This window comes from Solanum lycopersicum, chromosome 12, assembly GCF_036512215.1.
Source record: "Solanum lycopersicum chromosome 12, SLM_r2.1".
NCBI classification, from domain to species: Eukaryota; Viridiplantae; Streptophyta; class Magnoliopsida; order Solanales; family Solanaceae; genus Solanum; species Solanum lycopersicum.
The window spans coordinates 7,103,744-7,247,922 of NC_090811.1; the positions used below are offsets into that span (position 1 = coordinate 7,103,744).

A 144,179-nucleotide genomic window follows, 5' to 3' on the forward strand; every position below is an offset into this window, starting at 1 on the left:
ATGAATATGATTATATAATTGTGATGAAATACGCATGATGAAGCTATTGAATCCCAAATCTTGAAAACCCCTTGTTAATGATGATGCCTTGGTATAAAAGAAGGTTTGATGAATTAATGGAATGAGATTAGTGGAGTGGGTGTCACGAACCCACACGTAGAATTAGGGGATCGGGTGTCACGAACCGACACATGGAATTAGGGAATCGGGTGTCACGAACCGACACGTAGAATTAGGGAATCGGGTGTCACGAACCGACACGTATAATTAGGGGATCGGGTGTCACGAACCGACACGTAGAATTAGGGGATCGGGTGTCACGAACCGACACGTAAAACTAGGGGATCAGAGTGTCACGTTCCGACACGTAGTATTAAGGGGGCGGAGTGTCACGTACCGACACAAGAATAAAGGTGATGAATCTTGAAAGATGTTAATATACTCAATCTAATGAACCTAATTCCCAAATGAGTATGGAATTGAGGCTTGAGTTCTCATGTGTGAACTTGGCGGTACTTATTAACGATCATAGTACTTGTTGTTTCTACATGTTGAGTAATGTAGTTGATTTTATATTATTATCTGATATATACTGTTTTCTATTTTGAGTTGGCCGATGATACCTACTCAGTACTTGTGTTTGTACTGACCCCTACTTGTATTTGTTTTCTTTGTAAATTGTGGAGTGCAGCAAACGTACCGTCGTCTTCAACTCAACCGCAACTCTAGCCAGTCTTCATTACTCCGGATATCAGGGTGAGCTAATGCTTCTAGCTTGGACTGGATCCTCCTCTTCATGTCTTGATGCCTTGAAGTTCCGGCATGGACTAGCTGTTTATGTATTTTAGCTTCTTAGATACTCTTAGATTTAGTAATTTGAAGTAGATGTTCTTGTGATGATGACTTCCAGATTTTGGGGATAATAATAGTTGTTGAGTTTTTATATGTTATTGAATTGGTTTTTATTAATGAGTTTAAGTCTTCCGCATTACTTTCTATTGATATTATATTGGAATGTTAAGGTTTAGATTGGTTGGTTCGCTCAAATAGGAGGGTAAGTGTGAATTTGCCACTCACGGCTCGATTTGGGTCGTGACAATATTATGGAATGTCAGGAATTTAATTTTTTTTTTAAAATGCCTCAAGAATTTGAAAAGTCATTCTTCCATTAAACACACACATATATATATGAGATTAACTTGTGTGCACTGTGTAGAGTTTTTATACATGATCAGTTAACTTTAACGTTGATAGCTAGCCAATTAAAACTTACTTTTAATTTCTTTCTTTCTTTATATTTTAAAACACTCATTTATTTTATTTTTTTTCTCTATACGCTCCATAATCTTTGGATTTGGAAAATTAAATTATTTAAGAGAAAAAGTTCTTTATAAGAAATTTATCTTAAGTTGTTATTAAGTTTGAGTATTTTTCCAGAGTAAAGTATATTAAATATAATGAATTATAATTAAATAAAAAGAAAAACTATATCTTTATAAGCAAAATTATGTCCCTGTTCACCTTTTTAAAATCTGAAATAGAAAATATAATGAATAAATAGTTACAATGAATTTCATAGATGATAATTTTTAAATTGCTTCGATGGTGGATGATAGTGATTTGAAGACACAATGAAATAAGCATGATGATGAAATATTTTAAGTAAGTCAATAATAGAATCCTAAACTAATTTAGTAAAATAAATTTAGAATCCTAAGAGTCTTATACTACTATATTTAATATTAATGGTCTATAAACTAAAAAGTTAAAACAAATTGAAAAGCTTACCCTTGGGTGTTTACACTATAAAGTGATTTGTTTTTTGACAACTCTACCATTTTTTGTCAAATTTATATTTTTTTATTAATTCATTCATTAATTATGTTTTAATAAATGAAAAAGTTTTTCAATACATAGTAAATTGACTAATTTTTAAATTTCTCTAACTTCCATACATACATGGCTTTTAATTTTGTATAGAAATAATGTAACGACCCGTTTAGTCGTTTTGAGCAACAGACTTCAATTCTGAAAAAACTGGCAGAAGCGACGAACCCCACGACGGACCATCAAGGGCACGACGGACCGTCGCAGGGTCTCGTTTCAAAACACTTAGAAAATCTGAAATTGGGTACTAAAAATCGACTCTCTGAACTTTGTGACGGAATGGCAGGACGGACCGTCACAGGTGTGACGGACCGTCACAGACCCTTGGTGGAAATTTGGGTCTCTGAACTCTGCGACGACCTGCAGGACGGACCGTCGTAGGCACGACGGCCCATCACAGGTTGCGCAAATCCCAGGCAGAGTCGGATTTCTGGTTAAGTTTTAAGGGACGTTTTTGACTATTCTTGCCTTAATTATAAAGTTCGTGGGTTTATATTAATAACTCAAATTCTTGAGGGGTTAAAAGAGGTAACACTAAGTTAATTAGTGGGGTATTATTGCCATCTTTTATTCTTAATTATATACTAATTAGGGTAAAAGAAAGAGGGTTTGAATAAAGAAAATAGAAAGAACAAGAGAGAGAGAGAGAATCGAACGAGAAGGGAGAAACAAAGCTTGGAGAAAAATTTACTTGATTGATCACTAATCTTCGGTGGAGGTAGGTTATGGTTTTCATGCTTTCATAGTAAACTCTTAATAGAGAATGATATGTATTGGTAGTATTGTAAACCCTACTATATGCTTAATTGTATGTTTGCGTGAATATGATTATGTGATTGTGATAAGATAAGCATGATGAAAATATTGAATCCCAAATCTTGAAAGGAAACTTTAATATACATTATTAATGATGATGCCTTGGTATAGAAGAAGGCTTGATGAATTAAAGTAATGGGATTGATGATGCCTTGGTATAGAGAAGGCCTGATGATTTACAGAATGATGTAGGGGATCGGGTGTCACGAACCGACACGTAGAATTAGGGGATCGGGTGTCACGAACCGACACGTAGAATTAGGGGATCGGGTGTCACGAACCGACATGTAAATTAGGGGATCGGGTGTCACGAACCGACACGTAGAATTAGGGGATCGGGTGTCACGAACCGACACGTAGAATTAGGGGATCGGGTGTCACGAATCGACACGTAGAATTAGGGGATCGGGTGTCACGAACCGACACGTAGAATTAGGGGATCGGGTGTCACGAATCGACACGTAGATATAGGGGATCGGAGTGTCACGTACCGACACAAGAGAATTAAAGATAATGAATCTTGAAAGATGTTAATATACTCAATCTAACGAACATAATTCCCAAATGAGTATGGTGTTGAGGCTTGAGCCCTCATGGATGAACTTGATGGTACTTATTGATGATTATAATACTTGTTGTGGCTACATGTTGAGTTTTATAGTTGATTTACGATAATATTGATATATACTGTTCCCTATTTTGAGTTGACCGATGATATCTACTCAGTACCCGTGTTTTGTACTGACCCCTACTTTTATGTTTTCTTCTTGTTTATTTGTGGAGTACAGCAAACGTGCCATCGTCTTCAACTCAACAGTAATTCAAGCCAGTCTTACTACATCGGAAATTCAGGGTGAGCTAATGCTTCTAGCTTGGACTTGATCTTCTTCTTCAAGTCTTGATGCCTTGAACTTCCGGCATGGACAAGCTTCTTATGTATTTTTAGCTTTTAGAATACTCTTAGTTTAGTCATTTGATAGTAGATGTTCTTGTGATGATGACTTCCAGATTTTGGGGATGATAATAATAGTTTTGAATTGTTTTTATTTATGAGTTTAAGTCTTCCGCATTACTTTCTGTTGATATTATATTGAAATGTTAAGGTTTAGATTGGTTGGTTCGCTCACATAGGAGGGTAAGTGTGGGTGCTAGTCGCGACCCAGATTTGGGTCGTGACAAACTTGGTATCAAAGAATTAGGTTCGTTGGTCTCATCACACAAGAACAGGTCTAGTAGAGTCTTAAGGAACGGTAGGGGGACGCCTTTACTTTTCCTTGAGAGGCTATAAGACTTTAGGAAAAATTTCACTCTTTCATTCTTTCTTTCGTGCTACTACTTGAGTCCAATTGGTATCTAGGCGATACGAATTGGTATCTGACCATCTTCACTCCCTTTCGCAGATGGTTAGAACTAGAGCAACGACTACGCCAACACCAACACCAGCACCGGCGGGACAGGGTGCGTCTGAGCCAGCCACTGGGGCTGTAGCTCGAGGAAGAGCAGCGGCAAGAGGCCGTGGTAGAGGTCGTGGGAGGACGTCCTCTAGGGGAAGAGGACGAGCACCTAGCCCATCTGATACTAGGCGGTGACTCCTCCACCGACTGAGGAAGTAATAAGAGAAGGGGAGGATGGGGAAACTGAACAAGTGCAAAATAAGGAAATGCCACCCCAACCTACCCCAGAGATGATCAATCAGGATCTGGCTTATCTTAGCGGGTTTTCTGATCAGGGCCGGACACCCCCAGTGTTCTCTGCACCAGCACCTCAGGCTCCGGAGGTACAACATGCGGCTACTATGGCTCCCCGCATGGATGTTCCATTGGAAATAGGCACGTTTCCACGCCTAACTACTGGGCCTATAATGACAAGTGATCAGCATGAACTTTTCAGTAAGTTCTTGAAATTGAAACCTCCAGTCTTCAAGGTTGCTGAATCGGAGGATGCTTATGATTTTCTGGTTGACTGTCACGAGCTACTACACAAGATGGGTATAGTAGAACGGTTTGGTGTGGAGTTTGTGACTTATCAGTTTCAAGGGAACGCCAAAATGTGGTGGCGGTCACATGTCGAGTGTCAACCAATAGAGGCACCACCTATGACTTGGGCCTCATTCTCTAGTTTGTTTATGGAGAAGTATATCCCCCGGACTTTGAGGGATCGGAAAAGGGATGAGTTCTTGAGCCTAGAGCAAGGTAGGATGTCGGTTAATGCTTATGAGGCTAAGTTTCGTGCACTATCCAGATATGCCACTCAACTCTGTTTCAGTCCTCAAGAGCGGATTCGCCGGTTTGTGAAGGGGTTGAGGTCAGAATTGCGGATCTCGGCCTTACAGATAGCGGCAACGGCAAAATCCTTCCTAGAGGTGGTAAACTTTGTGATAGAAGTGGAAGGAGTGAAGCCAGACGACATCAAAAAGGCTTCACTCCTTCCACTTTGGGTCGTCTGGCTTCACTCCTTCCACTTCTATCACAAAGTCTACCACCTCTTGGAAGGATTTTGCCGTTGCCGCTATCTGTAAGGCCGAGATCCGCAATTCTGACCTCAACCCCTTCACAAACCGGCAAATTCGCTCTTGAGGACTGAAACAGAGTTGAGTGGCATATCTGGATAGTGCACGAAACTTAGCCTCATAAGCATTAACCGACATCCTACCTTGCTCTAGGCTCAAGAACTCATCCCTTTTCCTATCCCTCAAAGTCCGGGGGATATACTTCTCCATAAACAAACTAGAGAATGAGGCCCAAGTCATAGGTGGTGCCTCTATTGGTTGACACTCGATATGTGACCGCCACCACATTTTGGCGTTCCCTTGAAACTGATAAGTCACAAACTCCACACCAAACCGTTTTACTATACCCATCTTGTGTAGTAACTCGTGACAGTCAACAAGAAAATCATAGGCATCCTCCGATTCAGCACCCTTGAAGACCGGAGGTTTCAATTTCAAGAACTTACTAAAAAGTTCATGCTGATCATTTGTCATTGTAGGCCCAGTAGTCAGACGTGGAAATGTGCCTATTTCCAATGGAACATCCATGCGGGGAGCCATAGTAGCCGCATGTTGTACTTCTGAAACCGGAGGTGTTGGCGCAGAAAACACTGGAGGTGTCTGACCTTGATCAGATAACCCGCTAAGATAAGCCAGAACCTGATTGATCATCTCTGGGGTAGGTTGGGGTGGCATTTCCTCATTTTGCACTTGTTCATTCACCCCATCCTCCCCCTCTCTTATCACTTCCTCAGTCGGTGGAGGAGTCACCGCCCTAGTATCAGATGGGCTAGGTGCTCGTCCTCTTCCCCTAGAAGACGTCCTCCCACGACCTCTACCACGGCCTCTTGCCGCTGCTCTTCCTCGAGCTACAGCCCCAGTGGCTGGCTCAGACGCACCCTGTCCCGCCGGTGCTGATGTTGGTGTCGGCGTAGTCGTTGCTCTAGTTCTAACCATCTGCGAAAGGGAGTGAAGATGGTCAGATACCAATTCGTATCGCCTAGATACCAATTGGACTCAAGTAGTAGCACGAAAGAAAGAATGAAAGAGTGAAATTTTTCCTAAAGTCTTATAGCCTCTCAAGGAAAAGTAAAGGCGTCCCCCTACCGTTCCTTAAGACTCTACAAGACCTGTTCTTGTGTGATGAGACCAACGAACCTAATGCTCTGATACCAAGTTTGTCACGACCCAAATTCGGGCCGCGTCTGGCACCCACACTTACCCTCCTATGTGAGCGAACCAACCAATCTAAACCTTAACATTTCAATATAATATCAACAGAAAGTAATGCGGAAGACTTAAACTCATAAGTAAAAATAAATAATCAACTTCTATAACTCAAAAACTTATCATTATCCCAGAATCTGGAAGTCATCATCACAAGAACATCTACAATCAAATGACTAAACTAAGAGTATTCTAAAAGCTAAAAATACATAAGAAGCTAGTCCATGCCGGAAGTTCAAGGCATCAAGACATGAAGGAGAAGATCCAGTCCAAGCTAGAAGCGTTAGCTCACCCTGAAGATCCGATTTGACGAAGACTGGCTTGAGTTACTATTGAGTCGAAGATGACGACACGTTTGCTGTACTCCACAAATAACAAGAAGAAAACAATAAAAGTAGGAGTCAGTACAAAGCACGGGTACTGAGTAGATATCATCGGCCAACTCAAAATAGAAAACAGTATATATCAAGTAATATCATAAAATCAACTATGATACTCAACATGTATCAACAACAAGCACTATATCATTAACAATTACCGTCAAGTTCACACATGAGGACTCAAGCCCCAATACCATACTCATTTGGGAATCATGTTCGTTAGATTGAGTATATTAACATCTTTCAAGATTCATTATCTTTAATTCTCTTGTGTCGGTACGTGACACTCCGATCCCTTATATTCATTATTCCTCTTGTGTCGGTACGTGACACTCCGATCCCCTAAATCTACGTGTCGGTTCGTGACACCCGATCCCCTAATTCTACGTGTCGGTTCGTGACACCCGATCCCCTAATTCTACGTGTCGGTTCGTGACACCCGATCCCCTAATTCTACGTGTCGGTTCGTGACACCCGATCCCCTAATTCTACGTGTCGGTTCGTGACACCCGATCCCCTACATGTGTCGGTACGTGACACTCCGATCCACTAATATCATTCTGTAAATCATCAAGCCTTCTCTATACCAAGGCATCATCAATCCCATTACTTTAATTCATCAAGCTTCTTCTATACCAAGGCATCATCAATCCCATTACTTTAATTCATCAAGCCTTCTTCTATACCAAGGCATCATCAATCCCATTGCTTTAATTCATCAAGCCTTCTTCTATACCAAGGCATCATCCTTAATAATGTATATTAAAGTTTCTTTTCAAGATTTGAGATTCAATATTTTCATCATGCTTATCTTATCACAATCACATAATCATATTCATGCAAGCATACAAATAAGCATATAGCAGGGTTTACAATATTATCAATACATATCATTCTCTATTAAGAGTTTACTACGAATATCGTAAGAGAAACCATAACCTACCTCCACCGAAGAATTGGAATCAACAAGCAATCTCCAAAGCTTTGATATTCTTCTTCCTCGTTCGACTCTCTCTCTCTCTCTCAATCGATCAATCTATCTCTCGCTTTTCTTTTCTCTTTTCTTATTCAAAACCCTCTTTCTTTTACCCCAAATTAACATATAATTAAGAATAAAAGATGGCAATAATACCCCACTAATTAACTTAGGGTTACCTCTTTTAACCCCTCAAGAATTTGAGTTATTAATATAAACCCACGAACTTTATAATTAAGGCAAGAATAGTCAAAAACGTCCCTTAAAACTTAACCAGAAATCCGACTCTGCCTGGGATTTGCGCAACCTGTGACGGGCCGTTGTACCTGCGACGGTCCGTCCTGCAGGTCGTCGCAGAGTTCAGAGACCCAAATTTCCACCAAGGGTCTGTGACGGTCCGTCACACCTGTGACGGTCCGTCACACCTGTGACGGTCCGTCCTGCATTCCGTCACAAAGTTCAGAGAGTCGATTTTTAGTACCCAATTTCAGATTTTCTAAGTGTTTTGAAACGAGACCCTACGACGGTCCGTCGTGCCCTTGACGGTCCGTCGTGGGGTCCGTCGCTTCTACCAGTTTTTCCAGAATTGAAGTCTGTTGCTCAAAACGACTAAACGGGTCGTTACAATTTGTGTAGAAATAGACATACGTGAACCACTTTATTTAACAGAAATATATCAAATTTAAATCGTAAAGTAATAATAATAATAATAAAATTAAATAATAATAATAATAATAATAATAATAATAATAATAACAATAATAATTCAGCATAATTTGCACAACATTTTTATAATGATAGAAAATATGTTAGAATTCAACACATCATAAAAAAACTATTTTAAATTAATTTATATTTAAACATTATCTAAAATTATTTCAATAATGACATTTAAAAATTCAATACACTTTAGATATTGTGGATATCAATATATTATAAAAATTATAAGAATCATATATTTCATATGTATTGATCCTAGTTATATATAATAATTAACAGAAATCTTAGAGAATTATGTACCAGTGTTATAGTTTTACGCTCATATTTTATGCCTATTTTATAACTTGAACATGATTACTTATATTTATTAAGTATTTATATAACCTCTAATTAAGTAATTTTACAATTGATATATTTTAAGAAATTCAAATCATATGTTCAATTTTTTCAAAAATAATTGTTTAAGTTATATCAAATCAACAGTTATACATTAAATATGTATTTGTAATCATTTGATTGTTTAACCATATACTTTTTAACCTTGATAACTAAAGTTAATATAATTTTTTGATTTTAGGGTTAATAGAATTTTGTGATCGTGTATTCGTGGTTAGAAATGATGACATAATTTTAATAATTGTTATAAGTCATTATAAATTTGTTTAGATCGATTAGAATATGAGAATTTGATATGTTTATAGTTATAAATATCAGATTATATCTTTTTTCATATTTAAAACATATAATTCTTAAAATTATATTCTTATTTTCTTCGTAAAGAAAAAACATACACGTTATATAATCGGTCTATTAATCATGATATATATAAGTTTATTCATTGATTTTATTTTTAAAAAAGTCAATTGTTAATTTGAAAGTTATACTTAATTCAACTAAATTATGTTTGATCGAGTAGTTTGTATATTTTTTTAATTGGAAAATAATCTAATTGTGTATATTATTAACATGAATTTTAATTGTCTCCCTCGATATAAAACTCTATATTAAATACACTAATTATGCTATACTTTATTTACATACATTAAACATATTGTAATTTAAGAATCCTACATAAAATATATCTATTTTAAAGAATTATAATTGATCCCTAGCTTTTGAGTGATCTTTTGTTATTCTTTTTGATACATCCTCTTAATTAGTATTATATGATTACTTTAATTTTTTCTTCATGATTAAAATTAGTGGAATAATTCTATCAAATTCTACATAGGTCAATTCTTATGTTGGAATGATTATAATATAAAAAATTAACGTGTTATTAACAATTACAAAAGTCTTTCTTCAGTTATTTTTTTATAAATATCTAACTTCCAATATTACATTATTTTTTCTCTTGAAAAACATTCATTATATAGAAGAATCTATTTATTTAATTATATTTAAAGAAAAAATTAATTATAAATTGACAATAAACATTACGCTCAATTTGTTTAACCATTTTTTGTATTGCAATTTAATAATTTTCTTTTATTAACCCAAATTAAAAGGGATCAAGAGTGATAATCATAGATGATTGTGTTAATATATTAACCTCTTTTATTTGAGCTTTAAATTTGTTGGGGCCTTTATTTTTCTTTATTATTATTCTTGATTGTCTACTATATTGAATGAGAGATTCCGAGGTGTAGATATATATATATATATATATATATATATTCATCTATTTACGTTACCAAATACTTTATTTAAATACCTATGAATCATGATTACACATCTAAGTGTTAAAATTTATCATTTAATTTATTTGAAATTAAAGATTAAAAAGAAATTGTGTATAGCGCCGCTAAATTTACTAATTAAGTATAATTTTAAGTAGATAAGATAGTCATTTATAGTTATTATTAATGAGAAACTTAATTGTCTTCTTCAATAAAGAGATTTATTTTAAGCGAATATTTTTTCTAAAGTTATGCATTAGTATATTGTGTACATAATTGAGTTTGGGGAAGGGGTAGAGGAAGGAATGTATGTTATATTTATATGTATGTAGAACATAATTTGTATGGTATAGTAATGAAAACATTATTAATGTATAAAAATGAAAATTCAAAAATTAATGCATAAAAATGGAAGTATAAAAATATTTTTTTTTAACTTTACATACAAATTTTTAATTAACGGAACAATATTTGTTTTTAAAAATAAATCAAATAAACTATACATACATAAAATTACACAAAAACCACTTTTATTTTCCTTGGTAGTCAAAAAGTTTGTATTTTAGTAGTTCAAGGAGTTTGGAAAATAGAAAAAAGTTACTTTTGTTTTAGAGGGGAAAATATAATGGAATAAATGCAAAAATTGAAATAAGGATATTATAGTCTTTTTGTCTTTAAAATTGAAATAAGGATATTATTATTATTAGGCAAAAGTATTCATTATCCCCCTGAACTTGAAGCTTTTTATTCAATGTACACCTAAACTTTATTTTGTTTCAATTACCCCCCTAAACTTGCTTATTCATCCTACACGTACACCTTTTCTGTCCACTCATTATGATCGTGTCTACACGCGCACGATACCTAAATAAATATTTTGCCACCTAGATAAATATTTTGTTACCTAGATAATACCGACCATCACAATTCACAAATCTTAAAACTTTTGAAAGAAGCTTCTCCCTTTTGCTCTAAACCTCTTTGCTTTTCTCAAAACCTCTCACGAGTAGATTTGGCAAGTGTAATCGACAAAGTAACAAGTAGATTTGTGCCAGTTGCAGTTCTGGAGTAAAGACTTGCTAGATTTCGTGAAGTGTTTGGTCGATTGGTCGATTTTCTTTGGATCTTGTCTGAAATTGTGTCTACAAGTAAGTGATTATCCACTCGATTTCATGAAGGCTTGATGTATTGTTGTCTGTTTACTTTACTTTTTCATTGATATTTTGCCCTATTTTTTGTTTAACGTTTCGCCATACTTTTCGATTGAGTTTCCGATTAGGGGTCTAATACTTTTCAACTAGAATTTTCACTTAATGAATGTATTATTATGAAGTTTTTTACCCTATTCATGCACGAGCATTAAGGTTTCTGATAATCAGTTTAAAAATTTAGGCTTTTTGGTAAAATTAAGGTTTTAAGTATTAGGATTTCTGGTATTGTTAAATGGTGGGATATTTTATTATATGTTTAAGTATATTGTGTGGGATGCCTATTGTATGTTGATGAGTAATACATCTACTATACTAAGTACCAATTGTTGCTTCTATTTTGGTGTTATTGTATATGCTTTGATTTTGTTGCTTGCATTGTACAATATACTGGTTGACACTATGACTAATAAGTACCTCAATTTAATGTTCAAATTTGGGGGTATCTTGGTGAGTGAGGTAGGTCCAGTATATGTTGGGGGTAGGACCTAATATGTAGAGAATGTGGATGAAGATCATTTATCAATTCTTGAACTTGCAGATTATTCAAAGTCTTTTGGGATTAGTAAGTTAGGAAAAACATATGCAGCTCAATCTCTAGGGGGTGATTTGGTGGAATTGAAAAATGACATGGACATTTGTAGCATGACATTATTTATGCATGATGGGGACACAATAGATATTTATGTGTGTGATAACACTATTCTGAATGATGGGTCCCAGTGAAGATCAAATTAGTCAATCTTTAAGTCAAGTGGTTGAGTCTTTTAATTCACATAGGAAATCTCTAACTGCACAACCAAAAAAATCAGATCTAGGGTTAGGTTCCTCTTCTTCCTTTCCAGCTACTGAAAGACTTGAAAATGATGGGGTTGCAAGGGTCGAACAAAAAAGTGATGATGATTATTCTTCAATAGATTGGACTGATACTAAAGAAGAAGTTGAACCAACTGTCCAACAAGGAACTTAACCTTGTATTCAACAATAAGTTGAGCCAATTACCTAAGAAAATGCAAAGAAAGACATAAACAATGATTCTGTTTGTTCTGACCAGTCTATTGACTATGGAAGTGATGTGCATGAGGAGTTGAGAATTGTTAAGTAAGATGTGAGAAAACTTAGAGAAAGTGGAAGGAAAAAAGAAAAAGGAAAAACCAAAAGGTTTTTTAGGTGAAGTTGGATTTGGTAAAGGGTATGAGGATATTGAAAAAGGGAAAAAGATTTTCAAGGGTAAGCTAACAGAGGATGAGTCATACTATGACAATTGTGACTGTGATAGTTTTCAAAGATATGAAGAAGAACCTATTTCTGATGATGAACTTGAAGAAGGGAGTTTAAAGGGGAGAAAGAAGAGTAATAGAGTGGTATATGATTCTTCTTGTGATATTGTAATATGGCAGTGTGGTTTGATATTTGAAAGTGTAAAGCAATTTAGAGAGGCTGTTACAAAATATTCTATAAAAAAAAGGAGTTGAGTTAGATAAGTATGTGAATGAGAGTACTAGAGTGAGAGTGAAGTGTAAAAGTGGTTGTCCATGGCTGTTGTATGCAAGCAAGGAAGAAAGGAGTGAGAACTTTACTATCAAGACATACAATCCAAGGCACAAATGTACCAGGACCACCAATAATATTTGTGTAATTCAAAGTTCTTATGCTAGTATCTGAAAGATAGGATTATTTCTCAACCCAGTATAAAAGAGTGGGAGATACAAGAATTGGTGAAGAAAGAGTTGAATGTTCATGTAGGCAAGGAAGATTGTTTAAAAATAAGAAAAAAATATTTTAAAGGAAATTATGGGAGATCATATGGCAGAATTTAACAGAATCCTAGACTACAAGGATATGTTACTCCAAACAAATCCTTGTAGCACTTGTGTTGTGAAGCTTAAAGATTCAGAATCAAGAAATGGGATGAAACAATTTCACTCTTTTTATATTTGTTTTGATGCTATAAAAAAGGATTTTCAACAAGGAAGCAGAAGATGTATAGGGCTGGATGGGTGTTTTCTAAAGGGAATTTGTAGGGGTCAACTTTTGGTAGCTGTTGCTAAAAATGCAAACAACCAAATGTATCCAATACCATGGGCAGTAATTGATACTGAAAGCAAGTTGACATGGAAATGGTTCATGACCATTCTGAAAGATGATCTTAATCTAAGAAATGGTTCCCAGCTAACTATCATTAGTGATATGCAAAAGGTAATTGAATATCTTTCTTTTGTTTATGTTTACTGTAATTGCTAATTTAATTTGACCAAAATTTAACTTGCTTTTTTTGTTTTGCAACTACAGGGACCAATAGCTGTTGTAGATGAACTATTTCCAGAATGTGAGCACAGAATGTGTGTTAGACACATATTAGCAAATTGGTCACAAAACTTTAGAGGCTTATAGAGAAGGAAGAAATTTTGGGCTTGTGCTAGATCAACATTTGAGACACAATTTAAGTACAATATAAATGACCTGTCAAAGATGGAAATAAATATTGTTGAATCCCTTATCAAATACAACAAGGACACATGGTGCAAAACTTTTATTCAAACATTTTCAAAGTGTGATAGTACAGATAACAACATGGCAGAGAGTTTAAATTCTTGGATCTTTGGACCTAGGAACAAAACTATCGTAGCTATGTTGGAAGAAATTAGAGTTAAGGTGATGAGTAGAGTGAGTAAGTCAAGAGCATTTGTTGAAACATGGACAGATGGAACAATGCAGCGCAACATTGAATGGAATGGTGATGTTGGATTTGAAGTGTTAGAAGGGTATACAAGCATACTGTGAACTTGGTTCAACAAAAATGTAGTTGCAGATCATGAGAATTAAAAGGTATCCCATGTGCACATGGTATAGCAACAATGAACCACTTGAACATGGATGCATCATAAGCAATATCTAGTTGGTATAGAAAAGACACATAAATGAAGACATATTCTCATTTCATTCAATCAGTCCCAAACATGGAAATGTGGCCTGAAAGTAGAAACCTAATGGTTGAACCACCTGAGGCAAGACAAATGCCTGGTAGGCCACCAAAGAAGAGAAGAAGAGAAATTGGTGAAGTGAGAAAAGCTGGAAATTTGTCAAGAATGGGGACAGTAATGACATGTTCAATTTGCAAAGGACCAAATCATAACAAGAGAAATTGTCCAAAAAATCACAACCTAAGTCTACACCAACACTCACTCAAGAGGTACATTCATATTGATTTGCTTTTATAAATTATGCTAGATTACTTATTAATTTAATGTATTGTTGTGTTCTTTTTCCACTCATATTAGTCCACCACTGGAAAAAAGAGGGGTAGAGGTCATTATGAAAGAGCAAGCACCAGTAAGACTGGTACAAGAAGAGGTGCAGGAAGTGGTTACAAGAAGAGGCCTAAAGTTGTTGGACAAGGTGTATTTGTTGCTGATACTGGATATACGTGTATTAATGTAAGTGTCTTATAAACATTCAAAATTATATTTGTCTTCTAAGTGTGAGTCCCAAAATAAATATGTAGTTGATATTGCAGCAAGGATTGTCTAGCAGGAAGAGGGTTGGTGTGGTGAGTTCAGCGCATGTGACAGGTGATATTGGTTTTAAACCTACCAAGGGACTGAAGTGGAAAGGCAAATAGGACATGACTCAAAGAGAACTTCAAGTCGAAAGTGTTATGCATCGTATTCAAACCAGATCAAAAGTTGATGGCATTCAAACAAGGTCACAAGCCAAAGGAAAATCACTCTCAAAGAAAACATCTTAGTTGTGTGGTTGTGTGGGTGTAACAACCAAACTTAAGTTATTGAATATTTTTTTTGGTGTTTGTGTGGTTGTCCAACAAAACTTGAATAGTGTTTTATGTTTTGATTGTTCTATGGTTGTTCAACCAAACTTGAAATAGTGTTTTACGTTTTGATGAATCTGTGGTTGTTCAACCAAACTTAAAGTAGTTACTGTTTAGTGTTTTGGTGCTTGTGTAGTTGTTCAACTAACCTTAAAGTAGTGATTGTTTTATGTTTTGCTGGTTAACTTAAGTTATTGTGGTTGTTGGTTGAAACAATGAAACACTATGATGTTTTTTTTTATGATCAAGAAAGCACTAGTTATGTTATGTTTGTTGCCTTCATGTTATTATTTCATGGTATCATATTACCTATTACATGTTATTGTAGATTGATTAGCAAAAACATACATTACTAGAACACCAAACCAAACTGATCCACAAAATGAGTACCCTAGAACCAAATTATTTTGCCTTAATGACAATTGCATTAAAAAAAATTCAACGACACACTAAATAAAAGAACAATATCACATTGCATATCAAACTAATACCCAAAATCAGTTTCAATATCCATTTGCACTTGAGTTGTTCTTCTTGTTTGTTGGTATTCTTCAACAAACCCAAAATTACAATATTTGCTTGGATTGAAATTCAGGATCATACCAATCGAAAAACTTACAAGAATTTCGAAATGAGGACTGCATTTCATATAATCAAAGTTAAAAAAATGAAATTGCATAGTACGAACTTGTCAAATAAAAAGCAAAAAAGGAGTAACAATACATACCCCATAGTGTCTACAACCGAAAAATCTACGTCCGAGATCGTCATTTGTCCATAAATTTTTCAGAATTGGAGGAGCCCCACATAAACAAACAAGTCTCCTGATATAGTTCATGAATTTAGCAATAACAATTAAAACAAAAAAAGTGAGAAAAAATTGAAATTTGAAAAGGGAGAAAGAATAATAAAAATAAATAGCTAGAGAATAGAGAGAGAAAAATTCTTAAAATAAGCCAAATATTAAAGAAAAAATAGATTTTTACATATATTATCGTTGTAACTTTATGATGTGGCAAAAAATTGTTGTCTCACGCGCCTTGTAGAGTTTGATTTCAGTTTCTATGTCAGGTGGACAGAAAAGGTGTACATGTAGAATGAATAAGCAAGTTCAGGGGGGTAATTGAAACAAAATAAAGTTTAGTTGTACATTGAATAAAAAGCTTCAAGTTCATGGGGGTAATGAACACTTTTGTCTTCTTCTTCTTCTTCTTCTTCTTCTTATTATTATTATTATTATTATTATTATAAGTGAAAAACTCCAAAGTATAAAGTTGAAATACCATTTTACCCCTATAGTCGAAACTTATTTTATAAATCATAAAACTTTTTTTACAATTATATATTAAATATAAATATTATGGGATGCTAAAAGTCTACTTTATTTTTAATTGAAATAGTAAAATGTCTAAAGATTTTCAAAATCAGTTTGTATATTAAATATAATTATTATGGAATGCTAGGAAATTACATTTTTTTTTTAAAAATGTCTGAAGAATTCGAAAAGTCATTTTTTCATTATAATTAAATAAATTTTATAGGATGCTAAAAGTCAACTTTCTTTTTTTAATAAAATAGTAAAATATCTGAAAATTTTGAAAAGTCATATTATATATTAAATATAAATATTATGGGATGTTAAAAATTCTCTACTTCTTTTTAATGAAATAGTAAAATTCCTAACTAGGAATTTGAAAAGTCAATTTTCCATTAAAAACATAATAATAATAATAATAATAATAATAATAATAATAATAATAATAATAATAATAATAATTTTGAAATAATAGTAATAATAATATATTATTATTATTATTAAAAGTGGAAAAGAAATTTAAAAAACAATAAGTTGTTGTTTTTCTCCTATATTAAATTAAAATGTTATAAAATATCTAATTTATTAAAAATCCTATCATTCATTAAGAATATCATATTAAGTTTTACGATATAATTAATTAATATATATCTGAGTATACATACAAATGTATTAATTTCATTGTACTGCCACTTATTTCAATACTCTAGAATAGAATGACTTATCATTTTTCTTTACCCATTTGGATGGACTTAATAAAAGCAGCTTTAAAAAAGTACTTTTAAAAGTGCGGAAACTTATTTTTAAAATAAGCAGTTATGCGTTTGGGTAAAAGTGCTGAAGTTAAAAAGAAAAGTTGTTGATGTGTTTGGTAAATAAATGCTGATAAACAACTTTTTAAATCAAAATGTCTGAAATACCCTTAAAAGTTATTAACATAATAAAAGTTAATTAATTTATATTTTACAGCCATAAATAATTATATTTTGCTATCATTCTCATATTTCTTTCTCATAAACAAATTATTTATAAGAGGAATATAAACTTATTATAGATTTTAAATATATATAATTTGAATAGATCAAAGAACGATTTAAGATTTTATTTTAGTTTCATCCATAGGTAATAATAGTTGTCTATCATTCACATATTTCTTTACTATCACAAATTATTTATAAGAAGAATATAAATTTTTATTTAAGTTATATGTGCAACTTATTTTATATTTTAATAATATATAATTTGAATAGATCACTTGAAAGATTTAAGATTTATTTTATTTTCATTCATTAATAATAGTAATTTTCTATCATCCACACGTGAAAAAGGAAAAGTGGAAGAAAGAGATGTTAGGGTTATGTGGGTAATTTCGAGATTGTATAAAAATATTAAGGACAAAAACGTAAAAATGTGGTCAAACTTAAAAACAACTTATAAGCTAAAAAAAAAGCATCTCTACCCCGACTTTTAACTTTTGGCTTAAAATAAGTTTTTTTTTAACTTAAAATAAGTTATTTTGAGTATTGTCAAACAGCTAAATAAGTCAAAAATCAGTTTTTAAATCAGTTTGACCAGCTCTTAAGCTGAGCCAAACAAGCTCTCAATCTTTTAAAGTTCTTTTCAACTTCTAATAGTAAGCTTTCAAAATTTTATAAATAGTCAAATCAGTGAATCATACTAGACTAGACTGATTGATATTCTCCCCTCCTCTTCTTCTAAATTCATTTTCAATGTGACTGGTAAGGATTCCTTTGGTATTTCTCATATTTCGACTCTCTTAATCATCTATTAAATTATTATTATGCTTGAAAATAAATTTTTCTTGGGCTGCTAGTCATTCTATCACGACATACATAGTTTCTTCCTTTATAAATTGGACATAAAATCTTAGTCCATTCGACTTTCTTATGAAAATTTTAATTTATTAATTATTCTGTCTTATTCAGATTTATATATTGCTTTATTTAACATTTTTCGTTTTGCAAGCATATGATGACATGTATATTTTATTATTCGTTAAGTCAATTGTGTTGATATTACACGTGTTTCTATACGTAAGTCTATATAAGTAATAATAAAGGTCAAACATACAAGACACGTTCTCAGAACTAGTACTGTATTAAAAGCGCGTGAAGACCGTCAAAATATTTTATTTCACGTGTAACTATAATTTTGATAATTATACTCCATAGCTATAACTTCGAGGGCTGCGGTTTGTATATTTCTGCTCGTACTATTTTACTTGTAATTATACAAATAGGTTAAGTATATATATAGAAATTTTGTAGTTATAGATTTAAGAATTTTTCAGAATCCATTTGTATATTTCACTCGTTAATATACAAAAAAAATAATAATAATATGTTATTATCAAAGTTATCATTTACTATTTTCTTCAAATTATTGTTTTGTTGTCAATCAATTAAATTCTAATTATCAAATTTATTCTTATTTGAACTACGTAGAAAGTCTTAAAATAAAATAATATTTTACCTTATAAAAATCCTTACTATCCTAAGTTTGTTTTACTTATTCCTATAGTAAGGTAAAAAAGAGAAGAAACAAAATATTTGTTGTGTGTGAGGACTTAAATAATGTAATTCACTTAGGACCCGCTTGGTAGGAGATATTAGTTAAAATAATTCACAGATTAAATTTTAATCTTAAAAAAAAAACTTTGTTTGGTCATTTGGGAAAAGAATATAATAGAACAACAATTTTTAATATTTAATACTTTAAATTGACTAAAATTGTACTTCTTAAGTCCATTATTTAATTAAATTGAAATTTTTGATATTTTAGACTTTAAAATCAATTATAATTTTAAAAAAAGGGTAAGCTCAGGTATGGTATATTCCCTTCCATGTTATACAAGTTTTATTTCTTTTTGCGTGTATTCTTAATTTTAATGTTTATTGATTATCTACACCGATAATATATAACACTATTGTCTCTTGATAAAAAGTTGTTTATTTAGTAATTAATCTATTTTCTCTTAATTTTTTTTGTTAATTAATGATTAATGTAATTGATTTATTTTCGTATGTACAGTATCAATACTTAATTATTATTTTTTGAGAAAGGGTAAAAAATGTCCTTAAATTATAAGAAAAGAACAAGAATGTCTTTCATTTATAATTTGGCTAAAAAATGCTTTTATCGTCAATAATTTGGTTCAAAAATGCTCCTAAGCTATATAAAAAGAACAAAATGTCATCCGTTTGTAGTTTGTTCCAAAAATGTCCTTATTGTTATTTAATGGGTCAAAAATGCTTATCTTCCAAAATAAATATATTATTATTTTCTTTTTAACACATTCTTTTTCTAATTATTTTTTAAAAAAAATTAGCAAATGTGTATCCTGCTTCAATTTAGAATAAAATAAAAATAAGAATATTTCTTATTTTATCATCATTATTTTTTATCGTTATATAAATATAAATTAATGAAGAATATACTGTTAGTATTCTGAAAATTTTAATATTTTTTAACTATTAATTTGTCTCTTAATACCCCTAATTAAGTGTATTATCTACTGCCCGTTGAGGACTTTTCATATATGATCGTTGGAGTGACTAAATGTTAGCATTATTCCATTAGAAGTTAGTGCCACATGCACTTTAGTTTTGCAACAGATACAAATGTCATTGCTGGAATTAGTGCCTACTTGATTGTTACTCATTATTCTTCGCCCATTACTTTTTGTAATTTATGTAACTCTCAGGCCATTTACCTTCACTATTTACTACACCATTTATCTTTCTATTCATTGCTAGGAAGACTTCTGCTAGTATAAATAGTGGTGGTCTTAATTTGTTTTGTGCACACAATACACAAGAGAAAATATAGAGTGGAAGAGTTAGTAAAAAAAAAGAGTTTTTATTAGTTGAAGGGGGGTGTTTTTTTTTGTGGAGCTTTGGACTCAACTCTTATCCAGAGTTGTTGAGTTATACTTTGTGAAGGCAGTTGTATCTTGGAGGAGACAAGTCAAAGAGGACTACTACTGGATTGGTGAAAACATTTGCTGCAGTGGGCTTGAATCTCCTTAAAGAGAGCGAGATAGTCACGCCTCAACTTGAAGAGATTTATTCTTCATTTAATTTTTCAGTTGTAATCTTGTATTTTTGTTATCTTGTAAAATTTTCACTAACAAATTTAAGGAGATTCATCATAGCTACAATTGAAAAAACTGTGGATGTCAAGATGGGAGACCTTAACAAGCCATTTGGGTTCATGGTAACCATTTTAAGAGATGGAAGGGTAAAGTACTTTTCTACTTGAGTATTCTCAATGTTTCTTATGTGTTAACTGAGAAGAATCCTGATAAAGAAGACATCACCTCTATGAATGATGATGAAATTATTTCTCATCTAGAGAAAGTAAAAAAGTATGATGGTGATTCCTATAAGTGTAGGTATTATATTCTTAATTGTATGTCTGATAATTTTTATGATTATTATGATAGAACTTACTCTAGTGCAAAGAAAATTTGGAAAGCATCGCAAAGTAAGTATGGTACCAAAGAGGCTGCAGCGAAAAAATATGCGGCTAGTAGATATTTTCGTTTCCAAATGGTGGACAATAAATCGTTGATGGACCAAGCTCAAAACTTTATCATAATTATTAAAGAGCTTAGGTCTAAAGAGGTTAAAATTAGAGATAATCTTATTGTTTCTGGCATAATAGATAAATTTTCACATTTTTGGAAGGAATTTCAAAAAAACTATGCGCCAGAAACAAAAAGAAACCTCTCTTGAAACCTTGATAATGAAAATCTACATGGAAGAAGAAGCAAGGGGCCAAGATGCGCTTTTACAAAAATAAGAGAAAAACATCACATCGAAGGTAAATTTAATTACTTCGAATAATTCTACTCTTGAAACTCACAAAAATACTTCTTTAAAGCCTAAGAAGAAAAAACTCAAGAAAAATAATGGTAAACCTCCCAAGAAAAATAATAGTAAAAATCACCAAGCACAAAATCAACAAGTTCAAGAAAAGGGATCATGCTTTGTTTGTGGAAAGAGTGGGCATATTGATCGATTCTGCAAATTTCATAAATATAAATCCTAACCCTCGGGCAAATGTTACAGAATAACCTTTTGTGCCGGTGATTACTCACATAAACATAGTTAAGAATGTTGATGGATGGTGGACTGATTATGGTGCTAATCGTCATCTCTGTTATGACAAAGATTGATTTAAAAAATATACTCATTATGAGGAGCCCAAAACCATCATGCTTGGTGATGCTCATACTACTCAAGTGCTTGGAAAGGGAGATGTCGAATTGTGTTTTACTTCTGGAATGGTATTAAATTTAAAAGATGTACTTTATACTCCTTCCATGAGAAAAAAATTTGATGTCAAGTTTTCTTCTTAATAAAGCAGACTTTAAACAGATTATTAGATCAGATCAATATGGTATTTTTGTGGGGAAGGGGTATGCATGTGATGGGATGTTTAAGTTGAATGTTGAGATGAATAAAACTTCTACTTCTGTTTATATGCTTTCTTCTACCAATTTTTGGTATGCTCGTTTGTGTCATATTAATGATCGTTATCTTGAAATTATGAGTAGTTTAGGATTAATCTCAATATTTATAAAGAATTTTACCAAGTGTGAGGCTTGTAGTAAAGCTAAAATCACTAAAAGGCCACATTTTCAAGTTGAAAGAAAAACTGATTTGTTAGAATTAGTTCATACTTATATTTGTGAACTTAGTGAAATTATAACTCGTGGAGGTAATAGATATTTTATCACTTCCATTGATGATTTTTCTAAGTTTACATATGTTTACTTGATGAAAAATAAAAGCGATGCTTCTGAAAATTTCAAAACTTATCTCCATTAAGTTGAAAATTGGTTTGGAAGAAAAATAAAAAAAGTTAGAAGCGATAGAGGCCGTGAATATGTATCAAATGAGTTTAATTCTTTTTTTAGATAATTGAGAATAATTCATGAAACTACTCTTCCTTGCTCTTCTTCATCTAATGGAGTAGTAGAAAGAAAAAATAGAACTTTGGTTGAATTGACTAATGCCGTTAAGTAAAATGCACCTTTGAATTTTTGGGGTGAACCTATTTAACTGCTTGTTATGTATTGAATCGTGTGTCTCATAAAAGTCAAAACTGCACCTTTTGAATTGTGGAAAGGTTACAAGCCAAGTTTGAGATATCTAAGAGTTTGGGGTTGTCTAGCCTTTGTGAGGCTAATGGATCCAGATTACAAAGTTGGGTAACAAAGTTACTACTTGTGTTTTTCTTGGTTATGTTTCAAAAAGTACAGCCTATAGATTTTTAATCTTGAAGATAATATTGCAATAGAATCTGGTGATGTTATTTTTTATGAAAATAAATTTCCTTTTGATTTTAAAAATAGTGGGTGTCTAAGGATTGAACAAAATATTTTGCCACTACCTAGTTCTTCTACTTCTACTTTGAAAGACAAAGAAGTTGATGATTTTGAGTTAAGAAGAAGTAAAAGAGATAGAGTAGAAAAATATTTTGGTCTTGATTTTTATGTGTTTAATGTTGAAGATGACCCTCCAACTTTGAAAGAAGCATTATCTTCACATGATTCTATCTTTTGGAAAGAGACTATAAATGATGAAATGAAATCACTAATTTCTAAAACTTGGAAACTAGTTGATTTACCATCGGGTTGTAAAACAACTGGTTGCAAAAGGGTCTTAAGAAAAAAGTTGAAACCGGATGGTTCTATTAATAAATACAAGGCTAGGCTAGTTGCAAAATGTTTTAAACAACTAGAAGACCTAAAAAAAATTTGACATTTTTTCTCCGGTAACAAGAATTACATCCATAAGACTTTTAATTGCTATGACTACAATTTTTGATTTGCAAATTCATCAAATGGATGTAAAAACTGTTTTCTAAATGGAGACCTAAATGAAGAAACATATATGGAGCAATCCGAGTGTTTTGTTGAAGCATGAAAAGAAAGCAAAGTATGTAAGCTTACTAAATCCTTATATGGCTTGAAACAAGCACCTAAGCAATGACATGAAAAGTTTGATTCCTGCATGATTGAAAATGGTTTTAAAACAAATGAGTGTGATAAGTGCATATATCATAAGTTCGGGAATAATTCTCATGAGATTATTTGTCTATATGTTGATGATTTGTTGATCTTTGGCTTTAACATGAGTGTTATTGATGAAGCTAAGAGTATTCTTAGAAGTTATTTTGATATGAAAGATCTTCATGAGACAAATTTTATTCTTGGAATAAAAATAACAAGAACATGTGAGGGAATTTTCCTTGACCAATCACTTTATGTTGATAAAATTTTGAAAAAATATAACTTTAATGATTGCAAGCATGTTGTTACTCCTTTTGATTCAAGTATTCACTTATTTCCTATTGATAGTGAAAATAATGTAATAAATCAAAAGGAATATGCTAGAATAATCGAAAGTTTGAGATATGTGACTGATTGCACTAGGCCTGATATTGTATATACAGTAGGAGTACTTGGCAGGTTTACAAGCAAGCCATGTAATGAACATTGACATGTCGTAACAAGAGTTATGATATACTTCATTGGAACGAAAAATTGTGGTTTGTTCTATAAAAATATTTAGTTGTACTTGAAGGCTTTTGTGATGCAAATTGGAACACTTTATCAGTTGATTCCTGTTCTACCACTTGTTATGTTTTTACTTTAGGTGGTGTTGCTGTTTGTTGGAGATCAAAAAAGAAAACTATAATTGTTAACTCTACCATAGAGGCTGAACTAATTGTTTTAGCTTCAGCTAGTGAGGAGCGAATTGGTTAAGAGATTTATTGTTTCAAATTCCTTATTTTGAAAAACCAATTCCTCCTATTTTAATTCATTGTGGTAGCACCACTGCAATTGGTAGAGTTCAAAATTGTTATTACAACGATAAATCCAGACCTATAAGGAGGAAACATAGTAATGTAAGATCAGATTTAACAAATGATACCATTAATGTTGATTATGTCAAATCTTGTGATAATCTTTCAGATCCTCTTAGGCCTTAACAAGAGAAAAGATTTGGAGCACTTCGAGGGGGATGTAATTGAAACCTACAAATCCTTGAGTCACGTATGAGGAAATCCAACCTAGGGACTAGAGATCCTATAATCAAGTTCAAAGAGAAAAACTAATCATAGGTAGACCTGTTGTGAAAATGCATTATTTTTTTATTCCCTCCCTATGATGTGAGTGCATGTTTCCTGTAGTTTGTGAAGGTTGAGTTGATAAAACTCTTAATAAATATTTGTAGTTGTATGGGTGGAATTTCAAGCTTACAGGATCACTCTCGACATATTTCACCTATGGAGGTAGGTGGCTTCCTATGAGAATTGGGCTTATTATCAAAGACACTCATAAAACTGGGATAACACATGGCCATAATGTGTTGGCTGTTAAAGCTTATTTCAACACCTTGTTTATTATGTGTGAGCAGTGATATTTTATTTCCCTTAAGCAGTCATACTTCTGTTAGGTTTTATTTGCCCTAAATTTCTTACCATAAATAGGTTTTTCTTTTAGGAAAAGGTTTTGGATTGACTAATAATTTTTTTGTAGGAAAAAAGTTTAGGACTCTATAAATAGAGGAATGTTCCTTCTAACTTAATCAACATTCACAATGTAGTCTTAAAGGCTTTGAGAGTTTTGGTTAGGGGGGAATTTATGGGTCACAAGCTTGATACGTTATCACTTGTGTGAACCTCCCATGTATTCTGAGTGAATTGGTGAGGTTATTTCTCATCGTATTTTGTACTCTCATATTTATAGTGGATTGCTCATCTCCTTTGTGGACATAAGTTGATTGACCGAACCACGTTAAATCTTTGCGTCTTTTGGTATATATCTCGTTGTCTTCTTGCTCGTGGTCTTTCGAGATTTGCATTGCTAGATTCCGCGTTACACCTGCTTATTTTTGGTCCTAACAAGTGGTATCAGAGCCAGATTCAATGATGAAGTCAGGTTTAGTGGTTTGATAATCGATGATTGAAACAGGTTAAAAGGAGGTGTTCATCTTGAAGGGTGTAGTTCTAGCCGCAACCTTTTTTACAGTAATGATGATTTTGTTGGAGAAATTGTTCCACAGAGGTTCTCTGTGTTGAGACATAAATTTTCAAAAGAAGATTATGGAGAAGAGAAGCAAGTTGTTGAAGATTAAGAGCCTGTTTGGCTAAGCTTAAAAGCTGATCAAACTGACTTAAAAGCTGGTTTTTGACTTATTTAACTGTTTGGCAATACTCAAAATAGCTTATTTTAAGTTAAAAAAAAACTTATTTTAAGCCAAAAGTTAAAAGCTGGGGTAGGGGTGCTTTTTTTTTTAGCTTATAAGTTGTTTTAAATTGACCATATTTTTATGTTTTTTCCTTTAATACTTTTATACAATCTCCAAATGAACCATATAACCCTAACATCTCTTTCTTCTATTTTTCCCTTTTCACATTTGGCATAACAACTTCAGCACTTTTATCCAAACGCATAACTGCTTATTTTAAAAATAAGTTTCAGCACTTTCAAAAGTACTTTTTTAAAGCTGCTTTTATTAAGCCCATCCAAACGGGCCCTAAGTAAAGAACGTGGACAAATTTATTTTGTCAAAAATTCAGGCCAAGGGGGAGATTTGTTAGGTTTTATTTGCCCTAAATTTCTTACCATAAATAGATTTTCCTTTTAGAAAAAGGTATTAGATTGACTAATTATTTTCTTGTAGGAAAAAAGTTTAGAACTCTATAAATAGAGGAATGTTCCTTCTGATACCAGTTTTTGTGACGAAAAAATGAAACCAAAAATCTAACAATAAAGAACACCAAGTTTAACGTGGAAAAACTCTTCAAACCAAAGGTAACCACCACGGGATCGACAAGATATGAATTGCTTCACTATACCAATAAGAGGGTTACAAATATTCTTCTAATGACTATACAACAATTGCCAAAATAGAACAAACAATAGCTACACCAACAAAAGATAAATAGAAAGAAACACCACACAAACTTAACTTCTGTTCGGGACCTAAAGCAGGATCTTGATGACCTCCGAATCCGATCTCTACCGTTCAAATCAACCACCAAAATGTCAGAAACACTCAGTTCAAATTTTACCCCATTCCAACGGTTATTTAATCAGAAAAAACGATCTGAATGTTGCTGGTCGAAGAAAAAGACTATAGCAAAAAAACCCTTTTCTTTCTCTCGTTTCTCTTGTTGAAAGCTCTCTCAAAAACCTCTTTTATGTTCTAATGTCTTTCAAAGACAATACCAATGAGCAATTAATTATTCTCTCAAGACCATCCTCTATTTATAGAGTTGTACTTTTCCTTACAAAGTCAAAACCAACTACAAATAGGATTACAATTCCAATCCTTTTCCTAATAGAATTGGAAACCAAATAAAGAGAATAATTCCAATCATTTTCCAAGTAGGATTAGGCCATGGGCCTTTGGATGGAACATGGGCAATAGCCTAACAAACTCCCCCTCCAGCCAAGGGACCAAATGGACTTCAAGTGGAGGAACTTTTAACAAGCTTCTTGCCTGCCACACTTCTAAAAACTTATGATTGTCTACGATGAGTTCTTTCCACTTATCTCTATGAGTATCTAACATGACTTTATCATAACCTTCAGGTTCTTTCATATTAGTCAATAGAATATACTCATCATGAGAATAACATGTTGAGCTTCGCTTCTCTCTAGTAGATCTTCTACAAGAGGTTTCTGGAGCATTCGAAGCGGTCGTCCCGACATGAGTTGGTTGATTATCAACCACAACATCATCAGTAGGAACAATTATATGTTCTACACTCTAATCATATCTTGATCATTACCTTGGGTTCCCTCATGTGCAGAAGATGTATCAATAATAGGAATTGGATCAACATCAACTAAGCTCTCATCAGTATGAGAATCTAGTTTCTCAGTTGTCAATATCTTCAATAGTTTGATCTTAAAAAACACAACATCATGACTTCTATTGAGTTTCTTATCAATTGGATCATAAAAGTGATATCCAAACTCATCTTGACCATAACCAATGAAGATACATTGCTTAGTTTTAACATCCAATTTCGGCCTCTCATCTTTTGGAACATGCACACAAGCTTTACACCCAAACACTTTCAAGTGATCATAAGAAACATCCTTATCAAACCAAACTCTGTCAGGAACATCACCATCCAAATCAACAACACAGACAAATTGATAACATAAGCAACAGTGTTAAGTGCTTTAGCCCAAAAAGAATTTGGAAGTTTAGCCTATTAAAACACACATCTAACTCTCTCAACTAAAGTTCTGTTCATCCCCTTTGCCAAACCATTGAATAGAGAAGTCTTCTGATGACGTATTCCTTGCGATTTGCAAAAGTTATCAAAGGGAACAATATACTCACCACCATTATCACTGCGAATACATTTTAATTTCTTTCCTATTTGTCTCTTAGATAAGGCTTGAAACTGTTTAAACACATCAAGCACTTGATCTTTGGATTTTAAAGGATATACCCAAATCTTGCAAGAATGATCATCAATAAAAGTAGCAAAGTAAAGTGCACCACCTTTTGACTTCACTTTTAAAGAACCACATAAATCTGTGTGTACTAGCTCCAATAGCTCAGATTTTGTTGAAGGAGGATGACTGTGAAAAGAAAGTCTTTTTTGTTTCCCTGCTAAGCAATGAACACATCTTTTCACCTTTGTTTGTTTCATACCATCAAGCAAATTCTTCTTAGCCAAACAGGTGATCCCCCTCTACATATGACAAAGCCTCTTGTGCCACAATTCTGATAAAGTCTCGCTCTCCACCAAATTTATAGAGTCACCAAGAATCGATCCTTGTGTCACGTATAAATTTGAATGTTTTCTTCCTCGAGCTAAAATCAGTGAGCCTTTGGTGAGCTTCCATTTGCTATTACACAAGTCATTATGATAGCCATCATCATCTAGTTGTCCTAAAGAGGTCAAATTTATTGAAATGTGTGGAGCATGCTTGACATTCTGAAGGACCAACGTTGAACCAGTATTGGTTTTCAAACAAATAGTGTCAACACCAAACACCTTAACATCACCAGCATTACCCATCTTTAAAACCTCAAAGTTAACAGAAGTATAAGATGAAAAGAAGTCTTTTCTTGGTGTGACATGTGATGTGGCTCCAGAATCTACTATCCAACTTGTATCTTGAGATACAAAATTGATGATGTTTTTATCACAAGCGAAGAGAAGGTCATCTTGGACAACAACAACAACATTATTTTCATTGTTTTCTTCCTTCTTTCCTTCTTTAAGATCTTACTTCAATTGTTTACAAAATCTTTTAGTATGTCCTGTCTTTCCAAAATGATAACATATAATATTTGTGTTCTTGAATTTTGACTTGCTTCTGCTTTTACCTCTACTCCTCGGATCTCTTGTCTTATGTCTCCTTCAATCTTCTGTATATAGAACATCTAAATGTGAAGATGTGTCTTGAGATTTTCTTCTAACCTCTTCATTAAACACACCACTCTTTGCATATTCCATAGTCACCTTTCCACCAGTGGCAGAATTTGTTAAAGAAACACAAAGAGTTTCCCAAGAATCCGATAGAGTATTCAGAAGCCAAAGTCCTTGTATTTCATCATTAAAATTCACACACATTCCTGATAGCTGAGCAAGAATACCCTGAAAATCTTTTATATGATAAAGAATAGGACTTCCTTCATTGTATTTAAAGGTCATCAATTGCTTTAACAAGAACAACTTGTTATTGCCAGTTTTTGAAGAGTAAAGCGTCTCCAACTTTTCCCATAATGTTCTATCATGTGCCTCATTCACAATATGGTTACGAACATTATCTTCAACCCATTGTCTCATAAATCCACATACTTGTTGGTACTCAAATTCCCAATTTTTATCGGTCACATTCTCAGGTATATGAGCAGAAAAAAATGGAATATGTATCTTCTTCACGAACAATAGATCTTTCATCTTGCTTTTCCATATGTTGTATTTTCTTCCGTTTAGACATACCATCTTGCTCATATTACCCTCCATATAGATAACCTTTGCTCTGATACCAGTTGTTAGGACCGAACCACGTTAAATCTTTGTGTCTTTTGGTATATTTTCCGTTGTCTTCTTATTGAGTTTGATTAGCTTATGTATCTAGCTATTTTTTAACGTAGTTCGGTCCTAACAACTGGTATCAGAGCTAAGGTTATTTATATGGAGGGGAATATGAGCAAGATGGTATGTCTAAATGGAAGAAACTACAACATATAAAAAAGCAAGATGAAAGATCTATTGTTCGTGAAGAAGATGCATCTTCCGATTTTTTCTCCTCATAAACCCGAGAATGTGACCAATAAAAATTGGGAATTTGAGCACCAACAAGTATATGGATATATAAGACAATGAGTTGAATATAATGTTCGCAACCATATTGTGAATGAGACACATGCTAGAATATTGTGGGAAAAGTTGGAGACGATTTACGTTTCAAAAAACTGGCAATAACAAGTTGTTCTTGTTAAAGCAATTGATGACCTTTAAATACAAGGAGGGCAGTCTTATTCTTGATCATATAAATGATTTTCAGGGTATTCTTGATCAGCTATCAGGAATGGGTGTGAATTTTGATGATGAAATACAAGGACTTTGGCTTCTTAATACTCTACCGGATTCTTGGGAAAATCTTCGTGTTTCTTTAACAAATTCTGCCACTGGTGAAAAGGTGACTATGAAATATGCAAATAGTGATGTGTTTAATGAAGAGGTTAGAAGAAAATCTCAAGACACATCTTCACATTTAGATGTTCTATATACAGAAGATCGAGGGAGACATAAGACAAGAGATCCAAGGAGTACAGGTAAAAGCAGAAGCAAGTCAAAATTCAAGAATACAAATATTATATGTTATCATTGTGGAAAGCAAGGACATAGTAAAAGATTTTGTAAACAATTGTAGCAAGATCTTAAAGAAGGGAAGAAGGAAGAAAACAACGAAATAATGTTGTTGTTCTTGTCCAAGATGACCTTCTCTTTGCTTGTGATAAAGACGTCATCAATTTTGTATCTCAAGATACAAGTTGGATAGTAGATTCTGGAGCCACATCACATGTCACACCAAGAAAAGACTTCTTTTCATCTTATACTTCTGTTAACTCTGAGGTGTTAAAGATGGGTAATGCTGGTGAAGTTAAGGTGTTTGGTGTTGACACTGTTTGTTTGAAAACCAATATTGGTTCAACGTTAGTCCTTCAGAATGTCAAGCATGCTCCAGATATTCCAATAAATTTGATCTCTGTAGGACAACTAGATGATGATGGCTATCATAATGATTTGTGCAATGGCCAATGGAAGCTCACCAAAGGCTCACTGATTTTAGCTCGAGAAAGAAAACATTCAAATTTATACGTGACACAAGGATCGGTTCTTGGTGACTCTATAAATTTGGTGGAGAGCGAAACTTTAACAGAATTTTGGCACAAGAGGATTAGTCATATGAGCGAGAGGGGGATCACCTATTTGGCTAAGAAGAATTTTCTTGCTAGTATGAAACAAGCAAAGGTGAAAATATGTGTTCATTGCTTAGCAAGGAAACAAAAAAAAGTTTCTTTTCATAGTAATCCTCCTTCAAGAAAGTCTCAGTTATTGGAGCTAGTACACTCATATTTGTGTGGTCCTTTCAAACTGAAGTCAAAAGGTGGTGCACTTTACTTTTCTACTTTCATTAATGATCATTCTCGAAATATTTGGGTATATCCTTTAAAATCCAATGATCAAGTGCTTGATGTGTTTAAACAGTTTCAAGCCTTATCTGAGAGACAATCGGGAAAGAAATTAAAATGTACTCGCACTGATAATGGTGGTGAGTATATTGGTCCCTTTGATGACTATTGCAAATCGCAAGGAATTCGTCATCAAAAGACTCCTCCAAAGACTCCTCAAATAAATGGTTTGACAGAGAGGATGAACATAAGGATGTTTCTTATGATCACTTGAAAGTGTTTGGGTGTAAAGCTTGTGTGCATGTTCCAAAAGATGAGAGGTCAAAATTGAATGTTAAAACTAAGCAATGTATCCTCATTGGTTATGGTCAAGATGAGTTTGGTATCGCTTTTAAGATCCAATTGATAAGAAACTCATTAGAAGTCGTGATGGTGTGTTCTTTGAAGATCAAACGATTGAAGATATTGACAAGATTGAGAAACTAGATTCTCATACTGATGAGAGCTTAGTTGATGTTGATCTTATTTCTATTATTGATACATCTTCTGCACATGAGGGAACATAAGGTAATGATCAAGATATGATTAGAGTGTAGAACATATAGGTGTTCCTACTGATGATGTTGTGGTTTACAATCAACCAACTCATGTTGGGATGACCGCTTTGGATGCTCCAGAAGCCTCTTGTAGAAGATCTACTAGAGAGAAGCGAAGTTCAACACGTTATTCTCATGATGAGTATATTCTATTGACTAATATGAGAGAACCTGAAGGTTATGATGAAGTCATGTTAGATACTCATAGAGATAAGTGGAAAGAACTCATTGTAGACAATCATGAGTTTTGTAGAAGTGTGGCAGGCAGGAAGCCTGTCAAAAGTTCCTCTACTTGAAGTCCATTTGGCCACTTGGCTGGAGGGGGAGTTTGTTGGGATATTGCTCATGTTCCAGCCAAAGACCCATGGCCTAATCCTACTTGGAAAAGGATTGGAATTATTGTTTTTATTTGGTTTCCAATTCTATTAGGAAAAGGATTGGAATTGTAATCCTATTTGTAGTTGGTTTTGGCTTTGTAAGGAAAAGCACAATTCAATAAATAGAGGATGATCTTGAGAGAATAATCAATTGCTCATTGGTATTGTCTTTGAAAGACATTAGAACATAAGAGAGATTTTTGAGATAGCTTTCAACAAGCAAAAAGAGAGAAAGAAAAGAGTTTTGTTGCTGCAGTCTTTTTCTTCGACCAGCAACGTGTAGATCGTATTTTCTGATTTACTAACCGTTAGATCGGGCTGAAATTTGGACTGAGTGTTTGTGACATCTTGGTGGTTGATTTGAACGCTAGAGATTGGATTCGGAGGTCAAAAAGATCCTGTCTTAGGTCCTGAACAGAAGCTGGGTATGGGTGGTGTTTCTTTCTATTTATCTTTTGTTGGTATAACTATTGTTTGTTCTCTTTTGGCACTTGTTGTGTAATCATTAGAAGAATATTTGTAACTCTTTTATTGGTATAGTGAATCAATTCGTATCTTGTCGATCCCGTGGTGGTTACCTTTGAATTTAAGGATTCTTCCACTTTAAACTTGGTGTTCTTTATTGTTAGATTTTTGTTTTCATCTTTTCATCACAACAATTTCAAGTCTAAGACCGCTACGACTCTGGAGTAAAAATTATTGTTTCAATAGGTGGAGGTTCAATGCAGAGCACACCTTCATTATGCATAGTAGTCTTGCTTTAGCTGATGGACTCTTTTATCTAATATTAAAATGAGCGGAGGATTGTTAGAATTCTGAATATTTCAATATTCTTTTAATTATTAATTTGTATCTTAATACCCGTAGAATTAAGTGCATTATCTACTGCCCGTCGAGGACTTCTCATATATGGCCGTTGGAGTGACTAACTGTTGCATTATTCCATTAGAAGTTAGTGCCACATGCACTTCAATTTTGCAACAGATGCAAATGCCATTGATGGAATTAGTGCCTACTTTGATTATCCTTCATTATTCTTTCTCCATTACTTTTTGTAACCTATGTAATTTATGTAACTCCTATGGCATTTACCTTCACTATTTACTACACCATTTATCTTCTTATTCATTGCTAGGAAGACTTCTACTAGTATAAATAGTGTTGGTCTTAATTTGATTTATACACAATACACAAGAGAAAACATAGAATGAAAGAGTTACTTAAAAAAGAGAGTTCTTATTAGTTGAAGGGAGGTGTTCTTTTTGTGGAGCTTTGGACTCAACTCTTGTCCAAAGTTGTTGAGTTATACTTTTTGAAGGTTGTTGTATCCTGGAGGGGGACAAGTCAAACAGGATTTCTGCTGGACTGGTGAAAATATTTAGTGCAGTGGGCTTGAATCTCCTTAAAAAGAGCGAGATATCCGCGCCTCAGCCTGAAGAGATTTATTCTTCATTTCATTTTTCAGTTGTAATCTTGTATTTTTGTTATCTTGTAAGTTTTCACTAACATATACTATAATCTTATACATATGACATACATTATATGTCGAAAGGGTACATGAAGTTATTCTATTTTAATTGATAAAATGAAATTAAGAAGAAAAAAATATTTTCTACATTTTTATTTGTTTAAGTGATTTTTCTTGAATGAAGTCTATCCAAACCGAATTAGCACTTCTTAGATCAGACTAGGCCTCTCCAGCTGAGCTGGGGCCGGGGCCCTGGATGCAAAAAAATAAAAAAAATAAAAATAAAAATACATAAAAAATAAATAAATAAAAGAGAGAAAACATAATAGTATTCTTTAATAATATTTTAATTAGGAAGAAGATTTATTTTAAAAGAATATATATATATATATATATATATATATATATATATATATATATATATATATATATATATATATATATATATATATATATATATATATATATATAGAACATTGTTCAACAAAAACTAAATTTACTTATAGGATTAACAAAATATATATATAGAAGATTCAACATGGTTCAAATTGTGATTTTTTTTACATTACATATGTGAACGTTGTTCGTTCTTCTATTTTTACTTATACTCAAAAAATGTATATTTCATTTAATAAAAAACAAGGTAAATTATTGTTAATTTATCTTGTGCTTGAGTTTTTCCTTAAAATGAATAAAATATTCTTCTTAATGTCCTGCAATATTAAAAACAATGTTCTAATTAGTATTTTGTCGAATAATTTATATTTGTATGTCTCAAAATCAATTTAGAAAAAAAAAATTCAATGTGTGTCAAGTTGCTTGTTGGTGAATATCCATCATTAATAAAATAAAAAATATACTTATTCAAAAAATAAATTCTATACTAAACATGATTTCTTCCAAAATTAGATAAATAAAAATACTAGTAATAATATGCTTCTAGAAGGGCTGCAACCTATAATTATACACTTTGTATTTTTTAAATGGTAATCATGAAATTGTTTATTAATTTTACACATACAAATATTGTTGAAATTGATATTACAAAATTCGTAACCAAGAAATAAAAGGGTCGTTTATTTCAAACTTTAATTTTGTACTTTCATAAATCAAATTGTATAATTTCTTTTTTGCCTTAATGAGTAATAAATTCTATTTGTTATACTTTATGTAATCTTTTTGCGGAAAGAACTTACTTGAATTTAGACAACACAAAATAATTTTCCTAATAAGAAATATTTGACTAATTAAAATGGTCATCAGATCGGAGCCATAAACTACATACGTTTAAATGTGATAGCATGTAACTTGATATATTGTTCAATTCCATTTAGTTTCTTGCTAAAGATATAGCTATTAATAACGGCTATGAATCTTAAAATTCAAACTTTTTATAAATTTCAAAAATCCAATTTTCTGTAAATAGGAACCAATGTGAAGGCAAAAAATTAACAAGCAAAAACAAAGTCATTTGATCCCCCATATCTGAACAAACACATTTATCCTCCTCTTTAATTAACTCTATCATGATCCGAGCCTATATTCTAGACATGGCCAACACTCAAGAACCATTAATGTTCGGTCCCCAAGGAGGTCTCATCTATCTCTTTATGGTAAAAGATATAGTTGATTCTATCTCGCGCTACATCGTTTTACGACATATATATTTTAGCACCTTGATTCATGAAAACGTTCCACTAAGTTTCTCTACTTTCAACATTATGGTGATTCTTCCTCACATTGAGAGGACTTAAGTTAATTATGAGCCAATAGATTTTATTCACTTCAATTGCGTAAATTTCAAGAAATCTGAGGTCTTTCCTAGGAGAAATATCTCATTCAGTTTAGAGGCTTTCAGATATTAGTATTCAGTTGAAATAGACTTATTCTTGAACTTTATTTAGTTATATAGTTTATAGCTTTCGCTTGAGTTTCATGTGATGTACTCATATATGCTATGCCTGTTTGGAAAACGCGGACGAGCACAAAAATATATATGGTAAAAGTAATGAAAATAAAATGGAAAATAAACGACACCAAGAATTTTATGTGGAAACCCTTCTGAATAAGGGAAAAAAACACGGACCAAGAGGAGCAATTGATATTACTATAGTAAAGAATTTTACACTGTGTAGTCACGAATACAATACTCAAAGTGACTACTACATACTCAAAAGGAACAACACTCTTTTGGTTTCCGTACTAAAATATCGCTCACACTCTATTTTTCTTCACAGGCTATTTTCTTGTATAGTCTATAGAATACCTCACTTTGCTCTCAATAATAGTTTTTCTCTCTAACTTGGTTTATTCTACAAATGAACAAGAATGCTCTATTTATAGAAGGATCAAACCATGCCTATTTCACTAATGACATATGTAAATACAGCAAAGTCAAGAATTGTTGCAAATCTTACCAATTGGTCAACCACCAAATCTTTTATTTTCAACTCCAATTACTATTCCTTTTTAACAATTGTTTGTACCAATTGAATAGCTAAAGTTGACTAAAAAATGGGATGGATAACAATGTCAAGGGTTAGTTTGGTATCACTTATGGTTTATTGGACCATTTCTCCTTTGAGGTGTAGACTCGGATCGTCACACAAGTTGAAATTTTGTCATTTTCATAATTAAGATCGAATCATTTTCAATCTTGTGCTACATATATTTGTTCTTCCTCATCTTTAATTGTGAACAATTATATATAACTTATAAGAACCAACAATTTTAATCTTTACACAAAATCGTCTACTAGATAAGTAAAGGACACATATATAAACATAAAGATATATTCAAATAAAGACTTTATTATAACAAATAAAACAAAATAAATAATCTTTACAATGAATTAAATAAAATACTATACCTTAACCACATGGTTAATAGTATATCCCAACATGGTTAATAGTATATCCCAACAGTGTATGCCACATAGGATGTCAAGTAAAAAAAATGGTGTTTTAGACTTACGTAGAAGAGGGGGGGGGGGGGGGGGGAGTGCATGTTGTAGGCCTGTTTTGTGGTTTTTTAATTATAAGTGGTACGGAATCCTTTGTATTCCCATTACGCCCATATTCATGCCGTGTGTGTTCTCCTAATAAACAACTTTAAGTGTTCTACATGTAATAAATATAAAAAGTCTTCAATTAAGATCATAACTATAGCAATTCATCTAAATTAATTCATGTCGATCATCAGTCGTAGTAATGGTGGTAGTGATAGTTTTAGGACGGAGTTATTGTCTCCCGCTGCTCAATCGGTTGTTGATCACTCCATGTCGTTAGGGTCGACATGGAAACTCAACACGAGTGACTTCCATCTTCCTCAACACCGCTCTTATGATCATCATTCTTTCAATTTCCTTCATCTACTTCGCGCTTTCAGTAATACCTCCTCACTTCCCTTTTCAAATACTACATGCATTTTGATCAATATACTTTGTTTGGTTGAATATGAAATTTAAAAATACTGCACACTTTGATATATATCAAAGTACCACTCTTACACAAATTTTGTTAAATATATTGTGACATGTTATTAAGAGAGAAACTATTAATTGTTATGACTTGTGTTATATTTTCTTCATATGTAAATCTTATATTTGAATTCATAGTAAAAATTAGATAATTTGACTCAATCATCTCACATAAAATGCCTGTTGAGCGTTATTATATTTATGTTCTACCTGCTCTTTGTGTTGACAATTAAATTAATTTATTGATAGTTGCATTTCTAAAGTATATCCTCATGTGCTCAGAAGATGTTAACTATGTAACACACTGGAAATAACCTAAACCTAAATAATGGCATAGATGAACTATTTTCAAATAGAAATGGTAGATTGAGTCAAATTTTTAACACATGACATAAATGAATTTTTTTTCTCAAAATTTAATGGCATATTTGAGTCGTTTTCCTTTTTCTCTTTTATGCCTTTTGCTATTTTTCTTCTTTCACGTGGCACTTTTTCCCCTTTGACTATACCATGTTTTAATAAATTACATAAATCTCATAGTGTTAAAGAGCTACTTACATTTTGTCACTATTCTTCCCCAAATTACAATAATTTCTCAAATGTATTGGATTTCGGATACATGTAGAGCCTGCAGATACATAGCTCATCGATTGCAAATGAATACGTTACTTAATAGGAAGGATGTATCTGAGGGATCGAGAGGATAGAGATGTATCCGAGAGTGGAGAGGATTATATCCGAGAGGAGATTTTTGTAACTTTTTTAAATGGAGTTTTTTTTAGAAATTGTGATAAAATAAGATGTGTTCTGTTTTGTTAGAGATTTTTTAATCTGCAGCTCTAGATTTTGAGGTCCTCTCATTTTTACTCTGTTTATAGTTAAGAATACGTTGAAATTATACAAGGAGGTTGAGGATTTATTTGTGAAGTTACTTATTTTCAGTTTATTTGAGATGTTTCATCACTAGATGTTCTGCTTGTTTAGGCTAATAGGTCCGAAACATATCTTTCAACGAATATAACATACTCAAACGAGTGAGGTCTGGGGAGGGTAACGTGTATAGAGACGTTCTCCTACTTTGGGAGATGGAATGTTTGTTTCTGATAGACCCTCAACTCAAGGACAACGTATATCGAAGCAAGTCAGGAATAGTAGCTACAATATAATAATGTGAAAGGAACAATAAATAGTAACAGAAATTGAAGAACAAACAACTCCAAGAGTAATATTCGACTACTAGTCTTACTTAAAAGTTAAATAGCGAATTTGAGATAACCAAACTCAGTGTGTTTGATGATCAAACTCAAGGTGACTACGTCAGGGAATCTGTTTATCGCGTACAGGGAATCAGAGAAAAGTTGTTGAATACTACAAAAAGCAAGAAAAGCTGCTTGAGGGATTCAATGAGATGGACACAATTAATGAATGTGGTTATTTACCTGGAAATCTTACTGAGGTTAGTCTATTCAACATTTTTCTAGAAATGACAGTCGAATTCTTAGGTTTCTTGAATCTTGATATCTGATGTATTTCTTACTATCTACAAATAATTTTTTTCCAGGATGAATTGAAGCAACTAGCTAAGGGTGAAAGGATAGCGATTCATGCGTCAAACATAGCAAATATGGTTCTTTTCATAGCTAAAGTATACGCGTCTATTGACAGCAGATCACTGGCTGTAATTTCGTCAACTCTGGACTCCCTATTAGATCTCTTATCTGGATTTATTCTGTGGTTCACTTCTAATGCAATGAAATCCCCAAACCAGTACCTCTATCCAATTGGAAAAAAGAGAATGCAGCCAGTGGTAAGCTTGTCACTGCAACATTACATGTCGGATTGTCCTGCATTCGTGTAGGGAATTATCTGTTATATACAGAACAATTTTGATAAATGCATTCTTATATATATGATCTGATTTTCAGGGTCTAGTTGTGTTTGCATCCATAATGGCGACCCTAGGACTACAAATATTGTTTGAATCTGGTAGACAACTCATAACTAAGGTATGTAACTTGGTTCTAATCCTCTGTGTTTGTGATTTCTGATTTACTGCAATATTAGTAGTGGATTGTAGAACTAACATGGATTTATTCAAAATCAGTCTCATCCTGATAGGGACCCTGAGAAAGAAAAATGGATGATTGGAATTATGGTTTCTGTAACTGTGATAAAGTTTGTCCTTATGGTTTACTGCCGAAGATTCAAAAATGAAATCGTAAGAGCCTATGCTCAAGACCATTTCTTTGATGTAATAACCAACTCCATTGGATTAGCGACAGCAGTCTTAGCCATCCACTTTTACTGGTGGATTGATCCTACAGGAGCTATCATTGTGAGTTCATAATCAAGTAGAGTGAGTGACTTGTGGATGCCTAAAAGCAATAGTAAGTAACCTTTGTTGTTGTGTGCTTTTTCAGATAGCACTTTACACGATGAGCACGTGGGCAAGGACGGTGCTGGAAAACGTATGGGCACTTATTGGAAGAACAGCTCCACCTGATTTCCTTGCAAAGTTAACCTATCTAGTATGGAATCACCACGAAAGGATCAAACATATTGACACAGTGAGAGCATATACTTTTGGGACACAATATTTTGTGGAGGTTGATATAGTGTTGCCAGAGGATATGTTTCTCAACCAGGCACATAATATTGGTGAAACACTACAGGAAAAGCTGGAGAAACTTGTTCAAGTTGAACGAGCTTTCGTTCATATAGACTTCGACATCACTCACAAGATAGAACACAACACTAGAACATAGTATTTTCAATCTGTCTTCTGATTTCAGCTGTTTGTATGTTTACTGAATTGAATTGGTTATTTGATGAATAATTGGGATCAAGAATCAACACGTACTAGAAAATATGAATCCTCTAATTCAAATCTCATAAATCATGGGATTTGAGAACACCACTATTTGGTTGCTTTTTTAATCCCCAAAGGCTTAATAGTATAGGGAAACTCTCCCAATTGAGATTATTATAAATTGGAAATTATGAGCTCTGTCAAATGTAAGAAACTCTCACTTAAAGATCATATCTCTACATTTTTAAAATCTGAACTGATGTAATTAGTTATGCATTTATAGATATGATGATTTCTCATATTTACAGTGCTAGACATGTTTTCAATTTAAGTTGTAGAAACAATTTTATATTATATTATTAGAAGATGAAAGTATTTTAAAGCAACTTGCATACTACTATTTTACATTTTTCTCTTCTCAATTTCATATATTCAAATATCTTGTTTCAGTCTGTTTGAATTGACTTATTTTATGTGTTTTTAAAGTAAAATGAATTTTATGCACTTGTGTAGACTTTTGATAAAATAACTAATGGATTTGACTTTTAAACCAAAAGCAATAAGTCAATCCAAACGGCCTTTTAGAACATGCCCCAACTTTTCAGCAGAATAATATTATTTTAACTATTCAATTGACTTTAATTCAATGTGTCTTCAGAGTTTTTTGATATAAGTTGGTATTTCAGTTTTAGCCATTTATTTTATTCAACTATATTGCATGTTGTAAATTCATGTATAGACATCATTCGATATTCAAATTTTGATGATGCATATATACGTCATTATATACGTTAATATGCATCATCTAAATATAGACAAAACTAAACCATTATATATGTTACTTACCGTAATATTTTTCTCCTACAACGTTAGGGAGTAACGTTTTGTACTCTTTTCAGTTAGCTATTTTTCCTCCACAATTCTAAGTTGTTTCATATTTACCTTCAATTTAAAAGTTTTTCCCTTTACAATTTTAAGTTGTTTCTTCTTCTAACTTTACCTTGGATGTCCTTCCATTCTAATTTCTATGGTGACCTGGGGAATCAAGTAAAGTTATCTGCTTTACAGTGTTGTCCGCCTACTTGCCAGTGAACCAATTCATATATCGTTAAGTGGAGAAGGGCAACAAAATGGACCTATTTCTCTAATTTCGAGGAGTTAGCCTTTAGAAAATAATCTTATACCTGAAAAGAATGATAATTATTTGAATTATATTACAATAGCTAATGGAAAGGAAATTAACATGATTGGACATTGTAACACCCTATAGCCAAAACAGATCAAAAATTAGTTTTTCTGAAAAATCTGCAAGTGCTACCAACGGTGGCATCGACGGACCGTATCCTGAACCACGGTCCGTCCTGCACAACCGTCGATGGGATCAGAAACTCCTAAAAATTTAAGCCTAGAAAAAATTGGTTAAGTCTTGGACGACGGACGGACTTATGGTCCGTAGGTCAAACGACGGTCCGAAGTCCGTGATCGTCCATCAAGAATCCCTTCAACCACTCTCTGACAAGAGCTACGGATGACCAGCATGGTTCGTAGATAGACCTACGGTCCGTAGGTAGAAAATTTGCAGCTAGTTAAGGAGAAATGTAGTTGGGTCAACTTAAAATGATCATAACTCTTGGAACAAAATGAATTAGGTCTCCCATGACCTACCCACAGATAGATAATTCAATTATCTTTCCATAGCCAATAATCTTGATAAAATCAGACCTCCGAGTAAAAAGTTATGCCCATTTTAGTAAAGGCTTGTCAAGCAGGCCCTCATGACGGACCCAACGACGGGGTGTCGGGCGCACGACGGACCCAACGACGGGGTGTCGAGCGCGCGACGGACCGTCAGTCCTGGCCATCGTGAGGCCCGACAGCAACCTTCCCAGGGGTCTTTTTGACCTTTCCCACTCCGTTTAAGCCCTAAGTTGTGTCGTTTTGACCCTAAATCTTCAGATTTTAGTCAGTTTAAGCCTAGAAACACAATTAAAACATATCCAAGTCAAATCATTAAATAAAAACTTAGAAAATTAGAAGCAAGAAAGGAGAAAATAAGCTCAAGAACCCTTGTTCAAGAACACCATAAGCTCCAGCAGTTTCAACCCCGAAACTTAAGTATTTTTTCGTGGATCTCATCACCAGATATGTGGGATTTCACTAGTGGGTTCCTTTCACCATTGGGTCCTTATCTTATCATGATTAAACCTAGGGTTTCTAGAACGTTGATATAACTTCATGAATCTATTAAATATATGTTCCAAATCAGATTATCATGTTATTACTCAGATTATCGCATGAATTTCAGAACCCTGGATTTGTATTTCTTTAGTTCTTGAATTACACATGCTAGGTCATATATTTCAGACACTTCAGATATACATGCCTCAGTTATAAATGCATAATTACCAGATTAATTGTTCCATTCTCAGTTTGCATGTTCAGTTTCGAGCTATCTTGTATTTACAGAAATTCAGATATAATCAGTTAATTTACAGAATTCATTGGGAGTAGCATAATACCGAGTTGGACTAGGGTTTAGCGTACCCAATAGTCCCAGAACTACTAGCCGAGTAGGTTGTAAGTCCCCTCTGTGGGCAATCCGTTTAGTGATCACACCAGCATGCCTTAATACCTTTGGCAGGGTATATTGGGTCCTCTCGATGAGGCGTCTACGTCGGACTCCACATTTAGCTAATGTGATTTTATTATCGATTATTAGTAGCTCCCACAGTTTAGTTAGACTCTCTGCATTGACCATTTATCAGTATATTCGGTATTAAGTTTCAGCATGTTATAAATTGGTCATTGCATCCAGTTAGCTCAAAAATCAGCACATCACGTTTAGATTATTATACTAGTTTTTGTGCTTGTTCAGTTATGTTTTATTTCAGCTTTACTCTATCCTACATGCTCTGTAACTTTCAAATACTGACGCATACGTGCGCTACATCTTCTCGTGATGTAGGTTCAGGTTCTCAGCATCCGGATCACGCATAGATTAATTTCCCGATCTCCATTTCAGCAGATTCAGTGGTGAGTCCTCATTCTCCGAGGACAACAGTCATGAGTTTCTTTTCAGTTTTTAGTCATTTAGTTTCAGTTTTTGCTAATTTTAGTTGGGGCTTGTCCCAGTATTTCTAGTCTAGTTTAGAGGCTATTTTCAGACATAGTTAGATTCATCTTAGTATTGAGTTAATATTTCTTTTGTATTAAACTCATTGTTTTCAAATATCTCAGTTATAGAATATGGGTATTCCTCATCTTTTCATTTTAAGTATGATTTAGCTTCCGCAACAGTTTATTATCTTTAGTATGCTCATGATCATGCCAGCAGGGTTAGCTTGGGATAATTTGTGGTCCTAGGTTCCGTGTCTGCATCTCGGGGGTAGCTCGGGGCGTGACAAAACTTAGTATCAGAGAACAATGTTCAAGATCCTAGGATGTCTGAAAAAGCCGCACTGAGTAGAGTCATTTTCATGGGTGTGAAGTGCACCACATCTAATGAGAGGGAGGCTATGAAGTGTTTTAGGAAAAACTTCACCTTCTTGTTACTCTTATCATGCGTAAGGTATAATCTAATTCTATTCTAACTCGATGTTGAGCGCTTAAGATCATGCTTTTTCGTAGAGCTTAGGCATGGAATGCTAATGCACGTAATGCTAACATAGTTCCTCTAGTACCAGATAAGAAAGTTAAAATGTAGAGTTTCTGAACGCCAATTCAGCTTTTGGCTCAGAGTATGACCAACCAGAATAATAAGTAAGTTCTAGTTCCTACTAAAAGAAATGACCGATTAGTGGCAGCCATAGTTTGTAATTTTGTTAGGATGAATCCGCCTAAGTTTTTAGGGTCCCATGTTGGTAAGGACCCACAGAATTTCATTGATGAAGTCAAGAAAATATTTTGTGTGATGTCAGTAACTGGTAGTGATAGGTGAGATTGGCATCCTACAAACTCAAGGATGTGACTCACATATGGTTCACTCAGTGGAAAGACAACCGAGATGACTTTGCCTTTTGTAACTCAATATGGCAGTCCAATTCAATGTCATTCCAGAAAATCTCTCAGGACTTTTCTAAGTCTCTACTCTAGTCGGTGACCCAACTACAAAAATTGCCCTATCATAGTCTCTAAGAAAGTAACCTCAAAAGATCTAGTAGAGTTAGAAATGGTAGACTTCGATGTCATTCAAGGCATGGATTGGTTACATTTATGTTATGCCTCAGTCGATTGTAGAACTAGGATTGTTCGTTTTCATTTTTCAGACGAACCAATCTTAGAATGGAAGGATAGTAGCCTAGCGCCTTTGGGTCGATTTATTTCTTACCTTAAGGACAAAAAGATGATATCTAAGGGTTATCTCTATCATCTAGTTCGGGTTAAGGATTCTAGCCTTGAAACCCCATCTCTTGAGTCAGTTACATTAGTCTGTGAATTTCCAGAAGTATTTCCAAAAGATCTTCCCGAGGTTCCTCCCGAAAGGGAAATGACTTTGGAATTAATCTTCTTCCAGATACCCAGCCTATTTCTATTCCTCCTTACAGAATGTCTACAGCAGAGCTTAAGGAATTGAAAGAGTAGTTGAAAGACCTTCTAGATAAGGGTTTCATCAGACCTAGTATTTCACCATGGGGTGCAGCAGTATTGTTTGTAAAGAAGAAAGATGGTTCTCTCAGAATGTGCATTGACAATAGACAGTTGAACAAGGTCACAATCAAGAATAAGTATCCCATCCCCAGGATTGATGACTTGTTTGATCAACTTCAGGGTGCTAGTCATTTCTCAAAGATAGACCTCAAATCGAGTTATCATCATCTCATTAAGAGATAGTGACATTCCGAAAACAACCTTCAGAACTCGGTATGGTCATTATGAATTTGTAGTTATGTCCTTTAGACTAACCAATGCTCCTGCAACTTTCATGGATTTGATGAACAAAGTGTTCAAACAGTACTTAGACTTGTTCGTTATCGTCTTCATTGATGATATCATCATTTACTCTAGGAGTGAGGAAGATATGCAAGTCATTAGAGAGTTGTTTTGCAGAATCTCAAAGATCGCCAGTTATTCACTAAGTTTAGTAAATGTGAGTTTTGGTTGCAATTTGTTGCTTTCCTTGGTCATATTGTATCTAGCGAAGGGATACGCATAGATTCACAAAATATAGAAGCAGTGAAACAATGGCCCAGACCTACCTCTGCTACAGATATCAGAAGTTTCTTAGGTCTACCGGGTTATTACAGAAGGTTCGTGGAAGGATTTTTATCCATAGCCTCACCATTGACTAGGTTGACTCATAAGATGGTCAAGTTTCAATGGTCAGATGATTGTGACAAAAGCTTCGCAGAATTGAAAACTAGATTGACTAGAACTTCTGTCTTGACTCTACCAGAGGGTTCAGATGGTTCTGTGATCTATTACGAAGCATCCAAAGTTGGCCTTGGTTGTGTGTTGATGCAAAGAGATAAGATTATAGCTTATGCCTCTACACAGCTTAAGGTGCATGAAAAGAACTATCCAACTCATGACCTCGAGCTTGCAGCAGTGGTGTTTGCACTCAAAATATGGAGACACTACTTGTATGGTGTTCATGTAGATGTGTTCATCTATCATAAGAGCCTTCAGTATGTGTTCACCCAGAAAGAGTTGAATCTTCGTTAGATGAGATAGTTAGAGTTCCTTAAGGATTATGATATGAGTGTGCATTATCATCCGGGTAAGGCTAATGTAGTAGCAGATGCTCTTAGTAGATTATCTAAGGGTAGTGTAACCCATGTTGAGGAAGAAAGAAAGAAGCTAGTGAAGGTTGTTCACAGGCTTGCTCGCTTGGGAGTTCGCCTTATGAGCATATCAGACAGCGGTGTATCAGTTCAAAATGGGGCAGAATCGTCTTTGGTAGTAGAGGTTAAGGAAAAGCAAGAGAGTGATCCGATCTTGCTTGAACTAAAGGGTGCAGTCAACAATCAGAGAGTGGAGGTTTTCTCCCAAGGGGGAGATGGTGTACTTCGCTACCAAGGTAGATTGTATGTTTCTGATGTGGGAGAGTTGAGGCAGCGTAATCTTGCAAAAGCTCATAATTCCAGGTATTCTATTCATCCAGGTGTCACTAAGATGTACCGCGATCTGCGGGAAGTCTATTGGTGGAATGGCATGAAGAGAGATACAGCAGACTTTGTGAGTAAGTGCCCCAATTGCAAGCAAGTCAAGGTAGAACATCAGAAACTAGGAGATATGACTCAAGAGATCAATATTCCTACTTGGAAGTGGGATTCGATCAATACAAATTTCATCACAGGGTTACCTCGTACTCGCAGACAGCATGACTCAATTTGGGTCATAGTCGACAAGATGACTAAGTCTTCTCGCTTTTTGGCGGTCAAGACTACATATTCGGCAGAGGACTGTGCCAAGATTTACCTTACTGAAATTGTGAGGTTGCATGGGGTTGCTTTGTCTATCATCTCAGATAGAGGTCCTCAGTTTACCTCTCATTTCTGGAAGTCATTTCAAAAAGGTCGTGGTACTCAAGTTAACCTTAGTACAACATTTCATCCACAGACGGATGGGCAGACAGACCGTACCATTCGGACCTTAGAGGATATGTTGAGAGCTTGTGTGATCGATTTCAAAGGTAGTTGGGATGATCACCTTCCTCTTATTGATTTTGCCTACAATAATAGCAACCATTCCAGCATTCAGATGGCCCCTTATGAGGCTTTATATGGGCGTAGATGTAGATCACATGTTGGTTGGTTTGAAGTAGGTGGAGCAGCTTTGATAGGGCCAGATTCAGTCCTTTATGCTATGGAGAAAGTGCAACTCATTAGAGATAAACTTAAGACAGCCTAAAGTCGTCAGAAATCTTATGCAGATGTAAGGAGAAAGGAACTAGAGTCCCAAGTTGATGATTGGGTTTTTCTAAAAGTCTCACCTATGAAAGGGGTGATCAAATTTGGAAAGAAAGGGAAGCTTAGTCCTAGATATGTATGCCCTTACAAGATCTTGAAAAGGACTGGCAAGGTGGAATATGAGTTAGAGTTGCCAGCAAAATTAGCAGCACTGCATCTTGTCTTCCACATCTCACTCTTGAAAAAGTGCGTGGTTGACCCAGCCTCTATAGTGTCATTAGAGAGTGCGGTGGTGAAAGATAGTCTTTCTTATGAGGATGTAACAGTTGAGATTCTTGATCGTCAAGTTATAAGGTTGAGAAACAAAGAAGTCGCTTCAGTCAAGGTTTTGTGGAGGAGTCAGTCTGTAGAGGGAGCTACTTAGGAAGCAGAAGCAGCCATGAAAGAAAGTATCGTTACCATTTTCCTTCCGATTCCACTCCAGCTTGAGGTAATAGTTCCTCTTCAGTTTTACAGTCATTAATGTGTAAATTCAGTTTTAGAATCATGTTCCCTCAGTTTGTACTTCAATTTTTAACGTAATTGCATGTACTCAGAACTCTATTTCAGCTAGTTTAATCTTCATTCGAGGACGAATGTTCCGGAGGGGAGATAATGTAACACCCCGTAGCCAAAATAGATCAAAAATTAGTTTTTCTGAAAAATCTTCAGGTGCTACCAACGGTGGCATCGACGGACCGTATCCTGAACAACGGTCCGTCCTGCACCACGGTCGATTGGATCAGAAACTCCCAAAAATTTCAGCCTAGAAAAAATAGGTAATTCTTGGACGACAGACGAACTTACGGTCCGTAGGTCTAACGACGGTCTGCAGTCCATGACCGTCGTTCAAGACTCCCTTCAACCACTCTCTGACAAGAGCTACGGATGACCAGCATGGTTCGTAGGTGGACCTACGGTCCGTAGGTAGAAAATTTGCAGACACTTAAGGGGAAATGCAGTTGGGTCAACTTAAAATGATCATAATTCTTAAAACAAAATGAATTAGGTCTCCCGTGACCTACCCACAGATAGATAATTCAATTATCTTTCCATAGCCAATAATCTTGATAAAATCATACCTCCGAGTGAAAATTTATGCTCATATTAGTAAAGGCCTGTCGAACAGGCCCTTACTACAGACCCAACGACGAGGCGTCGGGCGCGCGATGAACCGTCAGTCCTGGCCATCGTGAGGCCCGACAGCAACCTTCCTAGGGGTCTTTTTGACCTTTCCCACTCCGTTTAAACCCTAAGTTATATTGTTTTGACCCTAAATCATCATATTTTAGTCAGTTTAAGCCTAGAAACATAAATAAAACATATCCAAGTCAAATCATTAAATAAAAACTTAGAAAATTAGAAGCAAGAGAGGAGAAAATAAGCTCAAGAACCCTAGTTCAAGAACTATACAAGCTCCAGCAGTATTAACCCGAAACTTAAGTATTTTTCCGTGGATCTCATCACCAGGTATGTGGGATTTCACTAGCGGGTTCCTTTCACCCATTGGGTCCTTAGATTCAGTCAGTTCTTGATTCTCTTATCATGATTAAACCTAGAGTTTCTAGAACTTTGATATAACTTCATTAATTTATTAAATATATGTTCCAAATCAAATTATCATGTTATTACTCAGATTATCGCATGAATTTCAGAACCCTAGCTTAGTGTTTCTTTAGTTCTTGAATTACACATGCTAGGTCATATATATCAGACACTTCAAATATACATGCCTCAGTTGTAAATGCATAATTACCAGGTTAATTGTTTCATTCTCAGTTTGCATGTTCAGTTTCGAGCTATCCAGTATTTACAGAAATTCAGATATAATCAGTTAATTTACAAAATTCATTGGGAGTAGCATAATACCGAGTTGGACTAGGGTTTAGCGTACCCAATAGTCCCTGAATTACTAGTCGAGTAGGTTATAAGTCCCCTCTGTGGGCAATCAGTTTAGTGATTACACCAACATGTCTTTATACCTTTGGTAGGGTATATTGGGTCCTCTTGATGGGGTGTATACATCGAATTCCACATTTAGCTCATGTGAATTTATTAACGGTTATTAGTAGCTCTCACGGTTCAGTCGGACTCTCTGCATTGACCATTTACTAGTATATTCAGTATTCAGTTTTAGCATATTATAAATTGGTCAGTGCATCCAGTTAGCTCAGAAATTAGCACATCACGTTCAAATTATTATACTTGTTTTTGTGCTTGTTCAGTTATGTTTAATTTCAGCTTTACTCTATCCTACATGCTCAGTAACTTTCAAGTACTGACGCATACGTCCGCTACATCTTCTCGTGATGTAGGTTCAAGTTCTCAGCATCCAGATCACGCATAGATCGATTTCCCGATCTCCAGTTCAGCAGATTCGGTGGTGAGTTCTTATTCTCCGAGGACAACAATCATGAGTTTCATTTCAGTCTTTAGTCATTTAGTTTCAGTTTTTGCTAAATTTAGTTGGGGCTTGTCTCAGTATTTCTAGTTTAGTTTAGAGGTTATTTTCAGACATAGTTAGATTCAGCTTAGTATTGAGTTAATATTTCTTTTGTATTAAATTCATTGTTTTCAAATATCTTAGTTATAGATTATGGATTTTTCCCATCTTTTCATTTTAAGTATGATTTAGCTTCCGCAACAGTTTATCATCTTTAGTATGCTCATGATCATGCCAGCAGAGTTAGCTTGGAATCACTTGTGGTCCTAGGTTCCGTGTCGGCGTCTCGGGGGTAGCTCGGGGCGTGAAAGATATCATGCACAGCTGAAGATTAACACAACTTCACTAATAAAAGACTATCCGCTTTTAGTAAAACGTGACTAAAAGTCACGTATTATAAAATGTTACTACAAATAACATTTTAGGAGTAAAGCATTACTGTATACTTACAGTAACATAAATCAACCTAATGTCGTTAGATTTTTAAAAAAAATATACCCTAAAACGTTACTGTGAAATACATTGATATTAATTTTGTAAGATTTTAGGAAAATATATTATTTTGGTAAATTGTTTTATATTATGGCTTAATTTTATCAAAAATTCTGATTTTATACAAGTAAGACTAGTAAACCTAGAGCTCTAATATCATACTATCAAAAACAAAAACAACACGTCAATATGGGACTAACAATATCCATATTGATCGATGTCATAAAAATTTCAATCAAAAATCAGGTTAAAATTTGACCTACAATGAAACGAAAACTAACATTTCTCTTGAGGAGAGGATCACATGCCCAAAAACTATCCCATGTATCGTTAAATTTGAAAAGAGCAATGGAATAGTTTCAGGGGTGGTTAGGCTCGACAGTGTTAAAAAAAGACATGTGCCTTAGGTCTCTAAATTTTAAGGGGCCTCATTTTTAATAATAATTGGTTATAAGTTATTATGTTTTAACAATTATTGAATACTATTTGTAAAAAAAAGTAAAGATTACATGAAAAATGAAGTGGATTATTAGAAGAAATTTGACATATTTAGAGTACTATATCTCATGAAAAAAAAATTAAAATAAGAATAGTTATATTTTCATATGAAAATTAGAAAAAATTAATTATATAAAAGTTATTAACAATTTAAATTTAAGCCCCCATTTAATTTTTATTTTAGGTCACTTATATGCTTAAGCCGCTCCCGAATAGTTTTTAAGTAATTGTAATATCTTTTTTAATGTGACTACCTATTTTGTTATTCATTTATCTAAATTGACAGGAACACATACTATTATTTCTATATTTACATTTTTCATTTCCTTTCACTATTTTATTCACTTATTATATACTGAATATTAGAAAGTCTACCAAATTTGCATTATGCAAAATTTATTTTGTCTATTTAGAAGAAAAAAAATCTAAGAAAATTTTGGTGTCTTCTTCCAATTTCAAGCACGACAATAAAGCAATATTATTTCAATATATACTAGCTTATTAAATTCAACAGAATATTATTTCGATATAGTTATCAATTAGTCAGCTTTTATTGTTCTAATTTTATATTATTATTTTTAATTAAAAAATTGCATTAATTGATATCATTCTTAATTCATAAGGTCTAAGTATATTCTAGTATCCTCCAAATCTCACTTATAGGATAACACTGAAGATGCTATTATTTTTCAATCTATTTATGTCAACTAAAACATATATACATATACATATATAAATATAAAGTTGTCTTTATAAAATTTGGTTTTAGACCTTCAATCTTATTGAGACAGTATAATAAACACTTATGATCTGATCCTTTTCAAACTACGCACGTAATAAAAGTTTAATGCACCGAATTATCCTAAGAAAGATGAGTTTGATTACTTTCTTGATTGAACCATTATTTTAGTTTAGATCAAAATTTTAGTGTTCTTTTGATTAATGATTACTACAACTATGTCTTTTCATATATATGTGAGTAGCTTATGCTCTTCATGCAAGGAATATGATATTGCCTTTTTCCCATTTTGGGTTTGGCCAGAGAGTGGTACTTGCTTTGTAACCTATATAATTTTGAGATATAATAGGGAGAGCTGTTGAGTAGAAAGCAAGCAAAAGAAAAGGCCAACTTTGGGTCTTCTTTTGGGATGTCAAGGCAAGCATATATCCCATATTAATTTTGGCAATTGTGTATATACATGACCTTCAACATGATGCTGTCCTAAAATCATCCTGACACAGAGAAGTAGTAGTAAGCTATGAATCTATCTATTAATATTATATTAAAAGTGGCTCCCTCGTCTTATTTTGTGTGACACTCTCTGATTAAAACAATCCTTCGATACTTGTGTAATTAAAATTTATTTCATTAAGGATGAGGCGATTTTTAAAGTTAAATTGTTCCTAATTATAGTAACGTGACAGCCTTTTTGGGACGGAATAAAAAATAAAGAATGTCACATAAAATGAGACGGATAAAATAAAATTTTTAAGAGGTTCCATAGAATTTTTAAAAAGTCATTTGATATATGTATTATAAAATATTGGGTATGTAGTTATACATCTTATTCAGTATTATAGATTGTCTACTTAACATATAGTTAATCATAGTGTTGAAAGTACATGGATTATTAATATATGAATAAAAATAGTTAAAAGATAAATTATTCTTAATACATCAACTCAAACAATCGATAAGAAATAATCCTATCATAACTAATTAGTTTCAAGATTACTAATTCCTACGTTAATTATGCACTCTAATTAATACTATTTGTAGCACTCTATCAATTGTCCCTGCCAAAAATGTTAAATTAAAATAATGTTCTTCTCATTTTAAAAACTCAATTTCTCAGCTTATTGGAAGAAAAGAAATGGACATGTGTACGAACCCCAACAATCACTCCGTGCTTAATTCTTACACATTCTATTAAACAATTCTTACATATCGACATGCTTTTTCACTAATATCACTTTACCAAAAATAATTTTTAATGATATTCAATTAACATCAATAATTTAATTACTGTTAAATATGTAGTTTAACAGTAATTAACACTTTTTCTACATGTTTCTAAAGGCTATAGCAGCAGATTGAATTCAATGATAATTAATTAATGTTGATAAAGATTTTAGTACTCTTTATAAATGTGTATATTTTTTATCGTAAAAAGTAATTTTTGTCATAACTTATATTCATTCATTCATATATATATATATAAGTTGAGTAGAAAGGAAGCAAAAGAAAAGTCACACTTTAGGCCTTCTTTTGGGATGTCAAGGCAAGCATCAATGGCTTAAAAGGTTATGAAAATGAGTAAGTTTCTCCTTCAATAATTTGTTGCAATCTCTGGCCTTGAGAAAATCACCATCTCTATTATCTCCAAGTAAGACACTCTAATTAATTTGCATAATTAAAAAAGCTTATATGATTGTTTGTTTGTTCCCTTTCTTCTTATTGCTCAAATATTTAAATTAGTTTTTTTTGTAGTTTGAATGCAATTTTTTTTTTATAGTCATCACTCAACAGGCTTCTAGAGTTTAAACATATAACATTTTTATGTTGATGCTATACATTGTTTTGGTTATACTATGATATGATTAAATAGTATTAATTTATTTTATGTCTAAGAAAATAACTAAATTATATGTACTCTACTATTTAGATAACTATTACATGGTTGTAGACTTGTGTAATATTAAATCCAAAACTTAAAAAGTTTGTATTATCTAAATATTTTTTTCATTAATTTAAATAATTTATTACCTCTTGGTTTTCATTTTTGATGGGGTAATTTCAGAAACCTTCTCATTAATAAGTCATATTTATCATATGCTTTTGGATTAGACAAAAAATGGAATGCTGACCTAAAAATAAAAGAAATATATTTTAGAGGATGTGAGCCATAAAAAAAATTAAGTACACTAAAACATTCTTATAATATAACTCATTTTTCGATACATTTTGGCAATTTTTTTTAATAAAATGACTAGAAAATTACATATTTTGTCAAACTATTTTTATCTTTTAGAACTCTTAAATATAATGTTGTCAACTATTTAAATCGCTTACTTAATTAACATTCTTTTTTCTAAAACAAGCATTCATCTAAAAGAAGTAAATTAAGATAATTTCAAACCAATGGTTAAAAAAAACATTCATCTGAAAGAATTAAATTAAGATAATTTCAAACCAATGGTCAAATAAACAAACTAAAATAAAAATATTAATTTCATACATAATACAATATCTTAATTTAACAAAAATACATATAGCTTACATGTTTAAAATGCAAAATACTTATTATTACTAGTTGGTATATCTTATGAAGTGATTAATATATTGGTTGGGGGGTTAAATATATATAATTAAAATGTATATTGTTTATTAATTTAATAATATTGATAGTAGCTTACAAATTATATTATTTAATAGGTGACTTATAATACACATCAACATACATTCCTTATATTATGTTTGCATTTCTTGAAGCTCACATAACCCCCAAGGAAATCAAAGAATCAAATCTTCCAGACTTATTAGTACTATATATTACTCACAAGTCACAACTACTACTTTAACATATGTGTCCGTTTGAATTGACATATTTTAGATATCTTTAAATTATAATATTTTTTAAACAGTTTTAAAGTGTTTGGATAAAGTTAAGAAGTATTTATATAAACACTTTTTTTAAGGCAAAAAAAAAAAGCTAAATTAGAAATTGTAATTTATGATTTTTAACTTGTAATCATAAGTCATAAGTCAATCCAAACCAGACTGTTACTGTTGCTTCTAATTGTTGTTGTTGTTTCAGAGACAAATAATATATCACTAGTGGAGGAGAAGGATCATGAAAATATCAACTTATCCTCACTCCATGCTATATGTCTTAAGACTTCTTTTCTGTTTTGGAGCTTTATTCATTATATATACTGGTATGTACATTCTATTCTATTACTCCTTCCACGGAAGTATTTAACTGGGTACAAAGTTTAAGAAATATAGATAATTTTTTGAAATTTCATATCATATTATATTAAAAGTAAGATAACGTTTAAAATTTATTTTTTCTAATTAAACACTACAAGAAAACTGTGAATTATATAGAATTTTTCTTGGAAATTAGTATGAAAATTTGTAGGAAAATAAGTTTCATCTGAATTTTCATACTAATCCCCAGGAAAATTCTCGTGTAGTGAAAAAATGTAGGTGTACTATAGCAGGAAAAGTTTTTCACATTCACTTATGCATAATATTTCATAACTTAACTATGATAGATAATATATGAAAAGCCTAAGTTATATATACTTGACAATATTTACTACTTTAATTTACTTTGTAAGCAATTAATGATTATCGAGAAATTTATCTGTAATTACTTTATAACTGATTTAGTTATGCAAGTTTATTTATTTCGTATATCATCAATGCATAAAATTTAAAATCATCATTAACATGTATTCTCATATTAATTATATCACTTTGACACTAATATCGATAACTTATAAAGGCATAACACATGGACATGTTCTTTAGCTTAACATCAGCTGAGGTCATGCTCTTCAACTTTAGACATGTATAAATAAAAAGTAAATTTATATAAAGTTGAACAAATAGATACACACGTTCCACTCCTACTTGGCAATTCGTGTGAGACGTCACACGTGGACACCTTTATCTACTTATTCAATTTATCTTATACAAATTTAAATATCGACTTGTGTATATCCCAACTTAGTGCTTCTACACTACTTACTATATTATTTTGCACTTATACATATGAAACAGATGCTAGAAAATCAAATGGAATGTCACAAAGTTCACAAGAAATTATCAAAATCAATGGTTTGAAACATTTTAACATGTATTTACCTATGGCTGGTTCATCCTATGGTGTTGGTTCTCCCTTCAATTTACCACCTTATGATTCACTTCCTCCAATACCAAATACCCCAACAACACCTTATTGTGTCAATCCACCACCAGCCAATGGCAATTCTGGCCCAATTATAAACCAACCTTCAAGCCCATCAAATAGCCCAATAATAAACCAACCTTCAAGTCCATCATCTGGCCCAATTATAAACCAACCTCCAAGCCCATCATATGGCCCAATTATAAACCAACCTTCAAGCCCATCATCTGGCCCAACTATAATCCCAAGCCCACCACCCCAATTTCTTCCTCCCATAATAGTTCCCAACACACCCCAATATGTTTCACCTAATCCTCCCACTAATGTTCCTAGCCCAACTCAACCTATTTTTAGTCCACCTTATTATTATGAACCTAGTCCACCAAGATATGTCCCAATAAATCCACCAAGTTATGATGTCCCAATTAGCCCACCAACAGGGTATTTCCTACCGCCGGTGGTGTATCCACCACCGGCAGTGCCTCCTCCGCCACACATCGCAGATGCTATTGCTCTATGGTGTGTGGCGAAGCCGTCAGTACCGGATCCAATAATACAAGAAGCTATGAATTATGCTTGTGCATCTGGAGCAGATTGTGATCAACTTCAGCCCAGTGGGTCATGTTATCAGCCTGATACTTTATTTGCACATGCATCTTATGCGTTTAATAGCTATTGGCAAAGAACTAAAATGGCTGGTGGCACTTGTGACTTTGGAGGGACAGCTATACTTGTAACCGTCGATCCTAGTAAGGCATTCATTTGTTTTAATTAAGATTAACACGTTTGAATCTGAATGCACGTCTGAATACAATCGTTTTCTCTTAACTTGAACAGGTTTCGATGGATGCCGATTCATCTACTATTGATCAATAGATGAAATGAAGACTGAATTAGGTTTTTGATCCATTTTTCTTTGCATGGAAAAGTTCAAGACAAATAAGACTAAAGTTTTGTAATTTTGAACAAAATATTTAGGTGGATGTATGTCTTTGGACTACTTCAACGCTTCTCTTCCACATTAAAGGAACATGTCATTTCCTAAATTTTAAATGTAAATGGAAAAATATCATTCGGATTTGACATTATCCTTAATAGTGAAACTCCTAACTTAAAAGTTAAATTATTATCAAACTATCCTTTTGAATTGATCTAAAATCTATATCTTTTTTATTTTAAAAAAAAAAACAAAAACCTAATGCGCTTGAAAGAGTAGCCCAATACTTCGGAGTCAAGTCCATCACTGCAATAAATATGCATATTAACTAGAGTTGTCAAAAAAGGTCAGTCCAGCCCCAATTGGCCCAAGCCTCATGAGCTAAGGGATTTTATGGGCTGGGGCATACCGAACCTTCATTTGGAAATGTCGGAAAATGTGCAACCTAACCAACCCTAGAAGGGTTGCGGGCAAGCCCGTCTTATTTTTCTTTTTTTTTTCTTTTCAAACTCAAAATTCTACGATATCAAGAAAATGAGAAGATTTTCAAATCAAATATGGCAAATAATGGTGTTATTTCAATAACACTAGCAAAAAATCTAGTGTGATTAGCATGTATCTAGGATACTAATTACAATTACATGTATCTAGTGTAATGCATCCGAGATACGTAAGCGAGATACGAGAGTGGCGAGCGAGATGAGAAGGAGGCGAGAGCGCGGGATTTGTCTATGTATCCTAGATACACACGAATCCACGTGGAGGATAGTGTATCTAAAATAAATTACACCTAATTTTGAGTCTATGGATACCGATATATATGTATCTAGACGTACCAAAAATCTGGTAAGATTCATAATATTGCAACATAGTGCGCATCTAAGTAACTACCTCATACACTAGTGAAATTTTTGCAAGTTATCCTTAAATAAATAGTTTTGGCCCATGGACCAACTCCGGTCCGGTCTTTATAATCAAGCCTCAAGGGCCAAAGACTTATATTGGTAGGCTTATAAGCTCTAGTTTTAAATGTACTATAAGAATCATATATATATATGTGTGTGTATGATAATATTTAACTCTTTACAACAAATCAATTTAATAGTTCAAACATTTGTATTCATGATATTAATCTAATTCAAATATCATTTTGGAGGCAATATTTATTAATTGGAATGGATACAGGTAATATATGGTTAAGAACCTTGAACCTCTCAATCTAAGAAGAGTCATATAGAGAAAAATAAAAATAAAAAAGGTGAATAGGGAGGTAGAGCTTTCTGAAATTCCAAAAATATAAAGAAAGGTAAGAGGAGGGGTAGGGGTTGGGTTGGGGGGTGGGGGTGAAGAAGGAAGAATATATTCATTTTTTTGGGAATAAATTCCTTCTAAGGAGTATAAAGATGCTTGAAATCTAAGCAAACATATTGCACCCGGAAAGTTTGTCTAAATCAAATCCCTTTATCCTCTAATTTCTTACTATTATTTTAATTATCATTCATACCTTCTTTATTACTATACTATATAATATAAGTTTTCCAGACAGACTATAAGCAAGCACTAAAAGTTGAGTTTTAACTTTTGAATGCTTTTGATATACTATATAATATACATGTATTTAAATATCAATTTTTCCCCCTTTATAAAAAAAATCAAGAATAATATAGTTAAGTCATGAAACAAAATAAAATGAAAGTGTAAAAAAAAACAAATCCCCCTTTTCCTTTTTAAATATTTAAATATTTTCATCATTTATCAATTTAAATAATAAATAACATTCATTTTTAAGTATTTAGTAATAACAATTATATGAGTGATTTATAATTTTATTTGGAGAAAAAAATAAAATTAATTTGAAGAATAGAATCTTTCAATTGATTGTGAAAGAAGAAAGCATATATTCGTTTGGGAGGTGGGGTTGAATAGATGAGGCCTTCTTCTTTAGATATTTTTATAGTTACTTATTTGCATGGCCACGAGGAATACAAAGTGAAAGTGTTAAGTGATAAAAAGATAGCAAATTAATTAGTTTTTATTCTTATATATTTAGTTGGGTTAATAGTTAAACAATCATGATTAATAACTTTTAAAAACAATGAATATAAAAATTAATAAAGAGTGGTAAAGTATTTACTGACATTAGTTAATTGTATATAGGTTTTAGGCACATTTACAAAGAGTGTTAGTTGTCACTAATAATATATATTTAGGGACAATTAAGCTATTATGGTTAATTAATTGCCGCTAAAGATTATTTTTAGCATAGTATTACCGACTTACCGTGAGACTTGAACTTATTCAATACTAAAACGTTGCCATTTTCTCTCTGAAAAATATTCATTTGCTATTCCCATAGTTTCTTTTTACAGAATAGTTAGAAAAGAAACATAGTAATTTTTACAAACATAATGCGAGATTTTTTTCCCATCATGCATTTTTCCGGCAAACTCATTCGATGAGAAAAACAATATTCTATAAGACAAAATTTTCACTGATTTACGAACGATAGTAAAACCCCATTGTTTCTAATAGTGATTAATTACATGACCATATTGAAAATATGTGATTGTATAATCAAGCGCTAGCTAATCTATAAAATTTACAACTATATATATGGATAATTAATCAATTTTGTCTTTCATAGGTTATAAGTAATTTCCTTGTTTGGAATCCAAGATAATTTATCAACTCAAGAATCTTTGGAGCATGAAATTGGAGTACCAGCTAGTATACATAATTTTTATTTATTTATTTTTCATCGGGTTTTCAAACCTGCAAAATCTATTCGCGGATAACACACCCAACAAAAGTTTTTTTAAGCTCAGACTCTAACCCAAAATATTTAATTTAGAGCGAAACAATTTCAGTAACTATACCACAAATTTATGCTTTGTTGGGCTAGAAATAAGTGGTGTATGTATAGGTAAAAATAGATTATTATTACTAGAATATATGTAAAGTAGTAAAGAAGTTATTAAAAAATGTTCAATGATTAAAAGTGCATGGGAAGTTATATTAGTTGTTTTGAATAAACATGCATGCAAAAGGTAGGTAGAGCTAGGGTAGTAAATAGAGTTAAAGAGTCGACAATCTTCTATTCCACAAAAGCTTATGAGAGTATAGAGTTTTGAGACTCCCAAGAAAAGCATTACTACTAAAAATTACATATATATAAAAAAAATAATATATATATATATATATATATATATATATATATGGGAAAAAAAAGAAGAGAAGTTTAAGCCTAGAAAGAAAAGCTGCACAGTCTGTAATTGCTTTAGAATTTCTGTTGGTTAACCACCTTAATTACCAATTAATCCAAGTACCAATCCGATCGAGTCTCAATTTATATGATATTATTTGACGTGATGTAAATCTAAAATTTATGACCTGAATATGATAATAGATCATTTCATTAAATATAAAAATCAAATTTCAATGTTAATTCTTTTAGTTATAAAAAAGTGATATTCTTATTAAAATCACATAAATTAATACGAAAAGAGTAGTTAATATGAGTGATTTTATAAATAACAATATTATTTAATATACGCTTTAATTGATAATTTTAGTGAAATACTATACGTAATAATCAACATGTTATAATAATTAAATTATGCAAATAGTGTAAATAATCTTTACACCATTATTAATATAAATAATGTAAACCGATATTTTTAAGCATATCGATATGGTACGAATTCAGAACAGAAGATTCTAAAAAATAACTTTGAAGTGTAAATATACCAGTATAATGTACATTGCAATATAAATATATTAGGGCAAAATCAAACTTTTAGTTGTTTATACATGATATACTTAATAAAATACAAGAAAAGAAAAAGTTTGCAATAAAATATTTTAGCGTGTTTAGGGATGACAGTGCTAAGTATGTGGAACTGTATTACTTTGATATTAAGAAAATATATTAGACATTTAAGTTATAATCTTAAATTTAAGGTTGTGGGTACAATGTGTCAATTTTTATTTTTATTTTTTTAAATTTTATTATAGGAAACATATATGTCACGAAGAATGTTGAAATTTAAAGTTATTAAGAAAAATTATCTGACAATTGAAATTATATTTGTTATAATATAATTATAGTGTAATTATATGCGTATTTTTTTTATTGCAAAAGTGTAATTACATAGTTAAATTAAAAATTTAAAAATGAAGGTTAATTATCAAAAATAGAAATTAATATTTGATAAATATGTGCCTTTATAAATAATATTAAATTAGATATCTAAGATACATATTATTTCTTTACAAAAATGTTAATATATTAAATAAATATATATTTGTAATTAATATTTTGAAATGATTGATATATTTCTTTCAAATTAATAATATTTAATTTAAATTATATGCTATAAGTGTACTGATTTTATAAGAATATCATGTACAATTTGTTTAAAAGAATATATTATAAATATAATTGATATAACGTAAATTTATTTATAGTGTAGGAATAATCACAATAAAAAAAGATATTTGCGTAGAGATAATCAATTTAGATTCAAAATATTGCAGATAAATGACAATTATATTATCTACTACAAATATCTTTACTTTTTTTTAGTACAGATATCAAAGAAACTATACCATAAACTTTCTAAATTCCTTTTAATATAATATGATATTTATTCTCTCTTTTCTTAACTAAGAAAAACACTTTATATTTATTTCACAGTAAAAATAGGTAAAATCGAATTTAAAGTCACTGCGGTTAATTTTAACTTTTTCTTCTTAAAACTTACATAGGTGCTCGATCACACTTTGGTGTAAAAATCATTTTACCTCAAATACCTTTTTTTCCCTAATAATTTACCTAAAACACCGTGTTATTTTAGTCTGTTTCAAAAGAATGTTATTTTTTTAATTCAAAATAATTTAATTCTAAAATTTTTGTTTTACTCGTAAGTCATAATGACAGCATTCATAATCACATAAATATTTGAGATTTATTTTAAACCATAAATTTTAAATATTATTTTTCATTGTTTAATATTTATGTCAGATTAAGCGTGTCACGTGAATCAAGAAAACCACAAGCTACAGGCACTCTATTAAAACATCGGCATTGTGGCATAAGGATCTCCAATCGTTCGATGATCTATCAAAAATAATTCTCCTAAATTAAAAATATAAACGGACTTTCAAACGCTATATAATCAAAAAGCATTTAATTTAAGGGTAACGCTAGCTCGATAGAATATTGATTAGAGTTTGGCCAGAAATTTAAAAAATCTATGATATTCTTTTTATTTTAAAAATAAATTAATTTTTTTTAATTAAAAGATATTATAAAATGTAACGACCTGTTTAGTCGTTTTGAGCAGCAGATTTTATTTCTGGAAAAACAGGTTGAGACAACGGAACCCACGACGGAACGTCATGGGCACGACGGACCGTCGAGGGTGTCTCGTCCCAAAACACTTAGAAATTCTGAAATTTGGGTGCTGAAATCGACTCTCTGAACTCTGTGACGGACCTGCAGGACGGACCGTCACAGGCACGACGAACCGTCATGATCCACCGTTTCAAAACACTTCAAATCTTGAGAATTTGGTACAGGGAACGATTCTTTGAACGTCGTGACGGAAGTGCAGGACGGACCGTCGTAGGTACGACGGGCCATCACAGACTCCTTAAGGAAATCGAGTCTCTGACAAACCTGCATGACGGACCGTCGCAGGCGCGACGGGCCGTCACAGGTTGCGTAATCCCAGTTGAAGTCGGAATTCTGGTTAAGTTTTAAAGGGGCGTTTTGGACTATTCCTGCTATAATTATATATTTCGTGGGTCTATATTAATAACTCAATTTCTTGGGGGATAAAAGAGGTAACCTTAAGTTAATTAGTGGGCTATTATTGTCATCTTTTATTCTTAATTATATACTAATTAGGGTAAAAGAAAGAGGGTTTGAATAAAGAAAATAGAAAGAACAAGAGAAAGAGAGAGAAGGGAATCGATAGAGAGAGAGACGATCGAGAAGGGGGAAAACACAAAGCTTTGGGAAAATTTGCTTGCTTGATCACGAATCTTCGGTGGAGGTAGGTTATGGTTTTCATGCTTTCATAGTAAACTCTTAATAGAGAATGATATGTATTGGTAGTATTGTAAACCCTACTATGTGCTTAATTGTATGCATGCATGAACGTGATTATATTAAGCATGATGAAGTTATTGAATCCCAAATCTTGATAAAAACCTAATCTCTTTTTAATGATGATGTCTTGGTAAGGGAGAAGCGTTGATGAACTAAAGTAATGAGATTGATGATGCCTTGGTAAGAAAGAAGGCTTGATGAATTGATGGAAGGAGATTAGGAGATCGGGTGTCACGAACCGACACGTAGTATTAGGGGATCGGGTGTCACGAACCGACACGTAGAATTAGGGGATCGGGTGTCACGAACCGACACGTAGTATTAGGGGATCGGGTGTCACGAACCGACACGTAGTATTACGGGATCGGGTGTCACGAACCGACACGTAGTATTAGGGGATCGGGTGTCACGAACCGACACGTAGATTTAAGGGATCGGGTGTCACGAACTGACACATAGATTTAGGGGATCGGGTGTCACGAACCGACACGTAGATTTAGGGGATCGGGTGTCACGAACCGACACGTAGATTTAGGGGATCGGGTGTCACGAACCAACACGTAGATTTAGGGGATCGGGTGTCACGAACCGACACGTAGATTTAGAGGATCGGGTGTCACGAATCGACACGTAGATTTAGGGGATCGGAGTGTCACGTACCGACACAAGAGGATTAATGAATATGAGGGAGCGGAGTGTCACGTACCGACACAAGAGAAATAAAGATAATGAATCTTGAAAGATGTTAATATACTCAATCGAATGAACATAATTCCCAAACGAGTATGGTATGGAGGCTTGAGTCCTCATGTGTGAACTTGACGGTAATTGTTAATGATATAGTATTTGTTGTTGCTACATGTTGAGTATCATAGTTGATTTTATGATATTACTTGGTATATATTGATTTCTATTTTGAGTTGGCCGATGATATCTACTCAGTACCCGTGTTTTGTACTGACCCCTACTTTTATGTTTTCTTCTTGTTTATTTGTGGAGTGCAGCAAACGTGCCATCGTCTTCAACTCAACAGTAATTCAAGTCAGTCTTACTACATCGGAAATTCAGGGTGAGCTAATGCTTCTAGCTTGGACTGGATCTTCTTCTTCAAGTCTTGATGCATTGAACTTCCGGCATGGACTAGCTTCTTATGTATTTTTAGCTTTTAGAATACTCTTAGTTTAGTCATTTGATCGTAGATGTTCTTGTGATGATGACTTCCAGATTTTGGGGAATAATAGATGTTGAATTTTAGAAGTTAATGAATTGGTCTTTATTTAATGAGTTTAAGTCTTCCGCATTACTTTCTGTTGATATTATATTGAAATGTTAAGGTTAGATTGGTTGGTTCGCTCACATAGGAGGGTAAGTGTGGGTGCCAGTCGCAACCCGGTTTGAGTCGTGACATAAAATCAAAATAATAAAATATTTAAAAAAGATAAAATAACGTCTTACCATTTTACCCAAATCCTCACTAAATTTTCTGGCCAATTTTTTCCCCCTATGAATTAATTTATATATTAATTTTCAATAGAAATGGCTGTCGAGAATATCTGATTTTTGTTTGATAAAGTTCTCTTCAATTTACAGACTAGCTTTCAATAATAATGGCTGTCGAGTGATAACACTAAACAAATCATATTTTCAACGGTTTTTTGGTCATAAAACTTTTGACCTTTGAAGTTGTCTAGATATTGGGCGGTTTCATTTGTAATTATAAATTAATTATTTCGTCGTTTTAATACATACAAATTCATTTTTTTAAAGTTTATTTTTTAAAAAAATCATTCATCTTTATTAATAATTAATTCTAAAATATTAATTTTACACTAATTTTATTCTAAATGAAACGATTTATGTATCCACATACATAAAAAAAAAACATATTTTACATATCAAATTATGCCACTATTTCCTCCGTCCACTTTTTTTATCATGTTATGTTTTTCAAAAGTCAATTTGATTGATTTTCAAAGTAAATTCGATTACATTAATTTGATTTTTTTAAAAAAAAATTCAAAAATTATATGTAAAACATCATAAATTGTAATTTTTTGCATATCAATATGATTAAAAAATACATCTTAAAATATTAATCAAATTCTAAAACTAGAAATCATGACAAATAAAGGTGGACCGAGGATATTATAATATGAATAAAAACAAAGTAAATATAACCAATTTCAACTCCCGATGTACCAGTGATTAACGAGGTAACATTCTGAATTAGTACTAACAATATGTTTAATTATAGCAATACAAATCCCTATAAATGCAAAGTTAGTTATGATTGTATGAGTATAATAATTTATACTACATCACGTTATTAGAATCCCTTTTCAATAAAAAAAATAAAATAAAAAGTAGGAATTCAATCCCAGGCCAGATGTTAATTAACTCCTATATTTATTTATTAATAATAAATTATATCACCTCACGTTATACGAGTCCCTCTTTAATTTTCTTTAATAAAGCAAAAAAAAAAAAAAATACACCGTAATTAACTATATACACATCCACATCTACACCAGTGGAACTTTAATTTTCTTTTGCCAAATTAAAGTAGAGCTGCATGTTAGTATTTTACAACCTTTTTTCCCTACCTACTTATAAATCTACTACCTCCTCCATTATTCCGGTTTATATGACTCATTTTCTTTTTAGTCAGTTTAAAAAAGAATAATATATTTCTATATTAAATATTTCATTCGTCTCAATTTATATGAGTTAATTTGTCTTGACATGAAATTTAAGAAAGAAAAAAGAACTTCTGAAACTTATGATCTAAAATAAGTTATAATACTTGTATGGTAGAAATTATTTCATAATGGTAAAATATATAAATTAAAGTTCTCACCCGGTGTTTGATAGTCATATCGCATCGGGAAGTCCCACATTAGTAAACACTCTTTAACAAAGACGACTTTATATTCAAGGGCCAAGGGGACTCAAGTGCGAGACTTCTTGATTAAGGATGAAGGAGTACTTATCACTCCACTACAATTCTTGTTGGAAATTGTTACTGACCAAAAAAATGTGTCATTATTTTTTGGATTAATTAAAAAAGAAAGTAAGTCGGGTCACAATTTAACTTTAAAATGCTCATTTTATCTTAATGAAATGATTTATTATCACACAAATATCTAACACTTATATCATCAGTTTCAAAAGTCTTATTTTTTTTAAACTTCATGTCAAATTAAACTAACTCATATAAAATGAAACGGTTGGATTAATATGTATAATACACATTTTACTCAACATAGACTTTATCTTTATTTAATTGAAGGGTTTGTCCACTTTATTTTTTTTTTCTTCTAAAAGGTGCATGTTCTCTTCTTCAAATTAAAACCAAACCTATTCTATTTGCATATCGCATTTGTTCTTGAATCTCTTTAGCATAGTATTCCATCAAGAAAGAAATAACATCAAAGAAATTTTTTTTAAAAAAAGAAAAAAAAGAAAAGAGAGAGAATGTTCCATGCCAAGAAACCTTCTACTATGAATTCTCATGATAGACCTATGTGTGTTCAAGGTGACTCTGGTCTCGTCCTTACCACTGATCCAAAACCTCGTCTTCGTTGGACAGTTGAGCTTCATGAACGCTTCGTTGATGCTGTTACTCAGTTAGGTGGACCTGATAGTACGTTTTCTATACCTAACCCTATATGTAAACTCATCATCAGAGGTTGATTCAGAATTTAAACTTATATGTTTTATTTTTATTTTTTGTTGTGTAGAGGCAACACCTAAAACTATTATGAGAGTTATGGGTGTTAAGGGTTTAACCCTTTACCATCTCAAGAGTCATCTTCAGGTTTAATTTTGATCTTCGCGATTAATTTTATTGAAGATCTACCTCTGAATGTTTTTAGCTTGATCATTTCATAACCTAATTGTTTTTTTTTGTTTTTATGAGTAGAAATTTAGACTGGGAAAACAACCACACAAAGAATTTAACGATCACTCAGTGAAGGATGGCGATAGAGGTATTATTGATTCGTGTTCTTAAATGAATTTTTTGTTTTGTATAAGTGTATATTAATATGTTTAATTAACTTGCAGCTACAAGTTTAGAACTACAAAGAAATTCAGCATCTTCATCTGGAATGATCGGACGTAATATGAATGAGTATGTTGTTATTTTTTTTCTTGTTAATTTCACTTTAAACTTTAGTATATAAATTAAATTTCATCTTGTTTATAGCTTCTTTTAGTTTGCTTTCACTTTAATAATTATTAGGAATTGTTTCTTTGAAGGGTGTTTACACTACTAGTCCCTTTCTTTTCTTTTCTTGTTTCAAATTCTTTTTCAAGTGTATGAGAGGGTGTGATGTGAATCAAACTTTAATATAAATTAAATCTTCTAGTATGAAAGGTAGAAATTTTAACAATATTGACATCTTCTTTTTATTTTATTCTTCTTCTAATAATTGCTTAATTCTATTAGATTGGGTGGTTTAATTAGTGGTGATGTGAAGAGTGTTTGTTTAACACATTTTAAAAGAAAAATTTATAGAAAATATATAGGTTAAAAATTATTTTAATGAAAATTTTGATTTTTTCGCTGAATTGTGTGACAATACAAGTTATTGTCATCAACACTCGTAAAGTAATTATATGGCATACATGAAATGGTGTAAGTATTAACTTTCACATATCTGATGGAATTAGGATGCAAATGGAGGTGCAAAGAAGGCTGCATGAACAATTGGAGGTAATTATATATTTCAATCTCTCTATTCTTCTTTTATTTTTCATCAAAGTGATATAATTTTCTAGTATTACCGAAACTAGATGCGGATCTTGAATTTTAAAGTTAATTAATAGGTTCAACCATTACTCTCTTCATCTTAATTTATGTAACATCGTTTGATTTTGACACTTTTTTTTTAAACGTTTGAAATTTATTGCCTAAAACAAACCTTGCATATTTTTATGACTTTAAATCATTCCATCAAAGATAAAAGAAGAATTTTAAAGTTCAATTATTCCTAAGTACGAAAAGGTGACATTCTTTTTGAAACAAACTAAAAAAGTAAAAAGTACCACATAAATTGAGACAGACAGAGTATAACATCATTATAACTTAGGAATTTAATTATGTGTTCATGCATGGTGTAGGTACAAAGACACCTTCAATTGAGGATTGAAGCACAAGGAAAATACATGCAAACCATATTAGAAAAAGCTTGTCAAACATTAGGTGGAGAAGAAAATATGTCATTACCAACAAGAACCTTTAAAGGTATTGGAAATCATCAAGGAGGATTAATACCAGACATTTCAGCTGCCTTTAAAGAATTTGGAACCCCTCCTCTAACTTTCTCATCATTCCAAGACTTGAACATATGTGGAGAACACATCGATCTTCATGCTCAGAGTAGCATGGGTGAACGATCCTCATCCTTCGATGGATTCATGAACTTGAGCAATACTTCAACCGATCATAACTTGTCTCTTGGAAAGAAAAGGGCTAGCCCTTACAATACTAGCAATGGAAAGAGTCCATTTATGTGGTCAGATGATTTTCGTCTACATGAGTTAGGTATGTATTGAAATTTAAGTTGTCAGAGAGAACATACTATATACATGATCATTTACTTATTGAAATTCTGTGATTATGAGATTTCAGTTGTTAGAGAGAACAATATATATATATATATATATATATGATCATTTACTTAGTGAAATTGAGTGATTATGATATTTCAGCTGTTGGAGAGAACATACTATATATGATTGATCATTTACTTATTGAAATTGAGCGATTATGAGATTTAAGCTGTTAGAGAGAACGTCCTATATATGATGATCATTTACTTGGTGACATTGTGTGATTATGAGATTTCAGCTGTTGGAGAGAACATACTATATATGATTGATCATTTACTTATTGAAATTGAGCGATTATGAGATTTAAGCTGTTAGAGAGAACAGACTATATATATGATGATCATTTTACTTATTTAGGTGGAGGTGGTTCGTGTTTAGGTTCTAATAATGAAGACGATCATCAAATTATTCAGATGGAGAGGAGTTGCAATCCTGAGATTGATTCGGTGTCTGATATGTACGAGTCTAAGCCATTACTACAAGATGACAAGAAGTTTGACACGAAACCAGAGAGGCCTTCCCCAAGAAGAGCTGCCCAGGTTTCGAGTTTGAGTGCTCAAGGTGGACGAAATTCTGTTTTCGGGTAAAAACTTAGACAATCTTTTACATTGGAACTTTTTTTTCTAATTTATCGAGTTTATAATATATTGTACGATAGTATTACTATTACTATTACTCTTATTATTATACTTAGGAGAAACAATAATTGTTGGTCACCATGCATATCAATGAATTCACTTTACTATAACGTATCACGTGACATGGGCATACCTTATTTTAATTACCTAATTATTACAATATTGAAGGGCACCATCATTTTTTAAAACAATCTACATATATATGTAATTTAATTTGTTGGATATCATATCATATATAGCGGGCACGTGTTGATCATTTCTCATTTTTGTATTTTTGCACATCTTATGTATACGGTTGATTCAAGATTTGAAATTACGAATATAATAGTGTAAATTTTGATATATATTGTTAATTTTATAAATAAATATACATGGATATATTTGTATGTTATCATTTTTATGATTTTTTTTTTAATCAGGTCTAAAAAGAATAATATTTTTTTATTTCGAATGAAATGATTTTTGGCCGTGAAAATATCTATTACTTATTTTAGACTATATGTATAAATCAAACTAAGTCATATAAAATAAAACGTAGAAAGTACTAAATGTTTAAAATTTGTACATCATTCAATAGTCCTTCAATCCTTTGTTTAATCTAAACATACCACTTTATGTTAGCCTAAGTTGTTTTTTATTTTCTCTTTAAACTTTTAAAAAGTTTAAGGTCCCAATAATGATTTTTTTGGTACCGCAAAATGATCATCATGAGATTAACCGTTTTATTGGGAACTTACATTTTAGGCTAATTATTCATGATTGTATAACCAAAAAAAAAAAAAGTAGAAAGAGGATGGTTTGATCTTTGGTTTATTTGCCAGTCAAAGAAAACCAAAGTAGAAAAAAAAAGTAAAGAAAATGATAGTAGTTGAGAATATATTCTTTATCTTTTATTTGAGCAAAAATAAAATAAAATAAATTAAAGATAGGGATATTTGGAAGCTTCTCTTTAGGAATGAGACAAAGAGACATAGAGCATCCAACTTTTTGTATTTTAGGATTCGATATTCCCAAGGCTAAGCGTGGCTCTCACAACTATAACAAGCTTTTTACTCATCCAAACGGAATTCTATGCATAATATGTACTTTATACCACTCCCACCTTTTTGTCATTTTATTTCCTCTCCCAAATAATATTAATATTAGTTGATCATGCGATTAATTTTCTTTAGAAGTGTTCGTATTCATTTGTAAAATTTATTTAGTGAGGTGAATTAGTAAAATTATTTTATTATTCATAATTTCTTAATATATGTGTCAACTGGTATTGAACAGATGGAGTATAGTCCTTCTTGTTACTGTAGTTCCCCTTCATTTCATATTGATTGATTATTTCTCCTTTTATACGTATATTAAAAAAATATAAATAAGAGGATAATTTTATCAATTCACCCGTTAAGAGAAGTTCTTTGGAACTTTACAAATGTGTGGATACTTTCAAAAAGAACTAATTGTAAGAATAGTATGGAAAAAAAATCAATGAATATTTTCTAGATTTAGTAAAGTGATCAACTAATACGAGACAATTAGTTTTAATATAATGATCAACTAATATAGGACAGAGGGAGTATGACTTAGGAAGATATAAAAAAGAAATTGGTTCAAATTTCATTTATCCTTCATGATAATTAAATTTTTATAGTCGTACAAATATTATGACATATCTAAAATTGCAAGTACTTTAAAAAATTGTTACTCTCTCTATTTTAATTTATATAATACATTTTTTTTAATAAATCTAAATAAAAGAATATATTTTTACATTTAATTAGTAACAATTTAACTTTAAGCGTTAGTAACAATTTTAACTTTAAGCGTGGCTCTCACAAGTCACAAATATAATAAGCTTTTCACTGACGATACTCATCCAAACGGAATTCTATGCAAATATATATACATATATACGGATCTAAGTGTACTCCCACCTTTCTCTCATTTTATTTCCCCCGAGGAATACACACTACCAAGTACCACCCTTCCTTCTTCCCACTTAAGTTACCCTGTTCCTTTATATTTTAAGTCAGATATATGTATTAAATACATTAAATATAAAAAAAAATATAATAAGAAGTATTAAATTTAGATATATGTATTTGAAATATTAAATACGTATATTTTAAATGCATAAAAAGAGAGAGGAACAAGAGATAGTGTAATTTCATATAAATGCAAATCACATTTGGATAGAGTGTATATAGAAATTCTTTTTACTTAATTTGACTTGCATGTATTTAAAATATATATATCTGGTGAAGTAAATATAATATGAAAAAGAATTTTGAAAATAAAAGTAAAAACACGTAGCTAATGGAATGTGTATTGCATTGTTTGCTGAGAAATTTTTATTGTCGCAAAAATGTTATGACATGCTTAAAGACGGTGTAATTTGAGGAGCTTCTTATCCAAGAATAAGTTGCTTTTTTCTTTTTTTTTTCTTTTTGTTTTGATGGAAGCTAGTAATAAAGCAACACATGCATGGTAATGCAGACTGATTTAACTTTATTGGTTGTAGTGAATAGCTAAATTGGCAAAGATGAAAAGTGTGGCCAAGAGAGGTGGGAGTGAAAAGTTAAGGCACTTAAAAGAGAGTAGGCGCGGGCGAGGGGCTAAGTATTGAAGGTGAAGACAAGGAATTCATCATATCTTAATGCGAAGTTCGATGAAGCTTCTTTGTACTATAGCTTTTTGTAGGACCAAAGTTATATCCTTCAAATATATTTCTAAACACCAAAAAGGGATACATATATATGACACATGGAATGTTAATCAAAAGTTTGCATGCATGCATGGCTCTCCATCTTTCATCATCACTTACTTTATATATATATATATACTAGACACATGCGTCAGTGCTAGTACAGGCCTAATATCTGTTATTTTTTATCTCACTTTATGACACAACTAAAAATTAGAGAGTCAATTAAAATTTAATATGATTTTTCAATTCTTTAAGTTGTTAATTGTTGTAATTTATAGTATCTCTACATAATTTTTAAATAATATATGTTATTTTTCTTGTCCTAATATATGTGATACAAATAGAATTTCAAGAGTTAATATGTTGTTGATTATAGCGTGGAATCACACATGTGAAACAGACGTGTTGGCTGCCTCCTGTGTTGTTAAGATGGAATAACTAAAATATGAATAGGAACTATATTTACGTATACAAAATTCAAATCATAAATAAGCTGAAAATGATTAAAGACATCTACTAACTAAAACACAATTTTTCAATGTGAAAATCTCATAAATCAATTAGTAGATGTAGAGGTCTTTAGCTATCAAAAGTAATACTCCCTCCATTTACTATTAATTATCATACTTTCCATTTTTAAAGTCAAATTATAAAAACATTGAGTAACATCAATATATTTTTTCATCTTATTGATATGCAAAAGATTGCAATATAATTTTTGAGTATCTAAATTTTTTATTTTAATATCAAATTAAGGTAATTTACATGACAAACAAAAGCGGATGGAGGGAGTAATTGACTTACGGAGAAAAAAAAGCTGAAATCAAAACGAAAGTAAAAAATAATGTTGGCAAGATTTGAACCCCAAACCTCAGGGTTAAAATGTCAAGCCTAATCCAGTAGGCCAAACAAATAATTGTGTGAATAAGCACACAGCTGAAACTTGACATGTTGACTTTCAACTGTGCTTATTGCCACATATATAAGTATTAGATACAATATTCAAAGTGTAAGAGGGGGTAAATTGAATTCATTTTCTTACTAATGTGGATCTTAGATTTAGTCTATGTTAGACTGTATGCATCCCCTATATGTCAACGAATTAGGTTTCTTAATTCAGTAAAAATAGTAATTTAAAATAGTAATGCTAAAGTAAAAGACATAAGCAATTTGTGTGGAAATTCCCTTACTTAAAAACGGTGAAAATTATGACCTGTACTCACATGATTTCAAATTCAATTCCATTTCACTCAAACAAAGTAAATGTTCATATTACAAACTCATTCAATTTAAGAATTTAACTTCTTTTTTTTTCTAGTCTTACAAAAATGTTATTGTTACCTTCTTCTTATTTTCTAATATTGTAAATACGTAAAATAATAAATATAATAATAATACGTAATCATAAAATAAAATATAAAATTTATTACATAAAAATAAAAAAAATTAATTATTAAATGAAAGTATAAAACTTAATTGAACCTATGAGATATCTTAATTAATTAATAAGAGATATATAAATAAAGACATATGTATATGTTTTAGTCTTAAAGAAAACATTTATGCTTTATCTTTTTATAAAAGTGAGAAACTATTAGCTTCATCCCAACAACGAAAAATTGTTTCTGCTTCTATTTAAAAATAGTTTTACAAATTTACCAAACACCTAATACGTTATTTTTTAAAAAGTGTTTTTTCTCAAAATATTGTATTTTCAACAACAAAAAAGGGCTGACCTAGGGTTCCTTCCTAGCCAAAAGCTCGAAGCTCTCATGGTTGCTACGGCCACTGGATGGCCTCTTTTTGATGCTGTCCAAACCGCCCCACCACCCCAAACCATCACATACACCACCCTTTTCAATTCCAATATTATAAATCCTAAACAATTTGCTCGAATTAACTAAAAAATAATCGGAAAATCAATCGAAATAATTCATGAAGAACCTACTATCACGTTTTCAATGGAGGAAATACAAGACTTTATGATTGAAGAGGGATTGCATCAAGCAGTGGTGCTTAATTCATCCCATGGTGCATCAGATTTGAAGATATTAAGGTCAATTTTACCTACTCCTAGTGAGGAATAGTCGACTACAGATTAGCTCAACAATATAAAAACAAGACAATATGTTGAAAGTAAAATAACATAGTTTATACTGGTTCGGATCACCGATATGGTTCCTAGTTCAACCTCCTTGGATTTCAAGGGTTTCCTTAAGAGCTTCGAACAAATTTGACTATACAAAATGAGTAGTCTGATGTGCAAATCAGACCGTCTATTGTTGACACTACGTCTAATTGTATAACCTACCCTCAAAATCTCTCCTTCTCATTTTCTTTTACAGTTTTTCACTCTTGTGTACAAAAGCTTTATCAAAGATGAAGAAGATTACAAATAAGTTCAATTGAAGTTTCTTGTTTCACTCTAATGACCGAGGAGGTTTATATAGTGTATGCTTTTATAAGAAACCCAAGGGTGTCTGAATCAAGGATCGTTGATATTATCCTCGATTTAATTGTAATTGATCTGCTGAATCATGTCCATATTAGATATGTGCATGATAGATCAATTCTTTCCTTGTGGGAAGATATTGAGTCTTGGCTTGATAGTCATCTTCAATTTGATTCAATGTTGGCATGATATTCCTTCCTTAATTTAAGTTATCTTGTGCTTCTTGGAGATGCTAGTCCGATATTATTTCGTTAATTTGTCCTTTGATTTTAGCGACTCGTAAATCTTGATTGATTTGGTTGATTTTCCTTGTATGCCTCTTTAATCGCAGCTATGAGATTTGACCTGATTGATAAAATATTTATTTTTCATCCTTAACTTGATTTGTCTATGATGTCCCTGCAATCACCTTGTACTTTGGGTTGTATATCGTTCCTTTCCTGATCAGTATACGCATTGCCATTATTGAAACATTCATTTATGAGGTTAACGGAAGATTTATTGAAACATTCATTTATGAGGTTAACAGAAGATTATGGAAATTCTGGATAACATGTTTTGCAAGTTGAAACCAAGAATGCAGCTAAAAATTGGGTAGTGATTGCACACAAAAATTCAACTAGTAATCTGAGTCTTTCTCCGACTAGTTAAAATAACTCTTCATGTAGTGAAAAGGGTGCAACTATAAATTTTCATGACAGTGAGAAAAGACAAGATATTAGTAATGCCTCAAGAGATCCATTATGCTCAAATAGCTTTGATGTTTTATCAGAGACTACTGGAAAGCAAGTAAAGTTAACAGAAAATGACAACGATTTGATTCAAGAAAAACGAGTCTCACCACCTAATTTTAGTCTCACCACCTAATTTTAATAGCAAATTAACTCTAGAAGATCCCATATTTGTGCCCAAATATGTGATTATAAAGAAGAATGAGTCAAGGGAATTACTGTCAAATACACTTGATTTGGGTGAGGACTCTTTTGATGAAGATGAGAAAGACAATATGCTTGATTAGGGCAAGGATTCTTTGGATGAAGATGAGGAAGAAATGCTGGACATATTCTTTGATAGAGTGGGTAGGTAAAGGAGATATCGCCTAGATAACAAAGAAGTGAAAGCAACAAAAACAAAAAGAAGACACATGGAAGACAACATAGTTGGGACGGTAAAAAGACTGAAGAGTTTGTTCCAAGGCATTTACTGATGCGACAGGCAAAGTAGAACCATTTGACAGTATCAATAGGTTCAACAAGATCCAATAAATCCATAAAGAAAGTATGAATTATCAAGTGTTGTTGGATAGGTTTGAAAAAACAAGAGAAAAATACTTCAAGTTAATTTTGATGGGTAATCAATCTTTTTTAATTCATGCGTTTGTAATAGAAAGTTTGAGGCTGATAACTCAACTTCTTTTTAATTGACATATTTTTACATTATTTAAGCATCCTCATTTGTAGTATCACCATAAAGTATATTACAAACTCTGTGGTGATTAGAAAATACTTATTTCTCTCTAATTCTTATTTCTTCATGCTTGTAGTAGTAGATGTTAGGTACTTCATTAGGATTAGTAAGGTAAGGCCTAACCCCCCTTAATTGTACTTATCCATAGTGATATTTTTTATGTTTAATGAAAGTCCACTAGACACTGTCTACCGATAAATTTGTGGGGAAAAAAAATATTTCTGGGCTCCCAACAACAATGTCAAACATACTCTAGTCGAACACAAAATGTTGTTTTTAAACAAAAGCATTTTTCTGGAAAGCTATTTTAAAAGGGTGCTGAATAAAATTCGCAAAAATTGTTGATGTAGTCTTCTTCGATCACGTTCGGGTGTGGGAACACGTAGCGTTACCTGGCGTATTTTCTTGCTTTGACGATCATATAACCATATATTAAAAGCTTCAGATTTCATATAGTCCTGCACTGTAGTAAACATAGGGGTTGAATAGTAGACAGGTGCCCCACTTGCAGACAGTGCTTTTGAAAAATAAGCAATTTTTAGTGGCAATGTCGAACAAGCTCTTATTCTGTGTTAATTGTTAAAATGAAATTAAGATAAAAAGAAAGATAATTTTCTTATTTGTCAATTAAAGTGATTTTAAAAGAAAAGAAAAACTAGGGATAATGCACAAGTATCCCCTCAACCTATGTCCGAAATCTCAGAGACACACTTATACTATACTAAGGTCCTATTACCTTCCTGAACTTATTTTATAAGTAATTTTCTACCCCTTTTTAGCCTACATGGCACTAGTTTGAAAAAAAAGTCAATCATCGTTGGGCCCACAAGATAGTGCCACGTAGGCCTAAAAGGGGTAAAAAAATATTAATAAAATAAGTTCAGGGGGGTAATGGGACCTTAGTATAGTATAAGTGTGTCTCTGGGATTTTGGGCATAGGTTGAGGGGGGTAATGGAACCTTAGTATAGTATAAGTGGGATTTTTTATGGGAAACTTACATGAATATACTATAATAAAAAATATTTACTATTTATAGCATTAATTTTTTTTACTTGATCACTTTTAATTCATTTATAATATAAATTTAATACATATTACAAAGAATAATTTATTATTCACATATAATACAAGTTTTAATAATAGATAATATATTTATCACACATTTTAATTCACTTATAATACAATGTGTCAAATTTTTATAATAAAACATTATATATTTCAAAAAACAATTATAATTCATATATATGACATACATAATTCACTTTTAATTTATATTACAGAGTTAACATAGTATTGCTATAAATGGTAATAAATGGAAAGTATTGCTAAAATCAGTAATTATTTATTAAAAAGTACTAATTCCTGTAATTTTTTCTTTTTTTATTCCCTCATATCGACCTATCATTAATTTTTATTAAGATAACGATAATTTTGTAATTAAAATAAATAAAAAAATTATATGTTGATACTTTTTACGAATTGAAGTAGGATAAATATTTCTCTAATTCTTTTAAAAATCATCATTAGAAAAAGGATGTGTTTAAAAAGAAAAGAAATAATATTTTATTTGTCCAAATTTATGTGGCACTTTTTGAATTTCGAAATTCGAGCAAGCCTACCTTTGACAGTAAATTTTTCATATATCCTTTAAATATTTTGAATTATCAATTATTGTGAGTATACTACTTTTTACGTACTTTACAAATGTATAAATTTCATTTTTTAAAAAATTGAAGATTTCATGCACAAATTTTCAATCAAACTTAAACCGTTTGACTCTAAAAAAAAAATCATATAAATTGAGACAGATAAAATATATTTATTCGAGAAATGACACTTTTGATCCACTAGGTAACAATAAAAACATTCAAATCAAACTATTGAAGAACTTTTTGAAACTATTAACTGAGGATATTTTTATTCATTAAAGATACTTTCGAAATACTTTTTCATTTTGACAATATATTGAAATTAATTATACTTTTAATTAATTATCTCATTAAAATAAATACGAAAAAAAACACCAATAGTAATAAAATAAAATAAAAACACGTTGAGCCGTCATATAACACAACCAAAATGAGCATATATTCGAGGCCATAACCCTCCATCCCTTTAGAATATATTCTATCCGATAGCTTTATCTTTGGTATTCACCAAAGGCCAAAACCCAAACAAACAGATAAGAATAACTATTTTATTATTTACATAATAGCCGCATAAAATTTCATATTTATTTATCCTGACAATCAGTATATTTTAATACGTTATAATATATAATTTTTAATATTCATGTATTATAATTTTATTTTGATCGGTATATTTTAATATATTATAATATATAATTTTTAAATTCATATGCTATAATTTCACTTTTATCAGTATATTTTAATATATTATAATATATAATTTTTAAAATTCATATGCTATAATTTCACTTTAATCAGTATATTTCAATACGTTATAATATATAATTTTTAACATTCATATATTATAATTTCACTTTGATCAGTATATTTTAATATATTATAATATATATTTTTTAAAATTCATATGCTATAATTTCACTTTGATCAGTATATTTTAATATGTTGTAATTGTAACTTTTAATATTCATATGCTATAATCTCACTTTTATATTTTAATATGTTATAATTAATAAAATTAATATTTTTAAGTAAATCTTTTTTTCTCTTAAAATATCTCTTATATTTATAATTTTTTAATTCAAACATCTCATGTAATATTAGAAATCCTCGCACACCTTTGGTTTGCGTTTAATATCATTAAATCGAAAATTCTTACTTAAAATAGCTCAATTATCACTTATTACATAAAAATAACATTAACTAATAAAATTATCATTTTGAAGCCTTTGGATTCCTATTTTCCTTTTCTTTTTATTTTTGGTCTTCTTCTGGCCATTAATGTTAAAAATAACATTAACTAATAAAAATGTATTCTCTTTTAACAACTTAAACTCTTAGATGAGACGATCTCACACTTCAACAATTAATGGCTACTTTCCGAACTCCTCCCCCTTCTTCCTTCCGACTCCTCCGTCTTTCATGTTCAAAGTTTTGTTCAAAAGCTTGATTTTAAGAATTAATGTTTTGCGAACGTGAATTGGAGAGGAGCTCATATCTATATTGAATACTTTATTATATAAACAAGGTATACAGTATTTTATACATCTCAGATACATAGTTATACATAATTTATAACCAATTATATACTGTTTATATAATATCCATATTATATATATACATATAAATACATTCCCTTATACATATAAAAATTTATTTTGTTGCCCGTACATATTGGTATCATTCTTGTATATCCTTTTTGTATTTTTTTCTTATAAATTGGTAGAGCATAAGTTTAATTAACCGCTACATGCCAATACTATTACCTTATTTTTAAATCAAAAAGTTTGGTGAATGATTGAACAAAGATTTTCCTTTCCAATTAATAATAATAATAAAAAAAAAAAGAAATCATTCATAAATATGACAAAGAGGAAACATTTTTATAATCACTACGCCATTTAACTTTTGTAATTATTGATATGCATAATAATTACCATTTCTTTTTATAAGGGAGAGACCAAACTCGTCCAATTTCGCAAAAAAAAAATAAATTAAAATTGTGTACCATGTCTAGTGAGCAAAATGAACCTCTCTTATCCGATTCGATCGATAAAAAATGCATCATTTCACTTGATAATACGATAGAAGAATGTATGGGAGATTTTGGATGGTCGCAATTTGTCCAAGCTATTTTAGTCTCGCTCGCTTGGGTTTTCGATGCTCAACAATCATTCATTAGTGTTTTCACTGATGCTCTTCCCACTTGGCATTGTACTAATAACTCCTCTTCATGCCAGGTGGACAAAAACATCTGCGACGTTCCAAAGGACACGTGGCAGTTTGACTTGCCAACGTACACGTCCATCGTCTCCGATTGGTCACTTGAATGTAGCAGCTTAGTCATTACTGGCCTCCCTGCATCAAGTTTCTTCATAGGTTGCCTTGTTGGTGGATTTGTTCTATGCACTTTAGCTGATTCATCGTTTGGACGAAAAAACATGTTGGTTTTATCATGTCTTGTAATGTCTATAACGGGTTGTGTTACCGCGATTTCTACTAATATATGGATGTACTCTGTGTTGAGGTTTGTATCTGGATTTGGCAGGGCAACTATAGGTACTTGTTCACTTGTTTTATCTACGGAGTTAGTAGGAAGGAAGTGGAGAGGACAAGTTGGGATTATTAGCTTCGTTTGTTTTACATTAGGTTTTATATCGTTACCTTGGATAGCGTATTTAAATAAAGGGAATTCGTGGAGAGTATTGTATCTATTGACTTGCTTCCCAGTTGTTCTGTATTCGATGGTTGTGTATATCTTTGTTCATGAATCGCCTAGGTGGCTTTATTTACGAGGACATAAGGAGGAATTTGTTAAAACGTTGAGAAGGATTGCAAATAGAGGTACGCGGGGGAAGTTGAGTTCAAGTTTCTTTGAAGGACTGTTTGTAGATTTAGAGAAAGCCATGTTTGTGTCTGCATCACGCGGAGATTTGGATGTATACTCTGCTATTCGATTGTTGGTTGAGAGAGGATGGTGTTTACGTAGATTGATGACAGTAGTGTTGATTGGTTTTGGGGTTGGAATGGTGTATTATGGTATGCCTTTAGGGGTTGGTGATTTGGGGTTTGATATCTACTTAAGTATAACGTTGAATGCAATTTCTGAGCTACCATCATCCTTGATAGCGTTTTTCCTTATAGGGAAAATGAATAGGAAAGGTTCGCTTTTAGGATTTTCCTTACTAAGCGGGATATGTAGTGTGGGTTGCGCGTTGGTGGAGGGGAGTGAGGGATTGAAGTGGTTTCAAATGGGGCTTGAAATGGTGTCGTTTTTTGGTGCTTGTACTGCGTTTAATGTTCTACTGATTTACACGTTGGAACTATTTCCAACGTGTGTGAGGAACTGCGCGGTGTCAATGGCGAGGCAGTCATTAGTAGTTGGTGGTGCATTGAGTCCAATTCTTGTTGCACTTGGAAGGAACAATAGCTTGTTTTCTTATGGGGTATTTGGAGTGTGTAGTGCCACATTTGGTTTGTTTACTGTGTGGTTGCCAGAGACGAAGGGTAGGCTACTTTGTGACACTATGGATGAAGAGGAGCAACTGCTGGAGCAAGCACAAGTTGTTGACCTTAAATAGCACTTTAGGGTGTGTATGTTGTTAATTTGTTCCCACATGCATTTTGTTGATCTATCTAATATTCTAATGTAGGAGGTGGAAACAACTTGATTCCTTCGAGGATAAGATTTGTGTACACATTATCCTTTTGAAGACTTTTTTTTTTGGGATTACAATAGATTTGTATTGTTGTATCTAGTGATGTCTGTGATTTTGACAATATGGGAGCCTTACTAAAGGCCAATACATAATGGAATAAAGTTTGCCTTCTTACTTTTGTTCTTTTCCTTACTTAAGGGGTGTAAGATGGGCTTTAGGTATCAAATTGGTAAAACTACCTAATTACACTAATGTTTCTATTATATTTACTAAAAGAAATTTTTATAGTTTGAAATAAATATATTTTATCTCACTATTTAATAATTTCATACTAGATTTTAAGTCAATATATGTGAATTACACTTGATACACATATACTTATCTGGTGTGATTCACATGTATCTGATTACCAGATACACGAGTAAAGATATGAGAGTGGGGAACAATATGAGAGGGAAGTGAGCGAGATTTGTCTATATATCCATGATACAAGTGAATCACACTAGATACACATTATATACATGTACCTGGTGTGATTCCCATGTATACTAGGATACCAGATACGCAAACCAGACACTAGAGTGGCGAACGAGATGGGAGGGAGGCGAGCGAATTTTGTTTGTATCCAAATACATGAGAATTCACATGGTTATAGTGTATACAGAACAAATTACAACCTAATTTTGACCCATATATTTGGACAAATCTGGATGCACTAAAATCTAGTAAGATTTATAATATTGTAAATTAGCATGAACCTAAGTAATTAACACATATACTAGTGGGATTCCTCTAAGTTAGACGTATCTAGTGTGATTCACATGCACCTGAGATACATAAACAAATTTGCTCGCCTCTCTCCTCTTTTGGTTATATTTGATAGCAAAAAACATATATCTAAATTTATCTAACTTAAAATGTGGTATGAAATTATTCATTAGTGATATAAAATGTAATTATTAGTTAGAATTAGTAAATATGATAAAAATATTTGTGTAATTAGATAGTTTATCATATAATAGTCTTACCTATATTTTCAAAAAAAATTATCAAGCATCCCATTGTTTAACAATTTTGTACTATAAATGAATTGAGATACATCACACTCTAAAAGTAACTTGTAATAATAAGGTGTAGCTTAACTATCCCCTAAATCATGTTTTTAGTCCATGTTGACACCCAATTTTGACTCGCATCGGGATCAATTAATTATCGAGCTTTGTGAGTTTTCCAAATTATTTAACTTAATTAGTTTTATAAATCTTGTGAAAATTAAAAAAAAAAAATAAATATATGTATATGTATATATATATATATATATATAATAAGTGGATTTTATGCTACTTATCATAACTTTAGATAGTACATATATATTACATAATTATGTATATAGTTTGTATATCTTACGATTATTCAAAAAAAATCATCAAAAATATACATTTAAATGTTTTATTAAAACTAGTTTAATTTAAATTATAATTATATTTTTAATCATTATTTTACGATTTTAATAATTATTTTACTAAACAAAGAGGCTCGTTAATTAGTCGATATAAGTTTGTCATTTTAATTGGTTGTTTGTTCTCCATCCTTTTATTTTATTTCCTAGGCCCAAACATTTTTTTTAACAATCCAAACCAATTTCAGCCCACTAAATTAAGTCCCAGGCGGCCCAAATCCCTTAACAACCCACTAAATTAATCCCTCCCTCCCCTCTTCCATTTCAAATCTTCAGCCCATCCTAATTCCCAATCACTAAACCAACCCAACCCAATTATTCTCTTTCCAGCCCATATGCCTTTAAATAAAATTACCCAGCCCAACGTTTTGACCCGACCCGACCCATCTTCCCTTTCTTCTTCCCACGAACAGAAACCCCACCCAAGGAAACGCTGAAAAAGGCTGATAAGTTTGTTATGTTAAGCTCTTGATATACTTCGTTTGAGTTGAGGTTGGTTTGGATAACATTTTAAAGGGAATAATACATGAACACAATTTTGCATTATTTCCAGTTTTGGCTCAAGATTAAGTATTATTGACATACGTGATTATGTTGCTGTCAAGTTTTTTTTTACTTGTACTCTTTTCATCATCTTGCTATCCTTATGTCTGTTATTACTGACGTACAAAGTCATAGTTCTTATCATGTGAATATATCTTATTTTATCTCTTGGTTTATTACTTGTTTTATCCGTTCTCTTCTTCAAAGTCACTGTCCAGTATGCCTCCTCTGTGTAATTTCCTTTAGTGGAATCATCTGTTAATACATATCGTTCATGAATAAAATGTGCATTTTTCATTAAGTTACCTTACTATCTTGCAATTCCCTTACCGGGTTATATATTTACTCCTTTCATTTTGATTTGTGGCATGTTAAACCTGTCCGAGTTCGACAAGGATTCTCATCTCGGCCCTTATTGTAAGAAAGCTATAAGGGCTTAATTTCATCCTTTCGAGTCAAGATGAGACACCGGCGAGACGATCAGAAGTTTAAGGAATTGAAGAGAATCCAAACGGACTAGAAGACCTCACTTCATCTTATTCCGTATTTTTACTTTGTAATGGGCATAAGCCTTTATTGTTTTTTTATTTTTTTATTTTTCTTGTAATTATTTTATATGCTTAGACTAGGACAGGTACGAAAGAAAACGGGTTAAAACCCCCAAAAACAGGTGGGTCCAAAACTCGGTCAAGGCGAACAGAACCCGAGTTTGGACCCAAATCTCCCTCTCCCTCTCTCTCTATCTCTCTTTGCTATTTGTTGACGTTTTTGTTTTAAATGTCGTTAGCTTAGGATTAGAAGAATCCAAACCCCATCGAGCGCCTTTTATTTTATCAAACTAAAATTAAATCTAAAAAACGATAATAGTTCAAAATTTGTAAAGCTTGCTTAGATAAACCTTAAGGAAGTTAAGCTTTGAAATATATTCGCAAATGGCAAGATAACAATAAATGTCGCAAACTTGTAAATTTGTCCAAATGAAACTTTAATAAGTTCAACTTCAAAATTGCAAAAGTTAATAAGTTAATTGTCGGAAAACCGTAGTAAACGGAGCGTCTTAGGTGCTTTCTTTTGAAACCTTCCTAAGACACTAATAGGAATTTCGAACCCTTAAATTTTTTTTCAATCAATTTTCTGTTTAGTTGTTTTGAAAAAATAAGTTTTCTAGATTTTTCTTAAAAATTAAGTGGCGACTCCTAAAAGTCGAAAATACCTTAAAAATAAAACAAACTCTTTTCGAAATATTATTTTTTGATAAAACAGTCCAAATCTTAATACTGTCACTCATCAATCCTATGTTCACCATACCTATTCTTTCTCTTTCTTATCCCTCACACTATCTTCTTCATCTAAAAAAGAAAATGGTTAGGATGTAACTCACACATCACATACAAATGTCCGAAAACTGAAATGAATAAAGTTATAAAAGTATCTTGGTTCTCTAAACATGAGGATTGGCCCATCTTTGAATGCCAAGAGATCAACTAGCTACGAGTATGAGAGGTAGGAGTGTGAGATCCTACATTAATGAGACAATGTAGCTAGGTACACATATGGCTTAGTACATGAAATGTACTAAGCATAATATCAATGCATAAGAGTTAGGAAATCATGTTAAAAAGACTTAACATGTCATGCAATGAACAAGCTAAATCATAAGATAAAAGGGTTAGAAAACACAAGACATAATCATGGTCAATGCTAGCTTAACATCTTTAAAACATTTTATGAGATACTTTGAAAGTAACCTTAGTTCATTATTGAGGGATGTTTACCATTAATCGACCTAGACAATGTGAGCTATAACATGGAATCTGTTGTCTATCACACACAGAAAAGAGATGTCCTTACTTGCCAAGGTAAGAACCATGAGTCGGAGCTAAAGTGAATCCACTAGCTAGTGTTTATCAGAGACAATATCCTATGGTGACACAAAGTTCTGGAACTTAGGGATAGCTATTAAAGGTCCACAAACACTAAATGGAAACCTTCATCCCAAAAGTCCGCTCAGTGCTAAGTAAAATATTACGTTATAGTCATTTATCATATACATATTATCATATATGGAAAGCACAATCAAGTAACCAAACCAAGCTAGTGTTATTAAAAATATCTTCAAAAACATGATTCAACTTAGGTGAGAAAATCATTCACAATCATGATCTTAGTATTATGTGAGAAAACCTTTCACAACAACCTTGATACTTTCCTCTCAAAGCATTCTCAAATCATTTACATCTCTTTCATTATATATAGTATGCATATCTTCATAAGAGTCATATTTCATAGTTCATAAGCTCAATCACGTGTTCATCAGTGAAGGAATCACCGCAACTAATAAGGAAAGGATTGCATAACTTACCAGAAAGGAACAATAGCAACAAAAAATAATGATTAACAAAACACAATAAATACTACATGATGACAGATATCAAAAACAAAAATTATAGCATTATGACTAGTACTACAACAGACCCAAACAAGCCTAAAAACTTCGAATAATAAAACAACACTTCACTACTTAATGAATCTTCTATCCTGATACGCGACACACACATATTTCTATCTAAAGTCATGTCTTATTAATATGAAGTTGTGTGATGTCATTGAAAAGGAGTTATGGTTGTGGCTATTATTAAAAACATAACATTAGTTTGTTTTTTCAAGAAGTTAGATTTTTATCTTTTTTACAAAAGAACACGTCCATTGGATTTGGGGTTGTTTATGTACATTTTTAAAAAAATAAAAAATAGGATAATTTAATTTTAACAAAGGGTATTTTAGTAATTTAATTTTTATCTAAATAGATAGAGATATATACTTGATATCTTTTTAGAAAATTATATGTGTCACCATTTTATTTGTTCATTTCACAAATTACAATAAGTGGATTAGAGTGAGTTATCTGCACATATACATAAACTCAACTCAAACTTAATTTTGTATAAACTCTATTCCTATGCATGCCCAATCATATATCCCAACATTATGTCAGATATTAACGGCTATTCTTAGGCTTCTCCTTCTTTTATGTTATGGTTCTCATTTCTTTCTATTTTAACATCCAATTTCCATAACATATATACAAATCTTTTTTTTCTTTTATTGACGTTAAAATGTATTTTGAAATAGAATAAAACAATTCTTTAAGCAAAAAAAAAAATGTTATTACCAGTACTATCAATTTCCATTTGGGAAAATAAAAACAAAAGGCTTCTTACGCAAGAGAATGAATTCGATATGAATGAATTCAAAATTTTGATTACTTGAAACTCACATTATATCTTCCATCCTTCTGGTTCGCGCTTCGTTCTTTTACATAATTATTTCTCCCATTTACTTGCAACATTGTTGAAGAAATCATAATTCTGGTTTATAAACATGTTTTTTGAATTTTTTTTATCGTCATTTTTGTTCATCTTTATGTTATGAGCTCGTTATTAAGTCAAGTTTCGTTATAAATATAAAGATTTATTATCGATATATGAAATACATTTCAATCTCAATTTTTATTTTTTTATTTTTTCATTGTTGTACGATATCAAACTTGTGATCTGTTGGATAGAATTTGGCTGTATGACGAATCAATTTTTTTTTTTAATTTTTCAGGTTATTTGGTTGAAATTTTTATAATGTCGACAAAGCCAACACCATTAGAGTTATCTGAGGTCAATTCTATTTTGTATCGTATTCCTAATTTTTATTTGACATTTATAGTTCATCATATGCAGAAATTGTTGTATAAGCTTGAACACAAAAAACAGTTATTTCTATTTAAAACGGAGATTCATATAGTTGATCTTAATTATTTTGACGTAGTATTTGTTATTGTCGTTATTTATGTTGACAATCTATTTGCGAGGAATTTAAATGGAAAATTTTTTTTAGCTCTGCTTCAACTTCATTTCTACAAAAGTGGATCTTTAAAATACAATAGGTTTACAAAAACAACAGGTGATTCTTCTCATCTGTCCTAGCTTTGGTGGACAAATTTACCTGGTACTTGTTGCTGGTGGACGTCATGGTTAATGAAAAAAGGAAAATGTAATACGTTTAAATATTGTATAAATTTCATGTATGATGATTGATTGATGGTCTTCTATTTTTAATGCTAAGTATGAAGTTTTTTGTTAAATTCAATAGGATTTGGTTGAAGTGTTGTAGTGGTGTTAAGTACATTTCTTCAATGCAGATGAGCACGATGTCGTTAGACGAAACATTTCATCCGAATAAAGTTAGTGAAAGCACAGAGAGTAGCTCGAGTAGTACTACACCTCTGAAACCACACACTGGTGGTGATATTCGATGGGATGCGATTAATTCTGCTACTGGTAGAGGTGGACCTCCTCTTAATCTAAGCAATTTTCGATTATTGAAACGTTTAGGATATGGTGATATTGGAAGTGTGTACCTTGTGGAACTCAGGGGAACAAATGCCTTCTTTGCAATGAAAGTGATGGATAAAGGATCTCTTGCTAGTCGAAATAAATTACTCAGAGCACAAACAGAACGCGAGATTCTTAGTCTACTTGACCATCCTTTCTTGCCAACGTTGTATTCACATTTCGAGACTGATAAGTTTTATTGCTTAGTTATGGAGTTCTGCAGTGGAGGTAATCTTCATACGCTCCGTCAAAAACAGCCTAATAAGCATTTCACTGAGGAGGCGTCTAGGTTAGTACATATACGATCTTTATCCTACTCGATGCATAAACGTTTCATGAGTATAATTCATCCTGTTTATTTGTATATTTACAGATTTTATGCATCAGAGGTGTTGTTGGCACTTGAGTATCTGCATATGCTCGGAATTGTTTATAGGGATCTTAAGCCAGAAAATGTACTAGTGAGAGATGAGGGTCATATAATGCTGTCTGATTTTGACTTATCTCTCCGTTGTTCTGTCAATCCAACGCTTGTTAAGTCTTCATCTGTACACGGAGGAGGAGGAGGAGGAAATCCTAGCAGTGGATCGGGCATTTTAGACAATGACAATGCAGTCCAAGGTTGTATTCAGCCCTCGACTTTTTTCCCTCGTAACATTCTTCCTACCAAAAAGAATCGCAAGTCTAAATCAGATTTTGGTCTTTTTGTGGGAGGATCACTCCCTGAGCTTATGGCAGAGCCGACTAATGTGCGTTCCATGTCTTTTGTTGGCACTCATGAGTACTTAGCCCCTGAGATCATACGCGGAGAGGGTCATGGTAGTGCAGTTGATTGGTGGACTTTTGGCATCTTCTTATATGAACTTCTGCATGGTACAACACCTTTTAAAGGTGCTGGAAATCGTGCTACGCTCTTCAATGTTGTAGGACAACCTTTGAGATTTCCAGAAACTCCGCAAGTGAGTGCTATTGCACGTGATCTTATACGAGGCCTCCTTGTGAAGGAACCACACAAGAGAATTGCCTATAAGAGAGGTGCTACTGAGATAAAACAGCACCCCTTCTTCGAGGGGGTTAATTGGGCTTTAGTAAGAAGTGCTGTTCCTCCCTCTATACCTGAACCTGTCGACTTTGCTCAGTACGCTAGTAAAGATGCATCAGCTCCTTGTTCAGATAAGAAGATGCCAGATACTGAAAGTCATGATAAAAGCAAAAACACTTGTACTGATTCATCATATATCGACTTTGAGTACTTCTAGGAGCGGAGTTAAGCTAGTTTGAAAGTACTAAATCGAATGGCGTATAACCAACTCTGTATCATCTTGAAGTATGTTCAGGCAGTGTGTTTTATTGTGCATAACAGTGTAACTTCCTAGAAGAAAGCAACTTGAAGCACTTTAGGAAAAAGTATTGGTGTTTCCTTGACTGAAGTTTTAGTGGTAACTGCTGCTGATTAATTGTGAATATAATTCTTTTGATACTCCATTCTTTTCATTTCATACACTCAAGTGTAAGATATTAATTTCACTTACATTTTGATTAAAAACTAATTGCTTTAAGCAGTTAAAAGTCATAGTTAATGTGTTAAAAGTCATAGTTACTGTGTTAAAAGTCATAGTTAATGTGTTGAAAATTTGCTCCAAGACGATTTCGTCTCTCATGAAATTGGAGTTTTATTCCACAAGCTAAATTTTCTTTCATTTTTCTTGTTTCACATTTCAGAAAACAAGAGTAGTTCTGTTGGAATTAATGCATCAATTGTCTCTTTAAATTTCGTACTAGATATATCTAGTAAATTGTGCAAGACTTTTTGTTTTTGATGAATTAATGAAGTTAGTTAGCCATTTATCAAAGTTAGTTAGTTGTAGAAGTTAGTTAGAATTAATTAGGAAGAATCTTTTAGTTACAACTCATTCATTCTCTTGTATATATACACATATCTTGAATGTAAAGTCACACATTATGAATGAAGATATTTTTTCTCTCTTCTCATATCTCCATTAATGGTGATTCTCATCATGGTATCAGAACACAGTGAATTATCCTGTGTCTAACATCTACATAGTGTGAAATCATTTCATCAGCTCTTCGATTTGCTAATACAAGTCTGTTTTGTGATCTGGTTATCATCTTTTAATTGGATCTCTGTTGCGTTCTAGAAAGAATCTTTGTTTGTGATCTATTTATCATCTCTTATTTGATCCCTGTTAAGTTCTGGAAATTTGTTGGTGAATCAATCATGGTGCTTCCTAATGAAGGTGTTGTAAATGATGAACTGCAACTACAGGGAAGATCTTCTACTAAATTTGAACGAGTTGATCACAATCATCCCTTGTTCATTCATCCATCAGATACTCAAGGTTCAGTTCTTATCTCAATTCAACTTCTAGGATCTGAAAATTACTATCTATGGAGTAAATCCTTGAAACTTGTACTTCTAGGAAAAAACAAGTTGGGATTTTTGTTACGAACATGTAAAATGGATATGTATCCCTCTTCTATGCATGATCTGTGGGATAGGTGTAATGCCATTGTCTTGGGATGGATAATGAATTCTGTTTCTAAAGGTTTACTTAGTACAGTCATCTATTGATCTGATGCACATACAGTTTGGAAAGATCTTCGTGAAAGGTTTGATAAGGTCACTGCATCCAGGGCCTTTTTTCTACATAAAGAAATTGTTACACTATCTCAAGGTACTGCTTCTGTATCAAGTTACTTTTCTAGACTTAGAGAATTGTGGGATGAGTTTGAAACTCTAATGCCTCCTCCTTCATGTGCTTGTAATGAAGAAAAATTGTATTATGAACATTTTCAGAATCATAAGCTATGGCAATTTCTAATGGGACTAAATAAGACCTATGCTCATGCTAAGATTCAAATTTTGATGATAATTCCTGTTCCTAATGTCAATCAAGCTTATGCTATGATCATTAATGTTGAAAGTCAGAGGTTGAATGGTGTAAGTACTGGTTCCTTTCTAGTTGATCCACATTCAGAAGTTGCTCTTATGAGTAACAAAGTATCTCAAGGTCAATACTCTGGTTTCAGTAATCAAAATGGAAACAATGGTGGTTATAGGCAGAGAAACTATGGTGATGATAGATCTAATGGGAAAGCTCACTTGTTTTGTGATTTCTGTCATTTTAAAGGTCATACCAGTGAGACTTGTTATAAGCTCCATGGATATCCCAAGAGGAAAGGAACCACCTCTAATTCTCATGCCAACAGTGCTGCTACTGGAGGCAATCAATTTAATGAGGTAAGAGCATCTGATAATCATGCTTCCTCTACTAATACTACTCCAACAGGTACACATGGTGGTGTGTCCTTATTAACACCTGAGCAGTTTTCACAGATTCTTCAGCTATTAAGCAAAGGAAAAGATGTAGATCCTATTGATAATGTGGTGGCTTTCATGCTCATAATTCCACTACTGAAGTTCTTAATGTAGACAAGTCTAGTGTTGCTACTACTAGTTGTAATTCTCTGAGTGATCTCTGGCATAAGAGGCTTGGCCATGCTCCTCTTAAAGTACTCAGTAGAATAGAATGTTTACCTCTTGTATCTCTGAAAGTTCATCATTGTACTGTATGTCCTATTGCAAAACAATCTAGGCTTCCATTTCTTGTTAGTGTTACTACTTCTGCTTCTTCATTTGATATTGTACATGGAGATGTTTGGGGACCTTACAGAGTTTTAAATCACGATGGCAAGAGATATTTTCTTACATTGGTGGATGATAAATCTAGATATACTTGGATTTTTTTGTTACATACCAAGTCTGATTCTCTTATAGTTCTAAAACATTTCTTAAGTATGGTGAAAACACAATTTGGTGTCAATGTTAAGTGTGTTCGAACAGATAATGGAACTAAGTTTGTCAACTCTCAAGTTTCTAGTCTATTCAAGGAGTTTGGAGTTATACATCAGAGTTCTTGTGTTTATTCTCCTCAACAAAATGGTGTGGTTGAGAGAAAGCATAGATCTATTCTTGATATGGCCAGGGCATTAAGGTTTCAAGCAAGTATTCCTTTGAAGTACTGGGGTTGTTGTGTTTCTACAGCAGTATATAATCTTAACAGATTACCTTTTGTAGTATTGCAAAATAGGTCTCCTTTTGAAGTGTTGTTTGGCAAAGTTCCTTCCCTTCAACATCTTAGAGTCTTTGGTTCATTATGTTATGCTACTACTCCTAAACATCTAGATAAATTTTCTCCCAGAGCTATTCCTGTTGTACATTTAGGTTATTCCTCTTCAAAAAAAGGCTATATATTGTATGATTTGAGCTCTCATTCTTTTTTTGTTAGTAGAGACACAGTGTTTAAAGAAGGTATATTTCCTTTTAAAGATCTTCATTCTTCTCCTTCTCCTTTATTTCCTGTTCTACATTTTTCTGATGATTCTTCTATTCTTTCTGAGTCTATTCTTGCTTCAGATACTTCACATGCTATTCTAGTTTCTACATCATCTCTAGTTGAATCTCATTCACTTTATACTCCTTCTGAGGTAGTTGTAGCTACTGAAAATCAACCTCCTCTTAGAAGATCTACCAGACTCTCCAAACCTCCTGCTTGGTTGGATAACTATGTTACTCCTAGTGATAAAAATGTCTGTCTATATCCTCTTTCACATTATGTTTCTTATTCTAGACTGTCTCCTTCCTATAGAGCTTCTCTTGCTGCTTATTCTACCATTATTGAACCTAAGTCATATAAGGAAGCATGTTTGGATCCTCACTGGGTCAAAGTCATGCAAACAGAAATTACTGCTCTAGAAGATAATTGTACTTGGTCTATTGTTCCTCTTCCACATGATAAGACTCCTATTGGTTGCAAGTGGGTGTATAAAATGAAATATCATGCCTCAGTTGCAGTTGAAAGATATAAGGTCAGGCTAGTGGCCAAAGGGTATAGTCAGCAAGAAGGTCTAGATTACACTGAGACCTTCTCCCCAGTAGCCAAGATGGTAACTGTGAGGTCAGTTGTAGCCTTAGCTGCTTCTAATGGTTGGTTTGTATATCAGATGGATCTTCACAATGTCTTTCTTCAGGGTGATCTTCTTGAAGAAGTATATATGCAGATTCCAGATGGCTTTGCAACCCAAGGGGACAAGTCTATGGTTTGTAAGTTACATAAATCCTTGTATGGCTTGAAGCAAGCACCAAGTCAATGGAATCTAAAACTGACTCAAGCATTGATTAATATGGGATATACACAGTCTCGTTATGATTATTCTTTGTTTACAAAGAAGGTAGAAAAAGAGCTGCTTGTTATTCTGGTATATGTTGATGATCTATTAGTAACTGGTAGTAATTTGCAACTCATACAACAGGTTAGGGAAGATCTACAACACAGGTTCAAGATGAAAGATCTTGGTGAGCTAAAATACTTTCTTCGAATTGAATTTTCTAGAACTAATGATGGTATTCTCATGAATCAGAGAAAATATGCTTCAGGATTTGTATCTGAATTAGGATTAACAGGATGCAGACCTGCTTCTACTCCTCTAGAATTCAAGCACAAGTTAACCTCTACTGAATTTGATGAATGCACAGGCAAAGTCAGTAATACAGAAGATACATTGTTAGATGACTTTGGGAAATATCAAAGGCTTATATGGAGGTTGTTGTATTTGACTATGACTAGGCCAAACATAGCCTTTGTAGTTCAAGTGTTAAATCAGTATATGCACTCACCTAAAATATCTCACATGGAAGCGGTTATTCGAGTAGTGAGGTATATCAAAGGAACAACAAGACTTGGTTTGTTTATGCCAAGCAGTAAAAGGTCAGACTTAACAGCATATTGTGACTCAGATTGGGCTGCCTATGTGGAGTCTAGAAGATCTGTAACTGGATATATAGTGAAACTTGGGAATGCAGTAATATCATGGAAGGCTAAGAAGCAAAATACTGTATCTAGAAGCTCTGCAAAAGCAGAATTCAGAAGTATGGACACTACAATTGCAGAAATAGTTTGGCTAAAAGGTTTATTCAAGGAGTTGGAAATAGAAATCAATCTGCCTATAAAGTTTTGTTACAGCAAAGCTGCAATTCAGATAGCAGCTCATCCTATTTTTCATGACAGAACTAAATATTTTGATATAGACTGTCACTTTGTTAGAGAAAAGATTTTGGAAGGGCTCGTACAGACACACTACATAAACACTAAAGATCAGCCAGCAGACTTACTCACAAAAGGATTGTGTAAGCCTTAGCATGAAGCTTTTATTCACAAGCTTGGAATGAGAAATATATTTTCTTATTCTAAGCTTGAGGGGGAGTGATGAATTAATGAAGTTAGTTAGCCATTTATCAAAGTTAGTTAGTTGTAGAAGTCAGTTAGAATTAGTTAGGAAGAATCTTTTAGTTACAGCTCATTAATTCTCTTGTATATATACACATATCTTGAATGTAAAGTCATACATTATGAATGAAGATATTTTTTCTCTCTTCTCATATCTCCATTAATGGTGATTCTCATCAGTTTTCTATTTTGAGTAATATAAATAGTGATGTACTTGATGATTGTAATCATCTCAAGTGGCCTTAAGTAGCCTATAATAAGCATATGAAGTTCAGCCTTAGATACTTGAATGTGCAGTCGTTTTTTGGATCAAGGGGAACTAAGGGAGATCTTTGACTCCTAGTGGGCATACAGTAAGGCAAAACCTAGAGTAATTTAAATAACAACTTGATGAGTTTCTACAAAATGTAATCTCTAAACCCCATAAGCGTGAAAACTATACATAACAACTAAGTCTACACGGGAGAAGTGCCATAAGTCCAAATCCAATAAAAGCAACTTAGAACGCGAACCCAAGAAACTACCTGTAACCAATATATAGGGCCACTCAGTCGTCCAGCTAGAAGGTAACTCGGGGGCGTAAATATAACAATCTAGGCCGCCCAATTCCAGCTAGTAAACTCCCAGGGGTGTCAGCCGCCCATCTAGCAAGATATGTTATCCTACCAAATTTGATATTATGGACTCAATGGAGCAGGCGGAATTTCCCTATGAGGTAATCTTGGTTTAAAAGTGGATACCACTACGAAACTTTGTTTAAAGTAAAAAAAAATCCATAAGGGGGCTCAGAATTAGCCCGGAAGTCTCAAGATCCACATGAAGGGTCGTTATAAACCAAATTCAATATTAGGAGATTTCACATTCAGGCATGTTTACCATGAATATTGATCAAGGTTAAACTTAGGCCTTAACTTGGAAGTTAAAATACCTAATCGTACAGACTCACACTAAAAGCCTTGGAGTTGTGCTCAACATGCTACTAGTCTAAAATGACCCTTGTATTGCTGATGGAATCGTAAGAATTGGATTCTGAGGTCATCTTCCTGAACAAATAATAAAAAATAACCATTCAAGGTTCAATAGCTCTAAAACATAGAAACCTGCATAAAAGCAAACGAACAGCTGGGTGATCGAACTATTAGTCCCAACAAGTCATAAATGAATTGGGGTCACTATAGGAATGCTCTGGACTATGAATAAAAAAGCATAAATATTGAAATGAATTAGAGGGTCATTACACACTCCTTGGTAACGACGCCAAAATATAGATGTCACCCAAACTACACACTCAAATGAGAATAAAGCGGTCATTGTCAAAATATAGTAATCCAACATATACAAAAAAAATCTTAATACACAATGATCGTCCCTTCATGCAAAGATTATAATAATGTGAAAATTCATTATAATTATCCCTACTTACTATATATTCCATATTATGAGATTTAGCTACTCATAACTAGTTGATATTAATAATAAAATTAATTGAATGATTAAGGTTAATCATTTGTTCATCAAGATAATACAAACAGAAACCAAAAAAAATTGAATTTCGAAGCTATAGTAAACCATCTCCAAATGCTTGTAATCTTACCTCCTCTAATGTTTTTCCTGTATCAAGAAAATGGAACATAGAAAATCATTTTCTTCTGTATGAATCAATATGCCATTTCAAATTCTTCCTAATACCTCCCAAAGCTAGCGTAGAACAATGGATTACTAGATTATCAAATATTTTGTAGAGATTAGAGTTTATGAAATTTTAGAAAATTTAACATTTCAATTACATCAGAAAATGACTTGTAAACTTTATTATGATTGTCTCTCACTAGTTGTCACTGGATTTCATTATTAAGAAGTGTATCTCTAACTTTTTGTACTAATTTCACCTACCATAATTTACTTGTTGTTAATAGATCGATAAGGATATTTTTCTGATAGATAACTATTCTATTGATTTTATTAATGTATGAGTTTATTAGTTTACCTCGCCCCCAACCCAATCTGAATGATCGATCTCAACTCATAAGGAAGAACAGTCAATAGACACAAATCATCCACTTTGGTTTTATATTTTTGTTAAATAAAATTCTTAACTAGTTTCGCGCGTCTATCCAAAAAGTCATTTCTTTATTTCAAATTTTTAATCTTTCCATTCATTCCTTGTGTGCCCTTCTTCCCCCAATTTTTCCTATTCTATCAACTAAAGCACATTTCACAATTATTAGAACAATCGAAGAATTTGAGAATACATAGACTTGATAGGAGCTATGTTATGATCCTATTGTAAAAAAAACTTCCACACCCATTGAATGGGGAATAATTTATGTGGGGCTTCTATAACATGAGCAATATTATTAGGAAATTAGTACTATTACTAGTATGCATAGACTTGGTGTTCTTAGGGATGTAAAAGCAGTAAATGTACATTTGATCCAAAAACACCAATAGAAAAGTGTTAAACCTTGTTTATTGAGAAAACAATGATTTTGCAAAATCGGAGTAAAAAAAATGGCATGGATGAACCTTTTTTATAACAGCATTTGCATAAATAAGCCAAACTTTTAACGGATAGCATAAATGAGCATTTTCTAAAAGTTCAATGGCATATTGAAGTCTTTTCCTTTAATATAATATAAGGGAAAAAATAAAGCCAAATAACGATATATAAAATAAAGATACATAAGATTAAGTTCTCTAAATTAACATTAAAAGAACTCCAAAATAAATCCAAAAAAAAATAAAAATTAAAATAAATCAAAAAGGCCATAGAAAGATGACCATAGTTTCTAAGTTGGACGACTGGTATTCTCATAATATTACTTTGAGAATTTCATAATATCGTGATCAAACGCATGGTGATTAAATATTGGATATTTTTGTGAGTTTGTAGGGTTAACCAAATCTGTTGTAAGTGCCTGAGATTGTATCACAACGGCTTGATTTGATGAAGCAAGAAGTTTATCCAAGAAAGACCAATCACCACTAAATTTATCATGTTGTTGAGGGAAATTAAAATTAGGTGCTGATGTTGATGTTAGTCTCAATAAGTTGTGATTACTCAACGGAGGAGGGACGAGTGATGGACATGGCAGTGTTAAGTCGGGACTAAGCAATTGAGGAAGATGCATTGAACCATCAAAGGATGATTGATAGTTGTCATAGCAAGACGACGCGGTTTGCAGTTGTTGTTGGATATTTTGTTTTGAAGTTCCACCTTTCATAGGATCTGTAAAAGATAATTGTGGCTCGTGATCTTGTTCTCCAATATCGTGTTGGAAACCCCTTGCGTAGTTCTTCTTCTTGAATACCCTACAAACAACCCACCCCTCTTCCTGCAATGGCTTCAACAATCAAATCCTTCTGTTTTAATTTATCTGATGTAGTTTGACTTAAAGAAAGAAACAGTTTTGACCTAAAAAGATCATAAACGTTTTGTCTCATAATAAATCATTTCATTAAGGGTAAAAATGAGTGTTAGTAACGATTAAATTGTTACCTCTACTTCAGCATTGTTGTCATCGAGTCGATATTCATGCATGATCCAATCAGTTTTTTGGCCATGAGGGGCACGTCCTGTGTAAAATACAAGAGTTTTCCTCATCCCAATTCTTTTGGAGTTGCTAAGATATATTGCTTTATCTCTCCCTGTAGCCTTCCAAAATCCAGCTGTCGTAGCTCGATTCGTTCGAGTTCCAGTAGGGTATTTCTTGTCCTTGTGACTGAAAAAATACCATTCATTCTGTGGACCTGATCCAATTCTACATATTTCTGCATTTTCATCAAGTCTATACAAGTTAGATTTTTAGCATATGCTTCACTTACATAATCATATTTGTTCCTTCCATAATGTCAAATTATTAAATTATGAGATATCATTCGGATTTCGAGATTAAACCTTAGTTTTGACATGGAATCCTTGCGTTTTTTGAAATAAAATTTACATATTTGAAAACTATGTAAAAAGTACGATATATCACAATAATTAACAATCCAAGATATTTCAAAAATAAGCGTAAAACTTAGCATTGAAATGAAATGGTTTGAATCTCGAAAAATAAAAATTGTCACATAAATTGACACTAAAGGAGTAATAAACGAACAAAAGAAGGCAATTAATGTAACCTTCCACGGTAGGTTATATTTCATAGCTTGAAAGTGGATGTAACCCTAATTTCATTGTGGTTTAGTATAATTATTTCCCTATAAATTTATACTACTACTAATTAGTGTCATAATATGGTTTTGTTCTTTAATTAATTAATCTTTAGAAAAAAAATAATTGATGTAGATCATCGTTATAATCAAATCCTCTTTCTACTCATAAATCTACCAAGTTGCTCTTTATTGATTTATTTCTTTGCATTTTTAGGTCATGAAAAAGAAGAAAGTTAAGTGCATGCATGAACAAATAAAAAAAAATTTATCATACCTTTAAGATCCCATGGTTCAAGTTTGTTAAGATCCACTTCTCTAATAACATCCAAATCTATTGCTTCATACGATACTTTCTTCCTTAGATAATAATAAAGAAGTTCTTCGTCCGTTGGATGAAAACGAAACCCTGGAGGAACTGAAAGGTGCCCGTTTGTTGATCCAGACATCATCGTGTATATTTTTTCTATATTACAATCGTTACAACACAAATTATTCAACCAAAAATTGCAACAAAGGAAGAACAAGTTGTGCTTAAAAACAACTAGCTAGTAGTTGTGTTATAATATACATATGACCTTATTTACTCGATAAGAAAGATCGATGAAGAACGAAGAGAAATGATACAGAAAACTATGATGTTAAGAGGAAGCAAAGATATAGGGGGGGAAAAAGGAGTATATATATATTATGTTATAAATGTCAACAAAAAAATGTGATGTTATGTTTATGTGTGTTGTGTGAATTATGGTATGGAAATGAAAAATAAAAGGAAGAAATTATTACCAGACTTTGGAAAATGTCGTTGAATGGGAAACCTTATTCCAGATATAAGTGATGAAAATCTGCTTCAACTAATGTAAATATATTTATTTATATATATATTTGTGTGTTATTATCTCAACATATATCCAACTTTTTTAGCCATGTACACAGTCAAAGTCAAACACCAATAAAATTTATTTTCTTGTTTTTACATATTACAGTTAATTCCCCCCTTTTTAAAAAAAATAAAATAAAATCATAGACCTTAGTTTTCCCACTTGACATTTACCTTTATTTATTTGAGATGTTGGCATTAATTTTTTCCTTATTCGGGGTACTGAATTCATATTAAAAAAATTGAAAAAATTATACGGTTAAGTAAACATATACTAGTTAATTAGTTATCATAGTTATAGTTTAGTTAATTACCACTTACAAACAATATTCAGTGATAATTACATGGGCTAGGTTTTGAGTTTATATAATTCAAAATTTGTATTGTATAATTTGTATAAGTTTTGTATAATGTAACTTTTGTATGATATAATTTGTATAACTTTTGAAAGTTCAGATATTTGTATTTATATAAATTCGTTATTTCGAGTTTTTATACATACATAATAATTTCAATTGAATAAATATACTCGCGAATTATACAAAAGAACAGTTTAAACTGCACGTACAATCGTTAAATATGCAAACTATAGTCATGAAACATAATTAAGTTTATTATATTGACTATTTATAAGAATTCTCCTATTAAAATTTCAATTAAAAATCAGACACCATAAAAAATTATTTAAAAGTGACGCTCCAAACATAATTTTTTCGATACAAGATATATGGCATTAAATATTTGAGTTAGGAATGAAAACCTTCTAAACATTATTACACAATAATGGACAGGTTATCCATCGTATACGTTGTTAGTTTGGTTTATTTGTGTATGGTTATATATTATATTCACAAATCCATCTTAATTTACGTGATAATTTTAATTTGACATAAAATACTTTAAAGAAGAATTTTAAAATTTGTAGTTTAAAATAAATCTTAAATATTTATGTGATTATAAATCATTTTTTTAAAATAAATTTTAAATACTTATGTGAAAGTAAATTATTTCATTAAGAGTTAAAAGATAATTTTAAAATTATTCGCTCCATCACGTTGAGATATTGCTTGTCTGCTTTTTTTTTACACGCCTCTTAAAATATTGTAAATAAAAAAATATTTTTCAATAATTTATCATTTAGTTCTTTTTAATACTCTTTATTTATTTGGCTTATCCATCAATACCAAAATTAAGAATGGAGGAATTTTGAAAAAAAAAATACAATGTTTATACTTTCAAGAAGAATTCATTTAAGGGAAAATCAAAAAAATAAAATTAATTAATTAATTAATTAATTGACATGTAATTTGAAACAAATACTTTTTGCTAATTTTACTCTAAATTATGTCTATAAGATATAATTTTCTTCATTAAATGTTACTTTATTGAAGTATTTGTAGTTTTGAAGAACATTACTACCAAAGATAAAATGAGAAAAATTTCTAAGATAACAAATAATTTGAGACAGATACTATATTATAAAATCACGTTAAATAATTGATGCAATGAATCAAGTGAAATTACTTCATCTACATTGAAAAGATTAAGTAATAATTAATAGATTGTTCATGCATGAAATAAAAAATATTTAAGGAAAGGGAATAAAATTGATATAATAATTAGTGCCAAATTAAGGGTCAAAAAGTTGGGAACTTAATTTGAGGTATGTTTAGTTGATTAATTAAATTAAGAATTAATTAATTAGAGGCATTGAAATACACGTGAGCACTGAATGAAAAAGAAAGCAATATCCTCAAAGTCCGCAGATCCAACAAAAAATACACAAATCAACGTATTCAATTTTATTAAAATAATCACTTTATAGAGCTGTATGTTTTTATATAATATAGTTTTTTTCTCAACAATTAATTTAGACAGAAAGGGATTCATACGCTATCTATTTGGCCTCTTGTCTTCCTCCCCTCTGTCAAGATAAATATAAATGAGTCCAAATTTTGTGTTTTATATTATCTGGTTAATTTACTGAATATTTTACACAAATTTCATATTATTAGGAGTTAATATTATTTTATTAAATTATAAAACTTTCTTAAATTTGATAAAGTTTGAATATATTTCAAAATGTTTCGATATATCTTGCCACAGTTTTGAATACATCGTTCAACGTCTCGATATATCGTGTCTCTATTTAGGATATATCATTTAATGTCCTGATATATTGTGTATGTTTCAATACATCGCGTATATTCGATTAATACATCGCATAAAGTGATTTATTACATTTCAGTATCATGTACGGTGATGTATACGATTGATATATCGCGTAAAGTGATATATCTAAGAATAGGAGAGAGTAAAAAGTTTTATAATTTTGTAAAATGGTAAAAATCTTTTAAAAAATATTGATAAAATAAGTTATCTATTTAGTAATTTTTCCAATTTATATGTCATAACAAGTACCTTCGATGGAACTTATGTCATTAGATGCATAAGTTTAGTTTATAACTTTCTTTTGCTGGACTCTTATAATAAAAAGAAAATAGATATTTTTTCACTTATTTATTTTACCAAATTAAGAGAATATTATTATTTTCATATGATATTATTCTTATAATTAATTATTAGTAGGATGAGCAAGGGTAGAGTAACCTGGTCCTATGAGAGTTCCGTGGAATTCTGGAAGTAGCATAAGTAGGTATATAGTGATTGATTGAGTTGTTTAATGCTATTTTAAAAGAACAAAAATGATCGATGAATGGAAATGGAGTACAATTGTTCGATTATATTGTACAAGAATAAGGGTTATTCAAAATTTTAACAATTATGAGGATCAAACGGTTATGTTACACAATGAATGAATGAATGAATGAATGAATGGGAGAGAGTAGTGGATATGAGAATGAGGAGAGGGGTGCCCATATTCGAGAATCAATTTGGATTCATATAAGGGAAATCGACTACTGAAATCATCCATAGTTTGCGAAAACTTGTGGAAAGATATAGAGAAAGGAAGAAGGACCTACGTACATATTGTGTTCATTGCACGTTGAAAAGGTCTATGATAAAATACATAGGAGTGAACTCTAGAGGTGTTTGGAGGCTAAAGGTATCATGTTGATTTGTATCAGCGCGATAAAGGATGTGTTTGATGGAGCCAGATTCAGGTTAATTAGAACATTGGAAGGAGACTCGAAGCACTACCTAGTTGTCTTGGTGATGGGTGAGTTAGACACAATTTACTCATGAGGAGATTCCATGGTGAGTGTTATGTGTGGATGATACAATACTGATTAGTGAGAAATGAGACAAAGTTAATGTTAGATTGTAGGTTTGAAGAATTACTCTGGAGTCCAAATGGTTCAGGTTGAGCGGGACCAAAACAGAATATTTGAAGTGCAAATTCAGTGTTTTTTTAGCGATTGTGAAAGTAAGACTTGTCACACAAACAATTCCCAAGTAAAAAAGTTTTAAGTATCTTATATTTGTAATTCAGGATAGTGGGACATCGACGATGATATCACACATCATATTGGGGCATCACGAATGAAATGGAGGCTTACCTCTGGAATCTTAGATAAGAAGATGTCACCTAAACTTTAAGTTTAAGTTCTATAAGGTGATGGTTAAACCTTTTTTGTCGTATGGGGAGGAGTGTTGGTTAGTCAAGAGCTCAGATATTCAGAAGATGCATGTTGCAGAGATGTGGATGCTGAGATGGATGTGTGGGCACACTAGAAGCTACAAGATCAAGAATAAGGTTATCCATAAAAAGGTGGAAGTGTCCTTTGTGGCGAACAAGACGAGGGAAGCGAGAGACTAAGATAATCTAGACATGTGCAGAACAGGTGTGATGATGCTAAATTGAGGAGGTAAGAGGTTGGTAGTGGAGGTATGCAGAAAGTTAGAGGTAGGTCAAAAAAGTATTGGGAAGAGGTGATTAGATAGGACATGACGCACTTCATATTACCGTGATAGGAAGAAGCGAAGGTCGTGTATTAGGATAGAAGGCTAGTAGGGGTGGAGTGTTGTCTTTCCTCGTAAAGGCTTATGCTTGTTAGTGCATGTCGTAGCTAGTACTAGGTGTATCCTTGTAGTTTTTGTCATATGTTGTTATATTGTGTTTCGATTATCATATTAGTTGATGTTTTTATTGTTTCTTTCTTGTAGACTTTACATTGTTTTTCTTATTAACGGTTATGATTTCTTCATTATTTTCTTCTTTCTTTACTTGTATTTGATGCACTTGAGTTGTGAGTCTTTTAAAAACAGTTTCTCTACTTCCACGAGAAAATAGTGAGAATTGTATACACTCTACCTTAATTCTCAGACTCCACTTAGTAAAATTTTATTGTATATGTTGTTATTATAGTACTACCTTATAATTAAATAATTATAAAAATTATACATTAATTTTTAAAAGCAAAGCTAATAAGGTTAATTTAGTATACTTATCAATCTCTAATAAATGCGTTATAAATTTAAATCCAGTCAATAGGAATAAAAAAAAATTACAATCTAATAATTAACTTACAAAATTGAGTGAACAACGTGATATAATTTAAAAGAATAAATACACTTTAAAAAGTTTATAAATTGTATATAACTCATTGTGTACTCTTTCCATTGTTTTTCAGATTCCACGTCTTGTGATCAATAACCCTTAGTTGAAATGGAGGAGAATATAATACATACCAACGAATAAAGGATGTACTCCTCCATGTGTTATGCCTTATTTTTATAAGGCTTAAATCATCAGCGGCCTCTTAAAGTTGTCTGCATAATCCACTCAGATACGTCAATTATGACTGGTACCAATTGAACACTTTTACCTATACAAAAACTGTCCATATTAGATATTTTTTCATAATCATCAAAAAAATGTGAAGAGTATATGATACACTTGCAGTGACGTGTCAAAATGACTATTAAAAAATAACATTTGACATTGAACCTCGAAAATTATAAAAAAAACACACATTTAATATCTAATTTTTTTAAAAAGAAAAAAAATAAAAATGTCAACCTATTCTACCCCACGTTACCTCACCTCAACCCAAAATATTTATGAAAAAAGTGTGGTGCTTTTCTTTTTTGAAAAAAGTGTAACTAAAAGAAGAAAAATATTTATTAAGTTTATTATAATGCCAAGTGTCAATAAAAGAAGAAAAAAATATAAAATAAAATAAAAAAGACATTGTTTTAAGTCTTTTTCATATGCTTCAGGGAAGTGCGATACACATTTTTTGTCATGTCAGCATTTTGTGTCTAGTAGGTACATATTTTGAACAATTTAGGTGTTCAATAGGTACAAGTCTTAGTTGAGGTATCTAATTGAATTATGCGGACAACTTTGAAGGGCGGTCGATGACTTAAGCTTTTTTATAATTTTAAGAGCCAAATAACTTATTTATAATATTTTTGATTAAAAAGTATTATAGTTATAATACTTTACTTATTTTTTAAATATAAAAATTTTATTTCAAAAATTAACCATTAATACTCAAATTCAATAAATTGAAATTTAAAAAAAAAAGTACACATTTATCCTTATTCCTCTCGTCGGGTTTAATATATAAAGAAGTAAACTCACAATGTCTACGATATATACATAATTAAAAAAATGAAAAATCAATCGATTAAGCAGACTTATACTACTTAATTACTCATCATGGCTATAGTATACTATAATTACATTCGTGACTAACATTATACATTAATTATGTGGACTGACTATGGGTTTATATAATCAGTCACATATGTTTGTATATGTATAATTCGTCAGAATATACGAATACATATGTATAATATACCGTTATCTAACCAACATACATATAAATTCACCTCTTTGTCCTTTCTCGCTCACCTCTTTCCTCTCTATAGCACATAGTTATGGATTGTAATTATCAAACTATAGTTATATAAAGTAATTAGATTATTTTTATACATATATAAAAGTACTTTTTTTTAAAAAACATAATTTTTTCATAAAACAAAAATTTACCCTAAAATCATTACTAGCTCGGGCGAAGAGGGTAGGGTGTAGTTTGTTTTTGTAGGTGTGATAGCTGGTCAAACACGGAGATCAAAGAGAACATGAATTACAGATAAAAAGGATATATGAATAATAATAATCTGTTTTTTTTTAAATCCCAACCAAATCTCAAAGGCAGTGTAAATAATATTTTATGGCACTAAAATCGGTGCCGTCGCCTTCACGGACACTGCATATAATTAAATTTATATTTTTTAGATTAATGATCATAATGTACTTACTAATAGGAGCCCTTAAATGTCGTTAAAATTAAAATTTGCATCAAAGTTAGTGAAACTTGAAATTCAGCAATTTTCATGAATCATGAGAATATTTATAATCTCAATGACTTTATCATAAATTCTCATCACCAAGGTTATCTATCTGAATAACATGTACATTTGATAAACTTCTAATAAAATATTACTCTAAATATTTAATGACTATTTTACCGGTGTTGAGTCTCATGTATTTGGCAAAAAGTTCTTTTAACTCTTTTTAATTAAGTTGCTTGGGTTTTGAAAATGATAATGCATCCGTGTTAAATTTTTTAAAAATATATATGCACCTGTCGATATTTTTAAAAAATTCATTCAAGTAATTCTAGATATTACAATGTCCTTTCATATTGCTTAAATTTTGTGCAAAGCTAAACTACGTAACATAAATTAAAATAGAGAAAATAATAATACAAAACCTGTCCATTTTTTGTTAGTTGAAGTACTTAAATTATGAAATGTTACTATTACCCCCTTAAGGATTAAACTAAAAAAATTTCTATCTAAAATCCCTGGATTGCCAAGTGGCATCAGAAGTCACCTTATTCTCTTTCTAGTGTTTGAGCTACAAAATATAGACCCCAAAACAATGACATTTTAGCAAGCGCAACAAATGAATTATTATGGCTAAATTTGAAAGGATCAAAATAAATAAAAATAGTAATTATCACGTAATACTCCCTCCGTTTTATCTTATTTGGCTTACCTTGACTTTGATACATTCCTTTAAAAGAAATTATTTTACCTTGTTAATAACTTTAGAATTCCAAATTTGAGTTAAATGACGTTCAGTTTTTATAGCGTCAAAAAGTATGAAATGGATGGAGTACTCTCTTATAGCCTATAGGTCCATGGTGTTATTTCTCTCATGCAAATGACTTTGAAGGGGCTGCATTTTACTTTTATCCTTCTAGAGATAGGTTTTTTTTTCGGGTGCACACAGGTAAAACATCCCCTCCATCACGCTTGACCTAGAAAGCGAACTCCTTACTTTCGTGGGCAAGAAATTTTAAACTTGAGACCTCCAACATGAAAAGTCTCGAGCCCAAACCACTAGGCCACTCCAAAGGATCTTCTAGAGGTTTTGTGCACCGATTAAAAGCATATCATTGCAACAAAAAAAAATGTTCCATCACATTTTGGTGTGGACGAAAAACTGTGTTCCAACTCTAAAAGAATATCCAAAGCTGATCTAGAAAAAATATGATTTACAAGTTTGCTATCAAGAGGTAGCAGAATAAGGTATTCCTGAAAAGGATGTGACTACGAAAATGGCCTTTCAGCTATAACCTTACTGCTGTTATTCATTCACATCAACATTATCGACTCCATCAACAGACAACGATGCCCCTTGGGATGTTGTCATACCCAAGACCTCTCCAGGTGGTGGATGGTCAAATTTGCATGATGCCCCATACTTGCACATACCGGTCTTCATATAGTATGGACAGAGTACAGCACCCTGCCAGTATCATAGCAAAAAACATTACAAACGCATCAAGGAACTAAGGGGACTTCCATTTCTAACAGACCAAGTGAAAGAAGACAAACAATTGAAAGAAGTTATATGCCCGAGCAACTAAAGATGAGAACAGGGAGGGGGGGTTTCAGAAAAGGGCATTGCAGTTTGCAAGTTCACGTATCTGTATAGTACTAAGGTATTCTGTGAGGGGTTTTCGGTGTTCAGAAGATATTCAAACCATAACTAATGGCTGCAATACACAATTACTACCTGCAACCAATGCACTGGTAGGAATTGAGGAAGTCGGTATGTTTTAGTGGTAGACATACATCTGCCATTATTGAATATAAATAGCTGTATCTACTTTACAGTATTACGTGTTATTTGCAGGAGAAAATGAATATGTAACCAACAGAGTTTAGAGGTTGTCAGACAATAAAATTATCAGAATATTTTTTTTATAATGCTACAGAATACTTCTTCCACCAGAAAATGAGCATGTCATGTCTAAATTCTAGCAAAGATAAAGGGTACCTCCCTCCTTGGTAAACCAGCAAGGGTAAGTTTAACATTTGGCTGCTGTACATCCTTTACTGACACTGCAGATGCTGAACGATCAAGAGGGTGATGAAACTTGCATTTTTCACCATACTTGCATTCCCCGGTTTTCATATAGAACTGATATAAAACATGACAAACCAAGCAAGATAAGCAAAAGAAAGATAGTGAATGACTAGATCCAACCATATTAAGAAAAGGTGAAGAGTAATTCATGATTGATCTACATAATAATATAGCAACATGAACGAGAATCCATTCAGCACTACAGGCAGCTCCTATACTATTGAATATGTGTGTAAACTTAAGAATGGATGCAAGTCAACTTTGAAACAGCATACCGAGAGCCCAATAAGATGCACTTCTTTAAGAAGTAGACTGAATAAATTTAGAAGTCAACAAGAGGAAAGAATGACAAACAGTGCTAGAGTGCTACATTTTTTAGACTCCAGAGGATATGATATAGGCATTATTTTGGAAGGTTTGTCATATCTTTGTTAGGATTGATACGGAGTACTTCTGTTCTTTTGGCAAAGGTAGGTAATACAGCAGTCAAGATAGTCAGAGGTTCAAGGAAACAGAGCAATCATTTCCACAGAACTGCAAACACCCGATAAAACGGCTGCTAAAGATGTTCCTTGGGTCCTAGAGTGTATGACTAGAAACCTCAAGATGTACAGCTCTAAAGCCAATTAAGCGGCACCTTTTGATTGGGGGACAACACGAAAGTGCCTTGAACAACTGATAAATAACAAAATCACGATTCATATTGCAGGACCCAAAATAATGTCACATGCATCCAGCTTGAGGGTAGTAATTCACAGATCTTTCAAGTATATCTTAGAACAAAGTAGGTACGCACATCACATTCAACTTGTCCAGGTCGTTGTGGATAGACAGGTGGAAGCACCCCAAGCTGCAGTATCAAAAATAAAAATACTTTCAGGAACACGTTCAAAGCGTTTTAGAGAAGACACAAACTGACAATTGATTATACCATTGTATGAGTCAGTCTCGGATCAAAATTTTGGAAGAGAGAGGCAGCTGGATTAACCATTCCAATGTTCCAATGTGTTGCAGGAGAGGCTACAAGGGCAGGACCAATACCAACTCCTGGAGATTGAAAATACAAAAAGTGAAAGAGAATCAGTAGTTGACACTAGCCATTGAATATTTTATGCTTAGTATTTGCCTATTTGAATAATGCGATAACTTTATAGATGAACTTTCATTTATAGGTCTTCTGCAGCAATCCTTTTATCCATTTATTTCAACAATTTTCAAGTTGCATAGTGAAAGTGGTTTATAAATTATTTTGTGAGAACATGATACATTTTCTAATCCCAAAATTCACATGAGGAAGAAGTATGCTAAGATAATATGTTTCAGACAATCATATATCAGAACAAACAAAGAGAACTCAACAAACAGAAAGCCAATACAAAGATGAAGAGTGGCGAGGAAAAGTTTTTAAGTGATGCTCCAACAGAGCTTATTAATATCCTTACCATTTCTTTCAGGATGGCTGTAACGGCAAGTGCCTCCATACTTGCAGCTGTTTGATATTTGTTAAAACAAAAAAGACGTGTTATAAACCAATGAACAGTCCAACTTCTTCAGTACTCAAAACTGTTAGCAGAAGAACAAAAAGTAAAACCCATCATGTTCACCACAAAAAAGACTAACCTGCCAGTTTTTAGGTAGAAAGGACAATCAACTTCACCCTGTAAAAGATAAAAACCAGAAGAATGAACTACCTCCTGTGGGTCCATGAAACTCACTGCTTATATCTTATTAGGCTTAACAAAAAAAGCCAGCCTCAAGTAGCTAATGTTGTGGTTAATCTTACTTTATCAGCCGAAAAAAAAATTCATGGTACTTGTGAATGAAAATCAAACATGCTTCTGCTTTCTCTTCCTATGGGTTAAAACCTCTATTTGCTAATTTTATCTAAAAAAAAAATCTCAATTTGCTGATTTCTCCACATAGGAAGTACATTAGGATTACACTAGGTTTGTTATTGTTGTATTTCAGAAGTACCAGATCTTCGAAAAGGCATAACATCTGTAGACTATTACCAGAAGAAGACAATCAGATTCAATGAAGCTTAGGATATCTACAATGGCAGCGGCACCCATAATACAGGTAATGAAAAGACATGAAATGCTTTAAGATCCTTAGGCCAGCATAGTGAAAAAGTGTCTCAAGAACAAGTTGCCCTTCATCACAATAAATCCTCACAGACAAATTATGGTACCGGGATTGAAATACCATGATACCTTAATTTTTTTAGAATTAGATTAGTAATTGTCAAATAAAGTAGACCAAAACAGCTGTCTATTGACAGCTATCCTATCACAGAACAAAAGGAAGGGATAATAGAAAAAGACAAACCAAAAAAGCAAACAAAGCACAAAAGAAGCATATAATAACTCTTCTAAAGGTAAAAGACAAAATCTATAAAATACCGGTCTAATGGGAAGGCCCTTGGAGTTGTGCAATAAAGCTGCAACAGAAAGCGGCTTGACTAGATTCACATCCTCAGTCATCTCATAATTAGCTGATCCAAGCTTCCCCACAGAGCCATTTTTTTGTGTTGGAGATGGCAATTGTATATCTCTTGGATGGTGAAATTTGCAGGTAGCACCAAATTTACACGTTCCCGTCTTCATGTAGAACTGCCATTGTATGATTTGAGTAACCATGAACCAGATACACATTATGTGCATACTTGAGCAAGCTTAAGTAACAAGTAGTGCTCCAATTAGCAAAAACATTCACATACCGTGCATTGCTGTTCAGAAGGTCTCTCAGGCAAGTCAGAAACACCAGGATTTTGTACAGAACCCTGAAACTGAAGCCAAATTAACCATTGAAATAAATGGAACTGTCTTCATAGGAAGTAAATAATAATTGAGCCTGTGAACCTACCAAATGAGCTGTGTTATCTTTGGGATGGTTAAATTTGCATCTATCACCGAACTTGCATTTTTTAGTCTTCACAAAATACTGGAAACAAGATAACATAAAATAAGGATATTAACAGCACACATAGTCACAAACTCATCAAAAAAAAATTCTTACTGGACAATCAGGCTCTCCGGGTCTTTCAGGAAGAGATTCAGTTGAAACTGGAACCTGCATAAATGAAAGTGGAAGATAATAACTAGAAACATACGATCTGATCACAAATTTCATGATAAAGAAATGGATCTTGGGTCAACTCAACCCCAAAGTGAGCTCATGAGAGAAGGGTTGTACAAGACTATAAGGAGACCAAATAGCCCTTGTCCCACCAATATGGGACTTCAACACTCCCGAACGTCTAGGATTGGACATTTGGAAGGTGGACAATGTAAGACCCATTAACATCGAAAAGAATGAATTGGGATGCATCTGACAATGATATCATGATAAAGAAATGAATGTTGAACCTAACTCAACCCCAAAAACTAGTTCGGGGGGGGGGGGGGGGAGGGGGGGGGGGATTGACCAAGACAATATAAGGACCAAATAGACTTTATCCAACCGATGTGGGACTCCAATATGTGAGAAACAGAGAAAATATTATTGAGTTGTTTATTCTACATTATCATGTTGAGCCCTAACAGACACCACATTACAATCCTATTCCAAGTAGGACACTATATCGAACTCTATTCTTATTCCTATTCTAACTCTCCTCAAGCTGGTGCATACAAGTTATATGTATTGAGCTTGCCACGGATGTTAAATAATCAAGGACCAATCATGAGCCTGCCGCAGATGTTAACTAAACCGAGGACTAGTGATCAAGGGACTTCGTAAAAATATTTGCAAGCTAATCGCTCGACTTCACAAATTTTGTAACATCTCCTGAGAGCATCTTTTTTTTCTCGAACAAAGTGAAGAGTTAATCTCAATGTGCTTAATCCTCTCATGAAATCCAGATTTGACGTGATATGAAGTGTCAATAGGTTACCACACACAAGTTCCATTCGACTAATTTCTCCAAATTTTAGTTCTTGAAGCAACCGTTTATTCAAAACTAGTTCACAAGTTGCTAAAACATTGCTCAATATGTTGCTTCTGCAGTAGATCAAGCAACTACACTATGTTTCTTACTCTTTCCGGACACCAAATTAACTCCTACAGAAACACAATATCTAAATGTAGAATGTCTATTAGACGGTGATCCTACAAATTAGCATAACATTTGAATATCATACGATCTGCTTATGGCCTCGACCCTCAAAGAATAGTCCTTTACCTGGAGCCGACTTCATATATTGCAAAATGCATCCCAATGGCTATCACGGGGAGAATCCAGAAGCTAGCTTACAACACTCACAAGAAAAGAAATGTCGGATCTAGTCACTATGACATAATTCAACATACCAACCAACCATCTGTGTGTTCTAGGGTGTGCAGTAGATAAATTACTCGATTTATACCTTGTTATGCCCTTAAGTAGTAGACACAACGATGTGGAAAAATGGGACAAAGTTGCGGAGAAAACAGAGAAGAGGTTAGTTTAGTGGAAAGATCAATGTTTATCATTAGGGGGGAAGGGTCACTCTAATAAACTTGGTTTCAGATTCTTTACCTACCTATGAGATGTCTTTGTTCCCTATATATGTCAGTGTGGTGAAGCTTCTAAATAGGCTAAGAAGGGATTTTCTGTAGAAAGGCAACAAGAAAGGGGAGGATTCAATCTAGTGAAGTGGGAAGTGGCAGAATTGAGCGAACTTATAGGGTGGGCTTGGTATCAGAAATTTGAGGATTCAAAACAATAGCCTTCCGATAAAATGGTTATGTAGATTCAGTGAACAAGAATCAACCATGTAGAAGGAGGTCATCACTCACAAGGTTTGGTCAGATTAGCTTATGGTACTTCAATGAGGTCAATGGTACTTATGAAGTGGGGCAGGGGTGGACCCACCCTTAGCTATCGTCAGAAAATTACATAGTATGTAGAGGTCAAATTTTGGTTTAATAAAAAAAAAAATATATATATATATAAATAAAACATTGACACCTCTTAACACAAGTTGAAGGTTTAGTTTAGTAGTTAAGGCATAACAAAATTTCCTTGATGCAGTCTGTTCTAGTATTACTAGTCCCATAATTATATTTTTTTACTACAACCATTGACACCCCTTAATAACAATCATGTGTCAGCCACTGAGTGGGGGTGTGGATATCAACCAGATCTCTATGGCCAAAACTGCAGACAACTCCAGAATTAGAGTAGGCAAGGTAACAGAAACAATGTTTCGGAAAAACTACTGGATTGGGTAAGCAACATTACAGGAAGTCTTCCCTGATCTAATGGTTTTGAGTAGCAACTTTGAAGTCACTATAAATGTGTTGATCCCCTCAAGGGTGGAACTTTAATTTCAGAAGACTTAGTTGAAAAATGGATATCTAGAAAACTAAAGAAAAATAAAGAGTAATCAGGCCAACGTAACATTTGAAATTTGGAAGTTTCAAAACAGCAAAACCTCAATGTTGAAACGGAACGAATAATATCCTAAGGAGTTCCAAACCCTTTCAAATTCAACCAACATTCTACAGAAATGAGATCCTGCGAATACCATTGATTCATAAAGTAAGCAACTAAAATAAAAACTATAAGTAAATCAACTATAATTTATATTATTAATATTGTGTTGGTTTATTATTATCATTATATTATGCAAAATAGTGTTGAATAGCTAAAATAAATAAAGGAAAAAGAAAGAGAAAAAGAGCAGGGAGGAGAGTGAGTACAAAGAAACTATTCCAGCTCTAGCTACAACTATTTAAGAAGAAGCCTTATGCAGTAAGAGCTATTATGACTATATATAGATATACATGGGAAAGCATAATAATACATAGTAAGATAAGGATGACTAATTTGATAATCTATTGTGTTTTATTCTATTAAGAATAAATAGCAATAAAGATCACCTCTTTCCAATTCGGGATACCACCCTCAGGAACCCAAATAGGATGGTCAAACTTGCAGCTATCTCCAAATTTACAAGTTCGTGTTTGCATATAATGGGCACAGTCCTTCTCTCCAGGCCTCTGGGGATATATAGATAAATTGCTTGCACTCTCGAATCTAGGGCGCTTGGCTAAAGGATTGGCTGAACACCAAGCTTCAGCTTGCCCAATTGTATTATGTGCACCCAAAAGTGCCTGATGATACAGTGCTATGGTACATAATATATACATAAACACAAAAACACCGAATGTAGCAGTTATTATGCATACAAGTACAAAATTTTATATTTATGTAAGATAGTACTAAAAATATGTGCGGCAACAAGAAAAAAAATACCTAGTGCAACTTATGATAATGTATTTATGCACTAAATATGCATGCAAAAAGAGAAATCCCGACATTAAAAAAAAAGTAGAAACTATAGGTGTTTGCAAAAGCTTATATACCAGTAAGATTCATCCAGAACTTTGGCATTACATCAAATATGTCTTAACATATGAAGAGCACCATAACATTTTTGGACTTCTACCAAAATTAATTAGAAGAGTACAGATATATCTTAAAGCTATATCAGAGGAGCAACTAAAAGGCACTGTACTGAAGGCAGGGGAAAGAACTAGGGGGGCCAGAGGGGGTTCATCCGAAGTTCGAACCTCTTTCGCCAGAAAATTACACTTTATATATAAGGACAAGTTCCAAATTTACATATATATAAATTTACATATATATATATATATATATATATATATATATCCTTTAATTAACCCCCTCAACACAGTTGAGAAGCTTGGCTCGATGGTTAAGGTGGTTCATTTCTTGTTTGAGATTGTTGGTTTGAACCACATTAAACCTGTTTTTTCCCTTTCTTGAGCTTCAGACTATTAAGCCCATTATTCCCTCATTTTGTAGCAAGTTAAGAGTAATCTCTTCCGTTACGCCTGTTATCTTTGCGAAATTCCCTGGAATCAAGTGTTATTTATTCATATTTTGAATCTCCTAGCTGAAATTGAAATTCCTGCCTAGTTCCAAGCTCACACCCAACATAAGTTAATTGCAAGATTGTTTTAATTTAATTGCTGAGTGGAACTCGTTCCAAGCTCACAGCCAAGGTAAACAACAAACCTATAATTCTCCATACTATCACAATAAATAATGATACCTCTACCTCAAAATCAACTCCTCCTAAAATGAAAAATTTTCAAAGTCGAAACCCTAAGGCTAATGCTAGTCAGTTCATCAACAAGTACAAGCACAATAAACTAAACGAATAGAATAAAACAGAGAGAGGAAGAATGTCTCTTACCGTTAGAGGATGAGCGCTTCAAGCTAGAAAAATAAGAGTCAGTAACAGCGGCAGGTTGTGTAACATCAACACCAGGAGGTCCATAACCTGGAATCCTACTCGCAGTAGGAGAGTAAGTATCAGTCTGATAACTGGAATAGGCGGTAGAACCAAAATAAGTTGAAGAACTCAGCAATGTCTTATCCTTAGAGAGATAATCTTCCATGGATCTCGTATTGGCGGCTACTATTCCGGCGGTGCCACTAGGGTTATAGCCGTAAAGCTGATTTGCCATCTCTCAGTAGAGATTCCACTGGACTCAGCCGACTGCAAATTTGCACACGAAGAAGGGAAAGTTTTTCATGGTTTGGTTTGTTTCTAAGAAAATTTTAACTCAGATAAAGCCCTAAACTTTTTAAAACTATTCATTCAAGCCCTTGATCATTTTAGTAGCATAGTTTACATGGCAAGTGATTTCTATACTCAAAATCTAAAATAAATGGTAAGTGATTTATATACTCAAAAAATATGTGAAATGAATTTTTAATTAGATAAATTAATTATAATATGACATTATTAATGTATGTATTCGATTATGAGCAACTTTCATATATATGAAACACAAAAATCATATTTCTATGTAATAGGTATAGTTTCCATATTTGTGCTACATAACAAACATAAATATGTATATTTCGCTATACATATACAAAAGAAAGCAGTTGTGTTATACATATACAAAAGATTAATTGTATAATATGTGTCTGTATAAAACGAGAAAGAGAGAAAGGGAAAAGAAAACTAGGTAGGGAAATATTTGTGTCGTATAATTATAAGTATATAGGACGCGATATATATATTTGCATGTGTATATACAATTTTCTCTCGCTTTATACAAACAAAAATGAAGTTTATGCATTTATTTTCTATTTGTATAAGTGAGAGAGGCAAGGGTAACGAGTGAAATCTGGGAGATTGACGAGCGAGATCTGGGAAAGGGAGAGATATATAATTTTCTCTCGCTTTATACAAATAAGAACACATTTTATACATTTGAATTTGTATAGAAAGCGAGAGAGGCGAGGGAGAGAATGAGAGTGGCGAGCGAGATTCACCAGGAGAGAGGCGAAATAGCAACAATTTGTTATGAGGTACAATTAAATCAAACGATGGTTATAGCATTTAATTTGAATTAGTAGTTTGATATTATATACAATTTTCTCTTCTATTATTGTATGAATATTTTTCCTAGCACACCTAAAATTTGGAACCGAAATTAAAGAGGAGCATGATTTGAAACAATGATTGTTACAAGTATAAGATAGAGAAAAGGGTCAAAAATTCTCATCAATTTTCGTTTACTAGTTAGATTTATTCTTCATTATACTATGCGGTCATTTATACTTCTGTCATATACAAAGTTAATAAATATACCCTTCAATTTGATGATTTTTTTCAAATTGATCAAAATTATCTAAGTTTAATTGAAATTGTTTGATTTCATCTTTTTAACTCGAACCCAACCTAATAAATTAAACAAAACCCGTAACAAATGAACCAATTTTCAATCTCCTTCATTCATGAAACTTCATCTTTGTTTTCATCTCCACCTCCATTTTCTCCAGTGCTTCTCTTAATTCCAGTATCTCCACAATTAATTTTTCACTTATCATTTTTTCCTATACTTACTTCAGAGAATTTTGTTTTATTCTTTTTTGTAATTTTTTTAACTTTGTAACATAAGTATACAACACCCTCACATCTGTATATGACAGAGGACGAATATTCTCAAGTGGGGGATATTGTCAAGACGCTCAAAATGAAATAAGGTATCTAGAGTCTCACATGTGCCTTAAAAGTTTAATAATATGTTAATAAAGTTTTTAGAGCTTGTATAGTTGATTTGAAGTGGTTTGGAGGTCAAACGTCCAAGAACGTTCAAGACGTCCGAAAACTAGTCTTTTGCATGCTAATGTGTCCTTGTATGTTTGCCTTGTTTTTATGTGTTATTTGGAGTCTAAAAACAGTGGTGGTGACCCTAGTATCTTAATAGACATGTTAAGGGTCAAAACATTCGGGTACGACTCAATGAGGACAACTCTAAGGGTCCTTGAGGACCCAAACGTTGGACAAGGAAGCTGCCAAAAGCAGTGTGCAACACCAAGACGTGGAGGCCCTCACGTGTCGTGCGTCTGGAACTCAGTCTGCTTGTGCATCGCACGCCTGATACAAGGTTCACTGCCTCAAAAATTTAGTGAGGCAAAATTAGGAGTTGTCTGCGCGAGCGCAGCCACTTTCCAGATTCTGTTGCGTCGTTTTAAAGTCAAGTTTGACATGTCTAAAAGTCTTAATAAGTATGGGGTGTTTTAGAAACTTTGGGAGTTGGTTATAAACTGTTTTATGTCATATTTAACCCTTTTCCCAAGTCAAAACACCATTACCCAATAAGAAATCAAAAATCTCAAAACCTCCTCTCTTCCAAATTATCTCAAACCTCCATTGGAGGTCAAACTCAAGCTCAAGCTAGAATATGAATTTTGAAGTGGTTTATTCTCCAAATGTGGGATTTTCTTCTATTAATGTATGTTAACCCTTGATCCTTTGTTAATCTTTTATCTAAGGAGTTCTTTCAAGGGCTTTGCAATATAAATCTTGAGTCAAAAATTCTATCTTTCAATCTTACCATGAGTTTATTCTCAAATTGATTTTAAAAGCATTCTAATGACTTATGTCAAGATATGAATTATGATTATGCATGTGAATTACACTTATGGCTTCTAAATGGATTTGCTTGGTATATGTGGGGGTATGAGACTCCATGTGTACATTGCACAAGCAAACTTGTGGAGGGGTTATGAGAGTGGTTCACCTATGATATGAATTAATAAGTTATGACTAAAATGTAATGAATGGGAGAGTTCTTATGTGACCATTAATGAAGTAAGTTGGTCTTATGTTTAAGGTTAAATGCATGTGTGGTATGTTATTGAATGTGATGTGCCTAAGTCTAGGGTAACTTCTTAGTCACACTTGGTATGAGTAGTAGTATGGGAAGCTACTTGTACATTGCACTAGTGAGATTGGGATGTTGTCTTAGGTGATGGTTCTTATGTGTAAATTATGCCTTAATAATAATTCTTAGATGTGATGAAATATTTTTAAGTATTGTTATGAGTGATATCCATGTATATATGAAGTATGTGAACTATATTGTGCTTACTGTATCAATGTTCATGAAGTTTTACTATAAAGGCATGATACATGAATTCTAACTAACTGTTCTCTTTAACTCATGTTTTTGCATGGTTATCATACTTGGTGCATTCTTGTACTAATACCATTCTTTTTCATTTTTTTTACACCAAGTGTAGGTGGTGATGGCTAGAGAATTTGTCTCAAAGTGGTGAACTTGGATAGATGTTCCCCAAGTTCGAAGAGAGGAATCCTTCAGATTCAAGGATTTCCTCTGTCAAGTTCCTATATAAAATTATGTAATGGTCTAGATTATGTCTTTTTTTATGTTGTTAAGGTTCGTGTTTCTATTCTACTCTAAAGTTGTTGAGTCTAAGATGGCAAAGGAGACTTACTGTCTAGACTATGTACTTATGATTTTATATAAATATGAAGTAATGTTTTAGCATATGATGTGATATGAAAAGTTTTAAATTTTCCACTATTTTTAAGTATTTGTGATGAATGAATGCTAAGAGGCTTGTCTTAGACCTCCGAGAGGCTTCGTGAGATATAAATTGCTCAAATGAAGACAAACACACATTAATAATCTGACTTATACTGTTATTTTCACTTCCACAAAAGGAAGAGTCTCTTAAGCAAATAATTAAAAATGAGACTTTTACATAGTCGTCGAAGTGGGAGAAATATGATGGATAATTTTCCAATCAAATATTGGATTGTCCAATCTTTCAAAATAGATTTTGAATGAGCATTTTTGTTCACATCGTTAAGAAAAGCAATGCAGTAGAAGTTTTTTTTCATAGGTATAGGAGTTAAATACAATCACCTTTAGAGGTAGAATATTACTCAATCTAGACAAACAACAAATTCCACGATTAAGGTTCAATACATTCAACAATAGAAATTGCTTAAGTTTGTTCTTGTCATGGATCTCAATGGTGTAGCGTCTGATGAGAGTTTTGAAATCACTAAAATTCAAAATAATAATCTTCTGGATTCATATGACAGTAATTAGTTTTTGGCGAACGAGTATACAGAAATTTTCTGACTTAAAAATTAAGTGATTGCTTACCTAAATGGAGAAAACCTAACCTTTAATGTCAACGAGGATCACTTGATTTCATCGTCAATTCTGATGATTGTTCGTGTTTTCTCTATAGGTTATATAACAACATTTTGACCCAATTCTTTGTATAGTTTGTTCATTTTAATAAAATATCCTAATAGGTCTTTTGTTCATATATATATATATATAATAATAATAGTTCATCACTTTTGATCAATATTTTATTAAAAGATCTATTAATTGTTTAGGCTATCTTTTATTATCAAATTTTTATTTAAACAAAGGTTAATTAGAACCAACAATTATATGTTCATTCAGCTTAGTAGAGAAATAACCACAAATACCTTTGAATCTTTCTTGAAATTGTTTTGAAGAGTTGATTAGGTTTTCTCTCGTCATAGATCTCAATTCTGGTACGTTTTTTTTTATGAATTAAATTTCTATTCATCTCTCTTACTGGTTCTATAAATTTCAGTTACTTTGTGTTTCTGAACAATTTATTAGAATCAGTAGTTTCTGATTTTATAACACAAATTGGCAACACTTTGGGCCATTTCTTTGTATAGTTTGTTCATCATAATAAAATGTCCTAATAGTTGTTTTGTTTTATATGCACGTATTCAAGCACGTCCATGCGCATGCACGCACAAGTATATGTTGTTCGTTACTTTTAATTTGATCAATTTTTTTTATAAAATATCTACTAATGGTGGTATAATTCTTGTATTAAGCACATTTCATTGTAAAAATTTTATCTAAACAAAGGTTAATTAGAACCAACAATTATATGTTCCTTCAGCTAAGTAGAGAAATAAGCACAAATACTTTTGAAGATTTGATTAGGTTTTTTCTCGTCATGCATCTCAATTCTGTAGCGTCTGATGAGAGTTTTGAAATAACTAAAATTAAAATCGATAAAAAAAATCAGCTCAATCATTGATTTGCTTACGAAAATTTCCTTATCGCATTGATTTGCTTTGCTCGATCAACATTGAACTTTCACCTTCAAATTTGTAGGCAGAGCAAGAAGCTTCTGTGTTCATATGAGATTTATTAATATTTGACGGACAAGCAACAATCAAGGATAAGAGAATTTTCTAATATAAATTGAGATTGCTTAGCTAAATGGAGAAAGCCTCCTTACCTTTAGTGTTGGTGAGGATCACTTATTAATTATCTAATGGAGGTCCAATAAAATCATTTATTCCATATAGATTTCTATTTAATGTCATATATAAAGAGTAGAGAAAGGAGACACAAGGTAAAAGAATATATTTAAATTTTCATGATTCAAAGTATACCCTGGGCATAACATGACCTATATAACCTTGAAATTCCTATACAGGCCATTTGGATATATCATACAAGATAATGGAAATAAAGATATCAAAGAAACAATCTTATATCATAAAAGAGTTTGATAAAAGCAAAAGTCTAATATACGTGTCTGAATAAGCCATCTATTATATCAAAAGAAGTGATTGAGACGTAACCCATATATTATATACAAAGTTTGAAAACTGAAATAAAAAAAGTAATAAAAGTGTCTCCTCGGAATATGATGACTTGCTAATCTTCAAGTGGCAAATGGATCAACTAGCCACAAGTGTGAGAAGTAGGAGCTCGGACCCTACATTAGTAAAACAATGTATACACAAGTATGTATTAGTACATGGAATGTTCATAAAATGACAACAACTCAAAAAAATTATGAAATCATGCTAAAAGCACTTTACATGACATTTAATAGCCAAGCTAAATCATAAGATAATAGGTTAGAAAATATAATTCATAACTCATAATCATAGTCAATGCAAGCAAAACATCTTCAATACACTTGTGATATACTTTCATAAAGTAACCTCATTATTATGGAAAGTTTGTTATGTACCAACATAGACCAAGTGAACTGTAACATTAAATCGAGTGTCTTCACACGGTGAAAAGAGATATACTTACTTGTCAAGGTAAAAACAATGAATCTGAGCTAAAATGTATCCACTACCTAATGTCTTATTAAAACAATCATTCTATCGTGGCACATAGTTTATGGAAAATGGATAATTGTCGGCTCATCGTTATTGCACCTTGTGTTAAGTAAATTTCCACGGAGTATTCATCAATCATAGTCACATTATTAAGGTCCAATTAAGCAACCAATTCAAGCTAGAGTTCATTTAGAATAGCTTATACCTTCATTCAACTTAGATGAGAAAATCTTTCAAACTTTATAAATCTTTTATGTGAGAAATCTTTTTTACAATCATGTTTTTGTTGTATATGAGAAACCATTACACAACAAATATTGATACTTTGCTCTCAAAAGCATCCTCAAATTATTTACATCAAATTCATAAACATGCCTATCTTCATAAAAATTTCTTTCATAATTTATAAGTTTCATCATGTGTTCATAGTCTAAAAATCACGGACCATGCTTGTGTAATATCAATTCTACTTAAAATCGTAATTACTTCAATTCATGCATAAGAATATAAAAAATAATAAATTAATCATAATTAAAAAGAACCACGAAGATTGAATAAAATCCTGACTTTAAATTGAAAAGGCATAATACATATATTGACCCTAAACTTGGTTTCAAATTTTAACTTTGACCTCCAACTTTCATAATCCACAAATAGGCACCTTAACTATCCAACTTTTAAATAAATAAACAGATGAGTCCTACATGACACAATACACGTAGGTACCATGTAGGACAAAAAATGACATGTAGGACATTTGTGTCTATTTGTTCAACTTTATACAAGTTTAAGTGTCTATTTGTGTATATTCAAAGTTGAACGGTATAAATGTGATTTGAAGCCAAGTTAAAAGGCACATTCATATATTATGCCAATTGAATATATAATTTGTGAAATTTGAAATTTTAGGAACCCTGTGGAGAAAGGACTTCATATTGACTACTAACATACTTTAGTGATGAATCTCCATAATCTATGGTGAACTGTAGTTCTTGAAGTGAAACTGTAGCTTCTTCTTCTTTAGCTCTTGAGAGGATATTAGGGGTGATCTCAAAGGGAATTTAATTAGGTGAATGATTTACAATTGGTAAATTTAGGACTTAATTCACTTATATAGGCCATGTAATAGTGTTTAAAACGAGGTTGTTTAGGTACCAAACAATTTGGAGAAAGACTAAAATAACCTTAACTTTAAAATTGACTAAGTCACCTAAAAAAAGATTAGATAGTCCGTACAAGACCTTATTAGCAGTATAGGGAACCGCCTAGGAGAGACCACCTTCTTGTCAGCCCTTAAATGGTTGGGCTTGGACTCCAAAATGGTTTGTCCACCTCTATACTGGTTGTTTATGGAACCGTATAGGCGATGTGGGTCCTGACAGCTCTAAATGGCCAATCCACTTGCCTTAAACAACCAATAGTGTAACGACCTGTTTAGTCGTTTTGAGCAGCAGATTTTATTTCTGGAAAAACAGGCAGAGACGACGGAACCCACGACGGAACGTCATGGGTACGACGGACCGTCGAGGGTGTCTCGTCCCAAAACACTTAGAAATTCTGAAATTTGGGTGCTGAAGTCGACTCTCTGAACTCTGTGACGGACCTGCAGGACGGACCGTCACAGGCACGACGAACCGTCGTGATCCACCGTTTCAAAACACTTCAACTCTTGAGAATTTGGTACAGGGAACGACTCTCTGAACGTCGTGACGGAGGTGCAGGACGGACCGTCGCAGGCGCGACAGGCCGTCACAGACTGCTCAGAGAAATTGGGTCTCTGAAGTCTGTGACGGAGCAGCGGGACGGACCGTCGCAGGCGCGACGGGCCGTCACAGACTGCGTAATCCCAGTTTGGGTCGAATTTCTTTATACGTTTTAAGGGACGTTTTTGACTATTCCTGCTTTAATTATAAAGTTAGTGGGATAATGTTAATAAGTCTAATTACTTGGGGGTTAAAAGAGGTAACCTTAAGTTAATTAGTGGGTTATTATTGCCATCTTTTATTCTTAATTATATACTAATTAGGGTAAAAGAAAGAGGGTTTGAATAAAGAAAAGAGAAAGTTGAACGAGAAAGAGGAGAAACGAAGAGGACACAAAGCTTTGGGAATTGGCTTGCTTGATTTCTAATCTTCGGTGGAGGTAGGTTATGGTTTTTATGCTATCTTATAGTAAACTCTTAATAGCGAATGATATGTGTTGGTAGTATTGTAAACCCTTCTATATGCTTAATTGTATGCTTGCATGAATATGATTATGTGATTGTGATAAAATAAGCATGATGAAGCTATTGAATCCCAAATCTTGAAAGATAACCCTAATCTACTTTGTTAATGATGATGCCTTGGTATAAAAGAAGGCTTGATGAACGAAAGTAGTGAGATTAGGGGATCGGGTGTCACGTTCCGACACCAGGATAGTATATGGATCGGGTGCCACGTTCCGGTACCAGGATAGAATATGAGGATCGGAGTGTCACGTTCTGACACCAGGATAGTATATGGATCAGGTGCCACGTTCCGGTACCAGGATATAATATGAGGATCTGAGTGTCACGTTCCGACACCAGGATAGTATATGGATCGGGTGCCACGTTCCGGTACCAGGATAGAATATGGATCGGGTGTCACGTTCCGACACCAGGATAGAATGAGGATCTGAGTGTCACGTTCCGACACCAGAATAGTATATGAGGAGCGGAGTGTCACGTACCGACACGAGGGGAAATAAAGATAATGAATCTTGAAAGATGATAATTTAATCAATCTAATGAACTTGATTCCCAAATGAGTATGATGAGGAGGTGTGAGTCCTTATTGATGTGCTTGGTGTTGTAACCAAGGGTTATGGTAACTGTAAATGCTGCATGCTAAGGATATTAGTTGATTTTATGATATTACTTAATATATACTGTTTTCTATTTTGAGTTGACCGATGATATCTACTCAGTACCCGTATTTTGTACTGACCCCTACTTTTATTGTTTTCTTCTTTGTTATTTGTGGAGTGCAGCAAACGTGCCATCGTCTTCAACTCAACCGCAACTCTAGCCAGTCTTCACTACATCGGATCTTCAGGGTGAGCTAACGCTTCTAGCTTGGACTGGATCTTCCTCTTCATGTCTTGATGCCTTGAAGTTCCGGCATGGACTAGCTTTTACTTATTTTAGCTTTTTAGAATACTCTTAGATTAGTAATTTGAAGTAGATGTTCTTGTGATGATGACTTCCAGATTTTGGGGATAATAATAGTTATTGATTTTATTAATGAGTTTAAGTCTTCCGCATTACTTTCTGTTGATACTATATTGAAATGTTAAGGTTTAGATTGGTTGGTTCGCTCACATAGGAGGGTAAGTGTGGGTGCCAGTCGCGGCCCGGTTTTGGGTCGTGACAGATAGTGCCCTAAACGGACCATTCAGGTTCTTGTGAAGGGTCTTTGTCCTATTTTAGGCTTGTGGACTTGTTCGTTAGCTCACTTTTACCTTTTTGAAGCTTGAGGTGTACTATATCTCTCCCTTGGAGCATTCGTCAATGAATGAAAACTTAACTAGCATGAAAAGCGTAATACAAAGACTAATAATCTAAGAAGAATAAAACTTTATCTAAATGCACATAACTAAGGAGGAACATCCATATTCAAAACGTAATTCATAAGTCATACATGCAACTTATATTCAAATGCATATATTCCTGAAGCAATTAATTGAGCTAAATCATATCTTCAAAAAATTAGACTTTTCTTAAGCATGCATGAGGAAACATGAGAATGAATAAGACAAATGAAATCAAAAGAATGAATCACGATCTTAAAAAATTATTACTTATGAAAAAAGAGTCTTTCTCAAATAATGCCATGAAGATTATTTATGGGGAGTCAAACAATAGTTACATGATTTGTATTTATTATCAAAACAGACATTATTTATCAGAGATGACAAAGGAGAAACCTTCAAAATTAGTTTTTTTTTATTGACTATGAAGTCAAATAAGACCTAATGAGAGCCTTAAAAGGGTGCAAAAATTAACAAAACTATAAAGAACATGAAAATACTCGACCGGCTTGATTAGTATAATATTTTTTTAAAAAAAAAATTAAACTAACTCGATTTACTCACTTTTTCTTCTTTCAAAAACAACAGAAAATAAAAAATCATCTAAGTTCGATCGTTTAGATATTTCGTGATATTTTAAATATAATTGATTGAACCATACAAATTTTACTTAGAAATAATAAAAAAAAGTCATTGCACTTGATCAATCTTGTTCAAATTCTGATCAAACTTTTCAAAAAACTGATCAATGAAATGTTTTAATTTCTAAAAAGTTGATTTAGCTCTATCAACTTTTAATTTTTCGATCTTTAGCTCAATTAAGTTTTTCCTATCATTTAAAAAAAAGCGAATTAATTTTTACAATTTTTTTAGTAATCACTATTAATTTTAAATTTATTATATTAATTGAATTAAAAGTGCTCCACTTTAATAATTATATCGATAGAGGATCAAAGTAATCTACTTACAAATAGAGCCGTCAATATGGGCTAGGTTCGTTGGGCCAACCTAGCCTAATCCGAATTTAGTAGGGCTGAGTTAAAATTTTTGGAGCCCATTTAAGAAAAGGTTTTTTAGCCTGACCTGAATAAGTCTGTTGATCTGAAGGACTTGAGAAATATCGGTAGGGCCGGCCCGTGGGCCAATAAAATTTAATTAAAAAATATAATATAATATTAAATTTAAAATTAAAGAGAGTCAAAACTCAAAACAATTAAGTTAATATTTCTATTTAGATATTTATACTTAATTGAAAAAACTTAATATTTTTTTTTTGTTTTTTGAAAATGGTAACTTAACTTAATAAATATTTTATAAAAACAATTTTATTTGTGAATTTGATTAACAAGTAGTAATATTAACATCATATAACATTATTTTGTTTATATTTATGATAACATTTTTAAATTATAATTTAAATTAATAATTAAATTATATATATATATATAATTTTTTAAAAAAAGAACTGGCCCGACAAAGTTGTATTCCACGTACTTGTGGGTTGAACCGATAATTTTTCGACCCATATAAAAAATAAACTAGCCTAACCTGACTTATAAAATACCAAAGCCTATACAAATTAACCTTGATAGAGTAGACTAGACCATATTAACAATTCTGCTTGCAAATAACTTGAAAATCATGACTAAAAAAAAGTGTAGAATCAAAGAAAGAAAATGTAACATAACATTAACATATGTCAGTTACAGTGAAGCTATTTTAGTTTTAATCATATATCTAAAATTTAATGCGCATTTCATATGGACCGCGCAAATCAAAGAGTATTTTGGATAAGAAACACTGAAAAAGCGCAAGTAGAAGAACAGAGCAGCTCCTCCATCAATGGGGACCCAAGCAAAACTAGTTCTAGAATCTCCTTTCTTCAACGTCTCTCCTAATATTGTTAGCACTTTCGATAACAATTCCAAGTTCAGTCATCGCTCATCCTTAAGGTTTCAGGCAATGACCACTCGACGACGAGTTTCATTATCAACAACAGCAGCAGCAGCAACAACAACTCCGCCAGTACCACCACCCATTCAGGTTCCTCTTTTTTTCTTTTTCCTCATCTGAAATTCTCGCCTTAAATCGATTTATTGCTAAAAATAATCAGGATGAGCAAAGAAAGCCGCCGGATCTTCAATCACTTATGAGAAGGTTCTGGAAGGTTGCTGTACCGTATTGGTCCTCTGATGATAAAGTTCAGGCGAGATTGCAGTTAGCTGCGGTTTTTGCCCTTACTTTAGGAACCACTGGTATTAGTGTTGGCTTCAGTTTCCTCGGCCGTGACTTTTATAATGCACTTGCCAGTACGATCTCTTTCCCGATTTTTCGTTTTGTTGTTTTCGTTTTAGAATTTGTTGTACTAATTATTCCATTGATCTAACTTTGCGAAGACAAAGACCAAGAACAGTTCACCAAACAACTGTTATACTATCTTGCTGGTTTTGCTGGTGGTATCCCGGTGAGATCATTGCTCCATATTTTTTAGGTATAGCTCCTTGTAGTCTTTTGCAACCTAGTTTGGATACTTGGTATTCTATTTCATAGCCAACGGCACAGTGGTGATAGTACAGATTAGAAGGGTATCATGCCTTCAGTAAAAAGTATACCTTGAAACTTTCTCTAGAAGGAGCACTACCTTTTATCACTATGTACATGTGCATGTGTACTAAACGGGATGAGGTCTTGTGATTTCCAAGTTTCTTTTTGTAGTACATTTTCTAGTTTTTGAGCTTTATGTATTTTGCAGTTTTTTGTGTTGAGAGATTATGCACGAGAGAAGTTATCTTTAAGGTGGAGGTCTTGGATGACAAGCTATTACATGGAACGGTATCTGAAGAATAAGACATTTTACAAAATTCAGTCACAGTCTACCATCGATAATCCAGATCAGCGGATTGTTGACGATTTAAGTTCCTTTACAGGAACAGCTCTCTCATTTTCATTGACACTCTTCAATGCTGCTATAGACTTAATATCTTTCAGCAATATTTTATTCGGTATCTACCCACCACTTTTTGGTGTGCTTCTTGCATATTCACTTGGTGGAACAGCTCTCAGCGTCTTCCTTGGAAAGGTGCTTTTTCTGCTTTCATATTTCTGTTGAACCTCAAAGTAATACATCATTAAGATAACTTCGAAGTTGCAAGACTTCTTTCGGAATTCGACAAATGATGGGAATTGTGGTTAATTCAGGGATTGGTGAGTCTCAACTTTTTGCAAGAGAAGAAAGAAGCAGATTTCCGCTATGGTCTTGTGCGCGTTCGAGAAAATGCTGAATCAATTGCATTTTATGGAGGGGAAGAGAATGAGATGCAACTACTGTTAACTCGTTTCAGAAGTGCTTTTGAAAACCTTAATGTACGGAGGCCTTAACAGTTAGTTTGGTGCTACACCTCTCTCAGTTTTTGCCTGCATTGAAGCATATCATGTCACATTTGTGATTCAATATATTAATTCTGTTGCAAAAAATTGTTTTATGTCACACACTGAATAATGCTTGTCTGAGGACCAATATTATTATTAGGTGAAGAAGTTGTAAGTTCTTTTCTTTTTCATCTCAGTTTGTCTAAACTTATATAATCTTGTTGGGAGCAAGTTCCATTTTGTTTAACATGAAAAAATTGAGAGTACGTCCATATTTGTAAAAGTTGAGACTCTTCGCAGTTGATCCCCACCAAGGATTTATCAATTATTAATACATCTATCCTGTTGATTTTAACATTATCACATCTATCAACTGTGCTTCACTCCCGAACTAATTGGGAGTTGTATGAATCCTCTGTGTTTCTTCTCTATCTGGGCACACAGATGCTTCCAAGTTTTTCTTCAGCAAAAGGATGCATTCTGATTTCTTGTCACCATATTGACCCTTTAATTGCCTTGTGTTTTTGCCAGCTAGGATTTTTTTTCTATGTAGATCACATTTTCAAGGGTAGTTTAAAATCTTTTAAAGATGCGCTGTGATGCAGGCAAAGGAGTGATCTATTTGAGTTGTGTCTTTATATGATATTTGCAATCTCATCATCCCTAATTAACCAGAAGCAAATAAACTAACTCCATATACCTTATATTAGTATTCCCTTTGAATGTTTTTGACTTTCTTTCATGCATGTTGATGCCTTTTGAAAATGTTTGGTGCTTTATGTTATTTAATTTTATATTTGTTTTCGTAGTGAATTTTAAAATTGATTCTCTTGCTTTTGATAATTTGGCAGCAATTGTTGATATCTTCTAGAAATCTGGATTTCTTCACCAGTGGCTACCGCTATCTTATTCAAATTCTTCCTGCTGCAGTTGTTGCACCTATGTACTTCTCTGGAAAAATCGAGTTTGGGGTTATTAATCAATCCGTGTCCGCTTTTAATCATATTCTTGGTGATTTCTCTCTCATTGTCTATCAGTTTCAGGCTTTAAGTGCCTTTTCAGCCGTCATTGACCGACTAGGTATGTTATTTCTGGATGGTGCATTCTTCTCCAAGTACATTGAAAAGGTTACTGAATATACTGATATTAAATGTAATCCCTTAGAGGAGCATCTGCCGATCCATTTTGTTGGAGGGAGGGAATATACGTGAATATCTGGCAATGTGAAGGATCTTGACTTTTTCTTGGCTGATATGACGTGAATTTTTTTGATTACACTGTGTTTACATTCTTCATAGTTTATTTTGCTGTGTTGATTATCTGACCAACCCAATTAGCATCTCAAGTGCCTAATGTTACTAGTTTTTTCTGTTAGTGCCAAAAGGGACTGTAATAGACCTAGACTCTGACCTTTGGAATTGCCAAAATTTGTATTACTGGTAGGCTTTACATAGATGTCGGATAACATGGGATAGGTTACTTGAGAAACTTGACCTTCTCATAAGAAAGGTCTTTCCTTACTTTCTTGTCACCCACAGAAATTTTTACATCCTACATGAGACAGTGGAAATGTAACATTTGTCTTGGTCTACTCTAACTACCCTTGGGTTGGGTGAGTCACATGATTCATGACAATTTGATATGGGTTGAAATGAGAGAGGCAAAATGGAAGGATGGATATTGATGATTCATATAGTTGATCCCAACTTCTTTTTCTGGGATTGAGGTGCTCTTTTTTTCTGGTTGATGAGGCTTTAGCGTGTCCCAGCTGTGTAGAACCAAAACAGTTGGGGTTATAAGGGTTAAAAGCTAGTTGGATGCAGATTTGAATCAATGCGTTTTATGTTTTTGCAAACCCTGCTTGGGCAAGGACTCGCGATACTATATCCATTTTATATTATGAACTTCTTATTTTCCCACGACAATTCCCTAGTTGTCTTTTGATCTGTACTTGTTTTTTTTTTCACAAGGTATGTTATTCCACCGAAGTAGGACAATTTCCCTAGTTGTTTTTTGATCTGTACTTTTGCTTTTTTCTTTTCACAAGTAAGATATGTTATTCCACCGAAGTAGCACCAAGAAGGTTCTAAGTACTGATGATGCAAAAGCTCAATGTCTCTTTATAAATGAAGGGAGAGGGATTGTGATAGAGCGATAACTTCATATACATCTATTTTTTTTCACCATAAACCTGAAAGAAATAGGTGCTTGTTCTATGTGTGTGCATATGGACATCTTTACCTTCAAAATATCTTTGATTTCTCTCTAGCCTACCCAAAATGCTAGCTGCAATTCTATCCCAATGTTTCTTTTCTTCTCGATTTGTCTTGTTTTCTCAGGCATTTCTGTTTTTATTTTTTTTGAGAAAAAGGGTAACTTTGTATTCACACAAAAAGTTCATCATCCAAAATGTGATGAATAGGAAACTTACATCCCAGAGCGTGGTGAGCACCACCCCCGTTTGTGTACTTTTACAAGTTCCCTTTAAAATCAACTAAATCTACTGTCCTCCCTACCAACTCTTGTTTACACCAAAAAATAGAAGGCTTATACACTTCATCTTTATCTTCTGTATGTTGATTTTCTGATCTTCAAAACACCTATCATTCCTTTCTCTCTCAGAATCCACCATATACAAGCTGGTATTCTCTTCCACCAATCTTCTTTTTCTTTTGCCTACTCCTGAACAGTGATTCATCAACTCCAAGGTTGTCTTGGGCTGCGCATGAATCAGCTAACTCCTAGTGGCTAATATGCGCAAGAAACGGTTCCATAGGCTTGTGTCAGTATCGCAATGGAGAAACAAATGACTGTTGACTTCTGCTTTCTGTTCACACATAAAACATTTGGAACAAATCTGCCATCCTCTTTTTTGTAGTGCTTCATGGGTGAGGCCAGCTTTCCTGCATACTGGCCAAATAAAACAAGTCCTTAGGGTTTACTTTTGGCGTTCCACATTGCTTTCCAATGCTCTGTGTCTCTGTCTGTTGCTATCTGTTCAGAATTGAGGTCCCAGTAGCAAGACTTGACTGTGAACTGGGCTTTGCTGTGTAGTTTCCAGATTGGTCATTAATTCTTTTTTCTTGTGTTTGTCTTAAGTGATAAAGTAATCTTTGTAGCCCAAAGTTCTTTTCTTGTCCATTTTGTCTTGTTTTCTCTAACATTTCTGTTATTAATATTTTTTTTGTGTTATTAAGTGATGAAGTAATCTTAGACGTTAAAGATACCAAACAGTCCCTTTTTTAAAATATCCATTGCGGTTTGATGATTGATTTCTTCTCAAATGTGATATTTCAATTAAGAACACATCAATGTATTCAAGTTTGAATTTATGTTCTATTGTTTTGTAACAACAACATATAATCTTATTGAAGCCATTTATTTCTTCCTTTTTATTATTGTAACTACGGGAAAGACTCAAATATACCATTGAACTTTGAGAAAAGGCTTATTATGCCTTTCGTTTAAAGTTGGGCTCATTTATGCCACTGCCGTTCAACTTAGGGCATATTCATCTCATTATTTTCTAACGGGCTGGTTTTATGGTTTTAAACCATTTTCCCATGTGGGCTCTTATTAGAGGTTCACGCCGCCAAAATTAATGGAGGCACTGTTGGTACTGCCACGGATTCAGAAAAATGGATTCGCTGGAGATGCACTCATTGGCGCCACTACATGGACAGAGTTTGAGGCTAAATCATGGAATGCAGATGTAATCTTCTGTAGAATTGAAGATGATGAAGAGTTTTACTCTCCAAGAGAATCTTAGATGGCAGAGAAAGTTTGATCGGAACTGGATCGGCGTCAGTAGGGCTTTTGCCTCCATTGAGGTGAAGAGTTTTGGTGGGTTGAGCTCATCTTCTTCATACTCGTCTTCCAGTTCCACGTCGGGCTCACCAGTTAGGTCTTTATCGCTGAGCATTTCTCTGCTGGTGATTTTAAGTCCAAAAAATTCACAGTCGAAGTCATTGGATCTACTTGTTGTTCATACTGCTCCGCCACCTCAGAATCCTTATCCTCCGTCTCTTCCACTAGCAGATTTTGTGCCGATATTGGTCATCAACGGGGAATCTGATTCAATATCTCTGCCTAGTTCATCATCTCTGAAGAGATACTCAAGCAGAAGTATTGATAGGGCATAATTAATATTGGCTGGTTTAATTTTGGTGACGTGAACCTCTGATAAGAGGCCACATCGAAAAAATGATTTTGCAAAATCATCAAACCGGAGCGTTAAAAAATAATGGCATGAGTGGTCACTTTGTTGAACGACTGTGGCATAGGTGAGCCCAACTTTTAACGGATAGCATGGATGAGCCTTTTCTTAAAGTTCGATAGCATATTTGAGCCTTTTCCCTAATATCTGCACAACTAGGTTAAGGTACAGAAAATTGATAGCGTTGCCAGCTTGCTTTTGCGCTAAAGCAGAAAGTGGATGCCTTCAATTCTGGGAATGCAAAAATGATGACATTAACGATGTTAGTAATGTGGCTAAATGCTTTTAATTAGCAATTTCGGACTATTTGGTGGGGAAGTCTTATATTAAGAATCGAGAACTAGTGCTGAGGAAAATGCCTAGTAAATCAAACTTTATGCTTGAATCCAAGAAGAAATCTTGAATCATTACTGGGATTGCACATATCATGGTTATGATATACTATGAAGGTAATATGGGAATAGGAAAACTAAAATGTTTGAATAAAAGAAGCTAAGCTCGTACTGTCTTCAGTAGTTAATATATATAAGCTATAATTGCTTGCACTATAAGATTCTTGAGAGAGGATGTTAAATGCAATCTCCTCTCTTGTCATATTATGTTATAAGTTCTATGACTTTTCAATCATTTCTTACCTGAAATTTTATTTTCTTCATCTTTGTTTCTTCTTTTAGTTTCCAAGTTTTGCTATTTCCATCTAACATGACCCACTGCCCTAAAGCAGTAATAAGCATTCAGCAAACCATTTTGACACCTTTAAAAATGTGCAGGTGAATTTGATGATGTTTTGGATAGCAACAGCAAAAAAGGTGATCAAGACTCCAACGAAAAGATCCAGCTTAACTTTTGCTTAATAAGTTCTTCCAATGGGCTACACTCGAATGGATCTATGCCTCTTTCCAATCGTGTAAAATTACTTCATGTTGAACACTTGACTGTACAGACACCAAGTGAAGCAACTCTAATTAAGGACTTGTCTTTTGAGATATTTGAGAAGGATCACTTGCTGGTGAGTTCTGACATGTCCACTTTCAGCTTTTATGTCATTTGTTGCTTTATTAGGGAAAGGAAAAAATTGTACTGTTAATGGCAATTAATATATTAAGAGGAGGGGAGGCCTAGGGTGATGCATATTTACACATCACAGGCAGAATGCAAGTCCTGAAGCATGGCATATAAGGTCAACAAATTTGTTTGTTAATATTCCATCCTGTCTTTAAAGCAATAGTCTACGACTCTGCGACTTGCTTAAGGCAATGAGTGATCCTTTGCTATTTTTTGTTCTACCATTAAGAGAAGAATTGTATTCATCTGCACCTAAAAGGAATTTGGTAAGCAAAAGATCATTTGAAAAAAATTATAGATACAATGATCGATTTAACCATCTAGACATATGATGTGCACATAATACTATTCAAAGTCTCCAACTTCTTATTTAACAATATAATGTATGAACAATACAATATATTATACATGGGGGAAGTTGAAAAAGTTGTTTTATGGGAAAGAAGTGGACAATCTATGGTATTAAGCGTGAATAGGCGTTCTTGGGATGTATTAAGCAAATAGCTCAAGGTGTAAAACGTGCATGGAACAAATACTCCAGTTTTAGAGGTGTTTCTCCCTTTGACAGAAGGGGTGTTTATCAGCTTCCTTGCCCCTAGATGAATACCAATCTCCCTTTCAAATGTTTCTGCTAATGGTTCTTTTCACAGGTTACAGGACCAAGTGGAAGTGGTAAAACTTCATTGCTGAGAGTGATAGCTGGTCTTTGGAGTTTCGGGAATGGAGCAATTACAGTTTATGTCCGACCCAGAGGAGACCTGGAAATGCTGCACTCTCCAGATGTAGTTTCTCATCAAGTGGCTTCAACTAATGAGACCATAGGGGATTCCGCAGGACGTAGAAATTCCGAAGGTGTAATTTTTCTTCCTCAAAAACCATATATGGTTTTGGGAACCCTTCGACAACAGTTGTTGTATCCTACATGGACCGAAGATTCAGATAACTTGTCAGATGATGCTAAACAAACTGGTATGACATCTAATGATCCATAGCTTGCCATCATTTTCTTATGCCATTGTTACGCCTTATAGGTTCTCAGTCTCATTACAGGTTGTCATTCCTCATATGGCTCATCTCTGTTGGCACTTGCTGCTTAGTTATTCTTTGATTCACTTCTTTTGGCTCTTATACAATGTGAACTGCTTTATATCCGATTCCTAAATATACTTGCGTGTAGATTTCTATGTGGTGCTCCCAAGTCGTTTTACCTATTGGAAGAATACTATTTAAAGATTCTATCTGGTGAATTTTTCCAACTGACAATATACAGATTCTTTGCCATTCTTGATGCGTGCACGGGATGCAAGGTGTGTGAATGATAGATCAAAGAAGCCTACATCAGAGGATCTACTACAAGTTCTCAATGATGTATCCCTTGGACACTTGTTATCTCGTTTTGACGGCCTAGATTCAACACATGAGTGGTCGAGCGTTCTATCCCTTGGCGAGCAACAGCGCCTTGCCTTTGGCCGCTTATTGCTTTCAAAACCAACTTTGGCTCTGTTGGATGAGTCTACTAGTGCTCTTGATGAAGCCAATGAGGTAATTTAATGATTTGCAGATGCTATTTTGTTTGCTGTCCTATTTTGTAGTTCATTTAGTCATGTGGATTGTATTCATTCATACTTCAGATTAGTACACTTCACTTTTCTGGGGTATAGGTATCTGTCCATACAGGCTGGAATCATATACAAATAAATCTTGCTAGTCACTAGTCATACAGGCTTAATAAGTCACAAAGTTTATAGTACCTCATTCCAACGTTTTAAAAAGGGAAGTTGAGAACTCATGAGCTTTCCTTGGTGTGAGGCAAGCTTGAAGTGCCCGAGTCCCTAGACAACTATGGGAAGTAAAAGTTTAATTGGGCTAATGCTAGCATAGGTCGTACATTTGCCTTGTTTGTATTTTATATATTTGCTATTTTCAAATTTAGTTTTATTTCTTAATATATAAAAAAAAAGGTTGTGGGCTTTTGCTCCGTGCTCAAGGCTTGTGTTCCGCTCCATGATAGGTAAACACTCCACCTCCTCTTGTCCTTTGAAATGCTGCTAGGTCTGTTAAGCTTCAAATTTTTCTATCTGAAGCACTGTTAGGTCAAGATGCACTTCAATTGTAGTCAAGATTTGAAAATCATTTGATCTTCTGTAGTAACATATGAAACCTCAAATTTTACCATATGAACATTTGTTGCTATCTCTCCTCTCAAAACGTTGAACTTTGTTTCGACAATCAAATGGCATATCCAATTCTTCACTCTATTTATTATTTCTTGTTCCCTTGTGTTTGCTTCTAAATAACCGGAGATGATAGAAAAACCTTTGTTGTACTTTGTCTCTGCAGGCACGTCTATATCAGCTAATCCAAGCTGCAGGAATCACGTATATAAGTATTGGCCACCGTAGAACCCTCTACAAATACCATAAAAAGGTCTTACACGTATCTACTGCTGATAGTACAAGTACCCAGCAGAATTGGAGCTTTAAGGACGTAGAGGAGGACCCAATATACAATTTTTCGAAGCAGTAATCATGCAAATAATTTTTTCCTTTAGTACATGATACTAATGCTTGGATGCTAATAGGATTCCACTCTGCTCATGAGGAAGTTTCCCAGAATTTCGTCTTGACTATGCTGTTACTGTATGGTCAATGTGGACTGGACTGGACATGGAAATTATTAGTGAATGCAGCACAACTTTTGAGAAGTACTTGATGAATGTGTCTCAAAATGTCATTTCAACTTTTTCATACAATTAAGAAATGTATGAAATCATATGATAACAATTTTCTGTTTTCTATGTAGTTCGTGTTCTATATGTATGTAATTATATTGATATCTGGTTAAAAGGACAGGTAGATCTAATAGAAAACAAATCTAACAGTGTGTGATATAATAATCAATGAGAAGGAGAACCATGACTGGTTAAATATAATAACTTTTGAAGGAGATTGAGAATTCTTCTAGCCAAAGAGAATGAAAGAATATGATATTCTTATTGAAAAACGACCTCTAAATCAATGGATGGTTTCCCCGTGGTGGCATGTTGTTTTGTGGATGACTGAAGGGATCCCCGAATGGGTTGGAAGATCCCATATACCAGGTTTGTTGAGAATATTGGCCTTGATATTGATGATGTACCATCGACATATTTTGTTGTGGTCGTTGCTGCTGCTGCATCATGTATTGTTGTTGCATCATTTGATATTGTTGTTGTTGTTGCATCATTTGGTATTGTTGTTGTTGCTGCGCCATCATTTGTACGCTTGTTGGAGGGGCTATGTGGTTTGACATTGCAAAAGGGTCATTGTGATTGACTGAACTCTGTCCAGGTATTTCATATCCATACCCATATCCTGCACTATACCCTGCTTGTTGCAGCTGTATTTGCCTTCTAGATGCATCGTCTTGATACAAGCTGTCAAGTAATAGCTTGTCGAATCCCCCAGCCTGATAAAAAAACCATGGTAAAGTAACGATGAAATCAATGCTCACAGTTCTGGAAGTTTATGAATGAATAGGACATACCAATTCTTTATCTGGTGTGATTTGGCTTCTATTGTTACTCGGTTCTGTAACAAGAGCCAATTCCCATCCTGATGATTTTCCGGTTTCACCTACTTGATTATTTGTTGATAGATTTCCTTTGCCTGTATAATATCTCAAATACATCAACTATTAAAATAGAATCACCCTCTTGCTTTACACAAGTTGTGTGTATTACCAGGTGGAACGATTGCTAGAGCCAATGCATTGCTTTCCTCTAATTCTGCAACTCTTGGATCCACTTCATTCAAGCCCTGTCCACAGAGATGAAAAATATTCTGATCAAGACTATTATTTCACACGAAAGAAGGAGACACGAGCCATGAACAAAGATTTCGTCTGTCCCCAGTGAATTTGAAATGCATACCAGCAAATCAACAGGTTCTTCTGTTGATATCAGTGGTGGTATTTCTTCCTTTTTAGGTACTGTTTCCTCTTGTTCTTCAGTATTTTTTACTTCACTAATTTTAGCATCTGGAACTTTGTTTTCACTTGCCTCGGCAACAATTTCTTCAGGCTTTTCAGGTTTCTGCTTGGTTTCTCGATACTCCTGCAGGTCACAAAGGCAAACACTATAACCAAATCGATGAAGCTAAGTTCTCACCAGCCTGTTATATGTGACCGCATTGTATAACTACGTTCTCACCAGCCTGTTATTGGGCATTGAATCCGTTTGAGATGCTTCTCTAATGTATTCCTCCATCGTTACCAGAAACGATGCAGGAGGCTGCAAGTTAAAGATCAAGAATGAAGAGAGATTAAACGAAACGTAATTCATGAAGATTATACATTATCCAAAAGGGTGAGGAAAAAAGACCTGTTTCAATGTAGGAAACTGAAAGGTACGCACTACATCCAAGCCTCTGCAGAAGTCATAAAAATGAGCGAGATGTTCAGCCTACATTTAGTGGAGAAAAAAAAAGAGAAGAAACTTAGATATGTTAACACCATATCTGTAAAAAGTAAGAACATCCAAAAGAAATGAATTTTATCAACCTGTTGTCCAGCTCTTTTGTATATACTGAGAGCTTTTATCGCATCAGACTTTGACATCTCAAAAAACTGCAGGAAACATGAAGTAGCAAGTTAAGTTCAAAAACAGCAATGGTTAATGAGCTGGAGATATCAAAGACACGAGAGGAGCATCATACATAGTCGACAAGATTGATTATCCCATCGTTGATTGCACAATAGATCTTGAAACTTTCCTTCAACACCTACAAAAAGAACAATTAGAGTAAGTTTCCGACATGGTCCATTTCTTGAGCTGGTAAAAGTAGTATTTCTATACCAAAGCCAAGGCATACTGAATGAGAAAGTTATAACAAGCTCCTCCTTCAGGCTGCAAAATTCACCAGTGAAAACGATGATAGTCAGAGAACTGGAATAGCAATGAGCTTATCGCGGCTAAAACAGCAAAGGTTGTTACTACCTGGCAACCAGTTAAGCGATAAAGAAGTTGTTGTAATGCTGGGAGCTGCTCTAGAAGTTCTTCGGCATTCAAAATCCTAGTTCTACAATGAACCTGATGTGAAACTCAGGTTATCTACATTGTTTACATTATGTATCTTACATGAAAATATGCAGATGACTAACAAAATGCACCTTGCTTATTCCAACTGAAGGTTTGGTTGATCTTTCTGCAACAATATCATTTTTCATTGTCCTAAAACACTCTAGTCTTTCCTCCAGAAAGAGTGCATACGTACGTACCCAAGCTGAGCAATCCCAACCTGTGTTTAAAATACGATACAATTGCAATACTAAGGTATCTGAAATAAGGCCTTTAACTTGACCTCAGTTGGAATCTATGCCCTTCAACTCTGGTTATGTACAAATAAACATTTAAACTTGTATAAAGTTGAACAAATAGACACATGAGTATTACATGACATAAACATGTAGGACACTATATAGGATGTAAATTGTCATATAGAACGTGGGTACAAATAGACACTTAAACTCGTATAAAGTTGAACATGTAGACATGTGAGTCTTACATGACATAAACACGTAGGACACTTATAGGATGTGAATTATCATATAGAACGTGTGTGTACTTGTTCAACTCTGTACAAGTTTAAGTTTCTACTCACACACACCAGGATTGTCCGAGGACATAGATATTAGACGAGGTCAAGTATATCAACTTTTCACCCTACTTATAACCATGAAAACATGATACACGATAAGATTACCAAGATGACTTGAATCATCTTTGAAGTTTGATAGTTGAAAAATCTGCCCTCTTTGGGAGCATCGCAATAGTTCCTCTTTGAATGAAGGATCACCGTCTCGCAACACCCTATGAATAACAATCAATGTCTTTACGACAACCTGTGAAAAATATTGTATGAAAATGAGATTAGATATAGTGACAACATGATCAATGAGGATATTCATGAACTCGATCTCATATTGCTCGGGATCGAGGCATAGTTATTATTGTTTAAGATTCAATAAATAATACTAGTTAGTAAATTAGGTAAGAGAACTTACAATCCAATTTCGTGTCTTTGACAATCGTTTAGAAAGTGCATGAATACAATAGGCAACATCTGCTCTTGGGCATGTAATTGATGTTGCCACAATAATTCCTGAAATGTTAAGAAATAACCATATTTTTGTTATATCCCGTATTCAGAATAGTAAACCAAAAATGATTAAGATGTCCATGATAGGAGAAAGAGACATTAATATTATTGGCAATGCCTCAAGGATTCAATAAAAAAAAACTGTGAGTTACATGAGAATTTTAAAACTTATTTTTCTATAAATTTTCATATTTATTTTTAGGAAAAGCCCTATGTATTTCACATTTTTCTGGTAGTGACTAATAGGCAAACAATATTACAAATGAAACCTCATTTTGGATGTATATATAGATGATCACAAATATATAAATTTGGCAAATTTAAAGAGTATAAACAAGAGATCTTGAATAATATACTCACTTGCAATATGTCTTTCTTTTGGAGGGCTCTCAACATGATTGGTTGCTTTGAGAATTGCAATATCTAAATCCTTCAATTAAAAACAAGAAATTAAAAGATCATCCATCTAGAAATACACATTGATTTAGCTTAGCTTTAATTTTTCTTTTTAACGCGCATTCTGAAAACAAAATATTTTTTATGTATATATTACAAACCTTGAATTCACTTTTGACCTTGGCTAAGCCAACCTTTGTTGAATCTTTAAGCTTGCCATATGCTTTTCTAATTTTCTCCATTCAAAATGATTAATTTTTTTTTTCTATTTTGGAAATTTCAAAATCACTTTTTTGGATCAAAGAGATATAGAGATAAAAAAGAGAAAGGAGGAGATTTCTTTATTCTAATTCTAGTTATTATTTTTTTCTCTTGAAAATCACATATTGCATGACATATACTTTCTCCCTTTAAAACTGATTCTTATGCATGGTTATATGCATGGTTTGTGTTTTCAATAATGAAGTTGCATGAAAGGAGGGTTGTAAAATGAAAATCGTTTGGTGAATATTGAGTATCATCTCATCGAGTGCATTTTGGTCTTTTTCTTTTATAATTTACTTATGTACAATTAATTCATTTTATCAATATATTTTTTATTAAAAATTATTTGTGAACATGCTTATTCATTTCATTTTTACTTTTTCAATAAGCACCACTTTCAATGGTTGAACAAGGTGACAACAAAGAAGAAGTATATATTGTCATATCAATTATTTGATCAACTTCAAGGTGTTACAATCTTTATAAGATTGACTTGAGATTCAAGTATCACCAGTTTGAAGATGATTTTCATAAGACAACTTGTAAAATTCGATATAAACATTATGAGTTTTTACCGATGGTTTTTTTGTTTGATCAAATGCCCCTGGCCTATAGCTTTCATAGACTTGATGAACGGGGTATTCATGACTTATTTAGATTCTTTCATCATTTTATTTTAAATTATTTTTTCATGTCACATTCTTTCTAAGTGAATCTTTTATTATTTTGCTGCTATATATCACCTTTACACAAACTAGTGATTCAATAAAGCTTTCCATAGGTTTAAATGACTCAATTTCTACGCCACCATCCAAACAAAATATAATTTTGAATAAGGTTCATCCAGTAGCGTATACAGAATTTTGTGTAAGTGGCGTCGACATTTAAAATAAAAAACATAACAATATTATATTAATAAAAATTAGACGTATTAATAAACATAAATAAGAAAACTACTGCAACTTTTAACGAAACGTTTTCATATCAATAAGAGTTCAAGTTATTTTTAAAAAAAGGTATTAAACACCTTTCGAGGTTCACAAATATAGGCCGCAGCCAAATCTTACAAATTATATGGGGATTTAAACGTAACAAATAAGGTCAGCACTCAGTATTTGTTTGTAACTAATGAAGTAAAAACTAGGCGATATGAAATTGAATTTTATTGCAAATAAGCAATAAGCCAAAGTCTAATTTGAAATTTTACAAATCTAAGTGAAAAGATAATGATTAGACAAGTAAAACAATCTTTTCAAAGGACTCAGTTGGTTTGGAGAGCGGTTATCCACATGAATGATCCGGGATTAATTTCTCCTCAATGCCTTTTTAGTCGAGTTTGTCGCATAGAATTTGCTTAATACGATTTACATTCTCTACGTGATTTGCATGCTCACCCCGAAGGATAGAAATTGTAGCGGCTCCGAATTATCACTTACCCCAGCTGAGACTAAGATGTATGGAAGGTATGTAAAAATCATATAAAACTAATAAAAACTATCCCCCAAATAATTATAGATAACAATATTAAAAAGGTAAAAAAAAATAAAAATGGATTGAACTAAAACTAAATTAATCATATTCGGACCCGTGTCTAATTTATTAACGGAAGACAAATTCAGAGTTTGTCATTTTATATACTTTCATCATTTTCGATTATCTACCCTCTACCCCTCCTAGATTCATTTGTTGTGCGGAATTCGAGATAATACGAGAAAATATAAACGCAAAAAACAAGACAACAGTTTACGTGGTTCACCAATAAATTGGCTACGTCCACGGGAAGAGAGGGAGCAGTTTTATTATGGAGAGGCAAAAACAGAATTACAGAATAGGGTTTCCCATAGCGTCTATATATAGTGCTAAGCTACGCCCTAACAGGCTTGGGCCCAACATACAGAATCAACAGAAAATTAAGGGCCCAATACAACAACATTGTATACCGTCGGGCCGGGGGCGGACCCCAGGCCAGGGGGCGCGTCGCCCCCCTGGACCCCCCGACTCGCTGACCGGGCAGCGAGACCCCCGTCCTTTCTGTTTGTAGCGGGTCCGATTCAAGGCATTCAACAAATCTCCACCTTGACTTGAATTCTCCGAACAGATTCTTCAGACGCACTATGATAGTGCCAAGCCTCCCCCTCTTCCTCAGAGTTGCCCCGCAGGGCAATTAACAGCTTCTGATGTTGAGCAAGTCCAAACAGTGTTGAAACTTGCTCTGTGGAACCGGCTTTGTAAACATATCAGCAGGATTATCAGCAGTTCCTACTTTCTTCACCTTGATTCTCTTCTCACTTCTCAGAAAATGATACCTTACGTCAATATGCTTGGTTCTCTCATGATGGACTTGATCCTTGGCTAGACAAATTGCGCTCAAACTGTCACAATACACCGTAGCCTGATCATGATGCAGACCAAGATCACTAACCAGCCCTTTCAACCAAATCCCTTCTTTTGCAGCCTCTGTCAAGGCCATGTACTCCGCTTCCGTAGTAGACAAAGTCACTGTAGGTTGCAAAGTTGCCTTCCAACTGACGACAGATCCTCCAAGGGTAAACACATAGCCAGTCATCGATCTTCTTGTGTCAACATCTCCAGCATAGTCTGAATCAGAATAGCCAGTAACTAAGCACTGAGTATCACCTCCATAAATGAGACCAACGTCAGATGTACCTCTAAGGTACCGGAAAATTCTCTTCACAGCCTGCCAATGTTCTCTCCCTGGTTGTCCCATGAATCTGCTCACTACACTGACTGCATGTGCTAAATCTGGCCTTGTACAGACCATAGCATACATCAAACTTCCTACGGCACTGGCATAAGGGACTCGTGACATATACTCCTTCTCTTCTTCTGACTGTGGAGCGAACATGGCAGTGAGATGGATATTGGCAGCACTGGGGGTATCAATGGGCTTAGATGAAGACATACCAAACCTCGCCAAGACCTTCTGAATGTAGCTTCTCTGTGACAAGAAAAGTTTCCTTCTCTCTCTGTCTCTAATGATCTCCATCCCTAAAATCTTCCGAGCGGCTCCCAGATCCTTCATCTCAAACTCAGCACTAAGTAAACCCTTCAGCTTCTGAATGTCATACTTCTTCTTTGCAGCTATCAACATATCATCTACATAAAGCACCAGATAGATGAATGAATCATCATTGAGCCTATTGTAGTAGACACAACAATCATATGAGCTCCGAGTATAGCCCAACTTCACCATATAGCTGTCAAACCTTTTATACCACTGCCTTGGAGACTGCTTAAGTCCATATAAGGACTTCTTCAACTTGCAGACGTGATTTTCCTTCCCTGGAACTTGGAAACCATCCGGCTGAGTCATGTATATCTCTTCCTCCAACTCTCCATGTAGAAACGCTGTCTTCACATCAAGTTGTTCAAGCTCCAGATTCTGATGTGCAACTATCGCTAGTAACACTCGGATGGAAGTATGTCTGACCACTGGTGAGAAGATCTCATTGTAGTCCACTCCCTCTCTTTGGTTGAAACCTCTGGCAACAACCCTGGCTTTATACTTGACTCCTTCTGCTGGTGATATCCCTTCCTTCTTCTTGAAAACCCATTTGCAAGTAATAATCTTTCTCCCCGAAGGCTGTATGACCAGATCCCATGTCTGATTCTTGTGTAGGGACTCCATCTCATCTCCCATAGCGGCAAACCATTTTTCAGAATCAGAACTTAAAATGGCTTCTTTGTAAGTAGACGGCTCAGATGTATCTACCTCTTCAGCAACCTGCAGTGCATAACCCACCATGTCCTCAAAACCATACCTCGTAGGTGGCCGAACTCCAACCCTCCTTGGCCGATCTTGAGCTATACTCTGATGGATATCTGATGGCATAGATTCTGGAATATCAGTTTCTGTCTGTGGCTCTTGATCCTCCTCTTCAGGTTCCTTTAAATCTCTTTCGTTCTGAATGACTTGAAACTCCACCTGTTTGTCAAGACTCCCAGTTTCTGACGTAGTTGTAGGCTTCACAATGGTTCTAAGCAGAGAACTTTCATCAAAGACAACGTTCCTGCTCATAATAACCCTCTTTTCTGCTGGAGACCAGATTCTGAAACCTTTCACTCCATCTTCGTAGCCCACAAATACTCCCTTTTTAGCTCTTGGTTCTAACTTACCTTCACTGACGTGATAGTAAGCCGTACAACCAAAAGCTTTCAGATTTGAATAATCAGCAGCTTTTCCTGACCACATCTCCATAGGTGTCTTGCACTGTATGCCTGTATGTGGTCCGCGGTTAATCAAGTAGCAAGCTGTACTAACCGCTTCTGCCCAGAATCTTCTATCTAGCCCAGCATTAGAGAGCATGCACCTTGCTCTCTCCAGAAGTGTTTGATTCATCCGCTCAGCTACACCGTTTTGCTGTGGTGTATTTCTGACTGTGCGATGTCGAGCAATCCCTTCATCCTTACAGAATTGATCAAATTCAGACCAACAGAATTCCAGCCCATTATCAGTTCGCAACCTCTTGATCTTCTTCCCTGTTTGATTTTCCATCAAAATTTTCCACTCCTTGAACTTCTGGAAGGCTTCACTTTTATGCTTCATCATGTACACCCAAGTCATCCTTGAGTAGTCATCAATAATGGACACAAAAAATCTGCAGCCTCCCAAAGACTCAACACGGCATGGACCCCAGCAATCAGAATGGATATAATCAAGTGTGCCTTTTGTTCTATGAATGGCCTTTGGAAACTTGTTGCGATGTAGTTTTCCAAAAACACAATGTTCACATAACTCTAGGCTCTTAACCTTATGACCAGCAAGTAAATCCTCCTTTGACAGAATTTGCATCCCTCTTTCACCCATATGACCAAGTCTCATGTGCCATAACTTAGTCATATCCTTCTGGTGAAATTCTGACGATGCAACATGGGCTGAACCTGTAACCGTGGAACCTTGTAGAAAATACAAAGTACCACGCATGACACCTTTCAGAATCAAATTTGAACCCTTCCAGACCCGCAAGACTCCATCTTTTCCCGACCAGCTGAATCCCTTGCTGTCCAAAAGACTGAGAGATATCAGATTTTTCGTCATCAATGGAACGTGCCTGACCTCGTTCAATGTGCAGAAGCTACCGTCATGTGTCCTTATCTTGATCGAGCCTGTCCCAACCACCTTGCAGACAGAACTGTTGGCCATCGAGATGCTGCCTCCGTCTACCTGCTCATAAGTCGTGAACCACTCTCTCCTAGGAC

At 33.1% G+C, this 144,179-nt stretch overlaps 10 protein-coding genes and 1 long non-coding RNA gene across 17 annotated transcripts; 7 read left to right on the forward strand and 4 right to left on the reverse strand.

The window, feature by feature from the left end:
- The first annotated feature begins 36,789 nt into the window (after positions 1-36,789).
- LOC101255067 (metal tolerance protein 9) lies at positions 36,790-40,220 on the forward strand. Its single transcript, XM_004251910.5, has 6 exons — positions 36,790-37,069; positions 38,505-38,617; positions 38,723-38,968; positions 39,087-39,167; positions 39,266-39,496; positions 39,582-40,220. Exons 1-6 carry the CDS (start codon positions 36,871-36,873, stop codon positions 39,924-39,926), a joined length of 1,215 nt encoding a protein of 404 aa, XP_004251958.1. The 5' UTR covers positions 36,790-36,870; the 3' UTR covers positions 39,927-40,220.
- A 5,444-nt stretch (positions 40,221-45,664) lies between these two features.
- LOC138340181 (uncharacterized) lies at positions 45,665-47,242 on the forward strand. The gene is made up of 3 exons (XM_069291874.1): positions 45,665-46,053; positions 46,285-46,601; positions 46,842-47,242. The coding sequence occupies exons 1-3, from the start codon at positions 45,665-45,667 to the stop codon at positions 47,240-47,242; spliced, it is 1,107 nt and encodes a 368-aa protein (XP_069147975.1).
- A 5,242-nt stretch (positions 47,243-52,484) lies between these two features.
- Positions 52,485-56,332, forward strand: LOC101250192 (36.4 kDa proline-rich protein). Of its 2 annotated transcripts, none has more exons than XM_026028739.2 (4): positions 52,485-52,607; positions 54,109-54,229; positions 55,083-55,958; positions 56,047-56,332. In XM_026028739.2, exons 2-4 carry the CDS (start codon positions 54,145-54,147, stop codon positions 56,076-56,078), a joined length of 993 nt encoding a protein of 330 aa, XP_025884524.1. In that variant the 5' UTR covers positions 52,485-52,607; positions 54,109-54,144; the 3' UTR covers positions 56,079-56,332. The 2 variants fall into 2 exon arrangements, with proteins under 2 accessions (XP_025884524.1, XP_004252142.2); XM_004252094.5 differs by having other exon boundaries at positions 52,547-52,677.
- Positions 56,333-65,532: 9,200 nt separating this feature from the next.
- Positions 65,533-68,625, forward strand: LOC101255369 (myb family transcription factor IPN2). Of its 2 annotated transcripts, none has more exons than XM_004251911.5 (7): positions 65,533-65,904; positions 66,002-66,078; positions 66,184-66,250; positions 66,327-66,393; positions 66,936-66,978; positions 67,386-67,809; positions 68,235-68,625. In XM_004251911.5, the coding sequence occupies exons 1-7, from the start codon at positions 65,736-65,738 to the stop codon at positions 68,462-68,464; spliced, it is 1,077 nt and encodes a 358-aa protein (XP_004251959.1). In that variant the 5' UTR covers positions 65,533-65,735; the 3' UTR covers positions 68,465-68,625. The 2 variants fall into 2 exon arrangements, with proteins under 2 accessions (XP_004251959.1, XP_010313970.1); XM_010315668.4 differs by having other exon boundaries at positions 65,591-65,904; positions 68,256-68,625.
- Positions 68,626-73,343: 4,718 nt separating this feature from the next.
- Positions 73,344-74,742, reverse strand: LOC138340611 (uncharacterized). The gene is made up of 2 exons (XR_011213293.1): positions 74,616-74,742; positions 73,344-74,105 (listed from the first exon to the last, which is right to left on the reverse strand). It is a non-coding gene; the product is annotated as an uncharacterized lncRNA (long non-coding RNA).
- A 3,714-nt stretch (positions 74,743-78,456) lies between these two features.
- On the forward strand, positions 78,457-80,612 carry LOC101250480 (organic cation/carnitine transporter 3-like). Its single transcript, XM_004252095.4, has one exon. It carries the CDS (start codon positions 78,789-78,791, stop codon positions 80,358-80,360), a length of 1,572 nt encoding a protein of 523 aa, XP_004252143.1. The 5' UTR covers positions 78,457-78,788; the 3' UTR covers positions 80,361-80,612.
- A 2,285-nt stretch (positions 80,613-82,897) lies between these two features.
- LEPK4 (serine/threonine-protein kinase) lies at positions 82,898-88,308 on the forward strand. 2 transcript variants are annotated; one of them, XM_019211268.3, is made up of 4 exons: positions 82,898-85,738; positions 86,050-86,108; positions 86,633-87,114; positions 87,199-88,308. In XM_019211268.3, the coding sequence occupies exons 2-4, from the start codon at positions 86,073-86,075 to the stop codon at positions 88,082-88,084; spliced, it is 1,404 nt and encodes a 467-aa protein (XP_019066813.1). In that variant the 5' UTR covers positions 82,898-85,738; positions 86,050-86,072; the 3' UTR covers positions 88,085-88,308. The 2 variants fall into 2 exon arrangements, with proteins under 2 accessions (XP_019066813.1, NP_001308016.1); NM_001321087.1 differs by lacking the exon at positions 82,898-85,738 and having other exon boundaries at positions 86,073-86,108; positions 87,199-88,084.
- A 7,435-nt stretch (positions 88,309-95,743) lies between these two features.
- Positions 95,744-98,087, reverse strand: LOC101251067 (NAC domain-containing protein 76). 2 transcript variants are annotated; one of them, XM_019211345.3, is made up of 3 exons: positions 97,566-98,087; positions 96,633-96,904; positions 95,744-96,477 (listed from the first exon to the last, which is right to left on the reverse strand). In XM_019211345.3, exons 1-3 carry the CDS (start codon positions 97,738-97,740, stop codon positions 95,953-95,955), a joined length of 972 nt encoding a protein of 323 aa, XP_019066890.1. In that variant the 5' UTR covers positions 97,741-98,087; the 3' UTR covers positions 95,744-95,952. The 2 variants fall into 2 exon arrangements, with proteins under 2 accessions (XP_019066890.1, XP_004252144.1); XM_004252096.5 differs by having other exon boundaries at positions 95,744-96,468; positions 97,566-98,084.
- A 7,433-nt stretch (positions 98,088-105,520) lies between these two features.
- On the reverse strand, positions 105,521-114,128 carry LOC101255963 (zinc finger CCCH domain-containing protein 37). Of its 2 annotated transcripts, none has more exons than XM_010315670.4 (12): positions 113,733-114,128; positions 112,390-112,637; positions 109,543-109,596; positions 109,390-109,467; positions 109,244-109,312; positions 108,927-109,136; positions 108,145-108,182; positions 107,967-108,013; positions 107,456-107,571; positions 107,321-107,374; positions 106,435-106,578; positions 105,521-105,900 (listed from the first exon to the last, which is right to left on the reverse strand). In XM_010315670.4, the coding sequence occupies exons 1-12, from the start codon at positions 114,004-114,006 to the stop codon at positions 105,739-105,741; spliced, it is 1,494 nt and encodes a 497-aa protein (XP_010313972.1). In that variant the 5' UTR covers positions 114,007-114,128; the 3' UTR covers positions 105,521-105,738. The 2 variants fall into 2 exon arrangements, with proteins under 2 accessions (XP_010313972.1, XP_004251961.1); XM_004251913.5 differs by having other exon boundaries at positions 109,244-109,306; positions 113,733-114,106.
- Positions 114,129-125,248: 11,120 nt separating this feature from the next.
- ABCD2 (ABC transporter D family member 2) lies at positions 125,249-135,055 on the forward strand. Of its 2 annotated transcripts, none has more exons than XR_011213070.1 (10): positions 125,249-125,555; positions 125,626-125,821; positions 125,909-125,976; positions 126,265-126,591; positions 126,711-126,875; positions 127,733-127,961; positions 131,868-132,106; positions 132,813-133,131; positions 133,213-133,704; positions 134,503-135,011. XR_011213070.1 is itself a non-coding variant. In NM_001366439.1 (10 exons), the coding sequence occupies exons 1-10, from the start codon at positions 125,355-125,357 to the stop codon at positions 134,686-134,688; spliced, it is 2,202 nt and encodes a 733-aa protein (NP_001353368.1). In that variant the 5' UTR covers positions 125,274-125,354; the 3' UTR covers positions 134,689-135,055. The 2 variants fall into 2 exon arrangements, 1 of the variants encoding a protein (NP_001353368.1); NM_001366439.1 differs by having other exon boundaries at positions 125,274-125,555; positions 133,433-133,704; positions 134,503-135,055.
- LOC101256561 (putative clathrin assembly protein At5g57200) lies at positions 135,022-139,081 on the reverse strand. Its single transcript, XM_010315796.4, has 15 exons — positions 138,857-139,081; positions 138,660-138,729; positions 138,205-138,302; positions 137,904-138,042; positions 137,311-137,438; positions 137,138-137,230; positions 136,997-137,047; positions 136,857-136,922; positions 136,702-136,767; positions 136,523-136,603; positions 136,352-136,432; positions 136,073-136,255; positions 135,884-135,959; positions 135,688-135,809; positions 135,022-135,609 (listed from the first exon to the last, which is right to left on the reverse strand). Exons 1-15 carry the CDS (start codon positions 138,935-138,937, stop codon positions 135,172-135,174), a joined length of 1,773 nt encoding a protein of 590 aa, XP_010314098.2. The 5' UTR covers positions 138,938-139,081; the 3' UTR covers positions 135,022-135,171.
- Positions 139,082-144,179: the final 5,098 nt, after the last annotated feature.

Bases quoted from the DNA above. Each gene is read 5' to 3' on its own strand.
- LOC101255067 (XM_004251910.5), top strand. From the start codon at position 36,871: ATGTCGATCATCAGTCGTAGTAATGGTGGTAGTGATAGTTTTAGGACG. The intron at 37,070-38,504 runs GTAATACCTCCT...TATCGCGTACAG, and splicing joins TCATCTACTTCGCGCTTTCA to GGAATCAGAGAAAAGTTGTT. The intron at 38,618-38,722 runs GTTAGTCTATTC...ATTTTTTTCCAG, and splicing joins TACCTGGAAATCTTACTGAG to GATGAATTGAAGCAACTAGC.
- LOC138340181 (XM_069291874.1), top strand. From the start codon at position 45,665: ATGAGTGTGCATTATCATCCGGGTAAGGCTAATGTAGTAGCAGATGCT. The intron at 46,054-46,284 runs GTATTCTATTCA...TCGTACTCGCAG, and splicing joins GCAAAAGCTCATAATTCCAG to ACAGCATGACTCAATTTGGG. The intron at 46,602-46,841 runs GTAGTTGGGATG...AATCTTATGCAG, and splicing joins TTGTGTGATCGATTTCAAAG to ATGTAAGGAGAAAGGAACTA.
- LOC101250192 (XM_026028739.2), top strand. From the start codon at position 54,145: ATGAAAATATCAACTTATCCTCACTCCATGCTATATGTCTTAAGACTT. The intron at 54,230-55,082 runs GTATGTACATTC...CATATGAAACAG, and splicing joins TTTATTCATTATATATACTG to ATGCTAGAAAATCAAATGGA. The intron at 55,959-56,046 runs GTAAGGCATTCA...TAACTTGAACAG, and splicing joins ACTTGTAACCGTCGATCCTA to GTTTCGATGGATGCCGATTC.
- LOC101255369 (XM_004251911.5), top strand. From the start codon at position 65,736: ATGTTCCATGCCAAGAAACCTTCTACTATGAATTCTCATGATAGACCT. The intron at 66,394-66,935 runs GTATGTTGTTAT...TGATGGAATTAG, and splicing joins ATCGGACGTAATATGAATGA to GATGCAAATGGAGGTGCAAA. The intron at 67,810-68,234 runs GTATGTATTGAA...TTACTTATTTAG, and splicing joins TTTTCGTCTACATGAGTTAG to GTGGAGGTGGTTCGTGTTTA.
- LOC101250480 (XM_004252095.4), top strand. From the start codon at position 78,789: ATGTCTAGTGAGCAAAATGAACCTCTCTTATCCGATTCGATCGATAAA.
- LEPK4 (XM_019211268.3), top strand. From the start codon at position 86,073: ATGTCGACAAAGCCAACACCATTAGAGTTATCTGAG. The intron at 86,109-86,632 runs GTCAATTCTATT...TCTTCAATGCAG, and splicing joins CACCATTAGAGTTATCTGAG to ATGAGCACGATGTCGTTAGA. The intron at 87,115-87,198 runs GTTAGTACATAT...GTATATTTACAG, and splicing joins TTCACTGAGGAGGCGTCTAG to ATTTTATGCATCAGAGGTGT.
- LOC101251067 (XM_019211345.3), bottom strand. From the start codon at position 97,740: ATGATGTCTGGATCAACAAACGGGCACCTTTCAGTTCCTCCAGGGTTT. The intron at 96,905-97,565 runs GTATGATAAATT...ATGAAAATGCAG, and splicing joins TGAACCATGGGATCTTAAAG to AAATATGTAGAATTGGATCA. The intron at 96,478-96,632 runs GTAACAATTTAA...TGATTGTTGAAG, and splicing joins ACAACAATGCTGAAGTAGAG to CCATTGCAGGAAGAGGGGTG.
- LOC101255963 (XM_010315670.4), bottom strand. From the start codon at position 114,006: ATGGCAAATCAGCTTTACGGCTATAACCCTAGTGGCACCGCCGGAATA. The intron at 109,468-109,542 runs GTAAGAATTTTT...TCTTGTTTCCAG, and splicing joins CCGGAGAGCCTGATTGTCCA to TATTTTGTGAAGACTAAAAA. The intron at 109,137-109,243 runs GTATGTGAATGT...ATACAATGGCAG, and splicing joins CTTCTGAACAGCAATGCACG to TTCTACATGAAGACGGGAAC.
- ABCD2 (NM_001366439.1), top strand. From the start codon at position 125,355: ATGGGGACCCAAGCAAAACTAGTTCTAGAATCTCCTTTCTTCAACGTC. The intron at 125,556-125,625 runs GTTCCTCTTTTT...AAAAATAATCAG, and splicing joins CAGTACCACCACCCATTCAG to GATGAGCAAAGAAAGCCGCC. The intron at 125,822-125,908 runs GTACGATCTCTT...AACTTTGCGAAG, and splicing joins CTTTTATAATGCACTTGCCA to ACAAAGACCAAGAACAGTTC.
- LOC101256561 (XM_010315796.4), bottom strand. From the start codon at position 138,937: ATGGAGAAAATTAGAAAAGCATATGGCAAGCTTAAAGATTCAACAAAG. The intron at 137,439-137,903 runs GTAATCTTATCG...TTTTAAACACAG, and splicing joins AGATGATTCAAGTCATCTTG to GTTGGGATTGCTCAGCTTGG. The intron at 136,923-136,996 runs GTATAGAAATAC...TTCTTTTTGTAG, and splicing joins TTCAGTATGCCTTGGCTTTG to GTGTTGAAGGAAAGTTTCAA.